We start from the raw sequence: 144,179 nt of genomic DNA on the forward strand, positions 1-144,179 counted from the left end.
GTGAAACGTAGGTGGCTCCTGAGACGAAAAGATAGTCAATGCAGTGCCGACATCCGTCTTTACATCAGCGAAATAATTCTAAACGTTACGACCCAAAAAATCATGGCAACTGTGTTTTGGGACCGTCAAGGGATTCTCCTCGGTTGCAACATCATCAACCACCCAGCTCACAGCCCTGACCTGATATCGTAACTTCTCATGTGTACAAAGGTGGCGCCATCTGTAGTTTCAGATCTATTCACATGTCTCTGCATTCTCCTGTATCCTTCAAATAATATCTGTCGGTTGTCAAATTTCGAGTTGTTGGTTTTTATGGTTTCCTAATAATTATATCCAATATCCGAGCAGATTTTATTTTATCTATATGTATATTAAAGGGGAAGGGTCAATTATGCCGGTTTTCGCCCCCCTTAATTTTTGGCGAAAAAAATGAACAATATTTTTTCATTATTTATATCCAATAATTAATTAATAATAATAATTAATCGAAGGATCTCGGAGTGTAGGTTTTTTGGGTCGCTGAGTCCGAATTGGAGCTCAGTTTGTCTGTATGAGGCCATTTTAAGGTTGTTTCAAGGTCATTTCAAGATCAAATTGAGAAAAAGCCGAGCAATCAAGTCCGACCATCTGTTATACATGATTTTGGGGTCACTGAGTTCTAATCCGAGGTCAGTTTATCTGTATCAGGTCATTTGAAGGCCATTTTAAGGTCATCTGAAAGTTAATTTTTGGAATAAACCCTGGAATCAATTACCGTACTTAGAAATCCATTTATATGTATTAATAAAGGTTCAAGGTTATTCCAAGGTTGATTTGAGAAAAAGAACTTCTGGTAGGGTCAGTGAGAGATAATTTCAGACCCCTCTGTTTTCGGCCGAAGCTAAAATTGGTGATACTAAAAATAGGTTTTTAAAATCATTCGAGTTTAAACAGAGCTCCGCAAGGTTTAGACAAGTTCAGCTGAAGGAGCAAATGAGCAGATGTTTTATCTCGAAAACTACTTATTTGAATCAAAAATTACCTGTACGAAGGTTCTAGGATTTCGCATGTTTTCCACATCAGTGATCTCTTGACCTAAAACTTGGCCAACCCTCCTTACCTTCGGTTCACATTAAGCTAATCGATACAAATCAAGTAGTGGATGACTAAATTATCATATATTTAGACCTTGGATTCAACCTCAGATACTTCAAAAACGGTAATCGATTTATCGGTTTTTTTTCTTGGTTTGACCTTTAAATGACCTTGAAATAAACCTCAAATGACCTGATGCAGACAAACTGACTTCGGATTCGAAAAGAACTTATATAACAGGTGTTTAGACTTAATTGCTCGATTTTTTCAATTTGGCATTGAAATGACCTTGAGACGACCTTTAAATTACCTGGTACAGACAAACTAACCTCGGATTCTGACCCAGCGACCCCAAAATCCTATATAACAGGCGGTCGGACTTGATTGCTAAGCTTTTTCTCAATTTAACCTTGAAATGACCCTGAAAGAACCTTAAAATGGCTTAATTCAGACAACCTAATCTCCGATTCAGAGTTAGCAACCCAAAAAACCTAAACTCCGATATCCTTTGATTTATTTAATGCACTTTTTCTCAATCTGACCCCTAATTGAACTTGATCCTGACCAGGATGGAAGGGGGAATAAATTTTTGTGAGGTTTGGTCGTTCTTAATAATTTCATCAATTACAATTAAAGTTAATAAATTTTTAGTCCTCGGCATGCGCATCATGTAAACATAACTACGAGCAAAATATTCTTAAAATTAAAACCAAATAGGTATTGTGCTTCCTGTTTCTTATTTCTCTCTAACTTTTACTTTTTAGTGAATGTTAATGAAACGAGCCAAAAATATTTTAGAAAAACTGAAACTTAACAAAACTGCAGAGCCATATAATACTTCTATTAAGCAAATATCTCTAGTAGAAAATACCATATACATTAACACTAGTTATTCCTAATACAATTGTGCAGTGATTGTCATAGCCCATATTTCTGATATTATCGACGAAAGAATTTCTTTGCGAGAACGTAAACTTTAAAAGTAAAACGTTGCTCTTAACGTGTTTGACTGTAAAAGTGTTCTATATATAAAAAAAATGAAAACTAAACGTATACCGTTCACAGTTATTACAACCTTATATAACGGGAAGTCGAGGGCAAACAACAATCAGTTTCGGTAATAGGTAGCCGCTTATTGTTTATAAATAATTGACTCGTAGATGGGTTTGGGGAAATTATATACCACAACATCTTTTTTTTTTTGTGGTAAAATAAATTGCATCCCACGAACTAATTTTATTAAGAATATTTTATTATTTTTTGCAGAAATACTCTTAGAAACTGTCAATACTTATTTTGAATTAAATTTATATGCAATTTTTAATTGTTTACTTAAGTTCTACACTTTGAAAAGAAGTGTTTTCCTTCCATAATACTTTACATTTTCTTAAAAATTGAACTGTATATTTACTGTTAGGCAGTTCTGTAACTTCAGGTAAATCATAAATTTTATTTAAACTTTACCACAATATAACTGTGATGTGATAAAACCGTTAGTTGCTCTCTGACATGTTGAACTATTATTCTTTATTATAGTAAAGTATAGTAAAGAGGAAGACCTGAACCGCAAAAGTTTTAATGACATCCTTAACAAATATATAAAGTTAATTAGGATTATAATTCTTATGGTTAGTTGTAATAAAAGCCTATTATTCCACCTGTAATTTTATCATGATTATTGTGTTAGTTAGTTCTGCAGTGAACCAGGAAAACCAGTTATGTCTTTTAGATTTCTGAGGAATAACTTTTATTTATTATAAATTTTTGTGGATTACATTAGTTTGAAATATTTTTTATCTCTTCTGTATGAAAATTAGATAATAAAGTTTGTATGACTATTGTCATTTTCTAATTCGAAATTATTATCGAAAAAAAAATGGAAAACTAGACAAAAAATATAAGAAATATACCAGGGCGGATCCGTTTTAAAGTGGATGTGAGAGGGGGCAAGCAAATTTTTTTCTGGATTACCTTCAGTACAACTCACGTAATAAAAGTGTAGATCCCTAGATCTGGACAAGGCACGGGACATTTTCAAAATTGCAAAAATGTTACATTTTAAAAAATGCCTATTTTATCTGAGTTTTTTACTTATATCTTGGAACCTATGCATTTTGGAAGAATGTTGAAGAGGAAAAAAGTTTTAGAAATGAATTTTGCACAATGTACTGTAAGTTAAAAATGTTTAAATTTATTACCGATGTTACAAAATAGCAATAATTGATGAAAAAAAGGCAAAATTATCGAGATTTTTTAATAATTTTTTAAAATATTTTAATTGCTCCGAGGGTATTCTAATTTTGGTAAAAAAAACTTTAGAGTATAATAAAACAACACACCAAATTTCATTAAAATCGGTCCGATAGTTTTCACAAAATAATTTTTTGAAAAAAATTATAGAATTTTCAAAATGTTGCACAGCTTCAGATAGAGGATCTAGATACTTGAAAATTTTTTCACATAGAAAAAAACCGCTCAATCTTTCAAATGGTTTTTGAAAAATTGAAATCGGTTGATTAGGACGACCACAGTAATTTTTTAAAGTTTCTCTTCTCTTTTTTTTTATTTTCAAACAATTAGATTACATTTATCAATTTACAATTTAGTTTTCTTCAAAAATTATAATTTTAAAGTACTATTTTTGCAACATCGGTAATAAATTTAAACATTTTTAACTTACAGTATATTGTGCAAAATTCAATTCTAAAACTTTTTTCCTATTCAATATTCTTCCAAAATGCATAGGTTTCGAGATATAAGTAAAAAACTCAGATAAAATAGGTATTTTTAAATATTTTTTAAATAGGTTATTTTTTAAATTGTTTAAACATTTTAGCCATTTTGAAAATGTTCCTGACCTAGTCCAGATCTAGCGATCTACACTTATATTATGTGAGTTGTACTGATGGTAATCTAGAAAAAAATTGCTCGCCCCCTCTCACATCCACCTCAAAACAGATCCGCCCTGGTCTATAAGTACTTTAGTTAGATAACGTTTCGAAAAACAATTTTCTTCGTTTTCAGAACTTTTAATAACGTTTCTTTTTAAATTATTTTTCAATTACTTTTTTTTGAAATTTTGAATTAATTTTCAAGCCTGTTCTGGAAACGAAAACTGAAAGTTTCTGTAACAGTAATTTTTTTGAAACGTATTGTTTAGAAAAAAAAATAGGTATCAGAATATACTTTTATTAAAATAATTAAAATCATTTTGTCATTTTTTGACGTTTTATACCAAAAAAATTAATAAATATAATTCATTGTGGTACAATCTATGATTGCGAAAAACCAACAATATATATACANAACTAAATTGCAAATTGATAAATGTAATCTAATTATTTAAAAATTGAACTCTAAAGTTTTTTTGCCAAAACTAGAATGCCCTCGGAGCAATTAAAATATTTTTAAAAAACTCGATTATTTTGCCTTTTTTCATCAATTATTGCTATTTTGCAACATCGGTATTAAATTTAAAAATTTTTAACTTACAGTATATTGTGCAAAATTTAATTCTAAAACTTTTTTCCTCTTCAATTTTATTCCAAAATGCATAGGTTCCAGAATATAAGTAAAAAACTCAAATAAAATAAGTATTTCTTAAAATTTTTTAAACATTTTTACAATTTTGAAAATGTTCCGGACCTCGCTCAGATCTAGGGATCTACACTTTTATTATGCGAGTTGTTCTGAAGGTATTCCAGCAAAAATTAGCCTGCCCCCTCTTACATCCAAGAAGTGTGGTATTTGGACAGATTCTCCCTGGTCTAAAATAAACATGAAAGTATCTAATAAGCAAAAAGGCCATCAGTGACTTTACTGGGTTCACATCCTTTGCTTTTCTTATTGTCTATTTATCCTATTTCGAAATTAATTTAATTTCTCAAAGACATTTCTGCTTTTAGTTCTCGCTAACACTTATTTTTCTACTTAACCTTTAGCACAACAAATGTAAAGAGTAATTTATAGCGTGTTATGGTTTATGATTAAAATAAAATTCTACCAGTCTTATACGTTGATAGGATTGTAGATTTAGCCATCAAATTCTGTAATCCACGAAGTAGAAACTATCACAGAACTACATATTTGAAACCTTAATCGCAAAAAAATAGCAACAGATAAATTAATTCCCTTCCACAACTGTCATTTTTCTCTTCCGCTCCTTTTATTTCTGTTAAAGTGAAAACTTTGTGCTGCCATGAAGCTGAAATTATTCTTCGTAGCTTAATAATAGCGATATACCTAACACTTTTACTGCTTGTAATATGAACCAGACGCGAAGTCTGGTCTGATGTGAGAACAGAGTAAAGCTTATCGACCTGAGCACAATACTTGTACTGTATACAGGTCCAGAACGCCTTAAGACAAGTAGTTTGTTGCAATGCATTATGTTGGGAATTGTCACGAAAAGTCAATACGCCTTACCACAGCTACTGATAAATCAAGAACGAAGTCGTGTTTAACATTATACAGGGATGGCCAAAAGTACGGAATAAAATTCATATCTTTTGAATGAGTTAATTTTTTTTAAAACGCCGAAACACGTTAAATTTTGATTTTTTCCCATCTTTCGGTTATATAATAATTAATTTTTCTTCAACCCCCTAACCCCCAGCTACCCCTACTTTTTTTTTCAAATGGAAACATAAGGCATGAGGGGGCTCGTTGAAAAGCTTATAGAAAACCGAATCCAGCCATACCAAATAAACAAGTTTTATTTTTTCAATAACAATTTTTTTTTCATTTAGAAATTGAAACAACTAGATAATTTACAAAAATAAACTCAATGTCGCAAATGCTGAAAATGTCCTCCATTCACTATTTGGCATTCTCCAAGACGATAGTAAAAGCTGTCCACAGCATTCTGAATGACTTCAGCTGGTAAATTATGCATCTCCGCCCTAATCTTGTTCTTTAAATTCTCAATATTATCCGGTCTGTCCTGGTAGACTCTTTCTTTCAAATATCCCCAAAGAAAATAATCCAGGGGTGTTAAGTCGGGGGATCTTGGCGGCCATTCAACTGTACCCCGTCTACCAATCCAGCGATTTGGAAACATTTCATCTAAGTATCTTCGAACATCAATACCAAAATGTGGGGGAGCGCCATCTTGTTGGAACCAAATTCTTTCATTCGGTATATCTGGATCAATTTCATGAGGGAAAATCACAGCTAGAGCAGGTATCAGGTCAAATGTTAGGAAATCCAGGTAGCGTGCGGCAGTAAGATTTTCTTCAAAAAAGAATGGGCCCAAGATTCTGTTGTTGATGATACCTGCCCATACATTAACTTTTTGTGGATGCTGCGTATGCGATTCGCATGTCCAGTGTGGATTTTCCTGGGACCAAAAGCGATAGTTGTGCCTGTTAACCACTCCATTTAAATAAAACGTAGCTTCATCCGAAAAAAGTACGTCTCGTTGAAAACCATTATTGTCGTCACACCGTCTCATCATTTCCTCACAAAATTGTAATCGCCTATCATAATCGTCTTCCAAAAGCTCTTGGACAAGACATACCTTATAGGGGTGGTATTTCTCTTGTTTCAGAAACATTCGAATTGCAGTTCGAGAAGCATCGTGATTGCGGGCCAATGAAACAGTTGAAGTATGAGGATTTTCAACAAGTTCTAATGCAATGTCTAATTTCTTTTCTTCATTCAAAGCACGTGCCCGTCCAGTTTTGGGCAAAGTCTGTACTGTACCGTGTTCCTCAAATTTGTGAAATATTTTACTAACTGTCCCTTGCGAGATTTGGTTTTCGGGATATTTCGCATTAAATAAATCGCGCACTTCAGCCTGACTTCTTATTTTGTCTCCACATCCAAGCAATATCAAGATTTCGATGCGTTGCCTTTCCGACAATACCATTGCAATTCAGTAAATAACTTGATTTTGACACAATAGTAACGTTTCGAACTCCAATTTACAACTAAAGCGAAAAATTAACCAGAAAGCCTGGCAAGTAAGTGGTGCCAAAAAAACGCAACATAAAAAATATATCTTTTTTGCGTTAGCAGCGATAGGTACAGTTTCAAATTCTTTATTTTATTCTGTGCAAATTCATGGAGGATAACACTGAAGATAATTAAATTTTGTTTCACTTGTTAAGTAGGTGTTTTATTCAACCCTAAAAACTTTGCTATTGAAAAAAATAAAATTTGTTTATTTGGTATGGCTGGATTCGGTTTTCTATAAGCTTTTCAACCAGACCCCTCAAGCCTTATGTTTCCATTTAAAAAAAAAAGTAGGGGTAGCTGGGGGCTAGGGGGTTGAAGAAAAATTAATTATTATATAACCGAAAGATGGGAAAAAATCAAAATCAGTTAACGTGTTTCAAAATAACTCATTAAAAAAATATGAATTTTATTCCGTACTTCTGGCCAGCCCTGTAGATACAGTGGCATTTCACTCATGATTATTATAAAAAAAATTCAATGTGCATTTGTATTCGTATAATATTCATCATTACCTTTTTCACTTTCGTATTTAGAAGAAAATGGTATAGACTAAACTTATAGGAAATTTTCTTATGTTGCATGTTGGGAATACAAGACAAATATATTTTTTGACAGATCACCCTGTATATTTGGATAGAGCGATTATATTAAGTTTGATAGGTATGTCTATATTAGTAAGAGATATATGACCAAAAAAGTCTAAAGAGTTTACTGTTAGCATACACTGTACTTCTAAGGAAAATATACAGGATGTTTGTCAAAAAAATACGTAAGTTTGGCTTGTATCGCCGAAATGCAACATTCTAAGAACAGTTTCGAAATGACAAGAAAATTTCCTAAAACTTTGGGCCCATGCAATCCTGTACGGGAGAAAAAAACATTTCTGTAATCTGCAAAAATTACTTTTAAGTCTTCTAACATACAATACAGTATAGTATAATAAAGCGTTTATCAACACATTAGTTCATGCAATTTCTGATAATTATTATTATTAAGGTGATGTTTTGATGACCCCTGAGTAACCAGATTATGAGAGAATAGAACCTTATTTTTTCAAAATAGCTAACGCTACATTTTAGTGAAATAATTCAAAGATAACAAAGAAATCATTAGCATATAACTAGGTCAATAAACGGTTTTTGCATTGTTGCTTTAACGGCGCTGTTAAAGGATTATACAGTATCCCCAAAATCTGCACAACGTAAATGAGCTAGTGGAAAAAAATTATTAGCAATTATGATACATCAATTTTGTTAAGGCTGTACACTTCGTATTATCATACAATGATCCGTAGTATTCTTAGGCCAGTAACCTCTATAAAATTTAATGTATAATATAAAGAAAAATGTGTTTGTCTCTCTCCTTCCATTTTAACTTAATAGTACGTTAGATGGTAAACATTTTCTTATTTATGTCAAAGCTGCTAATTAAGTGTTTTCTTTATTTTTTGGGTATTTCGCCAAATGTGAAAAAAGAAAATAAAAAAATTAAATAAACATTTGCACCAAAGGGAAGTTTTACAAAAAAAACACATCACTATAGAGAGAATTTTCAATAGAAGTAGCACAAATGATACCGGTAAAAAGAATACGATTTACATAAAAATGATTTTAGTAAAATGTTCATCAATTAGGATATCAAATTTTACACAAATTTTCTACTAATAGGCTATTGATTTTATCCGAAAAAAAAACAGGGTTAAAAGGAACTATGGCGTTCAAGCAATTTTATTGCATGAATCGTTCGGAGATAAAAAAAACCGCGGAGTGCTATTAAATCAGAGGATTGAAATTGGAGGTAGGGGTGAAAATGCACCCCTTTCAGTTTTTTAATAGTAGCTCGAAAACGAAGCAAAATTTCGCTATAGTTCATAGGAAAAATTATTTAGAGAAGTGAATTTACCGTCGAAATAGCTTATTTAAAAAATTTAAAAGGTAAATTTTATGCAAAAACTCGTTAATAAACAATTTGAAAAAAAAAAGCAAAAAATTCGATTTTTTGTTTTTTTTTACTTTTTTGCCTCTAGCTTTTTTTTAAGTTTTCAAAAGTTTTTGGACTAAAATATTGACTGAGTTATAACCTGTCAAACTTAAATATTTTTTAGATTTTCGTTGCTTTTAACATAATAATGATTATAATTCTTATTATTTCAAAAGTTTTATTTGTTAATAATAAATAAATATTTTCACAACTGTATGAAACTATGAGAGATTTGTAAAAGGAAGTTACAGTTTATCATATTACACTTCTTTTTTACTATCTCAAATAAGGAGATTTATAATAAGATATAAATAATTTAATTTAAAAGCTACTTATTAATTATACTCAAATATTGTTTAGAATTTAAAAACATTTAGATTTCTAAAATTATTTAATTGAAATGTATTTCTGTTTCGTTACAAGTCTACAAGGTCGACTTTTACCGTTACTTTTTTGTAAAAATAATAAGAATTATAATGATTATGTTAAAAACGACGAAAATCTAAAAAATGTTTAAGTTTGACCGGTTATAACTCAGTCAATATTAGTCCAAAAACTTTTGAAAACGTATCATTTTGAAGGGAATCTCATCTAGTTTTTTTGTACGGGAATTTTCTTTGCCTACTTCTACTAACCCATTTCGATGGGTAATTCAATTCTCTAAATAATTTTTCCTATAACTAGCGAAATTTTGCTTCGTTTTCGAGCTACAATTAAAAAACTGAAAGGGGTGCATTTTCACCCCTCTCTCCAATTTCCAATAGCACTCTGCGGTTTTTTCATCTAAAATGACCATTTGAACGATTCATGTAATAAAATATCTTGAATGTCATAGTTCCTTTTAAAATCCTATAATCGATAGCCTATAATGCACTTCTCAACAATTTTTCAAAAAATGTTTAGTTAATAAACGGTCGAAGCAAAAAAAGTGAGAGGTAAAAGTTTTAAAATAAACCAGGCTACTATGATACCTACATATTTTTGAATATTAAATTTTTGTTAAACAAAAAAGTTGTAGCAAAAAATAATTTAGGGAATGCTTATTTCAACCCCCTCCAAGATGCAGAAATTTTCGAAAAATTGTTGAGAAGATGTACATGCACTAGAAAAAAGTTTGTGTAAACTTGACTTTGATTTTCAAATTACATCCGCTATTCCATGTTTTTTTTGGAAACTTTGAGAGGCTGTATCTCCTAAGGGGTGAACATTTGACTAAGGTCATTTTTATACAAAATGTGTTCTTTTTAGCCGTAGATACCCCGGTACCATTTGTGCTACTTCTTTTGAAAACAACCTGTATATGCACTTCAAAAAGTAACTTAACTTTTCGTTATAATTATTTTTGACAGTTTTAGAATGAGAGAGACGAACATGTTTTTTGCTAATTAGGTGTTAATACGGCAAAGTGATAAAAAGGTTCAAGTACAAACAAGTTTTTTCTATTCATACCTGGTGAAAGTTACAGAAAATATCAGATAGCACATGACATTAAATTAATTAAAATTATTATTTATCATATTTATAACTTGGCAGAAAAAGAATGTTTAATAATAAAACAGGTTTCTGCTCTTAAAAATGTATACATATATGCAAAATACACATTGTCACATTCAAATTGAATAATACAAGGTTTTCATTAATTTAAGTAGTAGCACATATCTGAAGTAGTATAAATTAATATTTTGAAACATTCTGAATTTATTTGACAACAAAGGTAAAAAGTAAATCATTTTAAAGAATCGAATGTGTCGCTTTCAATGAAAATAATTTTTGAGGTGAAATTGTACATCACATGTTTACAGTTCTATAAATTTTCGATAAAACGAGTTTTTTAGATTGGTTCCTTCAAAAATAATTCAAAATTCTCTAATTTGAAATACATTGACATACTTTCTTTCAACCTCTTGTTCAACCTTAATTAACTAATATTCTGGCACCTTTAAATGGAAGTACTATGACGTTTTTGAGCATTCCTGTTATATTTTTTGTTTTGTTTTGGTATTTGAAGAAATAAAACAATTTCCATGTCCTAAGCATGAAATTATGACCTTTGCATAAAGTTTATCAAATTATATTTTGGAAACGAAAGTCCAGTTCATATGAGACATACATTATTAATTAGCAAAGATATGGTAATTGACTATACATTCGATACTTTCACTAACTTTGGCATTTACTTCATTAGCAAAGAAAGTTTTTAGAAAATATTGAAAACAGGCATGTGTGTTGTAAATATTAATTTACTGGTATTTGCCTCGTTCTGTTAGTAGATAACAGAAAAAACAATTCAGTCGACTCGATTAATTAATGAAAGCACAGTTCTCTACCTCTACGAACAGTAGATTTATCGTCTACAACAGAACACGCAGTTACGTCTTGCACGAATCATATGTAGGTAACGTTTCTTTTAGCGCCAAATAGGAAAGGAGATACTTAAGTCAGAACTGTACTTTTCGTTGTCGCGTGAAACAAACTGACATTAGTTTAGCAAACAAACGATTGTTTTCGTGCTAAACCCGTTGCTCGATCACGTAATAAGCCGAACGAAGATAGTTTTAGATCTCACCATTGTTATGTGTCGTTAAACTGCAGTTTTCGTTAGAAATATCCTGCGAACATTCTTCGGCCACAACACTCCTCAGCACTAACACCACCGCATATCCTAAAAAGATCACTAAATATTTACGTGTCATTGTACGTCAGTGCACTGAGACACTATCACTGTAATCCACTGCAGTCTCTGTAGATGGCAACAACGAAAAAATAGCGCACCATGTAGTTCACATAACTGAGGTTGTAAATTTTATTATGTGACTTCAACGACGGTCAGCGGACTCAATCTGAGGCATGTCTGTGGCCTCCGGTTCACCATCGCCATCCTGCGCCTTCTACCTATCCGTAGTGGGGCTCAGGTAAGTTGAGGTTACGCCAGAGTCTAGTATAAAAGTATAAAACCCATTAGACAATGCGAAAACGAACTGGAATTCTTTTCGTTCAACCTACGCCGGCTCCTGATTGAATTGTCTGGCCCGAGTTTCGACAGATGGCTGGAAAAGATCGTGCAAAAATAATTATTTTATCGACGACGTTATTACCGGTTCCGGAAAATTGTGTTAAGGGTAGACGAAATTTTAGGCTGGTTTTCCCAAAGCAATAAAACGTGCTTTTGAGATAAAGGTCAACACTTATTTAATTAGCGTCGGTCTTATAAGTGGCCAATTAGTAAAGGTGTGTTCAATAACTCCACTATTATCAAATGTCCAATGTTAAATGTGGACATATTGACCTCATTTTGAGATATCGTTATAATATACACGTTTCGTACAGCCGTTTAGTTTTAGAAACCCAACACTTATAACTACCACTGATTCTGTAACCTACTACCGAAAATATTTCTTATTCAAATTTCAATTGACCACATTAAGAAAATTTCGGATAAATTTCCTTAAATTATGCGCTCATTGGAATTTTTTTCATACTTAAAGGGTATATCAATATCAAACGGATTTACTCACGTCATGAATATATGTAAATCAATTAAAAATTTTAACTCTGCACCTTACGTTGAGTAAATATTACTCTAATCTCGATATATTAGGTATTTTATATAACAACAGAGCTGTCGAGCTGTACAACACTAACCAACAAACAAAAATGTTTAAAAATGTATGTACAATCAATACGATGAATAATAGCTCACATTTATCATATTAAAGGTCAAATAGTGACCTACGTGATAATAACACACAGTCTTGTAAAATGTGTCATGAATATCCGTTACAAAAAAACATAAATATCTTATTTTTTATCAAGAAATTAAATAATTAAGTCTTTATCTTACCTTTATTTATTGCAACTAGTTCGTAATATTATTTTTTTCTCTACTTTATTGTTATCGCAGGTATTATATATTTTGTTTTTGTTTTTTATATTACAAATGTTTTTATTAAATGACTTAATTTTCTTATTTCTAAGGAACGATGTTGTCTATATAGTCCAGTCACTGAAGGCGAAAATAAAGTAAAAGCTCCCAATTTTTTCGGATAGCATGGATTTTCCTGAAAATTTGCATACAAGCTCATCTGACCCCCCACTTCAAAAGTTATATTGTCTAGATGTGTGCTTTTTTCTATTTGGGGGTGAAAACTACCCTTGTACGAAAAAAATGCGAAAATCGCAGATTTACGTATTTTAAAGATTCAATTCATGTTCAAATATGTTGGATAAAGTTCCTTTCATGTTTTTTAATATAATTTATGAAATTTAATTACTTTTCAACCCTTAAAAATCCTTAAAAACTAACCTTCCATGGCCAAAAAATTAAAAAAAAAAGTTTTTAACAGTTTAAAATATTCTTTTGGTGCATTCACAATGTATTGCATTTCTTTTGTTATTCATTAGAAAGCTTACGACTCATTACAAAGTTGCAACCCTTAAAAACCATCCCTTATAATAAAATAAAATATTATTGAAAGCTTGAGATGTTTTAATGGTATGCATATGTTGAATTATAAACTTTTTATTGGTTTTCAAATGATCTATGATATATTACAACTTTTCAGCCACCAAAAAAACCCTTATGGAAGACCTACGCCTCATAAAAAACCCTACCCCTTATAGAAAAATTTCCTAAAAATTATATGTGCCTATAACGATATAATTATTATTTTTTTTAATTTTATTGAATTTATTCTTAATATTTTTTTATTAAATTAATATCAAATAAAAAAATTTTATATACATTATAAATGGATGTATTGTACAAAATGTTTTAAAAATGGTCTGTTATTTTTTAAATGTGTATATAATAAAATATTTAATTTTCATCACTATCGTCACTATATTCAACCTCGCTTTCGTCCAAAATTGGAGGACAATTGTTACAATTATCGTCAGAACATGAACCACACGTAGGATTGCAAAAAAGTCCAACTTTTCTGCAACCACAAGTTGCGCCGCATTCTTTTTTGCAATTGCAATTATTAAAATACTTACTCAAATCAGTTCACAAGTGCTCCAAAATACACAAAGATGATGGTAATTTACCTGCTCCGAAAATTTTACCGAAAAAATGCGATTAATTTTTTTACCATAACTTTTGTAATTTTAAAGTTATAAATTTACTCAAAAAACCATTTTGTAGAGAATTTAAAGCACTTTAAGTTCTGCGATTTGCAGTTTTTTTGAACCCTTCGTTTTTTAGATTTATAAGCTAAAAGGGCTCAGGAAAGGCAGTCTTGGAGCTAACCACAGCCTCTAGGCTGTGTTCTAACGGTCAACTCAGTCAAATTTTGTCCTACAAAAATTAAAAAAAAGCAAATTGTTCAGTAAGAAAAAACCTACAATTTCTTATTCTATTATTTTTTTATAACTTGATTAATTTTTGAAATATTTTGAATAAAGGCAATTTTTTAAAAAATTGAAAAATTTTATTCTAAAGTAAATGAAATATTTTTTTAAATTTAGGCTTCTAAAATCGTTCAAATTCCCAGAACCTACTGTTAATACATAAATAAAGTAAATTGCAGAAGAAATACGTTTAATTTTTTTCCGTCAAGTCGTTAATATATACCGATTTTTTTTCTCAAAAATCAAGACAATCATTTTATTTTGATTGTAACTTCATTAGTTTTCATGCTAACGACTTTTACCACCACTCAATTTAAAGGTCTTTTCAAGAACTCCCCAATATTTACCCTACATAAGGGTTCATCATTATAATGGCCTGTAGTATGATTTAAAAATATATAGGGTTTGTTATAGCTGTTTCACATTGACAATTTATTGATCAATTAATTCATGAAGTCGCTTCATCAAGAAATTGGACAAGTGTAATGCATCAAATAACTTCATGAATTTATTCATCAAGTTCTTGACGAATTAGAGCATGTTCTAAATTTCGTCAATTTCTTCGTGAAGTTCGGAAGTACCAACCCAACAGATTTCCACCCTCAGATCAGTAATGAGGTTATGTTATTGGAATATGTAAATAATTGCGTGGCGTCATACTAGTTTTGCATTGTTTTTACTGATTTGTTACTTACAAACACTAATATTTATATAATATGTGTCAAAACGGTACCGCTGTTGTATCACTACAATTATGAGTGGAAAGGTGACATTTTTGAAATTTATTTGCTTCTATGATTCGTTGGTAGAACTGATTCATGCGTCAAAACTTGATAAAGTCTGTAGCAGTGTAAATCTACATTGTTTACCAGTAAATTCATGAATTAATTAATGAAGAACTTTCTCAATTTATTCATCAATAAATTGTCAATGTAAAACAGCTATTAGAGATATTTGTTAAAATAAAAGAGAGTGTCCTGGGTTTGTTAGTCAGTTATCATTTGAGTTCATCTGTATGTCCCATTGTCATTTTCGCCTTAATGCATAGGTCCAAAGTTTCTATAGCTGCTGTTTTTCATAGTACCCGTAATACAAAAACAAGCCAGTCTTTGGAGTTTGGATAGCTCCAATTCTACCATCATTTGATTTATTTTTGGCCACCAGATTGGAAAGCCATATATAGCCCTAAACCTTGCCACGGTCGTTCACACCATTGTACCATCCGTGGATTCACTACCTAGATTTATTCCTACTGCTGATTTGGCCGCCATTAACAACATTTTTCTCTTATTTATAGTTTTCTTGTAAATGAGCATTCCAGCCTCCTAACTCATATTCAGTCGTTTATATAAGTTTTTTTTATGAAAAGTATGAGTGTAGTTTTTTTGGGTTTACCCTCAGGATCTTGTTTCTGCATCTTTGTTCCACAATTTCAAAAGTCTATACATAAGGTCAGATATAGCGTCAACTTATTTCCCCAGTAAGACTGTATCATCCGCGTTTCCTTGGGTACAGAAAATCTATCAATTTAGTTTGTCATGGAGGTCATCTACAACCAAATCCAGCAGTAAAAGAGATAGATAGGACAGATATCTTCATAGTCCGTAGTCTCTCCAAACCTGTCAGTTTGCCGGAGCAACCACACCCTTCCACGGAGCTCTATTCGTTTGGAAGGTTCGATCAAATGTGTCTTCTAAGTCAAAAATTGCTGCCAGATCTGTAGAGAATTGATATAGAGCTGTCTTACAAGTATATCCTGTTTGACACACTGATGAGGTGTATATTTCTATGAACACCATCACTATCAAGCATCCGTGGAATATTATTAATAGATATTAATTAGATATATGTATAATTGCAAACTGGATATCTAATATTTAACTGGAACTGAAAACCCTAACGCAGAATATTTAAACCGAATAAATATAGTTGGGATAATATGACAACCAGTGAATGAATATTAAACCGTTAATACCTATTTTACAGAAATTTTAAATTACAATCGAAACAGCCAATATTTTCAAATATTGAAATATTTTCATTGTTTCACTTTTTTTACTTAGGACTCGTAAGTTACGAGTAATTTGAAACCAAATAAGTGGCAACCAAGTATACTTCAGCGTATCGAAAGTTGCCTAAAGTAGTAAAGTGAAGTAGTAGAGTAGACAACAGAGTCGTTGTTCATTTTCTAGAATTACTTTAAAAAAATCGTTATTTTTGTGAGAGAAGGATGGTACCCGAACTATCTCTTTTTCTCTCTGTCACTCCATGTAGTTAGTATTTGTCACAGACTTCTAATATATACTTAGAAGTATGTGGTATTTGCACAGCTTATAGTATTTGTTCTAATATTTCAAGTGTTACATTTTAACATTTTAAGTAACTGCATTTTGTTCCATGCTCTATAGCGCCCCGTACTTTCCTTACAGTGCTGTAGATTTGTAGCAACGAAAAAATTACTAAAAAAAACACGTTTAAAAAAACATTTGTGTTGACTATATTGATGTTCTAAGTAAAATCTGATTTTTTGGAATATTATCGGTTATGTACATTTACTAAACAAAAATTGTAATACTTATAAAATCAATTCATTTACATCGCCTTCAGTTACTGTAACATGTAACAGGATGGTACAATCGTCAACCTGATTTGTTCAAAATAAAGTTTCTTATACAGGGTAATCTGAATTTTATGCAGGAAACTTCGAGGGCAGATAGATCTCTTTCAAATAAAATGTGTTTGCCTTATAAACATAGGTCTGGAACGGCTACGTCTTAGATACACAGGGTGTTAAAGTTGTTAAAAAAAATAGATTTTTTGGTTATATCTCAGGAATCTATTAATCGATCTCAATAAAATTTGGTAATAATTTATGATAGTAGGCCTTGCATTGCTTAAAATATGAGCTCTAAAGGTATAACCAGTGGTGTACAACTGGGCAGGGATTAACTCCGTTTTTATAAAAAAAAACTACGCTACTGCATTTTTCACAAGTTATTGTAACGAATTTATATTCTAATGCACAAAATACGCAAAAAAGGTAACTTGAATTTTTTCCCTAAGATTCGCCGTTTTCAAGTTATTCATATCAATACAATCTCCTTGTGCAGACATTTCTAACCATAAATATTACAAGAATATTTATGTTTATGCTTAAAAGTAAGTCGAATTTGTAAGCACATCAACAAAATTCTTTACACTCGTTTCCACACCACCTGTGAGGTAGAGTTCCTCACGCGTTTTAGTTTCCCCTGGTAGCATAACCCACTATATTTACAAATAAGAACAACTTAAATCAAAATAATATTAAATGTGCATTTACTAAGGGCGAGGGGTAGTGAATTTTCACAATCTGCATATTTGGTCACAAGATAATCCTCATGGTATTCGGCCAAGATTTTTTCAACACGAATTTTCTGTGAACGTGTGGCTCAGAATAATTCGCAATAAAGTTTGCGAACCGTCTAAATTCCCAGTCATTTCTAAACTTTCTAGAAAACCTATTCCTTGAACCTTCTATTGAAAACCTTCTATTTGAATTATTAAAGGATGTTGCATTAAATATACAACAAATCAACTGGATACAATGGATGGTGCTCCTACGCATTCTGGGGGAATAATATAAGAATGGCTTAATAAAAATTATATGGGGCGATGGATAGGTAGACCACCAAATACCAATATCAACTATAATGGTACAGAGGGTCCAGTGTCTTGGCCAGCCAGATTGCCATATCTAAACCCCCTGGACTTCTGTTTGGGATTCTCTGAAAAGTAAAGTTTATTTTACTCCAACAGATACAAGACCACAACTACTGCAACGAATAGAAGACGGGTGTAAGGAATTAAAAGAAAACCACCACATATTATTAGCTTCAATTAATTCCATTAATAGAAGATGTCAGAAATGTATCGATGTGGGTGGTTCGCATTTTGAACAATTGTTCGTAACGTTAATTTTGTTTCTTGTTTAGTTGCTGTTGCTTGGTAAATATATTTTTATTATTATTTTGATTTAAATATCTCTTATTTGTAAAGAGTATTAGGCCTCCAGGGAAAACTAAAACACGCCAAGAACACTACCTCACAGGTGGTGTAGAAAGGAGTGTAAATAGTTTTGTTGATGTGCTTACAAATTGCACGTACTTTTAAGCATAAACATAAATATTCTTGTAATATTATGGTTAGAAGTGTCTGCCACAAGGGGTTTGTATTGGTATGAATAACTTGATAACGGCGAATGTTAGGGAAAAAATTAGTCATCTTTTCACGTATTTTGTGCGTTAGAACATAAATCAGTTACAACGACTTGTAAAAAATACAGTGGCGTAGGTTTTTTTGTAAAAAGGGTGATCCCTGTCCAGTTGTACACCACTTATTGAACCCATAAAGCTCATATTTTAGAGAACATCATACATAATCTGTACCAAATTTTATTGAGATCGGTTAATACATTCCGGAGATATAAACAAAAAATCATTTTTTTTTAACAACTTCAACACCCTGTATCTCTAAAACGGGGCTGTTCCAGACCAATGTTTATAAGGAAAACACATATTATTTTAAAGAGATCTATCTGCCCTCGAAGTTTCCTGCATAAAATTTGAACCACCCTGTATATTTGAAAATGTATTTTAATTAACTTTTTTTGACAATAGAAAAGTTCTGATTTCCATGCACTGTTAAGTATAATTTCGTTCTTACTTGTCAGGGGAAAAGGGAAAGTAAATTTCGGCCCTAATCTTTGTTAAAGGCTTAGAAAATGGAATATACTTGCTGGTACTGCGAACATAGAAAGACAAATATAAATCATTTCTATAAATTTTATCGGTGTACACTGTAGATAAACGAATATAATAATAAACAAGATACTCGACAGGTTTGAATTCAGAGGAAAGTATGTTGTCAAAACATAAAACAAAATAAAACACGTAAATTAAATTGTAACATAATGAGTTACGTTGTTAATTTTCTTCAAAAATTTATGAAATCAGTTAAAGTTGCTTAAGTTAGAGAAAGACCTTATATGCATAAAATTTAATTTACGATTAAAATTTATAAAAAAAATACTTAACAATAATTCGTGTTCACTTTTTATCTTCTAACTAACGTTAGTCCCTGCAGTTCCAGAAACATACTAGACGAAAGTTGCACCATATTCTTCTTACCAGTGGTTGGTCCACCAAATTCAAATGCCCATTGACTAGTAATATTTTTGCTTGTGTGGACCAACGACAATTGGATTAAAAATCATCAAATGTAGTTGTTCTGCTAAATATCATAAATAACTGATCCTTGATCCTTATGATGTAGAGGTATCAAAATTGTTTCGGTAATACCCCAAATGCATATTTGTAGACTATAACAGTCTAACAAAATATCTATAAGCAATATATCATATTCTGAGCAACAAAATTAAACTCGGATATAATCTACACATAACTCTAGCAGCTTTATTTCTAGTATATTATCTGTTTCACTGAATACGCCTCTGTACCCAAGCAAGCTAGACATTTACTGATAAGCAATTAATATTCGTCAAATTCGTAATCCGTCGCATTTTGCCCTTTAGTTTTTAGTTTTAGTGAAAAATTACTGTGATTGAAAGTTAATACTTCAGTGCCATAGACAGTATTTTTGCTGAGACAGTCTTGAGAAAATGTCAGACAACAGTCGTCCAAAGGTACGATCAATTCTATTTTTAGATGGCCTCGGGGAAGTACAAGATTCAGTTATCCTATAGTACTTTATACAGTATGCTTCATAACAGTATATCTTCGTTCGGGGAGGTGAATTTGCGTATGATTTTAAGTAAAAAAGTTCATATAAACATATGTCCATAAATGCTTGGTTACCATGATACAGGGAGTATCAATAAGTTTTCAGTTTTTTGGTACCTCCTAAAGTTTTTGAGATATGTGCTCAAATTTGGAACGTAGGCTAACTTAAATTACCTGCATCATTAGCCCTTCCTAATAGTTGTCACGACCCACAAAGTGGTACTTTTTCTGGGGTAGGACCTCATTTCAGCCCTGCAAACTTTCTTGCGGTACGCCACTGGTCTTTTCTAGAACAATGATTTAATTCCCTGTTCAATTTAGAAACTTTTTTGTCTCTTGTAATATTTTCGTATCTGCTGCTGTTTTCGTGCAAAAAAATAATAAATCATTTCCTGTAACTCAATTTCAAAATCCTCTACTTGTAGAGAATATTTAAAATGTTTTTTTTTTTTAATAGGTAATGCTGTTTGCATTATTATAGTTGTTAATTTGTTATTTATTCTTAACGAAGTAGTACTTAACGACTTTCTAAAACATCAACCGATGATTTTTGAAATTTCTTAATTAACCCTGTTTATTCTTTGTTATCCTGTATAATAAAATTAATAAGTACCTAATTAAAAAGTAGTAAACTCAAAACAATAATTATCGAAGTAGGTAGATGTAGTTTTTGAAAACTGAAGATCAAAATTACGAAAACAAAATATTTATTATCCGGCTAGTCGGAACCTTCTAGAGGATTTTGAAATCGGGCTTTTAATTTAGCTAGTTACAAAAAATTTTATTTTTTTGCCGCAAATACGAAGAGACAAAAAAGTTTCTAAATTGAACAAGAAATTAAACCCTTAATCTAGAAAAGACCATTGGCGTACCAGAAGAAAGATTGTTGACAAAAAAATATAATTTCATTATTATATGAAAAAGGTTTTTTTATGGGGTTTATATCAATGAAAGGGAGAAATAGTAATTTTTATTTTAAAAAATTGTATTGGTGGGTTGGAGTTAATTTTCTCTTCTTACAGTATATAAAGTCAGAATTAGTTTAGCAGAGTTTATAGTTTTCATAGCTACAGTAAAAGTACCTTATTGAAGATTTATTATAAAATTGAATATATTTTATATACAGGTAATTTTCGCAATTACCCCCTTAGTGAATGATGACGCATTTAATTTTTTTACTAGAAAACTATAGATTTTATCGAAAAATTACAAGAGGTAAAAAAGTTGCGCAATAAATCAGTGTTCCAAACAAATATTTTTAAATACATAATTTGCTTCATATAAAAAATTTCCAATAAAATATTGCAATGAGGTTGACTGTTTCAGTCCTTTATAAAATACGCCAATGAAAATATGTACATATGAAATTCAGATATATCTCTAACAAAAACACTGGGTAATCAACTAATGACGGAATCTACTATATCTTCTTCATTTTGTACATTCACTTCAGAAGGATGACTAGATGAACGTACATTTTCTAAACATTAAATGTGATTGTTATTGCATCGAATTTTATGAAGCTTTAACGTTTTTGAAATATTAAAAAAATATATGTTTTCTTGTTTAAAACATTTAAAGTTTATATAGGGTGTTCAACTGAGGCGGATTCTTCCATGTTTTAAGCACTTTGGTTTAGTAAGAGATATTGTTAGGTACGCCTTGTGTGAAGGCAATCTCGTAAGAAGTTATTGTATGTATAGGTACAAAATTTTTCTTTTTCTGGTCGCTTTTGATGGCATTTTGTTTCAGAGATCAAAAAAGAAAGATGAGTCAGGAATACATGGAAAGCATTATGAGAGGAGGATGCTTGCTCTGATCGCATTGAAATGTCTTTTAGACGAAGACATAAAAGATTTCTGGATTCTTTCCAATCCACAGGACGTGATCAAATTCGACGACTTAATTCTTTTGACCGAACACCGCAGTGGTGACAAAAAATTGTTCATGATCCAGATAAAGCACAAAGACGAGGAGAAAAAGCGTCCCATAGTAGCAGAAAAACTAGACGGAACTAACAAGAATCTGGGCTTGAAGTTGTATGAAAAAGCTTTTTTCAAAATCATGCAGGACAAAGATTTTTTTGACATGCACGAAATTTCTAGCAATACGGAAAAGTTTTTCATAATTTTTAATAACTGTAAGGTTAATCAAGACAGAGGAACTGACAATATTGATTTTTGTTCAGCAAACTCTTTCAAATTTATTAACACTTCATCGAATCCAACAAGTACATTAAGAATTACTAACAAAAGTGGAAAATATGATCAAAACTTTATAGATCAATTTTATTTCTACGCAGAACAATTGGACCATGAGGCAATAAATAATGAAATCGGACGTTTGTTGGAAATAAATGATGACACTGTTAAAGTTATAATAGACTTTTTTTATACATGGGTGGAACATAAAGATGATTGCTTCAGGATGTGGAAGCTTGACGTGAAGGCGAATTTATTGAAAGTACTTATGGGAGATTATGTTCCACCGCGCTGCCTTGACGGTATTAACGAGTCTGTTCTAAATAATATGATAAGCAAATTCGATGTTACAATAATCGCTAAAGAAAATTCTTCTGTATTGGTGTGGAACGAAATTTTCCTTGAAATAAAACGTTTCTGTAATGATCCAGATGTTACCTGGGATAAAATTGTGTCGAAACAAGTCGAAGAAAAATTGTCTTTATTTATTACAAATAGCGGGACTTTATTAATAAACAGTGGAAGTATCACCAAACGTCTCCTGTATATATTTTTGATTGTACAACGCAAAGTACCTTTTTTCATTAAATCAACCAACAGATTATTTGTCAGTTTTAAAGGTAGATTACAGCGTGTACTAGATATATATTCTGTAATTTTTAATGAATACGAAGATACGCTAAGCTTTGTTGGTGACACAAAAGTATTTCAAAATCTTACTGATATTGAAGAGGAAGTATATTTCAAACATTCGAAGAAACTAGAAATTTCATTTCAAGGTAAAACCGATATTGATTTATATAGTTTGCTTGAAAATTATAGCTCAGTAAAACAACAAATATCGGTAGATAATTACATTGAACTGTTGCAAAAAGTATGTATTATTGGTGAACCAAATGACCTTCCCTCCTATTATATCAATCGCCGGATGAATGTTCCGGTACTGAAAAATGAACTTCTTGGAGAGGATGAATTTATGTTCTTCATTTTTAATTTCCCCAGATCAGCAAAAATTAAAATCCGTAGAAGCGTGTCTCTGGAATATTACGAATCATTTCAAAAGTTTTATGAAGATTTCGGACCCCCACAGAACATCATAACAACATGTAAGGAATTTAATAATGGCTATTTGAAACGAATAGAACAAGTTTCAAAAAATCGTGTATACTATGCACTTAAATATATAAGCAAGAGTTATTTTTTACTAATGCATACAAATGGGTCTATAGAGATGTTGAGGGAATATTTGAACTATGATTATAAAAGGGACACGGAACTCACTGAGATGTGCAGAAATTCCAAAGTTAATATAGTTTGTAATGACGCAGGTATGGGAAAATCAACATTTTTGAATTTTATTCATTCGAAATTTTCGCCTGAAGAGTGGGTAATTAACATAGACTTAAAAAAACATGGCGCCGCAATTAAAAAATTTAAGACTGCCGATGAACTAATCAACTTTTCTTATGAATGTCATACAGAAAAATTAAATGAGGCTTTCCATCGTTTTTTTAAACCACTTTATAAGAACTTTCAGCATAGAATCATATGGTTGATAGATGACTATGAAGAAATTAACGAAACAGATTTATTAGAGCTATTTAAATTAGCCACCAAACAAGGATTTAGAATCTGGATTGTTGCTAGGCCCAATTTGAAACAGGAATTTGAGAACGCTTTTGGCGCGTTCTCTATGGAGCTTACAGAATTTAACAAGAAAGATCAAGAAATGTTCATAAGGAAGTATTTAAGGCAAAAAGACAAAAATGAGGAATACATTAATACTACAATGGAAGCTATTGACAGCATAAGGAACTTGCTCGAAGATTCTTTTGTAGGAACATGTCAACAAACCATGATGCTAACTGAAATTTTTTTGAATCATGAGCATAACTTGAAAGAACAGGACTGGCACATCCACGACATATATGAAAAATTTATAAAACTAAAAGTTAGTGATAATTTGTACATCAGAACTATATCTAAGCTAGCTTTAAAAGCTTTCTTCACAGATAATGCCCTAAAGTTGACTTTTGATTTAGAAGAATTCAATGAAGATGTTCAGGTTTTTAAAAATAATTATCCGAAAGATTTTTTTATTACAGGATTTAGCGAAAACGATGTTCCAATTTTTAGCCATAGAACATATGCTGAATTCTTGGCCGCTCGTTGGCTCTTGCATACGGTGGAAAAGCAGCTGAAAGGACAAACTCTTTTCAATGTAACCCATATTCTTGAAACGTTATTTTTGAAGGAACTTCTCGGTATCCGTCTATTTTTCGACAACATGCTGACTAAGAATTTGCCACTTCATTCTGCTATTCTCAACAAAGAAGAAGATAAAATCGAAACATTCATTAATCAACCCAGTTATTTTATAAAGACTGATTTACTTGGAAGGAACATATTCCATTTATTATCTGGTTATGGCAGTTACTTTGATATTGGAATTACGCCAAAAAATGAAGAGTTCGTGAGAAACTTAGATATACACTCCGAAATAGTTCGAAATGGTGAAGATATTTTGCTGAAACCTTTAGAATCGGTGAAACCTGATCAAGCAAAAGCAAATGTATATCAATATTTGTCAAAAATTTCTTTCTTTGGCATAATAATAGATATTTTAAAAGTTGACGCTCTACTTAAATTGAACCCTATTGATTATGCGTTGCTCTCAGGATCACTCTTGGAACTAGATGCATTACTTCATACAAGAAATATAATTACAGAATCATCATTATCTCTGATAGAACAAAGGAAATATTATTTGCTATATCATAGCATACAAAATAACTACAAAAATATACTTACTACATTGGACGTAAAGGGTTCAAATAATATAAAGGTGAAAATATCTTTAATGGCTTACAGTACATAGTATACATTCTACAGATTTATATGAGGATATTTAAAAAAATACAACGCCATCTTCAATTTGTCTTTTATAATTCACTATGCATTGCGTGCCTTTTTGACAATGTTATAGAGAAATCCTTAGACATTCGAAAGAAATATAATATACAGAATATCCAATGAAAATGTATACTTGATCATCTGATTTATTTAACCAATACCTTAACTAACATACATATGATCTTTTTTCATACAATGTATTCCCTTTTTAAACGTACTAACTTTGACTGTTCATAGGAGACATGATTTTGAACGAAGAATTTCAGGTAAACATTGATCGAATTTAAGTGTTTGACCTGTTTTATGATAATAAAAAAGAGAAAGTAATAACAAAACCAAATTGGATATAACTTGTAGCGATGTAATGTCCTTTAAGAATGAGACAAATGATTCGCTATAACCACTAGTGGCATGGTAGACGAGTTTTAACCAGGATTTCAAACGAAAAATTATCATAAAATAAAAGGTTCCTGAGTAAACGGCATCCAATCCTTTTAGTGCACATACAAATTTCACAAGATTTTAGTTGATCAGACAGATCTGGTAGGAGATGAACTTGTTTGTTGATCAATAGTTATCAAGTAACACAAATAAATAATTGTTAATAGGTACCAGAAGAACTTTGAACATCTACTTGAAGTTCTCTTTACTACTATATTCATCGGTTGTTACTGTTTTATTTTAATTAATTCCTGTTTTCTACTTAGCAGCACCTTAACAAATTTATCTTTGTAAAAATTGTAATAAACATTTTCCGTTTCAACTAAAATTCTGTGTAATCTGTATGTGCACTGAAAGTAATTCACGCCATTTACTCAGGTCTCTTTAATTCTATCGCAATTTTGCAAAAACAGATTTTCGTTGGAAACTGATTAGCGATTCGAAAAATATCATAAAAAATTTCAAAGAACCTATGTGCGTAGAAATTCTGTTTAAAAAAATTGGCACTGAATACCCGTCTATTACGCCACTGGCAATTGCAGTAAAATTGTTTCGAAATACCCTCATATATTTCGTTGTACTTACACAGGCACACACAATAAAGTGTTCTATTCTACGGATCGCATCCATTATGTCACCCTATGTACTTGGACCCACAGAAACCGAATCTGGAATGCTCCGTCACCCTCTAGGTTTTTACACTGCTGAAACCACCTTTAAAAACAACGAAAACTCAGTGGCTGTTTCTCGTTTCCTGCAAAGAAGTGGTATAGATTTATAATTTAGTCGATATGTGATACTTAGATCGATAATTGGTGCTTAGATCGGTATTTGGTGCTTCGATCGTACTGTGTGCAGTGTTTGTGGATCCATAAACTGTTAAATAAGCTCGTATCACTAATTTGTTTGCTGCTTAGCGTGATCGAATTTCGCAATCTCCGGATTGCAAATTTGTGATTTGAGTTTGTGACCTGAATTTGACGAATGCAGATTTTTATCGATTTTTATATTTTAAAGGTACTTTTCTGACAGAAAGGATACAAGGGTTGATTGGGTCTTAGGATACCCAAATTATGCAATACGACGCATTGACTTGTACTCAAGGAAAAACCTACTGGATGGTCATAAAAGTAACCAAAACCTTCTGGTTTTGGCCGCTTTTATGGATGTCAGAGATTTATGGAAATCCAAATACGCAGGATGACATAGGTCTCATCCGTGGAATAGACCAAGTGTTTATTTTGTATGCCTGTGTTAATAGAATGCTTTAATCCGTTCATATTTTAGATTGGACATTCTAAAATGAGTTTACTCCACTTGGCAGTTACTGCGAAGAACCTAGAAGCTGTAAAGAAACTAACAAACGAGTACTGCTTAGATGACTGGGGAGTGGACGAAAAAGGAAACACACCATTACATATTGCCTGCAACCAAAGAGATGATTCGCTTCTAAACTACTTCTTTAATGAAGAAGACATTGGCGTAGATTTTCTGAACAAAAAGAATTTGGAAGGCCAAAGTCATTTACATATTCTCGCACGTCGAGGCCACGTGAAGTGCATTAAAAGAATCATTAAAGCTTTTCCCGAAATTAACATTGATTCCGTGTGTTCTAATGGTAACACACCTTTCATCATGAGTATTATATTTAATAACATCCAAGTTGCTATAATTTTACGGTCTTACCGAGCTAACGTTTTACACAGAAACAATAAAAACATGACGGCTTTGCACTACGCAGCCTCAAAAGGGTTTTTCAAATGCGTAGAAAAACTTTTAGTGTGGGGTGTTAAGGTAGACGAAAAGGATGATTATGGCCTTACACCTCTGATAAAAGCTAGTTCTTGGGGCCATGCAAATATTGCTGTACTGCTTTTAAAAAATAAAGCCAAATTAAATTTATACGATAATAACAAATGTACTGCCTTACATCATGCAGTTAGGAGGAACCACATAGAAATTGTAGCGTTGTTACTAAAATATAAAGCAAATGTAAACTGTGTCAATAAAATGAAAGAAACTCCTTTAACAATTGCCTGCAAAAATAATTTTTCTAAAATAGTAAAATTGCTTTTCACACGCAATATAACTTATGGTAAAAAAAATGCGTTAAGGATATCAATTAAAGGTAATCACTTGGAATGTATTGATGTATTGTTTCAGGCAGGTATTACTCTGTAATTTTTTTATATAAGTTTGATACAGAATAAAATAATGTAAGTGATACAATATTGTGCAATTGTATGTTTAGCTATATAATTGTTAACCCTCTAAAGTCACACTAGTGCGAATTCGCACTAGTGTGACTTTAGTGTGGGCAAAAGTGTGACATAATCTAGAAATAAAGTAAACTGAAATGCAAATTTCCAATTTTTTTCACCTCATTTTACGTGTAGAATAGATTCAAACATTGTTTATTTAGTTTTTGTTAATATTTTTTTATTAATGGATTAATTGTAACATGTATCTGTCAATATTTGTGGATAATATTGTTTAAATTAACATTTTTATACAAAAGAGTGCAAAATAAACATCAATTACAGAAAAGGAGCCAAAAATCACAACTCCAAAAAATGCTTGTATTCGAGATACCAGAAAAATTGATAATATCATTTTATCAATATGGGGTATTTTTTCTTAAAAATATATACTTTGAACTTTAAAATTCTTTTTTACATTTTCTCTTATAAAAAAATTCGAAATAAAAAAAAGTCATTTTTCGAAAAATATTTTTTTCAATCGCATTTTTTATTAACAAATTATTTTTTTGTCAAACTTAATTACATCATTCGATTTCTCGTAAAATTTTGCCCCAGTTTTGATACAAATACACTGTTTTCGTTAACAAATAATGAAGACATAAAGGTTCAAAGTTGGCAAAATCCCAACTCGCACTAGTGTGACCTTTAAGGTTAAGAAAAAAAATTTAATGTAAACATTCATTTCATGTTTTCCTCTAACGTTTAAAAGAAAAGATCGAGTTTTGGGGAGGTTATACAGGGTGTTGCATCACGTGAGGGGCATGGCTTAATAGGCTTTACATCTAGTGTAAATCGCCTATAGAAATAACTTCTTGACCATTCTTTATTGAGATACAGGGTGATTTATGATTTTTGGTCAAAACTGCTTTATGTCATAACTTTGGTAGGGAATGGAATAATGGATTCATATTTGGTAGGGTTAATGCACTCACGATACTTCATGTATGCATGTATGACAGCAAAAAGAATCTAGGTCCGGACTGCAAAAATTGTTAATTTTTTGTGCAAGTCTAGAAAACAACACTCTGTATGTATTTTTTTGAAATTCCGATACGATATTCGGAAAGAGCATAAAAAAGTGATCTTAAGGACGTCTTTCTTTTTTTTGTTACACTTTGGTGGTTATTTAAATAAGCTATTGAATATACGAAACTAAGGCTTCTAAAACTAAATTACGTAAAGGACACATGATAAAAATGGTTTTGCAACTAAAATTAGCGAAGGATTAATTGAGGGTAGATTTTGTAAATAAGCATGCATATTTTAAACCTCATTTTCTTTAAATAATATGTATTCCAGGTCCGGACTGCAAAATTTTTAATTTTTTTTGTAACTCTAGAAAACATCGCCCAGTATGTATTTATTTGGTATTCCCATACGATTATCGAAAAGAACATAAAAAAGTAATCTCAGCGACATGTCTCTTTTTCTTGATGATTATTTAAAATCGCATGATAAAAACACATGACAAAAAATAAATTATAATCGTCGATTTCGATTGCCATCGATACGTTGAGCAATTGGAAACTTGGGTAAACGAGTATGAAAATGTATCGAAGTTGAGGAGGCCACTTTGAAAATTTGCAAATATATTTACAAAATTTGGTTGTTCTGTATTAAGGCATTGCTGAAATGCGGAGTTTTTTCAATTTTTTAAAGACATTTTCTGAGGCCAATATCTCCGCAACCGTAGGTATGAGAAAAAAAAATCATATGAAAAATCAATTTGTTTTGGTGTCCTCTACACGCACCTGTTCTACGTCCATTGAGTTGTGAATGACCCCGTATATCAACAAAAATTATGTCTTTGTGGAACGAACACTTGTATCGACTTCTACATTCAACGGCAATGGACAATGTACATTTTTACTAATGTGGACCTGGCTTAAGACGCGCAAATAATGTAATGTTTCGTTGATACATTTTTTATAGCTATAATGAGGGAATTTCTTAAAAAAAAAAGTAATTTTAAATCTTGCCTATATTTTTTACACAACTTTCTTTTCCAGAAGACATTTGTCTGAAAGCTGCTAGTAATTTGATATACTGTAATTTACATTTAAATTTGTTTGTGGATTGCTTCTTTTCACTATTTCATAACTACTAACGGATTCGAAAAATATTATAATTCAACATTTTTATTTCAAATCAATTTGGAACAGCGGCTTCTCTCAAAATGTTTTCTGATCTAACAATAAAGTACCTACAACAAATTTTTATTATTTTTAGTTTAATAATATTGTAGTTATTAATTATTTACTTACCTTAAGGCAAATCTATTTGCACACAAACGATATTGATAAATTTTATCGCTACAGATAAACGCAACAAACACACAAAATACATATCAGATTTGTATTGGGCACTGGACTTTTTTTAAACAAGAATATGAAATTTAATAATAAGAGACTTCGTAAAACTGTAGCTATAAATCATAAAATTCAGTTTTTTTTACTTCAAGATTTAAATGTTAAATATTTTGAAACAAGAAAACTTTTGGGGCAAAAACATGTACTAAAACTAGCCACTGACTGACTGATTAGTAAGGCACGACATTTTTAGTTCGTTTTCACTAACGTACGGCAGGATGGGTGAGGGAACACCGCCGTTCCGCTAGGAATAACAAATAAAACCGGAATCGGCAATAATCGACATTCTAACGACAGCAGTAGGTAGGTAGGTAGTATCCGGTTACGTCGCAGCGTGTCAGATATGTTTTTTGTTCTTTCGATGAAATTTTTTCTGTCTTAAAAAGTAAATACATAGGTATGTCGAAATTAAGTACTAACAAACAAGTGTTTCTCCACGCATTGCATCTTGTAGTAGAAACAATTCGTCGGTGGTACCCAAATGAGATTAATTAATAAATAGCACAGACCAAGGCAGTGTTTTTCAAATCCACGAAACGTATTCGTCAATTCCAGCAATAGTGTCCTGGCATTCCAGAACCTCCACAACCCATTCTTACACGATGGGGGACATGGTTAGCGGCATCATTTCATTATTTTAAACATTTTCAAAAAATAAAATCCGTAATTTTACAATTCGATGCCAAACAATCCGCTGCTATTCGGAAGAGCCAAATAAAATTTCAAGATAGTCGAGTTGGACACAGTTGGAGAATATTTACAACAATTACATTCCAATTGCAGATGCTATAAAAAAACTTACAAAATACTGCATTACCGTTAGATGAATCACTGCAAATGGTAGATGACATACAAACAGTGCTATATGCCAGAGAAAATTTGACAATGACTTCTCCAGATGAAGACACCTTCATAGCAATAGCTCTCCCATGGATTCATTAACTGCTTTTAGAGATTACTTCAAATATGCACCTATAACGTCATTAGATGTCGAACAACCGTTTTCGTTATATATAAGAATATTTTTTAATTGCGTAAGATGATAAAATAACCAAAAAAACTGCCTAATATCGAGACAAATAAATACCTACTTACAGACAATAATAGTCGAACATTTTACACTGTATTGCAAAATATTCTTGACGACCCATACGATTTTACATATATTTTAATTATATATATCCCAAATTTCGACCAAAACTTTCTCAACACGAAAGTTCTCTTTATTTAGACGTTATCTCCTAAGAAAACGGTATCCGTTCATTTTTACAAAAATATGGCCACTTCAATTTTCATTATCCGGCTCTGATGTAAATTAATGCAACATAAACAGCAAAAATTTGCGACTAAGTAGTCACTAGAAATACATACATATACAGGGTGTTTCAGAAAGACCTCCCGAAATACAGGGCATGATAGTACGATAAAAAAATAAGAATTTTTTGTTTTCGAGATACAGAGCGACAAAATAACATTTTTTTATATAGAATTTTTACGAAAGTTTCTAAACGGTGCGAAATATTTTTATGAAATTTGGTATTCCGGGGTTTTTAAGGATGCCAAATACGCTGGTGTAATTATTTTTTTGGATATTTTTATTAGAGGGCGTTAGTTATGCTACATTCCTATTACATTTTAAGTTCTAAATTTTTTAAGCTTAAGTTTTTTACGATTCGGTCTCCAATTTCTAATGTACAATTTTATTTTCTAAAAATAATGTACTGTTATTAGAACTTCCTAATGGGGGCGGTTTTTGAGAAAGCATGTATAAAATAAGTGACTTTTCTCAAAGTAGGCTTATGTTAAAACTTATTGATGGATGTCTCATAAACAACGCATACATTTTTAGTAATATTTTAAACTCTAATTAACTTTATATCAAAATCTTAGTGACTAATTAGTCATTTCTAACTATAGTCACTAACAGTCACTAAAATTTTAATAGGGTTAATTAGAGTTTAAAATGTTACTAAGGATGTATGCGTTGTTTATGAGACATCCATCGATAAATTTTGACATAAGCCTACTTTGAGAAAAGTTATTTTATACACCGACTTTAATTAAAAGTCTTTTTTCTCGAAAACCGTCCACATTAGGAAGTTCTAACAAGAGTACCTACATTATTTTTAGAAAATAAAATTGTACATTAGAATTTACATTAAAAAAAATTAGAACTTAAAATATAATAGGGATGTAGCATAACTAGCGCCCTCTATGAAATATCGAAAAAATTTCGTAAATATTCTATTTAAAAAATTTTATTTTTCGCTCTGTATCTCGAAAACAAGAGAAGATAGACATATAGTTCATACGACAAAAAATTATTTTTTTTTTGTCGTTCTATCACCCCCTGTATTTACGGGAGGTCTTTCTGAAACAATCTGTATACCTACAGGGTGTTTGGTAAGTAGATGCATTCCGAGCAGGAAGTTATAGTACAAGTGATTTAAGATATATTTCCTTAATATACCATATTCCAAAAGCTCTTAGTTTCCGATCTACAGGGTGTTAAAGTTTTAACAAAAGAATGCAAATTTATAAATATTGCGAAAACCGCTCAGAATATTTCAATGAAATTTTGCAAGCTTTAACAGTTAATAGCAGTTCATGTTTTACGATAAAAATATTGTTTTCAGTTTCACCAGTGGCGTGGGCATAGGCACGTCTCTGGATATTTTTAAAGAAAAAAATGATACGCCACTGATTTTTCTCAAAATAAAAATTATTTTTGAATTTCTTGTTCAATTTGGAAGAGAAAAGGTGTCTCGTCTATTTTTCTTACGACGCACCGTTTTCGAGTAAAAAAATTATAATCGATTTATTGCATGGCGTAATCCGGTTTCAGTAATTTGAAAAATAGCAGAAATTATCCACTCAGCTTTTTTTTGTACCAATTTTATTACAAAAAATATCCAGAGACGTGCTTGTACGTACGCCCCTGGAGAATCTAAGAACAATATTTTTATCGTAAAACATGTATTATTGTTAACTGTCAAAGCCAGTAAAATTTCATTAAAATATTCTGAGCACTTTCCGCAATATTTTTAAATTTGCATTTTTTTAATAAAACTTTGTAGATCGGAAACTAAGCGTTTTCGGAATATGGTATATTAAGGAAATATATCACAAATCACTTGCAAGGAATGCATCGCCTTACCAAATACCCTGTATATTAAGTGAACTGTTCAAATGGTTCGTCACTCATCAAAAACTAACGTCATCCAAGATATGTTTTATCAGTTGTTTCACCGATGAAACTGAATTCGCCTCTGTATCCAAATGAAATAAACGTTTACTGATAACACTGGATATTTCTTTTCAATTAGATTTCATTATCATTGGTCTGGGTTGCACGTTATCACAATTTGCAGTAACAATTATTTTTAAATTTAGTGAATAATTGCTGTGCTTAAATTGGTAATAAAAAGTTCACTACCATTGACATAGTTATCAAATTAATGCTGTAGATATGTCAGGCACCAGCCGTTTAAAAGTAAGTGTTTGTTATTCTATTTTTATATATGTTAGGGTAAGAACCTACGAGTATGTGTTTGCTTCGACAAATTTGTACTAACGAACGTACAAATAAAAACGTGGTCGAAGTTGGCTCCGACACATTGGACGTAGGGAGTAGCTTATAGCGACCAACTTAACCTCATTTCTCAACGAGCTGTATAGCAGCTGTCAGTTTCAATAACGTTAATGACTATATAACTTTATTTTAAAGAATAATCGTGATAACAATAACAAACAATTAAAGGAGAACAAACGCAAATCTTTTTTTAACACTGTGTGGCAGGTACCGACTGATACTCCCACCATTTGTGATAAAACACGTACAGAAGTTCTTGGTGCATTTTCCATTATTTCTTGGACATTTTAATTCTTTAGTCCGCTTTTTAGGTCGGCCGCTTCCTTCTTTTCTTGTTACACTGCCCGTTTCACGAAAAACATTAACACAACGCTGAACTGCACTTTGAAAAATTTTGTACTCAACAACGCCGGGAAATTGATTTTGAAATTCTATGAAACATTCCTCAATAGAATACTTCCATATTCCGTCAATCTTGCGTCCATTTCTAAAGTAGGACTCTATGATAAACACTTTTTGTTCTTGAGAAAACATCATTTTAAACGCTTTTTAAAACGAAAATATTCAAATTGATAGCGGCGACATAGCGCTTTGACAGATGACGTTTAAGTTCATTTGCTATACGCTACGCCCTACGTCCAAATTTTCAGAACCAACTTGACCACGTTTTTATTTGAACGCTCGTTATTAGACTACAAGCCCATCAGAAATTTTCAAGGAGTCATTTGACCCAGTAAGAATTACTTATAAATCAATACTACCACATATAACAATAACAACTTTAGAAACTATGCCGTCAATTCTTGTTGGTATAGGTGAGTACACAGTAAGCTAAACCTGTCCACGGCATTTCTAAAGTATATAGGTTATTTAAAAAAAAAATTAACCTCGACCTAATGCCGTACAGAAATAGCAATACTGGAAGCCAGAAAACATTTTGATTTTCCGACAATTTTTGCCCGAGTTTTGGTGATTTATTACAGTAGGTACGGCATTTACACTGCAAGTTTCGGATCGACACATAGATAAATTTTTAAGCGACGCCGTACGTACTTGCTGATACAGATTTTAATTCTATTTTATAAAATAATGACATTTTTGGCCGTGCCGTACATTTTTCATTAAACATGTGCTTACTATAGGAAAATTAATTTCCCTCTGAGAAGTAGAAATTCACGGTGAAAAATTTTTGCGGCATTAATATATTTCGTTAATACTGACAACAATAATCAACCAAAAAAAATGCCTTACAAAAAAATGGTTCTAAATGGCTTGAAATATATTTTTGCAAATAAGTATTACTTGCAAGAAATGATTTTATTTTTACTACTATTTTCTCCTTAATACAAATTATTTACTACTGTACTTACGGCCTTTCTATAATGAGACTTACAATATCATATAGAAATATTTTTCAGTAATTCCGTACATATTTGTCGATACAGGAGTGAGAAACCCCGGATGCAAACCCCTATTCTGACCTTTATGATTTCCGATCATTGAAAAATGATCGGCATTGTTGCTAAAACATTATTTAAGATGTAAAATAATTTTTAAGTAATATGCCGTTTAGAAACCATAGGTCGGTATAAATATTAATTTTTTTTTTCTACAACAATCTTAAAGTTGTTTTTGTAACAAATGCACTTTTAAATTATTTTTACTAATTTCAAACATACAGGGTGTTACAAAATTCGCGGACACGGACTGTGGGATCATATTAAGCTAGATAAGGTGATAAAAAAGTGTCTATGATTTTTCAATCGGACCAATATTTTTCGAGATATAGCAGTAGAGAGATAGTAGGTACGCAACTCCATACAAGCTGTAGCACAATGTGCTGAAGCATGTTTAGCAGCAGGTGGTGGAAATTTTGAACAATTCGTTTGTCATAATTGTTTATCAAGTGATAAAAAATTGAAAATTTTTATTATTTTTGGATATTTAAAACTGGCGTATCTCGAAAGGTATCGATCTGATTGAAAAATGATAAGAGACATTTTTTTATGACATTATCTAACTTAACATGATCGCGAATTTCGTAACACCCTGTATATTGTATACCAATGGCATACTTCAATTTTTGCATAAATAAATTGTTCAAACAATTGTAAGAGAAGTTGCAAATATGTAAATGCAAAGGTACTGTTACTTCAAAACATATATTTTATACCACTGTTTTAAATGTAAGTATTTATATAGGAATTCTCATGAATATTGAATAAAAATTAATTTTTTATTGTTATATGTATTTATTTAAAAATAATCTTTCTTGCACGTCATTAAATTTCTAAATTTCTCAAAATATTTTCTCGATTCTCTATACACATTTTTTTTAATCTTAAAGACAATGGCATCATAATTTCTACGGTATAAATTTAATTTTTGGACTTATACAGTTTCGGAGAATTGTTCCAACGAATATGTACAGCATAAGAAATATTAAAAGAAAAGCTAAAGTACATATGAAATATAAAAAAACATGTGATGAATTGCACTTGGAAGAATTTAAGAGGTTACGTAGATTAATTAAAGATCAAATCAAATTGGCGTATGAAAATTACTTAATTCAGATCCAGACAGCAATTCCTCACAATGTCCAGCAGTTCTGGTCATTTGTGCATTCAAAAAATAGAAGTAGCAGAATCCCTGGGAGAATGTCTTATGATGATATTATACTAGATCAACCACAAGATATTGTCAGTGCATTTAGTAATTTCTTTAAAAGTGTTTTTACTATCTCTGATGATAGTTTTTGTCCCCAGGAAAGTAATTTTAATATTAACAATATCCATTTTGGGTTAATAACAGAGGTGGAGATTCTTGATGCTGCTAATAAGCTTAAAAATAAATTCACTTCTGGTCCTGATAAGATACCTTCATTCATTGTGAAAGATTGTATACGTGTATTTGTTACTCCACTTTGTTATTTATTTAATCTGGCAGTGAAATGTATTGAGTTCCCTAAACTATGGAAAATAGCTAGAGTATGCCCTATTCTCAAAAACGGTGATAATAGCCTTATTTCTAATTATAGACCAATTTCTATTCTTTCGAATTTTGCAAAATTATTTGAAATTGTCTTATATAACCGCATTTATCTATCTGTACATAATCAATTGTCTCAATCTCAGCATGGCTTCTTAAATAATAGATCAACCATAACGAATTTAACTATATTTGCCCAATTTGCATTTGAAGTTCTTGATAATCAAGGACAGGTGGATGCAGTTTACACTGACTTTGCCAAAGCTTTCGATAGGATTAGTCACACTGTATTATTGAATAAACTAGGTAATTTTGGTTTTGTTGTTCTAGCTCAAAGGTTTATTTCATCTTATTTAAAGCAAAGGGAACAATATGTTGAGTATAATGGCTTTAAATCCCCGGCATATTTAACAACGTCAGGCGTGCCTCAAGGATCTAACCTTGGCCCTTTGCTATTTTTACTCTTCATAAATGATTTGAGTCATGTCCTTGATTGTCATAAACTATTTTTTGCTGATGATTTGAAGATTTATAGAGATATTAATAGTGTTGAGGATTGTATAGAGATACAAAATGACCTTAACAAGTTATTGATATGGTGTAATGAAAATCAATTGTACCTGAATTCTTCTAAGTGTAAAATTGTTTCATATAGCAGAAAGAAATGTATTCTTTATTATGATTACAAATTAGAAAACATTGTTTTGAATCGTGCCGACTCTTATAAGGATCTTGGCATTCTGTTTGACCATGAACTATCATTCAACCAACATATTTCCTTGAAAATCGGTGAAGCAATGAAAATGTATGGATTTATAGTTAGAAATTGTAGAACGTTTACTAACATTGATGCTTTGAAAATACTATACTACTCTTATGTGCGTTCCAAACTTGAGTATGGTTATGTGATTTGGTATCCATTCTATAGATGTTACAAAGTTGATATTGAATCGATCCAAAGGAAATTTTTGAAATATCTAGTATATAAAATTGATGGTGTTTATCCTGAAAGAGGTGTAGCTTATAGCCTGTTAAAAAATAGGTTCAATTTAATTAGTCTAAATTTAAGGCACAAATGTGCTACACTTTCTATTTTATACAAACTCTTACATGGCCAAATAGATTGCTGTGATCTATTGAGTCAATTAAATTTTGCTGTGCCTAGGTCATCGATTAGACATACTGTGACTTTTTATTGTTGTGCACCCAAGACAAACTTGCTATTTAAATCGCCCATTTTTGTGATGTGTAATAATTACAATAGACTTAGTCACCTCTGTGATATTAATGCATGTACACTGAGGGAACTTATACAAGTAGCTGTTCGGAATTTGAATGATGATGTTTTACCTTAATTTATAACCCATATATGTATTCATAATTGGTTTAAATTATGACTTGGATTATATATTTTCTTTCTTTTTTAGACATTCTGCTTTGATAAATTTAACTCCGTTTTTTTTTATTTTTTATTTATTTTTACTTCTGTATTTGCCCTGTAAATGGAATCTCTGTTGGGCAATAAAGCAATTATTATTATTATTATTATTATTATTATTATTTGTCAACTGTAAAATAAAGGTCGAACGCAGTGCATTATTATTGCAAAAAGTGGTAGATGTTGATAAAATTTATGGAAAAGACAGTCAATCTTAAAATTGTTGCTCTAGATCTAGATAATATCGTAGATATAGGTTCGAATTGATCCAAAGAAACGTATCGAAAAAGAAAAAAAATCAAAGAATTGAAATTAAGTGGCTCTTTACAACTAACAAAGTAAGATGTACAAAACAGCGTTATAAATAAAATGTCCCAGGATCAGGCAAAAGCTGCTCGGAAATTTGCTCTTTTTGCATCCATCGGTTTTTGCAGTGCCTTTCGAAAACCAATTTTTCTGCGTTGGACCTTTATTTCACAGTTAACAAATTGGTGAAATATGACTTCAGGTATCTTAAATTGTAGGTACTTTAATTGCCTGCAACATAAAATAACTAATTTTCCGATAGGTTGTTTAGATTTTCATGGACAGTAAAAAAAATTTAAAAACACGTAATTTTGTCGCTTATTTTCTATTTTTTAACTTCTTTCGAGTTAGTTTTTTTGATATTATCATTATTATCTACATACCCCATCATAAAGTGTAATAAAATATATACTAATAACTTTTTTACGTTCAAAATTTAATTCGACTGAAGTGTACAGCAGGCAGCATTATTACATTAAAAATATGTGCATCTCTTACTTTTAAAATCATTAAAATGTTAGTCCAGTGCATCATGAAGATATTTTGTAGTTTCCGTTAACGATTTGTTCGTTATTTTGAAATTCATCAGAGTTTGAATAACTTATTTTTGTTTTATTTTTGTTATTATTTGCAAGTTACACAAAAATACTCCAGATATAAATTGATTACTCAAGTAATTTACTTTTCACCGATATTTAAATTTTAAACAAATACCTTTCAAGTTGATAATAGCATTATATGAGGGATTCGATGTCTACCTAAAAGGTGACAAATTCATCGGTTTTGTCCCTGTGACCGTCTCTGCCGCCACTTCCCTATGTGTAACTCTGAGTACACCTCTTCTTTACGTCTTTACCTGAAGAAATAACAGCTTAATTAATATCTAATAGACTTAAATTAGAATCTACCAAATATTTTAAAACAATTTTACCATACACCAATAACTTTTTCAGGGCTATTAATATTACTACTATAGTCTTTTAAATGGAAGATGCACTTCTGAATAAGTTTTAGGTCTGTAACATTTACTGATTTCGACTTTTACAGTCATAAAAGTTAAGAATAAAATAATAATTTAATAAATTCGAATGGAAAGATTGATAGTGATACTAAAACTACAAATAGAATTTATATCAATGNGAGTTAAAATTAATTGTTTATTATTATATTTATTTAAAAATAATACTTTCTTGCACGTTATTAAATTTCTAAATTTCTCAAAATATTTTCTCGATTCTCTATACACAATTTTTTTTAATCTTAAAGATAATGCCATAATTTCGACGGTATAAATTAAATTTCTCTTGAAATTAGGATAAAACTCATTTAACTTAAAACTTATGCAGTGTCGGAGAATTGTTCCAACAAATATGTACGGTATTGCAATTTTCATTCTTTATATTATATTTGATGGTGAAAATTTGTAAATGTCGTATAGTTATTAATGGCCTAAAAATGTAGTAAAAATTTAAGGAAAAATATTATCAATTATGTAAAATTCACTAGTTAAAAATGTACGGTATTGTTTTTTTTACTTATGAAAAGTCAATTACAGCCATAATATTTTGAATGTAACCTTTTTAGTTTATAATAAGGAATTTTCAAAATTTATTTAATTGTTTTTTTTTAATTTGTACTATTAATTATAACCGGCCATGATTTAGTACGATAGTTTTTGGTTATATTTTATCAAAAAAGTGGTTGCCGTACAGAAATTAAATCCCAGTTCAAAGTCCAAATATTTCCTGGCTGCCGGTATTGCTATTTTTGTACGGCATTAGACCTTTAGGCATTTTTTCTTTCTTTCTAATATTAACTGATTTCAGAGATCAAAAAAGAGGATTGAATCAGGAATACATGGGAAGGAATACGAAAGGAAGGTGCTTGCTTTAGTCGCTTTAAAATGCTTTTTAGACGAAGATATAAAGGATTTCTGGATTCTTTCTAATACACGGGAAGTCGACAAATTCGACGACATAATTCTTTTAACGGAACACTGCAATGGAAAGGAAAATTTGTTTATGATGCAAATAAAACACAAAGATGAGGAAAAAATACGTCCCGTAGTAGCAGAAAAACTAGACGGAACTGACAAAAGTCTGGGCTTGAAGTTGTATGAAGAAGCCTTTTTCAAAATCATGCAAAATAAAAATTTTTTTGACATGCACGAAATTTCCAGCGAAACGGAAATCTTTTTCATACTCTTTAACAATTGTACGGTCAACCAAGAGATAGTAAGTGAAAATATAGGTTTTTGTTCTAAAAAACCAGAAAGGTTTATTAACACTTCATTAAACCAAGAAAGCGTATTAAAAATTACCAATAAATGTGGAAAATATGACCAAAACTTTTTAGACCAATTTTACTTTTACACAGAACAATTAGATGCTGAGTCAATAGATAATGAAATTGGAAGTTTACTAGGAGTAAATGATGAGACCGTAGAAGTTATTGTAAATTTTTTTCTCGCTTGGGATAAAAAGGATGGTTATTATGTTAACAAACTTTACAAAGTTAATGTTAAAGTGAAATTGCTGGATATACTTTTTGGGGACTTTGTTCCACCCCGTTCTCTTGAAAAGATTGATGAATCAATTTTAAACAATATAGTCTGTAAATTCGATGCGACAGTGATTGCCCAAGAAACTTCTTCAGTGTTGATGTGGAACGAAATTTTTCATGAAATACAAAATTTTTACAGCGATTTATCAATGGAATTTAAAGATTGGGATCAGCTTGCACCCCAACATGTAGAAGAAAAGTTATCTTCGCACGTCATAAACAGTGAGGCTTTTGCAGTATATCGTGGACGTACCACTATTCGACTCCTGTATATATCTATGGTTATTCAACGGAAAGTGCCTTTTTTCATTACAACCTCTAACAAATTATTTGCTAGTTTCATAAAGAAAATATTACTTGCGCTTAATATATATTCTGTTATTTTCAATGCCGATAAACAAAGACTCGCCTTTCTTGACACAATAAAAGTATTTCAAAACTTTAGAGACATGGAGGAAGAATTATACTTTAACCATTCAAGAAAACTGATGATTTCATTGCAGGACAAAACTGCTATTGATTTATATGGTTTAATAAAAAACTGCAGCACCATTAAACAGGAAATATCAGTTGATAGCTATATTGATTTATTAACTAAAAAATGTGTAATTGGCAAAGTGAATGATTTGCCAATATACTACATAAACCGCCACATAAATGTTCCAGTAATAAATAGCAAGGTTTTTAATGAGGATGAATATATATTTTTTATATACAGTTTTCCTTCGAAAGCAAAAATAAAAAACCATAGATGTATAGACGTCATTCACCTCATTCAATCCTATGATGAGTTGTACGAAAAACCTCATCACATTATTAAAACTTCAACTGAATATGATATGGCGTTAACAAATTTGTTAGAACGTCTCTTCTCTAATCGTACATACTTCATACTTAAGTATATAAAACATGATTGTTTTCTGTTAATGCAGACTAATGCTTCAATCGAAATTCTAAGACCATATTTAACATGCCATCTTGCAAAAGACACAGACATTATGAACATCTACAAAAAATGTAATATAAATATAATCTGTAATAACGCCGGTATGGGAAAATCCACATTTCTGAGTTTTATAAATTCGGAGTTACTATCGAACCAGTGGGTCATTCACATGGATCTAAAAAAATATAGTGCCAGAGTCAAGAACCTTAAAACAGTAGAGGATCTCATTGACTTCTCCTACAATTGTCAAACTGATGACCTAAGTGAATCTTTCCATACTTTTCTTAAACCACTTTATAAGCACCTGAAGGAACAAATCATATGGTTGATAGACGACTACGAAGAAGTAAGCGAGCCAGGTTTATTGGATCTATTTAAATTAGCAAGTAAAGAGGGATTTAATATTTGGATTGTAGCTAGACCCTACTTAAAAGTGGAGTTTGAAAGCTTTTTCGGAGTATTTTCCATGCAACTTGCTGAATTTGATAAGACAGATCAAACAAAATTTGTCCAGAAGTACCTAACACATAAGAATAAAAATGAAAATGACATTAAAGTTATTATGACGGCAATAGAAACCATAAGGCATTTGCTCGAGGATTCTTTTATAGGTACGTGCCAACAAATCATGATGTTAACGGAAATATTTTTGAATCCGGAGAACAATTTGAAAGAACATAAGTGGCACGTTCACGACATATTCGAAAAGTTTATAAATTTAAAAGTCGATAATGATTACGGAGTACGGAAAGAATGGTATATCAGAACTATATCTAAACTGGCTCTGAAGGTATTCTTTAAGGATGATGCTTTAAAAAATGTCTTCGACATGGAAGAATTTAACGAAGATGTACGTATTTTTAGAAATGATTATCCCAAAGATTTCTTTATCACAGGATTTGTAGAAAATCATATACCAATTTTTAGTCATATGACGTATGCTGAATTTCTAGCCGCGCGTTGGATATTACATACAGTGAAGAAGCAGTTAAGTGGATGCACGCCTTTTAATATAACCAACATTTTTCGAATGTTGTTTTTGAAAGAGCTAACTACAATCCGATTGTTTATCGACAACATGGTAACAAAAAAATTACCACTACATTCCGCCATCGTTAACAAAGAAGATGGTAAAGTCATGAAATTAATTGATGAAATAAGTAATTTTTCCCAAACAGATTTCTTGGGGAGATCCATCTTCCATCTATTGTCTTCTTATGGAAGTTCTTTTGATACTGGAATTACTACAGATGCTGACAAGTTGAGAAATTTAGATGAACATTCTGAAATAACGCGGGAAGGGGGAAATATCTTGTTGATGCCCTTAGAACTTGTCAAACCACCCAATGAATCAAATAAAAAAATAATTCGACAAATATCAAAAAACTATTTTTTAGAATGTGTAATAGGCATTTTGGAAAAAGATACTTTACTTGAAATGGACTCTGTTGACTACGCAATGCTGTCAGGGTCACTACTAGAACTAGATACGCTATTACATATAAGAAATGAGGTAGCAAATTCATCACTATCACTATCGAGAAATATCAAGCTTCATTTGTTGTTTCATAGTATAAAGAATAGATACAACAATATACTTTTTACATTGGATGTAAAAGGTTTAAATAACGTAAAGGTAAAATTTTTGATATCATTTAATAATTGTTTACGTTACATAACCAGCCATTCTGATTAATATTGAAAAACTTTTGCAATCATTCCTCTTTGCATTATTATTCATTTATAATTTCAGATTGGATGTTCTAAAATGAGTTTTCTCCACTTGGCAGTTACTTCGGGAAACCTAGAGGCTATAATGAAATTAACGAAAATCCACTGTTTCAATGACTGGGGAGTAGATAGTGAAGGAAACACTCCTTTACACATTGCATGTAACAAAAACGATGACAACATCCTAGAATACTTCTTTAACCAAGCAGACCTTGACGTAGATGTCCTAAACAAAAAGAATTTGCAAGGTCAGAGTCATTTGTATTTCCTTGCACGTCGAGGCCAAGAAAAATGGGTAAGAGAGGTTATTCAAAATTTTCCAGGTCTTCACATCGACTCTGAATGTTGTAATGGTAACACCCCCTTTGTCATAAGTGTTATATTCAAGAAAATCGACGTTGCTAGAGTGCTACAATCTAATGGTGCTAACACTGATCATTATAATAGTAACAATAAGTCTGCTTTGCACTTTGCAGCATCAAAGGGATTCTTGAATTGTGTAAAACAGTTAATAGATTGGAAAGTCACTGTGAACTGCAGTGACGATTATGGAAAGACGCCACTGATGAAAGCTAGTAGTTGGGGTCATATAAACATTGTCAAATTGCTGTTAGCTAACAGTGCCAAAATAGACGAACGTGATTGTAACCAGTGGACTGCCTTGCATCATGCAGTTAGAAGGAACAATGTTGGAATTATTCGTTTATTACTAAAACATAAAGCAGATGTCAATTGTGTCAATAAGAAAGGAGAATCACCTATAATTATTGCCTGCAAGCGTGACTTACCAAAAGCACTAGAAGCAATTGTTTCTTGTGGACAGAAAATTGATGATTTAGTACATGTATTTAATATGTCTATTCTAGAAAACAAAAAAAAATGTATGGATATACTCTTTCAAGTGGTGATATGAAAGATATATAGTTTTCAATTTATATCTGCGAGAAAAGCAAATAAACATTTCATATACACCGTGTCCACCTAGTGAGCGTAAGTCCAATATCTAGGTTAATAAAAGATATAACTTAATTTTTTCTACAAAGTTGCCTACTTTTCCGAGCTACACAAAATGAAAATATATTTGCATATACAGGGTGTTCAGTTTTTCCTGGGCAGGTACCAACTTAATTTTTTTTTAATGGAAACCTATATTTTTTATGGCATTATCGAATTCTACGTGAAAAATTAACGGAACTTTGTGTTATGATCCCTATTAAAATATTGATAGTTTTCGAGGTAATCGACTTTTCATTTTTTTTTTCTTATGTTTCGTCTAGTAGTTGACATAATTATGATTGTATGACAGCTAGAAATTATTTTTTTTCAGGAACTGTAGAGTGAAGATGGCTCTTTCAAAAAACGTATAAAAAGTTGACGTGCGATATACAGGGGGAAAAAAATCGTGCCAAACCTGATAATTTAAAATTTGAAAAATCTCGCCTTTTTCAAATAGAACACCCTGTGTTTTATGATTTCATTAGATGCCTTTCTGTAAACCCTACAATTTCTTAATAGCTTTCCCTATACCTAAGTTGCGTAGTTTTTGCAAAAAAAAAACATTTTTATGTAAAATACCGGATTTGCGCCCGTTCCTTTGGCTGTAATGTAATTATTTTATTGTTATTATACTTTTCCTATTACCTATTTATCTTTCAGGTTCGAGAACACCTAAATCACGTATATCCAAACCAGTGATTAGGTCGTGGTGGTCCAGTTCCTTGGCCCTCACGTTCGCCTGACTTAAATAGTCTGAACTTTTTTTTGTGGGGTTATATCAAGGAGCGAGTATACGAAGTACCACCATTCAAAACGAGTTTCTAACTATAACGCCTCAAATGTTAAGAAATGTCCACATTCATTTTCATCGTAGATCAATACTTTGTGTAGAGAACAACGGTGCACAGTTTAAACATTTATTTTAGGTTAGCTTGCGACTATGAGTATTCTTTTTACAAAATTCTATTCATTCAAATTTTTTAATCTCCAATTTCACTGCGGTAACGTAACAATGCTTGATTTTCAATATGATACAGATGAAACTTCTTCAATATTTTATTTGTCAAGCTTTTGAAAACTCCAAGGTTACTACTAATTTCGTGGCACTAATATTTGGATTTTCAACAGCAGACGCCACAACTTTAAACTAAATATTATTATCGTTGTTACTTTCATGTCTCCTGGTAGTTTGCTCATAATTCGCATTTGCTGTTCATTCAAACCTTTCCTTCACATTTTCAAAACAGTGAGAATCTCTGTAAATTTGGATTATTTGCTTTGTAAATACGTGCTGCTAGTAAACATTTCCCATATTTTGGCTAATTCTTAATCACTTATGGTTTTTTGATTTTATTTACAAATAAATGTTAACTTTCCTTAAAGACTTATTCATTAAACTCAAATATCTAAATTTTTCAGTTATTAATTTTTATTTTAAATAGTGTAGCTAGACAACTAATAAATTTAATAAAAATAAATATACGGGCGCAAATCCGGTATTTTAGGTACATAAAGATGGATCTTTTGCAAAAACTACGCAACTTAGGTATATGGAAAGCTATTAAAATTGTAGGGTCTACAGAAAGGCATCTAATGAAATCATAAAACACAGGGCGTTCTATTTGAAAAAGTCGAGATTTTTCAAATTTTAAATTAACAGGTTTGGCACGATTTTTTTTGCCCCCTGTATATCGCAGGTCAACTTTTGATACGTTTTTTGAAAGAGCCATCTTCACTCTATAGTTCCTGAAAAAAAAAAATTTCTAGCTGTCATACAATCATAATTATGTCAACTACTAGAAGTGACGAAACATAAGAAAGAAAATGAAAAGTCGATTATTTCGAAAACTATCAATATTTAATAGGGATCATAACACAATGTCCCATTAATTTTTCACGAAGAATTCGATAATGCCATAAAAAATATAGGTTTCCATTTAAAAAAATTAAGTTGATACCTGTCCAGGAAAAACTGAACATCCTGTATATGCAAATATATTTTCATTTTGTGCAGCTCGAGAAAGTAGGTAACTCTGTAGAAAAAAAATTTAGTTATATATTTTATTAACGTAGATATTGGACTTACGCACACTAGGTGGACACGGTGTATATTTTCATTACACTCAAACGAATGTTAAATGTGAGGAGAAAAATTTTAAATATTCTATTTTAGTTAAGAGTACAGCTCTAATATTAAGAAACAGTGTAAATTAAAAAAAAAAGTAATAAACAATTATTTAGTAAGATATTATATCCAATAATTATTAATTAGATAATTTGTGAGATACCCACTCTATTTTATTTTATTGTATTAAAAACTCAATTAGATTTCTTTAGTATTGAGTATACTTACTATTTACAAATTTCCTCATATGTATATTGATCTTTCTTTACCTAAACCGACTGTCAATTTAATATTTATGTAAGATGTGTTGCCTATACTATACTAAACTATATAGTATGCACCCACAGACCACCTAGACTGGCCGTATCTCATTCCAATGCACGGGTACCAGTGAATGCAAAATCCGGGGAAGTGGAGTGCGGAAGGCAATCTGATCGCGCGCATCTTTAAGCAGATCCGGATTAAGTAATATTTTTATTACATATTAAACATTATATTGCATCTTATGACAAATATTCAATTTTAAGTTTGTAATTCAGAAAATAGTATATTTTAGTGTCATATTAAATCAAACTACAAAATAATTTAAATATATTTATTTTCCTCTAAATAATATTAATTTATTTAATATTTGTCTTTTCGTAGATTTTACCGAATTAAATAATTTGATTTATTCGTACATCGATATACTTTTCACATTCAGCCCTTACAAGTTCTATTAAATGATTATAATTGTTAGGCAAATTATCAAATTGATGTTCATGCAAATTTTCAAATATGTTCACATTCAGAAAGTTTTTTAATACATGATAAACAACTTTATTTTTCTGTAGCCTAGGTGTTCTGCTTTCATAATTATTTAAAAATTTTATTAATTTTTCTGTTTCTTAGCATATTACTACGACATCTCGAGATGGATACGTCAAACAACCACGATCTTTAATAAAAATTAATTGACTGTACGAATACTGAATCTGAAATTAGTTTTGTTTGCATTTTTTTTTTAATTGAAAAAAATATATAATTAATTTTCAGCTATATCGAAATGACGGGAATTGGTAAAATTTCATAAAAATTTAAGACTCTTAAAGTAAATAATGACTAAAAATATTTTACAGTAATTCATTCGTTATTTTATAATAACAATACCACGTTAATCACTACACTATGTGGGGAACAAAATTATAAAGCTAACCCTAGAAACTTGTGACGTTAACCGAAAAATGGCGTACATATTTACCTTTTATATATTCCTTTTTTTTACTTACCTAAAGAAGGAAACTTTTCGCCTCTCTTCACCAACTCGATCACTTCTATTTATACAATGTTTTACAATACACTTGCCCATGATAAAACGTCTAATTATCGAAATCACAGCGATGCGTACACGTCAAATGCTAGGACACGACTGAACGCTGGGCTCCAAATCAGGCTCCAAAGTCGCTCTATAAGCCAGTCTAGGTGGTCTATGTATGCATCTCATCTAACATATCTTATTGTTAGATTTCCAATAATGTATTTTCGCAATGTTGTTTTTGTCTGATTCCATAATTAGATATATCATACGATTTTTTTCGATATCAAAAATTATGGTAGGTACGCAAAAGATTTCTAAAGTCGTAAACATGATTCTTGACTCATGATAAAGATTAGTTATTTCACGCAATATCAGTACTCTTGTCTGTGGGTTAGATATTCTTTGCCTATTTAGATTTCTGATATCGAATATGATTTGACTTTGTTTCGTAACATTTTTTAGATTTTTTTTGTATTTGAATAATCTTTGTAGGGATTCACCTAACAGCGTGTAGGCGTCTGGTATTTATGAACAGCTCAAGTGGCTAGTTGACGCTCATTGGTTTTGTTTACGTTACAAATTCCATACAGTTCCCTTTACCTAAACTGTGAGGTGAAAATAATGGTAATAGGAGTATTCTCACTGAGCATACCTATTTATTAGAAATACTAGGTTAACTCCTGAGTTTTCTTTCTGGGCATTCATAGGATCATAGGTATCTAGTATTAATAATCTTATACTGAAAGTTTTATCACTGAGTATATTGAATACTGCTATTATATATGGTCTTGAAAATAATTGTTAGTTAGTATCGTTTCATAAATTTACGTTGCCGATTTTAATGAGAAGTATTTATTTTTATTAAGAAGAAATAATTAACTCTCCTTTGCATAGATTAGTAAAGTCATATTTCGAGATATACCTTGTATGTCATTCGAGTAACAATAAGGTTCGTTATAGAAAGAATTATTATGTGTTAGTAACTGTTGATGAATTGGTAATCTGCACAGTTGATTGGCCAGTTACTAGTAATATTTAATGACATTTATCGACTCGTCAGTACTGACAGTGTAGACATCCGTGGATACTGTTTTTGTGTACGTTTTGTGATGTGTTTGTAATGGTACTCGAATGAGCTGCATCGTGAGTTCGCCCTTTGCATGCATTAACATCCGGTGGTGGTGGGTTAGTCGGGAGGGTGTCCTGAGGCTAATCGGAGCCACAAGACATTGCAGACCTAGAGTTGACACCGGGAAGGGTGCCAATAACAGTATGAAAATGTTTAGATCTGTTTAGATGATTAATATACTGGGTGTCCCATTTTAAAAAATACACGTGAATATCTCTTCAAGTTAAGGGCTTAATGAAAAAATTTTTCAAATAAAAGTTGTAGGGTTTTGAGAGGGGCATCTAATGGTGACCTTGACCATAACCTTGAAGGACATTTCAAGGTCAAGTTGATTTTTTCAAACGGAAACACATTTTTGACACCAGATAAGAAAAGAGCAGAAAATTTTCATACGACTACGACCTTGACCATGACCTTCAAGGTCATTTGAAGGTCATTTTAGTTTTTGTTAGAAAATTTTATTTTTGAGACTAGAAATGAGAAGAGCGGGCCATTTCACGTCCATTTATGACATTGACCTTGACCTTCACGGTCATTTCAAGGTCAAGTTAATTTTTGAAATAGAAACCGGTATCTTTCAGACCAAAATAGAAAGTGCGGAGAATTTTGATTCCGGATATAACCTTGATCATGACCTTAACTTTCAAAAGTGATTTGAAGGTCGTTCTAGTATTTTGCAGGCAAAACTTTAACCTTGTTCATATTTTTCTTTTTGATATGTGGGGCTCGCCATAATTTTCCAGAATACCCATTAACCCTTTGCGGCATGCATTTTTTATTCAAATGTTTTTGAACTCAGACTAGCTCAGAATTTAATAATAGTTAAATCCGATACGGCGGATCCAATATGTCGTATAATCGTCTCGACCTTGAGTTTTAACGTAGGTTGAAGCATTTTCAATCCATATAAATATTAAAAATGTTTACCAAAAATTGATCGGCCATATTGGATTTGAATATTTTCAAATTTTGACTTCATATTTTGCAACAAAAAAACTAAAATCACCTTCAAATGACCTTCAAATGCCCTTGAAGGTCACGGTAAAGGTCATAGTTGGATGTAAACTTTTCTGCTCTTTTCATTTCTGGTGTCAAAAATATGTTTCCATTTGAAAAAATCAACTTGACCTTGAAATGACCTAGAAGGTCATGGTCAAGGTCACCATTAGATGTCCCCCTCAAAACCCTACAACTTTTATTTGAAAAATTTTTTCATTAAGCCCTTAACTTACGAGATATTGACGTGTATTTTTTAAAATGAGACACCCGGTATAAAAGAGTTTGGTGAAAAGTAGTATCGCAGTTGCTTATTGATTGTACAATAATCATTGACACATCTATTAACAAGATAATAGGGTGCTCAGGTGTGTTTTCAAAAATAGGTCATGTAGGATATTTGTCTGAGGTATTTACATTTTTCTTTAGTTACACATATATTTACGCCCTCAAGACAGATAACAAATATTCATGTTGTTAACGTAATAATCAACAACCGATTTCCACCCTTCGCACCCTTTTCAACCCTTTTGTTCTTCTTACGAAAAACTCCAATCTTACAATACAAAACAAATAATAAAATATATATATATTTAATTATCATCTAATGATTTGATACATTTTTTAGAAAAGCATTTTTAATTAATTTAAATTAGCTTAATACCTTCAAAAATAGACTAAAAATAACATATGATGTTTAGGATTAAACAGTCAGCGAAACAGTTTTAATATGACAGAATGAAAGATTCAATAAAATATTTCGTCTAAGGCTAAGTACTTTTTATTCTACTATTAGTTCCTTCAACTTTTAATATTTACAGCAAACAAGGACACAATATCATAGAATAATTTGAAGCACATATTTCACCATTCAAGAAAATAATCTGGGTCTCTTTTAACAGAACCTATCTACTATTTTCAATCTCGAAAATTTTGGCCGAACGCCATTAAATTATATGACCGCTTTTATACAATACATTCATACAATCATGTAAAGCTACAAATATTATCGTAGGAAGTTGAGAATTAAGTACATGTTCCATACCTAACAAGCACGTTAATCCGATTTTATTCTAAGTAGAATAGTAATGATCTCGGATAATTCTCAAGATTACAAGCAAAATTTCTAATCCACCTCCTTCTGCTGAATTCGACGGCGAACTCTGAGAAGAGGACTCCCGGATGCAGGCACTTGGTGGTAAGCCTCGTGACGCGGGTCTACTCTCACCGAGAGTTTGGGAATACCTCTTTCGAAAGTCGGTCAGTGTGCTCTGAACCTCTGGGGCTCACGAAGCTGTTCAGTCTGACTGTGTCCGCCACAGTCTCCGATATATTTTCGAGTCGCGTGTTCAACTGTCACTAGTTGAAAACAACTCCTAGTGCTTACTACCGATCATCATAGTGATTTTATCTATCTTGGCTTAGGTTCTTCTATTTCTGGATCGAATTATGTAAGTACATTTTGGTATATTTCCAAAAAAGCAAATTGATAGACCGGCTTTGAAAAATTAAACACGGAAAACAGTTTTAAATTAATTTTCTTTACTAAGACATAAATAAAACTTTAGCCACTTTATAAAGATAATTTGAATTGTCTGGAAAAAATTTCCGATATTGAAAAAAATCCAACTTTGTTTGTATTTACGAAATTTACGTCTAAGTATTCCCAATGCATGGTTGTTGTTAAAAAAAAATTCTGTACTGTTTCAACAAATAAATTACAGAAATCTCCAAAAAGTTGGTTTCATTGCAATAACTAAATATTTAGCCTAAGCTAAATATAGAATATAAGAATCTGTCAGGCAAACAAAAATGAACAATGTGTTATTAGAAAGATACCTAATTAAAAAAATTTATAGGCATAGTTTTTATATTATTTTTTATATCAAACATTCTCTTCTGTTCTCAGTTACGTACCATAACTATAATGGCAAATATAATTAAATAATACTAGAATATTTAGAATTAAAATGTAGTAATTGGATACGTGTAATTTATATAATTTTGTATATCAATATTACAACTCTGCTACTTAATGCTATTTGTTACACTCGGCGCGATTAAATTTTTCAATGTACAAATTTTTGAAAAATTATAGATTATACAAAAATAATATCTCATACATAATAAAACATTTCCGTAACAGTAATTAAGGTATCAAGGGTGTTATAAGGATAATAAGATACCGAGGAAGGCGATTAACACTATAAAATTATTTGATAATTGAACAATACTGTATAAATTAACGTCCAGATGCTTAAGTATAAATTTAAAATATAAATAATATATATCTAAATAGTTTCAAAATATCGAAAAACACTGTAGTTGTCACCCCCTTTCAATCGATTATATCTTCCTTTATTTTCAAAAACAGTTTTTATACAATACCTAGTCTTATTTTGTGATGTACTATCCTGAAAACATTTTAAGAAATTTAGCACAATCCAAATCAATGACGAGAATCAAATACCAGTGTCCACACAAAAAGTCCTTAAAGTAACGGTGGCATATGGCAACAATAATTTTTATTAATGCGCCATTACTGCCAACTTTCTCGTAAAGAAAGTGTATTCTCTCCATTCATTAATTAGTAGAAAATATCCTAAGAATTACTTTATTTGGAACTGCTGAATTGTTTGTCGTTAACACATCATATGTTAAACAGTATTACATTGTAGCATTGAGCAAGAAAATATACGAATTAATTACTTTACAATATACCGGGTGATTTAGTTTTGTATTCGCGGCCCTTTATTTCTTTTATTTTAACTAATAGCTATAACAAACCCTATATATTTTTAAATTAAATTAAAATGACCTCCATTTGCTTCCAAACACAGAATAGTGTTTCTTCATTTAATCCCCGGCATTCTACTCTTATTCTGTGTTTATGGTCGTCAGTATCATTTGGGTAATGCCAAAGAAAGAAATCTATAGGAGTGCCCTTCTGGGTTTAAAAACTCTTCTTTTCTTTTGAAAACTTCCATTTGCAGCCAAATTCCTGGCCACCTTCCCGAAAATTGTATCTGAAGTTATCTCTGCGGAAAACGATGTTGGTATAAATACCTAGCAGCTTCAGCGTTCTTTCGGCCATCTCCATAAATTAAAATCATATTTAGTTTTTCTAGGTTACTGTAAGTATTCATGTTATAATTAGTTGTAGATAGAATATGTAGGGTACAAAATGTCAATTATTTTGACAAACCGTTATTTAGAAACGTCAAACTTCAGTTGGTTTCGCAGCTGGCTATTATTTTTCAGAATAAAGCTACTGAAAGTAGGGTTCATCTTTTTTCCTGTTTTTCTAGCAATGTTTCTAAGGAAACTATAGACTTCTTTATATAGCTGAAGGCAGAAAAAAATATTTTCCAGAATTAATAAAAAAAAATATAGTTATTAATTATAGTTATTTGAACAAAAACAGTTGACTATAGCAATTTTGACATGTTACTATAGAGACGATCTAATAATGTCATTTGATAGAGTTTGAGCGGCGATATAAAAATATATAGGGTTTATTATAGCTAAGTATTTGTTAAAATATAAGAGATACGATGCCGCGAATCACTGAATCACTCGGTATATAAAAAGATCACTTTTAAATTTCGATAATAGAAGTTCTCGAAAACAAATAAAGGTAACTGAAACTATGTGTTCGTCATCGAAATAGTTACTGAAAAAAAATAAAAACTCGATAACTTAATCAAATTATCTTTCAAATTTTAATAGCAGTAAGTTATAAATTCAGGTAAAGACTAAAGAAGTTGTTTCATGGGAAGATGTCATATATGTTTCGAAATAATTGTTTAATTAGGCGAATACCATAGTGAATATTCATCTGTTCAGATAATTAAATTATGAGTACACCTGTTTACTTCCTTTAATATTAAAATGTATCCTATTAGTCAACCAAGCCAACAGGTAAACACTTTTAGACTTGATAAACTTCTGAATAAGGTATTTGATTTTCTCTTTTCTGACCTGAGTTCTCATAATTATTAACAAGATTAATATAGCATCATTTAGCTTTAAATACTTGAACTACTTTCTCAAGTCGTGAAAAAAACAAATTTCTACACTGAAACTTAAAAATCATATTTTCAATAAATTTTGTACTGATATTTCAGTATTTGTTGTTATTGTTAAAAGCTACCGAAGATTAGATTAGAAAATTATAAAACAGATTAGAGAAAAAAAAGTACATCAAAAAGTTTAATTAGCATATCTATCCCTTTTTCTTTATGTTACTGTTAAACCAGGCAAATTAGACAATAAATCAGCAATTTTTTTCTGATGAACCGATCGAGTTGCGGTTTTCGACATTGTCTTCGGAAAAATATCAGGAAAAAAGTCTATATATTACACTTTGGGGCTGGATCGAAACTGCATTGCGGGTGCATAAAGTGTATCTTGGAGTGCATCAATTTTTCCGAATTTTCTAAAAATGGTAAAAATTGACTAAAAGTTGTAGAAATTAGGTTTTCGGGGGCGGACATTCCGAATCTGACCCTGAAAAATATGCCCGAAGGCCCTGGGGCTCTCCAGTGGGGCAAGGGGGAGCCTTCTGTAAAACATCGAATAGCTGAGTAATTGCCTTCTAAATCCCCACTCGGGAGTTTTTGGGGTCAGGGATTTCGATTCTGACAGTGAAACGTATGTCCAACTCCCCTGGGGCCCCCCAGGGGGCAAGGGGGGCCTTCTGTAAATCACCTAATAGATGAGTAATTGCCTTCTAAATTTCCACTCGGGGGTTTTTGGGGTCGGGGATTTCAATTCTGACACTGATAAGTATGCCCGACGCCCCTGTAGCCCCCAGTGGGGGCAGAGGTGAGGGGGGGTTTCTGTAAAACATCGAATAGCTGAGTAATTGCCTTCTAAATTTCCACTCGGGGTTTTTGGGGTCGGGAATTCTGATTCTGACACTAAAAAGTATGCACGACGTCCGTGGGGTGGGCTTTCTGGAAAACATCGACAGGCAGATTTTTGCAATAAAACTGCTCCATCCGCTTACCAACCATGATCTTGTAGGCTTATATGTTACATTGTAACACACGCAAATTTACAGAGATTAGACAAGAAGGGTAAGAAAAACTAACAGGAAATTAATGAGTCGAAAAGAATCCACTTTATTCTGAGAACCAATTTTCTTTTTATTTGCAAGGCAATTAGTGAGACAACTACTATCATATGTTTATCTAACACTTTCACTATCAATCACAATTTTCATCATCACTATCATCTATATTACATTTTCGACTATTTCAAGATTGGAACAGTTGTGCATGTAATTCCATGCTTCCTGCACCCACAAGATCTGCATTGTCGATAATCGGATTTTGTCGGGAATTGTTATGCATTATCCGCAGTCGCACGGGCCCAAGAGATTCTTTTGAAAATCCATGATCCATGAAATATTCTTTGAAGGAATATTTCTTTGATTTAACGAAATGTGTCTCTTGGGAACGGATTGTCCAGGATTTCTCCAATTCTACGACAATTTTTCTCAGTGTTAGACAAGCTAATATTAATGGATATTTTCCAGTGTCAGATTCGGATCCCCCGACCCCGAAAACCCCCGAGTAGAAATTTAGAAGGCAATTACTCAGCTATTCGGTGTTTTACAGAAGGCCCCCCTTGCCCCCTGGGGGGGGGGGCCTGGAGCGTCGGACATATGTTTCAGTGTCATAATCGAAATCCCCGACCCCAAAAACCCCCGGGTGGGGATTTAGAAGGCAATTACTCAGCTTGCCCCCCTGGGAGGCACCAGGGCCGTTGGGTATATTTTTCAGGGTCAAAAAACCCGTGCACACAAATTTCTACAACTTTTAGTCAATTTTTACCATTTTTAGAAAATTTGGAAAAATTGATGCACTCCAAGATGCATATTATGCACCCGCAATGTAGTTTCGATCCAGCCCCAAAGTGCAATATATATACTTTTTTCCTGATATTTTTCCGAAGACAATGCCGAAAACCGCAACTCGATCGGTTCATCAGAAAAAAATTGCCGTATTCTGGGTGATTTTGGTCTAACTTGCCTGGACTATGTTGCGGAGAGTTTTGCAAACACCTATTTCTCGTATAAATTATATAAATACAGTAACATTCTCACATTTTCAGCTTCTAACCGCTATTTTGTATAGCAGGTTTTATGATTTAATAACGTAAAATCGGATTTTATACTAAGAAAAGATGTTATTATACCCGTAATTTACTTATAACGTATAACATGACATTTAACTGTACATCTCTTAAATGGTACACTAAATAAGTAATTACCTGGGATTAATTCATAAATTGTAGTAGGTATATTTTTAGTCCAAGTTCCAAGATAATTCGGTCAGTTAGGTAAACGGTACTATTCTGGGATCTTTTGAACTCAATTTACTGTTTTTAGTAGTTTAGGTCACTATTTTGATAAAATTTAGAAATAGGTCTGCGTTTCTGCAATGAAATTTGTATCATATCACTATTTAACTAAATTTTGGAAGAAACTACACTACAACTACATTTACTACAATATCTCTGAAGATATTCCACAACTCGGACTAATGATTTAGCTAAGTAACGGTAAAAATTTATCAGTAAAAACCGCTTTTGAACGCTACTGTTTTGTAAACACGTTTTATAGACAAGAAATCGCACTTTTAGAATGACAATAACAATTATTGAACAAGAAAATCCATCTAAACTGTAAAATACAAGGACTCCTTTAATTTTTCGCAGTGAAAGATCACAGATAACCTGGGCATCCTATTTTGTCGAGAATGTTGAAAAAAATATTGTGTTAATAGTTTCATAAAGGCATTCTATGGAGTGTGATTATGTTTATAGTACACTGTAAAAAAATCGGTGTAAGTGAAAACGATAAATGTTCGGAGTGAAATTATCGAGTACATTTTCACTCAATGTTTCTTTACCGACTTTTCTGATCATTTATTCCTGGTTTGAGCTTGAAATGACTTCTAGCTGACCTTGCAGAGTCATGCGAGACCCATATTCGGATTCAGCGACCCCAAAAATCCTAATATACCTCATCAAGTCTGGTAATGAAATGTTGGTCTGCAAATAATTATTCAGACTTACCGAGTCATCCCTCCTAAAACACCCACTTTGGGGCATAATACGGAAACTATGCATAATCAGTATATTCAGTTGTGTGAAAAATTTATTTTAGATCTAAAACAATACCAACTCAAAAATCTTTTTTCATTAAAGTACAATGAGGACTTAAATACATCGATCAAAATTAAAAAATATTTAATAACATCGAAATTATGGGGATCCTGACGTTTACTTAGTTAAGTTTTATCATTTTAAGTCAAAAGATCTTCAAAGGAATTTGCTTAGTGATGCGTTTTCAAAACAGAACTATCCCTCTTAAAATTATTCAGCGTCACATCCTGAAATACTAAGATATATATAGTTAATTAAATAGGTGTAATAATTTTCTCTTTCTAATTATTGCATATTTTCATCATTTCACATGAGAATCGGATATTGGTAGTATTAGATGATGACTTAATACAGAGAAAGTTGGGAAGTCCGGAATATATATAAAAAAAGTTATGACATGCCTTAATTTATTTTAATTTTATTGCGGCATTTATAAGACGTACAAGGTCTGTTCAGAAAATAACCGAACTTTTTGAGTTACGCGCTAATAGAGATATTTAGTGGTGTGCGGTTGGCAGCATTGCGTTGCGCATAATCTTCTCCATAACATGTTCTTGGATTGTTCATATCTCATTTATAGTAGAACCGTTTTAAGATTGCCATTACGTCACGCATGTGTCCTAATATCAAAGACAGTCGTTGCGGACGTTTATTCATCATTAAACGCGCTAAAAAGAGATACAATGATGGTATAAATGTCTTCATAATCTCGATCTATCGCAGACAACCGTTCCAATATTTTTTGTGTGTTAGAGTGAAAGAAAATGGAGGGCGTTTATTGGGTATTAATTTAGCGCATGTAAAAACAGATCTGACACTCAGATTAAAAATTTGACAGTTGTTTTGATCGCGTCTTCGTACTAACTATTATACATATTTTCTGAGCATTGAAATATCGGTTCTTTGGCATATTTTCATATCCAGTAACACAAGTATTAAAATTTGCCAGAAATCCAGATTTGGGAATTGTCAAGATGACATTTCAATTATATGAAAACAGTGACTAATTTGATTAGGATTTTTTCGTCTTAGTTCATACGAATATTGCTTGTGACGCAATGGAAAAGATACAGCGGTTTAGTTTAGTTTTCGTAATAGCTTACGGAGAGGATGCTCTGGATCGTCACGATTTAAAAGGGGTCGTCAGTCATTTGAAGATGATTCTCGACCAGGAAAGCTTCAACTGATGACTTCCACCTTCATAAAATCAAAGAACTGGTGAGTGTAAATCGCCAATTTTCTGTCGAAAAAACTGCAGAAGAGGTTAGCTTCTCAATTAGGTCCTACCATGAAATTTTGACTGAAAAATTGAACATGCATCGAGGTGCAGCAAATTGTTCCTCGTTTAATGACCGAACAATAGAAAGAAAATCATGTGAACGTTTCTCGGCAACTTCGAAGGATCATAACGAGAGACGAAAGCTAGGTTTACGGCTACGACTTTGATACAAAAGTTCAATCATCACAATGGATTGGCAAAGGATCTCCATGCATGAAAGCACGTCAGTCTCGATTCAATGTCAGCTCATGGTTCTTGCACAATAACAATGCACACTCAGCTTTGTCAATTCGTCAGTTTTGTCCTCCTTCACCCTCCTTACTCACCAAACTTGGCTCCTTGCGATTTTTTCTAATTTCCGAAATTAAAATCACTTCTGAAAGTACGCCGTTTTCTGATAATTGATGACAGCAAAGTAAATTCGTCACAGACTTTGAAGACCATTTCAAAATGAAGCTATCCAGAACTGCTATGCGAAATAGAAACACCGCTGGAAAGTCTCAAAATAGGAGAGAGGAGTAATTTCAAGGAAGCAAGAACAAATAATGTATAAAATTAATAATAAAGTTTATAAAAATAAAGCTTCGGTAATTTTCTGAACGAACCACGCACTTCTCAAAAATTGCGCTTAACTCTGAACCATCTTGTATTTTTCACTGTACTGAATTTTATTTATGATGAAGCTTACAAACGAAGAACAATTTCTATAAACAATACTTTTGTAGATCCTTGTTATAGGTAGGAATTATTACATTACGAAATACAAAATTACAAACTTCGGTGTAGTAATGCAACAGCCAAATAAATCATTGAAATTCAATTGGCACGCGGAGAAACAACGCAAATCAAGTGGGATGGGTGAGTAATTTTAATGATGGATAATGAAAGAAACACCTACATCTACCCAGTACGGTCTTGGTTTGATCATCATTGCATACTTAGCAAACGTATACGTTAATAAATGAAAGCTAGCCTGCTATTCCAGCTTTCTCAATCTATTATAGATACTGGTTGTATACATTGTTTCTGCAGAACACACTGAACAAGTCAATGATACATTTTCTCTGCATGTTAAGATGTAGATTTTAGATTGCTATCTAAATTTATTAATAGCAGTTGGTATTTAATACATTTCTCATGTGGCAATTTTATTTTTACGCTTAAGCAATGCTTGGAATAATAGAATAGTCTTTGGCGGGTATTATTTTGAAATATATTGGCGTCTCAAACCTCAAGCACGTGTAATTTCGGAATACGAAGAAAAGTGTACAAAAATAAAAGTTGCAGGAAACTTTTTAAAGTGTTTAATACGTTTAATATGTTTTAAAACATTATGTGTTGAGATACAGACGTGAAATATATTTATATTTTTTTATTTAAACTAAACGAAAAAATTCAAACGCACTGATTGGCTGCAGTACAACAATTGACGTAGGTATATTTTTTAATTTTTGTTTAATATTAATAAAATATAATAATAATAATAATTAAATTAATAATTAAATAGTAATTATTGTTATAGCAACCATCATTTTCTTTATCAGACCTACTTTGACTGAAATATGAAATTATATTTTTTTAAAATGCTTGTAACTTCTAAACAAAATAGAATCGGTCCTATGTTCATAGAAGAAAAAATGTTTGAAATTAACCCAGCCACCATCTGTCAAAGTTTGTCATAAGCTTGTAGAACATCATGTATAGGTAATCAAGTTTATAAACAATTGCAAGTAACAGTCATTTGCCTCAGTCACAATATGACTCCAGAAGAGGGAGTAGTACTTTAATTGCCTTAATTACTGTTGCTGATTACTTAATAAATGCACAAGACATGGAACTAGTGATTGTTTTAGATTTATTAGACTTCTCTGAAACCTTTGATATGATCCACCATAAGCTTCTTGTAAACTTAAGCATTAGGTGTATGGTTGATGATCATTTACACTCATTAATTCTTGGTCACGTGGAAGATATCAACAAAAATTTGTTAATGATTTGTTCTCTACTAGTTTCTGGTGTTCCTCAGAGTTTTTAGGACTTCTTCAACAACCACTTATGCTAATGATAGCCAAGTGTGTATATTTTCAATTTAATAATAAGTCTTTTATCAGAAAGGTGATATCATCAGTTCTAACTTATGAAATGTTAAGGAATTATCTAAATATGATTAAACCATTCCAAAAATAATTCTTGATAGTAAAGCATTACTTAAAATATTGTATTCCTCTCTCAGATTAATTCATGGTAGGTAGTCTTCATATTCTTAATAGTAAACATAAATCACTTATTGTTCTTTCCCATATTAATTAGATAATTATGTTTATAGTTGAATCAACAGGGAAAAAACAGAATCCAAAGAAAGTATTTGTAATTTTGTCCATAAAATTCTAATCATTCCATCTTATAACTTGTTTATGACAAATATTTTTAAACGTTATAATATTCGTTCGATGAAAATCAGACTTAAACTTAAATATATACAATACCATATCATCGAAATGTCTCTTAACAGATTTTTTTCTTGATAATTTTAAAATACGATTATAGTTGCTTTTATAATTTGTACTTGATCTATATAAAGCTGATAAATTATTATTATAGTAGAAAACCCTCAAAACGTGAACAAAGAACATAAGTAAATGTAAATACAAATACATGAAGAATTTATATTTACATTAACTTAAGTTCTACTTTTTTAAAGCGATTTTCGTCATGGGCAAAACTTGGATAAAATCTACACTTAGATAACGTCTTCAAACCTACCATAACATTTCAATTCAATCAGTTCTGTTTATTAGGTATTTGGATATGAAACTAAATTATAATTGCATTGTTTCTAGCAATACCTGCACATGGACAGTTTAATCTTTTGAACATATGTATATGTGTGTATACTCTTAATACAACAAGCGATTACTAAAAAGATAGTTTATTTTTCATTTTATTGTAGTTAATATATGGTATATTTTCATATATGGACGGATAGGCACCAAGTGTTACTTATGTTATACTGCTAGATACACTATTGTACATTTCTAAGCAAGAAAAAATTGACATGATCCAGTCAACTTTTTCCTATTGATTTTTAAGAGCTTCTTACGTTCCAAGGATTTTGATATTTGTGCTGAAGACTATGTTTTTCTAATACCATTAACCTGCTGGTTCCGATAGAATAAATTTAACAATTTAAAACGTTTTGATTTTTGTACAACACTACCGTTAAACTTTACGACGTACAATATCAAAACTGAACATGCATACCTATCTATGATATGCTTATAAAAATGATATACACAGGGTGTATCACGAAGAGGGCCCAGTAGGATTATCTCAGAAAGTGGTTCAGAATTGCAATCTGAAAATTTGTATACAGGGGTTTATCAAAAAGACCTATTAAATGAAAATAGTGTCAACTTCCTCGCACTTCCGGTTATACCGGAAGTCATCATCAACTATGTTTCGAATGGAACACTCTGTATATTTTACATTTTTTAACTGTACGGTAAAATCTAGACTAATTTCATAGAAGGTACTATAGGCCAAAATGAAATTAATAATTTTCAATTTACACAAAAACTGTTGACTTTGGGTACAGGGAACTATAGTATCATTTTAAAATAAATTTTATTCTGCATCCATTAATTTAATAATATACAGGGTGTACGATTTGAAATATTTGAGTAAATTCAACTTTAACGTTACAATATTGGCTACACGTTTTAAACACTATGTATGAATTTTTGCAAATTTGACATAAGCTGGTTGAATTCCATTGCTTTTAAATTATTCACGCCAAAATTCATTAATAAGTAAAGCTAAATGTCGGAGTTATTCTGTTTTCAAAAATCACTTGCATCCCTCAATTTTTGATAATAACTTGAAAACTGTCACATTTTGGCCTGTAGTACGCTCTATGAAATTAGTCTAGATTTAACGTAGAATTAAAAAAATGCAAAAAATATAGAGAGTGTTCCATTTGAAATGATAGAGTTGATGATGACAGCATAACCGGAAGTGCGGGGAAGTTGACACTATTTTCATTGACTAGATCTTGTACTCCTATAGATACATTTTTAGATTTCAATTTTGACTACTTTTTGAGATAATCGTACTGGGCCCTCTTCGTGATACACTCTGTAGTTAAGTTCCTTAGGATTTTAATATACATGCATATTCGTATTTGCCACCTAAAAAAACATAAAAGTGCAAATTTTCAAAACAATCGGTCCATACATTCTTAAAATATAGCAAAAAATTGAAAATATTTTTTCAACTTTAACACCCTGTAGAATGAAAAGGAGCAACAATTGACTAAGGCATGTTTGACTCAATCACTATATTTTGACGTTAACAATCTGCCATTAAGCTGTGTACCATTATTAATGACTCGCCCTGTATAATTAAATTTACATTATGTGCTCATGATATTTTCTTTTACAGATGTCCCAAACATGATAATTCGTTGGGGAATCATTTTTGGATTAATTCTGGTATCAATTTCAATCGCCATAGCTAAGAGAGGTAAGTAATCTAATATTACATTAGTTTAATAGTCGTATCTTCCAACTATCGAATACATTTATTTATTACCAACATCGCACGGCTGGTATTGACAAATAAAAATAATAATTTTACTACATGCATTTTCATTACTTACATTAAAACATTTTATTAAATTGTATTTGTCTTCATTTGAGTAAAGAACTTGTTTGTCTTCAAAGCGTTCTCACAATCAGTCAGAAAACTTAAATATCGTTGGTATTTTGAAACAATTCACAGTAACCCTTTAAAACCGACCAATTTGAACCACTTAATACTTACTTTTTGTCCGTTCTTATGCGACACACCCTGTATGAAGAAAAATATTCAAATTATTTTTATTCGTTTAGCAGTAGCCACGGGAAATAATGTTTATGAACTAAGACATGCAGACAATGACACATTATGAGAGGTAAAACAATCAGATATGCCATACCGGGCATAAATGATGTTTAACCCTATGGAACCTCTTTCAATTAAAATTCAATGATCACACCTAAGTGCCCAACGTAATGGTTACAAAGTAAAAGTGAAGTAATTTTCTTCCTGCGTTTTAACGTTTAGACAGGAGTTGCCAGTTCATTAAATTTTCGCTTCCTGGGGTCTAATTAAAACGGAACTGAGAAATTGTTAAATTATACATACATTTTTTAACCTATACGAGTGTATGCGTGGTAACGCGCGAAGTATATTAGAAAAGTGAGTAATTGGCTTCCTCTGATCTTCGTCACGCTTTCTAAACTGGTGTATTAATTCACGATTCCACATTACGTAAAAATGTGTACCCCATTGAAATTACTTCATAAATCTTCTATGTTCAACCTTCACTGATTTCAAGCGACAAGTGGCAAGTGTTGTAGAACAGTAATTAAAACTTTAATTAATTTGAATCCGTTTTAAAAGTGACGACATGTAAATATTTTTATAATTAATACACAGAGTAATCTTGGGGTCGATATCAATGGTGTGAAGATTGAAATGGTCTCAGAGATTAAATACCTTGGTGTTGTATTAGATCAACAATTAAACTTTGGCAAACATGATTATATATGCAAAAAGAACACGTATCACGCTAGTGTAAATTACTAATGAATTACTACTGAATTATTTATATGATTATTTATCCTTTTATAACATGTTGTTCATCTCTGTTAATATCTTGCAACAAAAATGAACTCAAGATTTTACAGAATAAGGCTATACGCATATTTCTTTAATGTAGTAAATACACACCTTTAGTTTATATGAAAACTCAACTGCAATGGCTTTCTATAGATTAATTTATTGAGCAAACGTGTTTAATTCTAATTTATAAAATTGAACATAAGTTATTGCAAGAGTATTTAAATAAATTTTTAATTAAAAGGGCAGTTATTCATGGATATGATATACGTTCGAAAGAAAACTTCGATATTCCGAGATCTAAATCACAAAAAGATTTGTTTCATAAGAGGCTAAAGCTTCCAAAAAATGTAAAAATGGCAACAAACTTAAAAACATTTAAAAGTATGTTGAAAAAGCTGTATTTAGAGTTAAGTGATAATTGATATTAAGTACCACTTATGTAATTTAATAAGCTTTCGCTAAATAAAGGATTTTATTATTATTATTATTATTAATTAGTAGTTCCCTACTAGTGAGGTAGAAACGTCATAGAAAATTACAAAATTGTACTAAATATTTTAAATGGTAACTTTCTTTGTTTTAGAAAAACATGAATTAATTTATTACCAAGATGATGTTAATTGATGACAATGAAAAACAAAAACTAGCCTAACGGACACACTATAATTTCTCACTTGCTTATTTAATTTAATGCATTTTCCATTTCCGAGTTGAGGACATTTTAAAAAAATATTGAAAATAAAAGACACCAAAACTTCAATTCTGAATCGTGTACAGTTTTATACTGATAATTTAGCACAATTCAGAGAAGTTCAACAGTTGTTTTAGATTTAATTATGTCGGTACAAAAATTGTTTTTATGTGCTATACGACTCGAAGCAATTGAGGACATTCTTAATTGGTCTTAATTAGTTTATTAAAATCTCCTGCTACTTTATCCAGGTAATTTATTTTGCAATCATATTTATACGATGAAACCGTTGAACTTATTCCATGAAATTTTAAACGTGGCTATTCAATAATGGCCCTTGTAATCATTGCAGCTTTGAACACAATACTTTTCAGTTTATGTGGTCTTTCGTCTGTAATAAGAGCTGCAGACTTATAGTATCACGGCTAAGTGGTTCCGAACAATGAACCGCTGTCGCAGTAAGATCTGTTTCAGTGAACAGACAGGAGTATTCACATGGCCAGAAATATCGCAATGTACAGGGTTAAAGTTAAAATAATTCACATTTGGTATAAGATATTATGTCTTCATTTTTTATTGTAGTGATAATAAATGAACTAATTTAGAGGTGGAGATTCATACATGTTTTTTTAACAGTACTTCTACACCACTGAAATTTCCGCAAGAATAGTAAAACTCTTTGGAGGAATAGGGGAAATTAAAGACGATAATTTTATTACTTTTCAGAAAGATGTGCCGTTTTCATGAAAACTGCAAAATGTAGCTTTAAGACGGTAGTGAACTAGAAACTCATCTCTTTGGATGCTAAGGCTTATCATAATCATTCAATTCCTTCTCCTCGAATAATCACCAGTCTTTTTTCCAACTTTAGTGAAGCAAAGAACGCTCAGCGGAAATCGGAATTTTTCCTTTTTTTCCTATGTTTCGAATTCAACCACCTAAACTGTCCACAGTGCCGCGAACCATTCCAAATACACTGAGCCACATCAGAACCATATGTTAGAGCTAGAGTGATCGCCGACAACTCTTGGGGACGCCCAAAATTTCGATTTTTTCCGCGAAGACGCCAGAAATTCTACGAAATTCTAGCTGGGACACAAAATCGAGTCGCCTTATATAAATCTAGAATAACTGCCAGATTGAACGATGGGTAAACCAACAGCTGCGAATCGCGCGAAGCAGAGAGGCCAGATGTAAGAATTCAAACGGAACATCAATCCTCAATAATTCGCGGAGCCACCCCGAAATGTGATCAAACGTCGACTCTGAGACTATCTCGCAGTTCTGACATGAGTACACGATTCGAATTCAAGCGTATTCGTTACCTTTCTATACCTTGAAGCTGCCATTGCTTATTTAGAGGAAAATAAGTCCCAATGCTGGGACTAGTGAGGGTTCCACAGAACGGTCCATAAAACCTGAAAAAATAATTTTTTTGCTGATCCATTGGTCGAATTCCAACTACTTAGTTGTATTATATAGATTGTTTCTGTCAATTTACATTTCTTTATATGGATATTTGATATGGATTTTATTTTTTTAACTGTGTTCCAGCAATTCGACTCTTCTGTAATGTTTATACTCGTATATACACTGTAAAAAAATCGGTGTGAGTGAAAGCAATAAAGGTTCGGAGTGAATCCGTCGAGTAATATTATTTAGTACATTTTCAAAAAATCTCAGGCATTTTGATAATTTTACACATTTGTGATTATATTTAAACTAAAACTGAGTACTTTCACTCAAATATAGGTACCCCTTAAATAAATTCTTTACGTAAACTCGTATTTGATGCAGTTGTACCTAAATCAGAGTAAATGCACTTATTACTGACTGAGTTTAAATGTATATTAATTTCGAGTAATTTGAATGGCGCCGTGAAGATGGCACCACTTACATAATGCTTCTGTAATCTCGACCACAGTTGATAGGGACCCGTTAGATGCTTAAAAAAAGTCTCAGCCAGGACAGGAGGGGGCCCCACGAAGTGAATTAATTTCAATACTGTATATCTTAATTAATGATTTATTTTTGCACTCAATATTTAGTTAATTAAAAACCAAGTCTGAGTAAAAAGTGACTCGACAATAGTTAAATTTAAATCATATTAAAGAAAAAGTCAACTCTAAATTGGTTTTATATACTCAGAATAGAATCAAAAGTCGCTCAATTGATAGCAGTTAACAGAAACCAGAATTGAGTAAAACTCACTCATTTCTGATGCAATAGTTTCACTCAGTTGTACTCATACTAATAGAGTGAAAATTTCACTCAATCGGGAGTAGACAGAAATTGATACATTATTGAGTAAAATTGAGTGAAATTTGGGTGATTTTTTTTTACAATGTAATAGCTAACTAATAAATGAATAAACTATATTTTTTTGATAGGGGGTTTGTATAAAAAGTCTATATAATTCTCGTATAATCTGTAATATGTAATTCGTAATATGTACGGGGGTAGAAGTCTGAAATTAAGTGTCAAAATATTTTAGATGAAGAACAATAAATACAAGGTAAGAACTCAGTGGCGGCTCGCCGGGGTGGGCAGGGTGGTCAGTGCCCACCCTGAAATTTTCAGAAGAATAAACAAAAATTTGTGTATATATTTATCAAAGTGATTTGACAATTTTTATAAAATTAAATCTAAAATGCGTTATCTCCTTTGAAACTCCCCGTACCAAATTTTAAAATTATATTTTAATCGTGATCTAGGCAGCAACCAACATAACATTCGGGCTAGCCCGTGACCGCTGAATTAAACAACGCCGTACCCCAACCATACCTTGCATGCTTATATGCACCTAGGACTAGACAGTAATTGGAAACGTAAGTCGTTCACTAATTTAGAATATTTGGCCCAAGTCGGGCGAGCCCGCACACCGCAAACAGCTCGCATATACCCATTGAGCACCCATTGAGTGTTGTATCGACCACCTAAGACTTTTCACCAGTGGTTGAAAATATACAGGGTAGCCCATCGAAAACGTACCGCAAGGCATTACAGGGTAGTAATGAACCTTTCGGCAAAATCCAAAAACAGATAAAGTTTGCTTCTGAGGGGGCAACTTTTGGCGAAAAAAGCCGCCCGACTCCATTGGATTTCTTTTTATGGGGAAATTTAAAGAGGCTTGTGTATTCGATGCCAGGTTACACCAGGAAATACCTACAAATAACACACCATTGCAACGAAATTCGAGAGAATTTTGGAATATTGTTCCCGGTACAACGAGAAAACATCTGTTGGATAAGGAAATGTAAAAAAGGCGATTATTTTGAGAATCATTACATTTTAATTAATACGTGGGAACTTAGAAAAATTGTATGTTCAGAGAATGAATTTCAAGCACTTACCATCCATTGCTTACGTAGAATATAATCCAGTGACTGGCTGTACAGGGTGACACTGTGGTTGAAAGAAACAAAAAGAAACACCAAAACTTTCCAGGGAGGGTTTTAATAACAATAAAAACAAAACAAACAAACAAGCAAACTACACAACGGCTCGAAAACCATTATTAATTACTTTATTGACACGCGACTGCGCCAGCGTACCGAGATTCAGGGAATGCGCGATCCATAGCAAAATTTGGAATGACTATCCATTATTAAATTTACCCGAGACTCTAAAACTAAGTAGACTGCTCAATGTGAAACCCAAGGAAGAACTGCCCTTTTTTCGGATATTTCTCCTGAATTCGACAATTCGCTTCGACACGTCCATTTCTTGGGTCCAGACGTTTCTGTTCTTATCTTACTGGCGGGAACCCTAAATATCGGGACGCTTTGGCATAACTATGCCATGTTAATAGTTATATAATTGACTGATTTTACAATTGTCTAAATAATTTTGAAACTAAACTTACTTACAAGTAACTCTAGCCGTCCTCTAGTGACTCGGTGTAGCGATACGGGACGGATTAGTCGATCTCATTTAATATATCCTTACAGCTTGGAAAATCCGCCAAAAAACAGCTATATCATCTATTACTTTCTTTTCCAATTACAATCAATTTAACAATTTGTTTTAATTCTACTTTGGAACCTCTACGCTCTTCTCGTGGTTTCGCGCGTTATTAAAAATATCGATTTTTCTCTTTATACCTGCTCAACACATGGCCCCGACTCTAAGTGAACTTGTTAAAAAAATATTGCTATATTTCGTGGAGCCTTCCCCGAAGGACGGTCTTGGCGACGTTAGCCTACTTGAAAACCATTAACTTTCCGATAAATTAGTGTTGACTGAAATATTTTACTTTTTGGCCCATCCGTTCCCAGAACTAACAAATAAATTACTACGCGTCCCGGCGTTTGTTACAATATTAAAATTTTATTAAATTATATTAGTCAGTTCATAACCGAAAATCATAATCCGCGATAGAAAATTACTTCCTTCTAATTGTGTTGAAATTTCTATAGTACTGATGCAAATTTAAAATCATATTTTGCATAACTCCAAGACCTTTGACTCCTTGCACATATTAGTGCAAAGATAAGAACATGCATGATAAAGCACTGCATAATGGCAATGACTACTGGATTACACATAACGTTTTACTTTTCTTGCTCGACTAAGTTCAGTTCCTGTTAGGCTTCGATCTGTCGGCGTGGTGACTCAGTGACCCAGTGCCAGTTTGCTCGATGCAAGTACCGGCTTGCTTTGGTATCCTCTTTTATTTCCTGACATACTCTGCCGCTAACGGTTACGGCTACGACGACACACACGCCGACACTTTGGATTTGCTGCCTTTAAATAATTATGTTTGTGTATTTCGAGGTCAAACTATATTTAATATACTAGCAAATTTCTCTCAAACATATTCAGGTTATTTTCGTTGGTCGCTGCAGGACAAGGTAAAGCCTAAACGAATGGGTTGGAACCGATTTCACTTTTTGCAGTCGATTTGAAGAGTCACTTTTAGCTTTGCTAGTTGTCACAGAAATATGTAACAGACTTCTGCTGACAGTAAGTACTAGTCAAAATATGCAAATATACAATAATACAAATATTTCTATGGGCTGTAACCTTTCTTTCTATAACGAAATAATCATTCTAGAATTTTTATTTCTCTTTTCTCTTATTTTTTACTATTTTTTAATAATTTTTTTTAATTTTAAATAAATACGCCAAAATTACGCCAAAACGATCAACGGTTTGAATATTCGTACTGAGAAAGTAGATATTTTTTACGACCATACAAAAATCATTTTGTAACCTGTTACACAGCTTATATTTTGGAAAACTCATTACCATCGTACACCGTCTTATACCAACAATAAAATAAATATTGTACTTCTCATATCTCTATGGAAGGTAGAAAAACAAACCAAAAAAGCCAAATCACATTTGATTTTTAGTCAGTTCCAGAATGAAAGTTTTGAAAACGAAATGACCATTTCGCGACTTTTTGTTTCGGCAAGCTGAATGTATCATTATAGATGCTAAATATTATGTACAATAACACATTAGTTTTCACAGTCATTAAAATGGGGGGAAGATTGTTTACAGGGTGGTTAATTGTATAATTTTTATGTAAATTCACGTTTTTCGCTTATAACTTTTTTCCGTTCATTTCCACGAATAAACAGTAAAGTACTTTTTTCATCTTCAAAAGACCTACAAAACTAGCCCTCGAGCGTCAAAAAATATTGAATAGATCAAAAGTTATAAAGAGAAGAAGTTTATTTATGACTTTTGAATTAAACATTTATAAACTGCGTTATTATTACCAGAAAGTTTTGGCGTCACATCCTCTCATTCCTTATCACTGTCTAATAACTCACACGAAATCTGGAATCGATAAGTTGAATAGTTTACAAGTTATGGCCTTATAAACAAATTAACTAATTATTAGTCTGGACGATCCCGAGCACCTTCCACAATCGCACTGATTCTTTTCATGGTAGATTTCATAATAATACATTGAAATCTATTTTTTTTTTTTTAATTTCAAATTTGCAACCTGGGAATTTTATTTATTTTTTAACCTTAGTTGTAAAATGAAATATATGACGCACGTGCATGATATGGTTATATGTTACATATTCTTTTTTTCATTACATATATCTTTTTGTTACAGCTAGTGTCGAATTTCAATACTATCAACCCCAATTTCTTTTTATCAGTTTGTATACTTATTAAATATTTTTAACAGTTACCAACGAATTGACCATAGCTTATTTGTTTACTCTAAATCTGGACAATCAGCTAGTGTCGATTTTCAATTCTATCAACCCCAATTTCTTTTTATCAGTTTGTATACCTATTAAATATTTTTAACAGTTACCAACGAATTGATCATAGCTTATTTGTTTACTCTGAAGCTGAACAATATAATCCTTATATTTTTATTACACTTACCTCTAATATTAATGCAGAATATTTATTTAAGCTGTAACTAATACCTACAGGAGATATCATATTCATATTTGGCTTCACGCTCTGTAAAGGAAATGTTTTAATATTCAAACAACGATAAACCAATGTCAATATTTACATACTGACGAAGTTATTAATTTCACATCTTGACAACAACGAAGTCTGTGATATTCAGAATGTAACAGTGATTATAAGAACTTTACAACTCACTTTTTTGTAACTGGAATTTTTCATTCAAATCATTAATTTTATAAGATCGGATGGGTCTTGCAAAAAAGTATGAATTTAAGTATTTTTTTATTTAGAATTATATATAAAGTATAAGTTATTGATAAATGTCACATAAACAAACAATACTAAACAATGTAACAAAAAATTAACTATATTAGTTAAGAAAATTTAATTAAAATTACATAAATCTAATTTAATAGATTCTAGATTTTTGAACAATAAATTGTAGCCCTTCAAATAAAAATTCCAGTTACACAAAAAGTGGTCTATGACTTTTGATAGATATATGCCAGAAAGAGTTATTTGGAAAACATTTTTGAAATTAAAAGCTCTTTCAATGTTTAATAAAAAATGGCGTGCAACAAAATTCTGGGCATCACGACGCCAGCGTAGTTTTATTATTGTTTCGTTATACAGGGTGTTTCTTAAGTAGAGGTCAAAAGTCCAGGGGCTATTCTGTGGCCAGAAATAAGGGTTTTTTGTTATACAAATGTGTGGTCATAGGACAGCCATTATCCAGCTATAGCGTGTCAAAAATTGAAAAAAAAATCAGTTCTTAATTTTGACGGTTGAAATAATTTAACCAAAATTTGGTTGCATATTTACTATGACAGTAGATATGAAACGAAAAATTACCAGCTTTAGAAACTTACCAGTGGCGGAGGTGTAGGTTTCATCGATCATTATTTGCCAAAAAATATATATCACCCTACATAATATTGCAAATAAAATAGGTCATTATATGCACCACTGTATTATCTTCACTTTTTGTTTCTTTGCACTTTTTTGTATTCCAAACTGATTAACAACAAAATTAATTTATTTATTTGATCAAGTACATTTTTCCGATACTCATTACATTACTTAAAATAACAATAATTAATTAACAATAGAATTACTTTATTATGATTTACTATAACAAATGTTGGAAATGGCCACCTTCAGCCAAAATACATACTTCAGATCTTGAAATTGCAGCTCGACTTGTAATGTCTTGAGATGTCACCAAACAAAAAAATTAATAGGGTTCATATCGGGTGATCTGGGTGGCCAAGGTTGACTTGGTTCTTGAGTGCCTCGCTCAATCACGTTATTACCGAATTCATTTCATTTAAAAATTCACGAGCAATTAAACTAAAATATGGGGGAGCTTCATCGTGCATAAACCACATTCTTTCTGTTAGCGCATAGAGAACATCGTCAAGTAGTTCAGGTAAAACATTTTGAAGAAAACGTCTGTAGTAGGCACCGGTTAAAGTTCTTGGTAAAAAATAAGGTCCATCAAGAAAATTTCCAATAATACCCATACATTCAAAGAAAACATGTTGAAATCGAATTCCATTTCCATGAGGGTTTTCGGACCAAACATATTTATTGTGGAAGTTCATTATAGCATCTCTGGAAAAATTTGCTTCGTCGGTAAACAAAATGCCAGCGGCAAATATTTTGTTCAATTTTTTACAAAATCCAGTGGCAAAATTGGAGACGAGCAGGATAGTCTTGCGGCAGTAAGGCTTGAATATTTTATATGCGATACATGTATAACTGTTGATGCTTAAAAACGGATCAAACTAATTTATGATTGAAATTAAGATTTGCAGCGATCTTCCTAATACTAATATTTAAGGCTTCTTCAATTTCGCATAGAATAGCTTCCATCAACTCAGGCGTTCTAACACTCAAAGAATCGGTAATAAGGTCATTGAACGAGACACTCAAGAACCAAGTCAACCTTGACCACCCAGATCACCCAATATGAGCCCTATTGATTTGTTTGGTTTTGACACGCTATAGCTGGACAATGGCTGTCCTAAGACCCCACATGTATATAACAAAAAAACCCTTATTTTTGGTCACAGAATATGCCCCCGAATTTTTGACTACTAAAGAAACACCCTGTATACCTTAATTTCAAGTCTCAGTCAATCCAAACTAACTATACCGTTAACATGGCAAACGTATTTCCCATGATAAAACAATCACCCTGTACAATAGTTACACCTGTTTGAATATTGGTACAAAACTTTGACTATTTGCAAAATTAGTTGCCAAAATAATTTGTAGTATGGGCCAAATAACAACATTTCACTGAATTAGCTATTAATAGTACCATCGTCATTAGATTTGTCGATTTCTGCTAGTGTTGGCTACTTTATTCTTCCTCATTTTTAGCGCAACTAATGAGTGCAATTACAATGAAAATTGACTTGAACATGTATTCAGAAGGCATGTCGCGTTTATATTTTTTGCAATAATTAACAATGTTCTGATGTGAAAGAGTTAAACCTTGAATTTATATAAAAACATGACAATTTCCCGTTACAAATAATAAAATAAATGATTATGATCCTATAATATTTTATGCTTTGGATGAAAAATGGACTATCACAACAAATACATTATAAATAAAATACGTATTTATTAGATAATGAAATATAGAAGTTTCTAAGGGCCTGTCCAATTTTATTCTTATCATATTGTCTACATATTACATATTATTATATTTAAAATGTCCATAGTCCTAAGATTACATAACACTTTAAAAAAATATTTAGTTGTTTGGCATGAAAATATCTACACAATATTTTTGGTTGCAGACGAAGTATCAGAAAACAGTTCGAAGTGCCCAATATTAACGGAATGCCCTTTTCGAGCGGAGCCTTGCAGCGAGGATGGTGACTGCTCTTTGGACTCGGTTTGTTGCAAAGCCCCATGTGGAAAAGTTTGCACAAAACAACTGTTTACAGGTAAAATCTTTAATATTAGCAGAAATAATGCCACTAACCAATTATTAGTCTCAATTCTGAAATAGTAGATATACAGGGCGTTTCAATAAAAATTGGACATAGCTTAGGGAAATTTTCAGAGTTAAAAATATGACTATACTTCGATTAAAAGACCGAGACGTAGAAATTTTGCATTTTTTCGGAGTTATGTCCCTTGATATCACTAGAAAAATATAAAATTTCTACTCCAATGGCATTTTCAACTTTGTTGTGGAATGGGTACATGTAGAATGGATTTACCACGTCTCTGGAGATTCTCAACCAGCACTAATCATAGTTTAAAGAAGAATTTGACAAGCACTTTATTTCAATGAACAATAATTTTTATTTATATTTTAATATGAAAATAGTAACAATACTCACAAAATATAAACCCCAACGCATCTTAAAATCGAATGTAAGTTAATGTTGCATCTGTTTGTATCAGATTGAACTTCTAAAGCCCGTAATTAGTGTACTATTTACATTTGAAATGTCTTATGCACTGCAGAAGATAAGTTTTTTATGTGGAAATGTATGGTGAAAAGCTCACTTTGCTTTCTTATTTAGTTGAGGAGATAGTTTCGCTGAAGCTGTGAACATTTCAAATGTTTTAAGAAGATAAAGATTGATAACATGTGAATATCATTTGATACAACTTGTATTTTAAACATTTTTTATATTATTGATGTTAAGTACTAGAGCAATTGAAGAAACCGTTGTAAATGGGACACCCTGTATATTGAAATCATAACAAAGTAACCCATTTTTGTTTTTTACCATATTTTGATGTTATTGAAACTACTTTTTTAAGAATCTGATCCCAGAATTGATTAAATAGATTTTGCTACATTACTTGAATACAGAGCATTTAATATAAGCTGAGATAAAATTATTATAAATTTATTTTACTTGTAATTTGTATAAATATGTAAATTGCTATGAATTCTCCTCTCAGGATGCCAGACGCTGAGAATGGCAGCTTCGAGAAGAGCCAAAGCTCTGGGCGTGGACGCCAAAAATGTTCGCATGCCAAGATGCAATAAGATGGGTGGTTTCGAACCCGTCCAATGTGACAACGAAATCATAAGCTCCTGCTGGTGCGTGGACGAAGCAGGTTTTGAATTGGCAGGGACTCGAGCACCTGCCGCAGCTTTAGTGAACTGCACAGGTAAGAAATTTTAAAATTCCTTGTATTTAGCACCTAAATTGGCAATATAATTTAGATTTTCTCGAAGCAACTCTGACATTCGCTGCTTTATTTTAGGTATTTTATTTCATATTACTAGAAACATTTATTTGTAAATAAAGTTACTTAGTTTCTAAGTACATATTTTGAAAAAGTGTCTGTGGTAGATCGTATGTACATAAATTATAGTGATAGTAATGATAATAATCATAATAGTGAGAATAATGATAATAATGATAGTGATGATACTAATGATAGTGATGATACTAATGATAATAATGGTAATAATGATAAAGCTAAGAATGATAATCATAACAATAACAATGACGCCAACAACAACAGCAACAACACTGGCAACACCCGGAACAACATTCGGAACAACTGGAATAACATCCGGAGTAACACTCGGAATAACACTCGGTACAATACTCTAAACAGTAGCCGGAGCAACTGCCGTAGAGCACCGGTCCTTTTCAACTATACAATTTTTCTAGAAATCTCGACATGTAATCTCTCTTTGTAAAAACTAATGTTTTTTTTCTTCCAAAATATGTCGAAAATAGTTAAAGCTGATCTAGGAAATGTATTAATTTAGTAACAGAATGGTCTGAACCTTTTTTCGTTGAGGTAACTATTTTTCTATGTCTTGTAGTTTCGGAGCCTTCAATACATACATCATTAAATAGTTCACCTGGTATCTATATAAATAATCTTGCTGTAACCTGAGGGATTATTTCTTTATTTAACCATCTACCGTTATGACTAATATCATAACGAGTCTGGATTTCAAAAGAGTTTACTATTCAATTCTCGAAATGGAGTTTATAATTTTCATTATAGTTTAATTAATACGTGGGAACTTAGAAATGTTGTACGTTCAGACAATGAATACCAGACACTTACCGTATGTCGCTCATGCACAAGGTAATCCAGTGGTTGGTTGTATAGGGTGACACTTAAGTTGGAAGAACAAGAAAGAAACACCAAAATTTCCAGAAAGGGTTTTAATAACAATAAAAACAGAACAAACAAACAAAATAACGACACAACGGGCTCGAACAACATTATTAATTAATTTATTGACACGCGACAGCGTACCGAGATTCAGGGAATGTGCGATCCATAACAAAATTTGGAATGACTTTATCCATTATTAAATTAACCCGAGTCTCTAAACTAAGTAGACTGCTCAATGTGAAACCCAAGGAAGAACTGCCTGCTTTTCGGATCTCTCCTGAATTCGACACCTCGCTTCGATACGCCCATTTCTTGGGTCCAGAAGTTTCTGTTCTTATCTTATTGGCAGGAATCTGAATACCGGGACGCTTTGGTATAACTACTGTGTTAATAATTACCTAATTGACTGGACTTACATTTATGTAAATAATTATGTGACTAACTGAACTTACAAGTAACCTTTAGCCTTCCTCTAGTGACTCCGAGTAGCAATACGGGACGGATTAGTCAATCTCATTTAACATATTCTTAATAGCTTGGAAAATCTGCCTAAAAACCAGCTATTTGATCTATTACTTTCCTTTCCAATTATTATCAATTTAACAATTTGATTTAATTCTAATTTGTAACTTCTACGCTCTTCTCGTGGTTTCGCGTGTTATTAAAAATATGGGTTTCTTTGTTCTGTCCCAGCATAGGTAGGCGCCTCCCGGACGCGACAAATGACTGTCACATGGCCCCGACGGTCTAAGTGAACTTGTCCAAAGATATCCTAAATTTCATTAGGCTTTCTTTGAAGGATGGTCTTGGCGACGTTAAACCTACTTGAAAACTCCTAACTTTCCAATAAATTAGTGTTGACTGAAATATTTTACTTTTTGGTCCATCCGTTCCGAGAACTAATAAATAAATTACTACGCGTCCCGGCTTTTGTTACATTGTGGAATCGAGGTGTGCAACTACAAAAACAATTAAGCATTAATTTAAAAATATATCTGAAAAGGCAATTTTAAAAGAAAAAAATAAGTTACAGGACAGTCATTCATTTTTCACGTTTAGCTGGAAATTCTTTTATCAGTAAATATTTTCCACTAACTACGTATATTTTAGTTGCATCATTCATATTTTTTTAATTACAAATAGGTCACACTTTTGATGTTTTATTAACCAAAAATAATCAACAAAATAAATATAATTTTTTATAATACTTTTTTGATTTCTTTAAATTTTCTTCTTTTTTTCTTCTTCTCCTATTTCTCCTTCATCGTCTCCTCCTCCTCCGCCTTTTTCTTCTCCTTCTTCTTTTATTGCTGATTCTATTGATAAAACGACAAAATTGTGAAGATATGAACCTGGATTCACGATACGAAATTCTATCCAATGCAAAATATGAACAAATGAATCACCGGCACCATCAATGACACCCAGACGTCTCTAACAATAAATTTTTGGATAAAACATATTTTTTAAACATATCCTTTTAAACTGACGTGGAACTGACTTCCTGACTGCAGTTTCTGATTCCGCAGAACATTTTTTCAAATGTCACCATTTTATCCTATTCAAATATCAAAGCAAATAACAACAAAGAGGATTATGGATCAACCTGTCACTGCTAGAGGCTCCTATCGGGGAGAAGTAATTTACAGAGCAATAACATAATTATAACCTTTTTTAGTTGAGCTCACCTATTGAATATAAATATACATATGTAAATAGTAGTAATTGTGTTTATTTTTATGCTTATACTAATCGTAAGTGTAAAAACAAATATCACATTATTGAATTCAACAATCTAACTTTATAAACATTTCCAAACAACATTGTTTTATTGTTTTATTTGCCTTTAGGTACTATAAATGTTGAAAACTGTGAAAAAGATTTAAAAACATGTTATGAGACATGCGTAAATGAATTAAATCAATAATTATAACATCAAATGAAAAGCTACTAAAAAAAAGATTAAAATAAAGAAAATGAAAAGTAATTGGGAACGTACAAGTACATTGCATTGATACTCTTCAGCATTTTTGTAAATGGAAAACATCAGTCAAAATGTACATACAAACACTGTTCATATGAAATTTGTCTTATATACATAATAAATTAGGTACAAAAATAATAACAGTTGCTAACACTAAACTATTATCAATGTTTCAAAACAAATCGTCCTTGTTCTAATAAGTAAATAGTGTGATAAACACTATGAATGACTGACTAATGATTTCATTTCGGAATTTCCAAGTTACAACGCGTAATGTCACGCTTAACAACTTTAACGGACACGTATAATTTTTTTTCCAATATTCGTCTCAAGGTTGGGTGTCCTGCAATAAGTATACAAATAAAGGACGGTATTAATTTATAATATTACAAGCTATGTAAATAAATTAAATTGCAATTTATTTCTGTTCAACAAGATGAAGAGAAAAGAGGTGTGTCAATGTACATTTGAAGTGTTTAAAACATGTATTATATGATAAGAAAAATTATTAAATAAAAAATAGATATTTAAAAATAACGAGCGTTCAAATAAAAACGTGGTCAAGTTGGTTCTGAAAATTTGGACGTAGGGCGTAGAGTATAGCAAATGAACTTAAACGTCATCTGTCAAAGCGCTATATCGCCGCTATCAATTTGAATATTTTCGTTTTAAAAAGCGTTTAAAATGGTGTTTTCTCAAGAACAAAAAGTGTTTATCATAGAGTCCTACTTTAGAAATGGACGCAAGATTGATGGAATATGGAAGTATTCTATTGAGGAATGTTTCATAGAATTTCAAAATCAATTTCCCGGCGTTGTTGAGTACAAAATTTTTCAAAGTGCAGTTCAGCGTTGTGTTAATGTTTTTCGTGAAACGGGCAGTGTAACAAGAAAAGAAGGAAGCGGCCGACCTAAAAAGCGGACTGAAGAATTAAAAGAAAATGTCCAACAAATAATGGAAAATGCGCCAAGAACTTCTGTACGTGTTTTATCACAAATNTGCTCTATGAACATAGACGTAGAAAACTACCGTTTATAAGATACAGGTCGTTGAAATTAACACAAATAAACTATTTTTTTTAAATATCTGGAAAATCACATCATAATATGTCTCATAACTCTTAAACCATTCACTTTTCGACAAAAATAAAAGAGTGTTTCTGCATCCGGAATGTGTCAGATCGTTGTAAAATGTATTCATATTACTAATTAATTCAGTGGCATAAAAGTTTTACTTTAAATAAGGAAACGATATTATTGTTCTCCGCTATTGGTTTTTGAATTTGGACTGTGTGCATACAGAACTAGGAGAAATATTTGAAAAAAAGTTTGTACCAAATTTGGATAAATTTGATGAAGCGATTTTCCAGATATTTAAAAAAATTGTTTTATTTTTGTTAATTTCAACGCCCTGTATCTCATAAACGGTAGCTTTCTGCGCCTATGTTCAAACTTTCCCGTTTATCTATTAAAATCTGGACCACCCAAATCTGTTTTATTTTTCCCGATTTCAACGCTTTGTTTACTTGAATAATATGTCTCATATCTCGTAAATCATTCACTTTTCGATAAAAATAAAAGAATGTTTTTTCATCCGGAATATTTCAGATCATTATAAAATGTATTCATATTACCAATGAATTCAGTGGCGTAGAAGTTTTACTTTAAATAAGAAAAGGACATCCTTGTTTCTCCGCCACTGGTCTTTGAATTTGGACTATGCGCATACAAAACTAGGAGAAATATTTGAAAAAAAAATGTGTACCAAATTTGGATAAATTTGATAAAGCCGTTTTCCAGATATTTAAAAAAATTGTTTTATTTTTGTTAATTTCAACGCCCTGTATCTCATAAACGGTGGCTTTCTGCACCTATGTGCATAGAGCAAAGTGATGTTAATTTTTGTTGTTTAGTAGTTTCCTGAAGTTTGTCTATTAAAATCTGGACCACCCTGTATACAAGCTGTTACAAATTCGCTTCTCACTACAGGGATCTCGGAAACGGTAAGAGATACGAAGTAGCTTAAATGGGGCAAAGTTGCATAATCACGGAACCAACATTATGCCTCTAAAAAATCAAGGCTAACATGATTATTTTTCGAAATATTTGAAAAAAACTGAAATTTTGGAAATCCGTTTTTGTTTAATTTCAGTCTTGTTTGAGGTGATATTGAAAAAAGAGAACACTTTCTCATGGCAACTTTTTGCCCTCTATCGAATGGCATAATCAATTTTTATGTGTAACGTTTCGTCTCTCCAGGACCATCGTCAACTTCAGTTTTTTTTAAATACGAGCCTGAAAATTTTATTAAATTTTTTGCAAGTCTTCCTGACCCCCAATACTGTACTGTCTCAGCCCCAACCAGATTCAGACGTTTTGTCTCGATAACAGACTTCGCATATTATCAGTTATTGTGAAATTACGCCCTACCCCAAGTTTTGCGAATTTATTAATGCTGAGAAAGGTTATTCTTCTATTCCAAGTGTTAAGACTTACAATGCAAAAAAAATACAAGATCATTAATATATTTTCCCATTTTCTATTTAATGGCATTTATAATATATTGCATGGAAATTTGTTGTTAATGAGTTTTTAATTCGTCAGATAAGTGTTTTAATTAATAACTAAAAACATCGACTGATGCCTCAACACTCTGACAGCTATCTGAGACTACCAGATATTCGGTGTCGAATCGTCATTAACGACATATCAAAATAACAGGGGTTTCCAAAAATTTATTCCAGGTGCTCGGTTACTGTCTCCATTCTTGATATTCTTATGGTTCTAGACGCAGATAACATAAGCAAATAACTATTGTGAAATTGTAATTAAAAAGCAGTTTATATTTATCGGTGGATATTATGTTATTATTGTAAGCGTTCAACGTAAAAGTCAACAACACCCCTTTAAAACATTTGGGTATACTCTTATACATAGTATTTTCATAAAATCCTCCAAGCATTTTAATAAAAAAGTGATGTTTTGGAAATATTTCACATTGCAGGACCGGTTGCTATCCCTGACATCGAAACGTGGGCGTAAAATGAATCAATGAACTCTTTCCTTGAATTTATTAAATTGTATAATTGTTAAACTACCTCCTCAGAGATTAACTTTCTATATTTTAATTCAAGCAAGATCGTTTCAACAGAAAAATAGTTAACATATACCAACGGCAGTTGATGAACCAACTTTTCCACTATTTAGAGGTTGTTATTTAAATATTATAATAAATAATTAAAATGGAAGAATACCTTATTTATAAAAAATAGTAACTTAAATTTCTCTTTTCGTGTCTTGTATACAGATTAGAGGTGCGGATACTTTCAGATAATTTGTAACTCCACAGTTAATTAGAATATAAAAAAGGTATATAGAAAAATCATACAAACTTGTGAGTGTGCGTTAGNTTTGAACGCTCGTTACAATAACGTATCAAAAATTATGAAATATTTTTCTCATCCTTTAAGAATAATTTCTTATATAAATATTAGTTATAGTGATGTCCAGAAATCTTTGATAAATTTAGAATGAAATGATTTTGCGCAACGTATTCAAAATGGCGTTACTATCTTGAGACTAAAATTTTTACGTTAACACTAAAAGCTAATATATCAGTAATATACAAACAATTACATTCTCGTTTTCTACAAAAAAGGAGTATAGTGTCTTTAATAATACACGACTTAATCGGTGGTAATCTAGGTTACACCGTAGATATAATTTACACCACAATTATTACTGTAATTATATCGCATGAAAATAGCTTCTATTATCATTTTTTCGTCTTGTTTCATTTCAGTTCAGTACCAAGTATTACGGCCATTTAGCTGTACTGAACTAAATCCATACACTTAATTTGGAAGCGCAATCTCGCAAATCGGGTCATGGCAGAGTTAAACGTCCGCTTTATAATAGCTCTATTTAAGCTCGGTGTGAACGAAATGAAAATAATAAATTTTAAAGAAAGAGGCACGGAAGCTTATTAATTATGCAGTTGTAATGCTTCATTTTATGCGGTCTTCATTAGTGATGGTCTAGTTATGAATGTTAGTACATGTTTATTTGATTTAATCTTCAATTTATGTTTTAATATACAGAGTGTACCGCACTCTTGTAAATTTAATTATTGTAGATTTCTCGAGACGAAGTCATTATTGACAAAAAACTTTGCATATCTTGAGAAACTATGGTCAGTGACCAAACTTGTGTTAAAATACACAGGGTGTTAAAATAACAGAAAATAACAAATTTACTTTGAGAAAATTTGTTAAGATATACTGGGTGTTATTTAAGTACGTGTCTAATCTTCAAGGGGCGATTCTTTGAGTGATGCTAAAATGAAAAATTTATATAAACATAGGTACGGCAATGCTTCGTTTTCAAGATATAGGGGACAAACGTTTTTAAAAAAAATCGTTTTTTCCTAAAAATCTTAATAATCCTTTACCCGATTTGTTGAAATTTAACAGTATTATTTGTAGTAGAAAAGGGCTAATTTAGCCCTAACTAGATTAAAATTATTAAGTCCAGTGCCGTCCCAGAGACCTTAACCAATATTTCTGACTAAAAAAGAATGTGCGTCACTGAAAAATTTATAGCTATAGTAGGATCATATTCGATGCAAAGTAATAAATCATTGCCTGTCAAGGGAACCAATTAAGTACGCTTTTAAGGGTTTTACAAATTGAATAATGTCTTTATACATTATGAAGGGACGAGGGGATCAGTTCAGGTCTGGCACCCTTGTTCCTAAAAAAAATCCTTTATTCTCATAAACTATTTATTTTAAATGTAATTTATTATAAATCCAATTTGTTTCCTAAATTCCACATATGTACTACATTTTACCTCTGTACGCGCCACTGTTGTTTACTTGTTTTTTGGAAGCGCTCTCTAATTGACGGTAAAGCTCGCCAGGTTAGTTTTTGAGGTATAACCGACCAGTTCGTACACTCGATGCACCTGGGCGACTACAGCTACTACCAGAACACAGTGCGTATGCAGCGGTATTTCAGATTTTACATTGAATTTCATTTTAAATTTGAAATGATTTATCTTACGCCTCCTAAAAATGATGACATGATTTTCCTTTGATAAAAGACCGACAACTTTTTGCTCTACTTTGCATCGAATACGATCGTACTATAGCCTTAATTTTGATAACAATTTCTATAACTAGAATAAACTATTGATATGGAAAAAAATAACGGTAGATAGGTACATCCCAGTTTTTGATAGTTTGGTAGTTTTAATTTTTTATTATATTGTCCCAGTGACATTCGATAAAGTGATCTTTATTTTATTATTTTTTTCTCCAAAAAGGACGCAAGATACGAAAAAAATTCAATCGACAAAAAAGTTGTATTTTTAGTTGCTTAATGCGACAAAAATTATAAAAGTTTTAAAAAGTCAGTGGCGCACATTTTTTTTGTCAAAAAATGCTACAGGTCTTAATAATTTTTCTCTAGTTAGCCCCTTTCTACCACAAATAACACTGTCAAATTGCAACAAAAATCAGCTGTGAAGATTAATTTAAAAATTCAAGGAGACTGAATTAATTAGTGATCTTAAACACTCTGGCAGTCTTTCAACAAGTCGTTCAATACAAAACATCGAAGCAGTTCTTGAGAATATTTGTAAAAGTCCAGGAACATCAGTTCGGTACCATGGTCAAGAATTGGGCATTCTGAAAAGCTCTCTGCAGCGTATTCTCACGAAAGATTAGCGTCTTCGTGCTTACAAAATTCAATCGACTGAAAAACTGAAACATAACTGACAGAAAATCCACGAGTGATTGTTGAGAAAGAAATGCACCCACATGGTGTTACTGTTTAATGCGGATTTTGGTCTGGAGGCATCGTCAGACCATTCTAAAATTTACAATTTTTAATTAAAAACCTGGGTTGTCTATCAAAATTACTTCTTGCTTGAATTTTGGGACGCCCTCAGACTGGGACTCATACAACTGTTATTGTACTCATATTAACAGAGTGAACACTTCATTAAATCCAGTGTAGACAGAAATTGATGCATTATTGAGCGTCATGTGAGTGAAATTTCACTCACCATTTTTTTCAGTGTAGATAATATACTTAAAGTACCAACAAAATTTGCGACTGACATATCTCTATAAAACTTATTATTATTCAGCACCTGTGTTGCAAAATTGTGGCAAACACGATATATTTTCAATTTTTGTGAAACGTAGAATACATTTGACTAGAATTAGAATAAAATAATAAATGAATAACCTTCACCAGGATGTAGATACTCGTATGCCAACAAGAACAACGTTTTGTCTTTTGAATGCTTTAATATTAAAATTTGAATATATGGGAGTTAACTTTTCCTATTTTATTTAAACCAGTATTATAATAAATATTTCTTAAAAACTTGTAGAATCACACAATATATACCCTCATATATTTTTACTTGTATTGAATGTTTCCTACTAATTCTATAATTTTTTTAACATCCATAGTAATTTTCAACAAGCTAGTAGCATAGTGTAAGTGATTCAAAATGCGAAAACACAATTAGCCAGCTAGTTTTATTTAGTACCTAGCGATTTATCAACAGTAACATGATAAACATTTTTGGAACCGCTGAGTCCGTTGATAGCACGGCTGCCTCTGTTTAAAATTTACAAGTGTCGGCACAAATCATACATAAAGATGCATAGCTAAGTCACAATTACAATTCATTGTTACTATATTGATGCCCCATTTTAATATGTTTATGAAAAAATGGGACAAAAACGCGGACTGCGTGCAATCTACGGCTGCAACTACTCTTTTTATTCCAGAGGTTCTCAATAGGTTTTTAACAATCTTCATTAATGTTAATTTTAAGCACTCTTTTGCAGTTTGATTGGCTACAAAGTAAACGTGTGAAATGTTCCAATTTAACTTTCAAATATTTTGAATGATCTCACCGATTTGAATAAAAAACTGTAAGACCATCGTTTTGCTTTAATTTAATAAGGAAGAAAATTGCACTAACTTGTAACCGAAAAAGGAATAAACCTTTTTTTGTTGCTTAGATATACCAAAAATGTTAGTATTATGTCATCTATTCCAGGCGGTTATGACTCAGTGAAACTCAGGTAAAAGGTCAAACCACTTCTCATTCAAACATAAATTTTAAAAACCATACAGGACACTCGTCGAACTACTGTGGCTCCTCTAAGCTTTCACTTTAGTCAGCCAACTTAATTTCGACATATATATACCCACTTGCCGACAACCGTTTCAGCCGGATGTTACTATAAATTATACCTTATTGTTACCATTGTCATACATACGCTGCGACCAGATAAAATAGTTGGCCCAGGAAATGACAAAAAAGGGGGATTTATAATCGAGATAAGTCCTATAATTAGGTACAATAATTAGTGTTAATTTAATTTAAGCACCTACTAAAATATTTTAATTAAAATGTTGGTATTCATACTTCTACCCTATTCATATTTCCACTGTTAATTTGTTTCTTTCTTTTATTAGATGTGGCATATAAGATAACTTGAATAAAACAGTAGGTAACTGAAGTACTGATTATAGATACTTTTTCACCAGAGTTTTGAAATATATTTTGTTTTTCCCCTGTTTATTAGATTTTTTGAAACATGAAAAAAAAAATAAAAACTTGATTAAATAAATCCTTGCTCCAAAAGGATCGGTCAAATTTAAATTAATTTATTTTCGCCTAACCAAAACTCTTAAATTCAAACGCAGACAAATAAAAAGTACCTACACATCAGTATCTATGTCAAAATCAATATTTTTTAATTTTTAAAACTGAGAATGGCGTTTCTTTTTTAACTAGGTTTGACAGTTTAACTTTGTATATCTTCTTCCATATAGATTTAAAGGAAACTGTAAATAAATGTTTGTACGATGGAGCCAAATGGTTTATTCAAAATATGAACAATTACATAATTGAAATTCTGAAAAAAAAGAACTACTAAGCAATCAATACCCTAAAAATCTTGCATTAACGAAGTTTTTAAAAATACTGAAAGTAACAAATTATATATATATATATATGTATAATAAAACATTTAGAAATTACAGATTAACGCAAAGGTTATATAAAAAAATTACATTGGCGATTCAAAACTTTGAAACACGGTCATATTTTCAATGGGATGTGGCCAAAATGGAAAATAAAAATAGCACCGTTAAAATAAAATTAAATGATACCACGATTATTTTAATAAACAGTGAAAAATGTCCTACATTTATCAGTGAATTTTTTAAAATAAAGCTCTGATTCAATGAAATATCGTTTTCGTAGAGTTATTTTTCTCACACTTGGTACTTATTTAGATATTAATACCAAATAAAATATAAAACAAATTGTGTGTATAGTTGGTACGATATCAATTGAAACCTGTGAATCTTAAAGCACAGGACCATCTGCACTTCTCTTGAAATTTATTCCTATGCTTTAGCCATGATGTGTCTCGTAATTTATACTCGAATAGCCATTGGGCGAGTCCGGTATCGGTAGACCAGTCCGCCTGATGTAGAATCGACGGCGGCGCGCTGGTCGTCTAAGCAAACCTGTATTGGTCCACTGGGTCGTAAATAATTTTTTACATGGTATTATATAATTAGTTTGGTGTCAAACGCGGTTCACTTGGCTTTGTCAGTGCCGTAGAGAGCAGTGCTTGGCGTGGTATATTTATTGTTGGTATATACTATTAACTAATAATTAATAAGAAGTGGATCTTATTTGTGGAAGGGCGAAATGGGCGGTGACTATTAGACGCCTTCATTATAGCCATCTTTCTCTATCGCACGGATTTCTATAACTTCGCTCTCACGTAACGGACGATGAACCATGGGGACTTTCCGACACTGTATATTCAAGTTTCATTGAAATATCTTGAAAAGTAACAAAGTTATCTTCAAAGATTACAACATTAAAAAACCTTAAGAATGTCAAAGCATACCAAGGTAACTTGGTCTAAATTGGTTTAATCGCCAAAATAAGTCATCTTTGAAGTATTGCCTTTCCTCTTCCGGAGATAAAAATACAAATCTTAATACATACCTAATATTTTTTTATACTTATACCTACTAACTTTCAAATTTTAAATTTTAAATTCAAATGCCTACTTCATAATTCTCTTAATATTTAAACGACTTGTTAAAGTAAGTAAAAACAAACTTTTTAAATAATATGTAAATTACTTAAATATGTACTTAAAAGATTCAAATTCTATTCAATTTTATTCAAATGTCGACTACTTATAAATAATTCTAGTAAATAAATAAAGTTTTTCTAAAATTTCTCATTTTTAGAATGAATATTTTTGAATGCAAATGTACCTACACATTAGTAAGTATTAGGTAAAATCAATTAATTAAAATTTAAAGTAGTCCGGAAACCTAAATACTTAATTTACATAAATAAAATGGTACAGATATGTAAAGATGACTAACATTGTAAATTACAATAATATCGTGGCTTAAATAATTTCCAGCGACCTCGAGAGTAAAATAAGCAGGAAGCTCTCTAAAATAACACATTTTACATTGGTACATCACAGTCATGCGTTGCAGAAAAAAGTTAAGGACATTTAAATTTTAAATAATAATTGTTGGAAAACAGGTTACATACATGCAATACCTTTTTACCTCTTAGTTCACTTCTACAATGTTCTACTTATAAAAAATGCGTCTAATCTACTTATTGTTAGTGCTACAATAGCGTTTGATTTAAAAACGAAAATTAGATTTACTTATTGGTAACCTCTTACTGTATTTTTTTTTTTCATTTGTACTACCTACGTATCTACTCAACTGAAATACAGTATAGTTATCTCAAAAATTAAATAGGTACTCTTTAATTAGCTTCCTAATGCCCTTGTTCAAATTCAAATTAACTGATTATAAATTACAATTAGTTTCTCTATATCTAATACCTGCACATTTCTAGTGACCCCAATAGGCACATAGAGAGGTAACCCCCACATTCTTGTAGGTATTAGTAGTATTGAAAATGCTAATAAGAATACGCACATAAAAAAAATCCATGCATAATTAGATTTTATTTATTAATTCATTCCCAAGGAATGCTGATAAAATATATAAATAATGTTATAATATTATTAATCCTTAAATTACCTATAACTAATTCAAAATTTTTAAATTAAATTCAATAACCAGTCCTTTTTTTCTCAACCAAGACACACTTGAGGATTTCATTGTAATAACAATTATTATTATATACCTAAAGGTAATTGTTTACTATACAGTTCGAACATTATACAAGATGCTGTAGCGACATGTGCTTTTAATGATAACAATTTACTTGTAATACAATTATTACGCATACAGGGTGTTCTACTTAAAACGGATTCTTCGGTAGCTCTGATATCAATAATACAAAAGAATGCCCGAACTAATTGTAAGAGTTGCATGAAACCAGTATCTTTATTAATTTATTAAATTATTCTCGACTATACAGGGTGTTCCATTTCATAAGGAGCATTACCTAACTTCCCATTGAATTTTAGGGATTACACATTATGACCCTGTCGTTGAAAATATTCGTTTAACTTTAATAAAATTTTGTAACGAACAGTTTTTTTTTATTTTCCTTTTTAATTTGACAGAAATACTCAGTCAGATAAAAAGAGAAAATCGGATCAAATTTTTTTAATTTATATCATTTATTAATTTATATTTTTATTTTGTTTTATATATGGAGCAGAATATTACGTATTGTTTATTTATTGAATATTACTGTTCAGAATTAGCGTTACGATTTTTTGGTTAGAAACCCCCTTTTTGCCAGTGCTGCCAACTCAACAATAATTATAACTTCAAGCAGGGAGACTAAAGAAGGAGACCAAACCTAAACGGGATAATTGACAAAACCTGTCAATATAATTGTACAAATTACATATAATTTTTACCACTAGTGTCGCTAGTTTTCCTTTTGCACCGAAGTTAATGTAGTATGATAAATACGAGTGAAGTAAGCAAACAACCAATTTTATTTTAATATGGATAGAAATGCAGTAACCTAGAAATCAAAATAATTACTGCAATTTGTTTTTAAGAATTTATTAAATAAAAAGTTTCCTCCCCTCCACTATTTCGGTGCATATGCATTGGGATAGAATTCCAGGATAAAAATAAGCCAATAAAGTTCTGGTATCAGAGCTACTGTAACAATTTACCGCAGCAGGAGCGTGCCTTGAAATTTTCCGCGTTATAATATAATAAATAAAATTATTCACGTTAAACACGATACACTTCGCCTGGAAATTAAATTCCTTTATCTTATTTTTCACCACCCTTGATTTATTTTAATAAGAAATTACACTGAAAAAGCCCATGACGATGCACTTACGCCTTCTTAACTGCAAAACACGGTATGCACTGTAAGCTGTTACGGTGTCGGGTGTCGAATACGGTTAATTCCAAGAAAGTGACGCAGGAGTTTTGGAATTCTATCTCAAGAAATACCGCATGAACTGTAACTATTCATTATTTCTTTAATGTACTGAAAATTAACACTAACCAATCTAAACATATAATGTGCATTTATTCCACTTGTTTCTGACTATAAACACTGTCTACAATACTTTTTCTTTCAGCGTACACACACAAAAAACAAAGCTCCTAATATATTCCACTCTCACATAGACGCACTCCCATCGAGAGACCTCCGATCAGCTGAGTCACGTTTTATTTCACAACAGAGCACTATCCATTCCAATAACGAATGGACGCCCATCCCAATTGCGTATTCATGAAATTCTTTCTTTGTTACAGCGCCCAAGCCTTGTGCCGATCACACGTGCAGGATGTTCTGTCCTCACGGATTCGCCCTCACCGACGACGGATGTCCTCTGTGTCGATGTAGGGACCCTTGCGACGACGTGAAATGTCCCAACGCCCTGGAATGTCACCTGGAGGAGCTCGCCTGCGCAGATCCACCCTGTCCTCCTGTACCAACCTGTAAGATTCTTTTTGGCGTATCCTACTTTTTTACGTTACTTTCGAATTCCAAAATTCGTTTCCACGTGATCGATTTTATTTTACTTTATTACGACTTGACTGTGTTTGTTGTAAATACACAGGGTGTCAAAAAATAGTGTACTGGAATGACACAAAAACATTATATAATCTAGTAAAGAGATTAATGGGTTTGGGGCAATGAATATAGAACTACTTAAGGCTATTTGAATCACTTTATATCACTTAAATCACTGTCAAAAAAATTTTAATTTACTCGAGTTGTCAGGAGGGTAATATTTTTAACAAAAAAATTGTATAACCTATTAATTTCAATTCTCCTTGTGAGCATATTCTTGCATTTTTTTAACTTTTTGCATAAGTGACACTGAAGAGAAACTAAAAAGAAATACTTAATATTTATGGAAATGTCACTTGGTCGTTATATAAAAGTAAAGAAAAGGAAAGGAGCAACTAGCAACATCTGATTTCTAATAATGAATCTCAAACTTCAGGAAACTTCATCGATTATTATAATTAACAGAAAGACATTTCCCATTACAAAGTGAACGAACTGAAAGAAAGAGAACCAGATAAGAAAGATCAAGAGCTTTTTAATTATCGAATAATTACAATGTAGTGTAGGAAATTCTTGTTAACCATTATGGTTATAAGAAAGACTTTTTATAATGGTTGATTCAATTTGTATTTTATTCATTATTGACGAAGTGTTTTATGAATTAATCCACTGATTTATTCAAGAAATATTTCTAGACTTCGCGAACATCTTTAATGCGAAAGTCAGTACTACCAGTCGTGCAACCAAAGTTGCAGGAAATGAAAATAAATAGAAAGTGATTGCGTGTTCTTCAACCACATGAAAATTGATGTCTTTTATTAGATGCTATGAAAAAGATATAATCCTACTATGACGATCAAAAATATAACTTTTTACAAAATTATTATGTGAACATTTGTTGGTACTGGTTCTGAACACTCAAAAATTGACAAAAATTGTACCGTATTTTAATGTATGAAAATTATGAATTTCTTTAATAACAAGCTTGGTAGATTACAAGTATTCAATATTTTTTCATAAGGCTTTATTATAAATTAATTATCACTAACTTATTAGAATGAAAAAATCGCGGTCAAAAAATATACCTGAATACGAATCGACCATACTTCGAGAATTGTCTTCCAAGATAGAACTAAACCAATTTAGATTAAGTTGCAATTTTGCTTCTTAAAAAACTTACGGGTCTTTTTTCAGTTTTTTACAATAATTTCAGCACTTATTATTATGGATAGAAAGGTTTTTCGGATGGGCAAAGATGAATATAATCTTATTTGTTACCTAAAGCACGCAAGTCGCTAAGAATACCTGGAAGACTCATCTGTTTCTTGCCGAGTTTAGTTGATAGACAATTTTATTTGAGTATAAGTGAGATATAATAATCTTAATTGTCATTGCTACTTGGTGGCTACTGGTACAAAGTATTGCCATTGCTACTAGCACAGAGTGACCTATTAAGTTCTACCAAGACTATCAAAGAAACAGGATGGCTACTCTTTGGGATATTCTTAGCAATCCCTTTGTGTTGGGTAAGAAATTTAGAATTATTTTATGCTCATTTTCGGCGATTATTTTCAAGACCTGCCTATACCAAACTTCACTGGAATATCTAAATAGGTAAGGAGTTACTTCAAAACAAACAGATATATAGGGCGTAAGAAGTTTAACTGCCATTACTTCAGCATGAGATAGAGTAATCATAAATGAACAAAAAAGTTATATATTACAAGGACGTAAGATTAACAGTTTTCAAAATACAGCGAGTATTAATATTGGGGATTTTCATCACAACGTGACAACAGCGCTTAACCGAACGCTGCACAGCTGATGCATACCACGTGTGCACGCCGCAGACTTGTCCTACGGAAAAAATGTAATCAACTATTACTGTGGAACATTTAGTAAATTTCAAGACAATTATTTTCCAGTTTTTAAATAAATAAAATAAAATGTATCGATTTTGTAGTACGAAGATAGTGTTGTGCTTAAATTTTAGCTCCAATTTTAGTAATTATGAATCTCTTAAAACAGGAGTTTAACTTTTAATCAAATTATGAATTTGAAAAATATGTAATTAAAGTACCCAAAGATTCACGTCATCCAAATAATCATACGTATTATAAATAATTCAGGTATTTACCAAAAGGCAAAATTCAGTAATTTTTAACGACGATACCTTCGAATCCAATTTTCGCGCACTCTCTGGAAAACACTACAAGAAAAGGAAATAGTGGTGCGCAAAAAAAGGAAATAGTGGTGCGAAAAAACACTCAGACACGGTCCAATTCCAGATACCAACTGAATTACGTAATGCTGGACAGCTTAGTACCACGTGTTATCCGCCGCGCCGTTGTGATATTGCTCGATATGAATTTTAAATTTATTACAACGCTAATTATTTTTTAAAATTAAACACAAAGAAGTTAAAAAATGTGATAAACATTGTATTTTATGGTATTCTATATATGTTAAAATTAAAGCAGTGAAACTTCAAATACCCTGTAGTTTTTGAAAGCCCTCAAGTTTTTAAGGAAGCAAAATTGTACAAATTTAACTTAGATAATAGAATAATAATAAAATAAGTATTATAGATGTTAAAATATCAATATATAATAATGCTTTGAAAACAGGTTACATCGTACAACTTTTTCAAGATATCATATTTTAACGTAGTGAACACTCTGTATCGGCCTATCGGCTATAGAAGAATCCCAGCGAAAGTCCATGAACTTTAATGAATTGGAACTCAAAAAGGCAAAACATTTGAACGCTTCCCATAACACAAACGTGAATCAGGCACTACTCGTGGTATTTACGTGCTCTTTTCTAGTGGCACAGCATAAAGACAATTAATGTCAACTTTCACTCGCGGTATTTCACATTTAATCGAAATATCATCTCTCTGCCACAAGGTTACGGAAAGATTGGTGCAACACGACGTCTCTTTTCTCGGACGAACGGCACTACAAGTATTTATTTTAGGCAGAGCCGGATTAATGACGAGGCCAATGGGGCCATGGGCCAAGGGCGCCAAATTCTCGGGGTGGGGCCTCAAACTGTGTCAAATTCTGCATTTTAAAAGTACGCAAATGAAGTGAGTCTTTATATCATTTCTAAATAGAATTTGGTGCCGTCGTTGTACGCAGCCTATATCAGTGTTTCCCAAACTTTTTGAGTGACGGAATACCTTAGAAGCTTTAAGAATTTCACCGAACACCATATTCATTTTCTAGAACTAGCATTCTGGCATAGAGTTTAGGTGTTTAGGTAGTAAAAACAGTTTTTTTAGGTTTAATAAATGACAATTATTTATTTATTCATTTGATAAGACAACTCGGACACAAAGAACATAAATAATTATTAAGTATAGACTTAGAAACAAAAGAAATTTATTAATATAATCCCAAAAACAAAAAACGAAAATGATTAATTAAACTAAAAACAAAAAAATAATAATATAAAAAATAAGCTGGTACTTAATCGTAGTCAATAACTTTGAGTTGCAAGTTCGATTGATATTCGATAATTGAATTCTGATATCTGACGACGCATCAAGTCTATTCCTCGACTTCGTCTTCGTTGCAGCATAATAAGAAAATCAGAGATGAGTGGTAGGAAAAGGAAGTACTAGAACAGCTATTTTTAATAAGTTGGGATATTCTTCAATTAAGTTAACCCAAAAATTATTTTAAACAAATAAAATGCATATATGATCGCGATGTGTTATATTTGGAGAAAATGTAAAATTTGCTTTGCACTAATTAGGTTTTTCAATTTTTTTTTGCGGAACACCTAGTAACTTCCCACGGAACACAATTTGGGAAACCCTGGTATATATTAAAAAATTGGGTGTTCTAGTCTTTCTCATATAACTTAGTATGGGACATCAAGTATTACATATTTATTTTAACGAATAGTTTAAATTATGCGCGTTCGTTAAAGACAGTATTTTTTATATTTCGTAATTTTAAAATAAACGTTTTACTGTCAATTAAATGAATGTGTAGGAAATATTTGGTATCTGGTAATACCTTCTATAAGAAGAATAAGACTAATATTATCTTTCTTGGAAATTATTATACTTGGGTCATCTATGACTAGAGTATTTGTTATAAAATTTGGAATTAACTGTTCTACTTTTATTTATACATGCAACAAAATTTGGTCATAGATTCTTAAGAGAAGTCTTTTTTATATCTCAAAACCATGTTGTACAAGAATCACTAAATTTGGTACACAGGGGTTTTATAACATGTGGAATCTCACAGTGCTACGCTTGTTGACGAGAAACCCCCTTAAGACACTTTTTCGTGGACCCCCTTGGGCCCCCTTGTCTTTTGATTTTTTTTTAAATTATTAGTTAGAATGGCATTGAATTTAGAAACTTTTTTGTCTCTTGATATTTGTTTCGTAAAACGCAATGTTTTTGGGGAAATTGGCGAATCACGATATGCATTCGATCACATTTTGACATTTTTCTCGAAAACATTGCCTTTTACGAAAAAAGTATAAAGAGACAAAAAGTTTCTAAATTTAATGGCTTTCTAGTGGGCTGATAATTTTTAAGAAATTTAAATGTGCGACCAAATTTTTTTGGCTCCAAAGACAAGGGGGCCCACGAAAAATTGTCTTAGGGGGGTTCCTCGCGAAAAAACGTAGCACCATCAGATTCCACATGTCATAAAACCCCGGTGTACCAAATTTAGTGATTCTCGTACAACAGGGTTCTGAAATATAAAAAAAGATTATTCTTAGGGGCGGACTTCAGGGGGCTGTAACTCCAAAAGAGGGGGCCACTTGGCAAAAATAAAAAATACGGATACCCGAAATTTGTCTTAAGAATCTGTCACCAAATTTTGTTGCATAAATTTCGGGACACCCTGTATATATAATTGATTATTTCCTTTAGTCAACAACGTTTACTACTACTTTTTTGCATTATCACTATCACGAACTATCATATCTGAACTATATGTGTATAGGTTAAGACTCACCTTGTATATTGAAATTTTGACTTTCGTATCGTTAAATATAAGGGCAGTTTACTCTTATGTCATTTTCAGCTTTTTGGTTTCCTGACCAAGCAAAATTTTTTATAAAAAATGTGAACTAAATTTGCATGAACCTCAATCAATTAACTTCAATGGCAATTTAAATTAAATTGAACATTAAATTATACATAAGTTGAAAAAAAATTGTTTTTTCAACTAGAAATGAAACAGTTATTTCCGTTCATAGACTTGTCCCACGGCATTTTTATCCATTGTTGCAAAATATGCTATTTCCGTAAAATTAAAAAAATTGTTCATATCTTCTTCAAACGTGAACGTAAGTGATTCGTAAGTATATTTTTTAATATGCACGGTGTTGCAAATATGAAAAACAAATTTCATAAAAACACATTTGAGGTGCCTGCACAGATAATACTTTCAAAAAATTAAAAAAGAGGTCCTCATAAATTTTAATCAGGGGCGCCATTGTCCCTGAATCCGGCCCTGATTTTAAGGTTCGGTTTATCTAAAATTACCATCATCCGAATAGGTGTATCGTCCACGCGTCTCATATTGCATCCGATTGTACTCTTTTAATGTCAAAATTTAAATATGAAGTTGAAATGAATGGAGGTAAATGAAACAATGGTCTGCACGTTTCAAAATATAGTTTCTCTATAATATCAAAAGTGTGTTGAGCAGTTCATCACGTTCATTTGTTTGATTCCATTGCGTTATTTTTCTGACCGCCTACTTGAAACTGATGCACTAATTTTTCCCTGTGATATTTTCATTATCTATACCAAGTTTGTAATGGTCATAGTTTTTTTATGAATTAGCATGACCGTCTTGATGGCAAAACGCCGACAGAACAAAAAAGCTTTAGTCCCTGATGAAAAAAAAATACTGAAAAAGACCTCAGTTCATTGCTCTGGCTAAACTGGGTTCCAGGGTTGATAAAAAGAAAGGGGAATATAATATGTAACATGAAAATTAATGCACGGCATTTAAAGCAGGATTTACTTTTAATTTATTTTCTGTAATTCCAATACATTTTAGAATACCGTAGATTTTAGGACCACATTAGATTTGTACATTCTTTTATTACACGGGTATATTCAGTTGACCTGATTTACGTTGAGGAACGAAAAAATTTGAGTGCTCCGTACTAGCATAACTTATAAAACTTATAAAACCAATGGTGTTATTAAATCAAAATTTCAATTTCAAATAAATAAATGCGAAAAAAATTAAGGTGATATATTAATGAAATAAACCTTTACACCAAAAAGACCAGTCAAGGGTTAATTTTTAGGAAAATAGTTTTTAACCAAAAATCTCACACTTAAAAAGCAGAGAAACACAAAATATAGTATATGTGTATCTTCTGATATTGATAATTATTTTTTTAAGTGAGAGAATTTTGGTTTATTTAAGTATGGTTTTAATTACTTTTTATACTTTGCACGGTGGCAAAATACCCAATAAAACTAAAACTATGTCGTATTTAAATAATTTTAAACGATAAGAAAGTTGGCAATCAAATCTGTCGGTTATTTCCTCTAAAGTATGGCATACATCTCCTTATCATTAAAGATAAATCACATATCCCTTATATCGCTATAATAATAAGAAAATATGCAAAAATATACAAGCTGTTCCCGTAAAAAATCGTGTTAGCCACAGACAATAGGAATTTTGAAAAGTTTCTTACAACTTTTTCCTCACGTTCCTACATTCGTTTTTTTTTCATATCTCGAAGAACACCGAAGCAAATTTTAAGAGAAAATTGCCGTAGCTAGTTAAAGAAGTCTTTTCATGTTACTAAATACTAATTATCACAAATTTTCTTTAATTTAAGAAAAACAACGATGCCCTTGAATAAAATACGAACTTTATCTTCTATTTCAGGTAAACGTGGTCGAAGCTTAGACAACATTTGTCCTGTTGGAGACCCACTCCGTATAAGTGACACTGTTCGTCCCTTTTTGTGCGGCAATGATCCAGGAAAACCTCAGTGCCCACCCCTCTACCAATGTCTGGTTCAGAAAGGTAAAAATCAAGATACTTATTACTAGATGTATACAGGGTGTTTCTAAAATAGGGTTCCAAACTTCTGCTGCGTTTATAACTCATTAAAATAAGCCAAAAAGGTTCCTATTAACATGTGCCCTAAAACGCACCCTTAGGAAGTTATATGCCCTTAAAAGGGCTCAAACAAAACTTGTTTTTTCTAATAAATTGCAGTTATGAAGGATCCGATAATTTAATAAATAATCTAGGATATAAACTAAGATTATTTAAATTTAGAGTTACACTTACTAATTAAAGAACTAATTACTACTGCAGACAATAGCTAAATGTGAAATAGAAAATAATGGGATTAAAATTTTCAAACTCAATTTACTCGAAAACCATTGGAAATATCGATTTGGACAAAGATAATTTTGTTTTTTAGGTAAAATTGTTATGATTTTATAAATCTGTAGAGAAAATTGTAAAAAAATTTAAATAAAAAAAATTACGGGCCGAAAACCCCCTTTTCAACCTAAATGGGACGCATATGATTTACATGTCGAAAAACGGAGTAGCCCATGTTATTTAACGTAAAAATTTATGTAAGACCCATAATTTTTTTTTTTATTTATTTGCGACCGTTTTGTCAATAACAGAAAAAAACAGTTTTGTTTGAGCCCTTTTAAGGGCATATAACTTCCTAAGGATGCGTTTTAGGGCACATGCTAATAGGAACTTTTTGGCTTATTTTAATGAGTTATAAACGCAGCAGAAGTTTGGAACCCTATTTTAGAAACACCCTGTATGTAGTTTTGCACCTATTTAATTGAAGTACATTCTTAATATGCAACAATTTACTGAATCTGGGAAATATTGTCAACGTATTTCAAAGTCAATATCCAAAACAACATTTACTTTTTAATTTATACATTACGTTATGCACTATTTTTTACATTGCGCAAACAGACTTTATTTTCCATTGTTAACTTAGATATATACTTGCACTTATTGTATTGATCCGTGACGTGAAATTTCTTTAATAAGAAAACCAACTGATTTGGCTTATAGGCTTTTACAGCGCTTTAGGTGGTTGGTGATACCTTGTTCCTGCGCTGGATGATGATGATAACATTCTGTGTCTGTGACCTTCATATGTACATATCCGTGTGGGGACGGGAACTTCTAGGAATGGTACAGAGTACCATTTTCTTATCTCCTTGATGACATTTTGGTTTTAGAGTTGCTAATTTCAGCGTTTTCTTCTTCTCGAAAGGTACCAAGTTGATATTTGCCAGGGTTAAGAATGAGAATGAACGCATAGTTGCTCCTTCAGTTTGTTCCTAAGATTGACCTGCGAGAAGGTCCTAGTTCATACCCCTGCCAAGTGTACTAAATTCTCACTCTTGTCTTCTTTAGTAAGCCTCCCACAAAAAGTTCTCCTAAAACCAATCAGTACTCTTTTAAATGGTATCATGTCAAAACTCATTAGGATATCAACTGCATCCTGGATTCATTGGGCTACTGGGTCTTTAATTCACAGGGCCACATATTGAAATTGAGACTTACCTTCCCTCAGACCAGTTGACTTCTACGTTTTTGAGGCCGCTGTTCACAGTCCCGGGGTCTGGATCAAGGTCAAATGAAAGTCAAATTTCGTTTTTTGAATGATATAACTTTTTTGACCCCGGATTCCGAAAGAGCAGGAAATTTTGCGTCCAAATACGTGTTGACCCGTTGGTGAAAGTGACCTTTGGAAGTCATTTGGAGGTCATTAGAGATCGAATCTGAGATTTGAACCTACCGGCTGGAATTTCCGCTACGAAATGAGAAGTCGGATCTCGGACCAGTTAACCTTCACGTTTATTGAGTCGCTAATCCGACGTTTACGTGACCCCAGCGCGTCTGGATCAAGGTCAAATGAAGGCCAAATTTCGTTTTTTGAATTATATAACTGTTTTCAAATCAAAATTCATCAGTTTATGGTTCCCATGATTCTCCACAACTTCCATAAAGGTCATACATCTGACGTCTTATTTCATAGCCGAAATTTCAGTAGGGAGATTCAAAAATTGGGTTTGACCTTTAAATGGTCTCCATAGGTCACTTTTACTAACAGGTCAACACGTAATTTCTCCTTGTTTCGGATTGCGGGATCAAAAAAGTTATATCATTGGAAAAACGGAATTTGACCTTCATTTAACCTTGATCCAGACGTGCTGGGGTTATACGAATACTGGGATCGTGATCAGCGACCTCAAGAAAATAGACGTCAACTGGTTTAAGACAAGAAGATAAGTCTCAATTTCATTTTGTGGACATGTGTTATGTATGACATTCACTATTGATCGAACTTCTAATATGGTTTTTGGACCTTTGGAACGCAACAAAGTTGTGTTTTGTATCACTTAAAATTATATTTCTTGAAAATATTAAAGGTTCGACCCCCGGAAACACATCCTGTTCAATTTCTTTTTATCTTATACACTGATTTCCATAGTAGGTTATCTACCTTCACAAAAATACTTTATTGTGGCAAAATAACGACTAATTTTCTTTTGTCTATCAGCAATATAATAATTTCTTCATTTTGCAACAGTTCTTTTATGGTCTGAACATCAGATTCGATTTTGGAGGTATGACAGTTCTTACATGCGCTTCTTCAACACTTACTTCTTCCTCCACTTCTTAGGTGAGACACCGACACTAGGTTTCAAGATCATTAATGATTTCCTCCTTTGAAATACTCCTTAGAATTATTCTTTAATTATATAGAAGCTAAAGTTACTGGTGATGTGAAGCTTGTCCGGACTTATCTGCTTGGGTTGTTTTTCCAAGAGCATTTCTCTTTCTGCTTATTTTGGACATCCTCTTCTGTACATAATGCTTTCTCGGTGGTCAGACTGTCTACTAGGTTCTTTTTATGTCTCTTTAATATGCTAGTAAGCTGAAAATAAAATTCACCTGTAGAAGTTTCTTTCGATAGATGTAAAATTCTTCTTCCTGTGTAAGTTACCTTGAATTTATCTTAAAAATCACTGGTGCAATCAACAAATCTAGACACAGGTATAAGAATACCACTTGTCTTAACAGTTTCTCCATCCTCACCTATATTTGTCCAATTTTTTAATACAAAGTAAATTCTCTCCTTGATCCTTCAGCTTGGTTTCGCTGTAAAAAAGATAATAGAGACATAACATATTTTTTAATCTTAACACCCAATAACTAAAGATATTGTGGGAAACAACTACTCTACGAACTACAGCTCCGTCCAGCATTTAATTACACCCCCAATATCCAGTAGGTATTGAATCACATTGACAATTAAGATATGACACACTGCATGTTATATCTCACCCATACTTAACGCCAGATATGCTTGACACACCATACATTATGTTCTTGCCACTATTTATTATTATTTTTTTTTTTTTTTGGTAGGAAACGACTACGGCGTCTGCTGCCCGGCCTCCCTGAAGATCCAAAAAACGGGCACCTGCCCCGTGGAGGCCGAGGGGGGCGCCGATTGCGGTGCCATGTGCACTCACGACTTGGAGTGCCCCTCGGTGCAGAAGTGCTGCCGGACGGAGAAGTGCGGCTCATCGTGCATTCATCCCAAGAATGTGACAGGTAAATTAATCGCCTCGAAGGATTCCTGACATTTGCAGTTCTCGCACGGACTTATGTAATACAAATAAAGGAGTCGATTGCACACAGATATGCCATATCAGTTTGAGAACACGTCTTGAATGACGATGTAGGCTTTGTTATTTGCGACACGCGATGTGATGTGGCTCGCCAATCATATTTATCGTCTATGTAATTGCGATTGTTGATCGCGAAAGGTTTCCTTTGTTTTGATGACGAAGGAACCTTATAGAATCAATTTCTAGTCTCTTCATTTTGAGAATAAGTTTTCAAATCATCTAAATCTCTTGAAGAAATTCTTGATTATTTTTAATGATGTAGATACCAGTAAATTTCATTGCAAAAAAAAGTCATTGAATAATAAAAATTGATTTACATACAAAAGTCCTTTTAAAAACTATTAGCATCTGATTTTTTTATTAATCCTCTTACTTCATCATACATTTGGTCTAATTGTCCACAAGCTCTATTGAAGAAAGTTTTTTGGAGCAGCTTTTAACCAGTTTTGTATCGCCTTAATGGTCTCATCATTTGTAAACTTCTGACAATTACACAATATTCTTCTAAACGTCCAAACACAAGAACAGCGTTCAGGCAGTCCCAACACCTCAAATTTCAAAGGGCTTAAGCGTCTTTAATGTATGGTAGTTCTTGTTTCACAACAACTCTCTTTTTGAATTAACTTGGATTTTCGACCACATCACGAGCTTAAGGTGGCCATATCCCTGGCCGAGAAATGGTTAAATCTCTGGCATTTTTAGGTACTGAAATCTTGAAAAGTAAAACGTGTAGAACAAAAGGAAGCACAAAAATAAAATCCTTGATGTTTTGTTTATTCATTGTTACCATTTAAATTTACCCAAATAAAATAATAACTAAACCCACATTTTAAGAATTATTTTCACGTACTTATAAATAAAAGTAAACAATTTTATATGTAGGACTAAGCAAGTAAATGTTATAAGAATATTTACATGTGGAGTTATATATAAAAAGTTAGTATTTTCGTAGATTTCAGTACCTAAAACCTTGAAGGTTTGATCGTTTTTTGCACCTGTTTATTCGTTTTACTCCGGCGTCTTTGAAAATACTCAGGTGGCATGACATAATATGGGGGCCTTAAGTAATTAATATGTATCTCGAAACGGTAAAAAGTCTAAACCGATGACGTGGCAAACAGTTCAGAAAGTGTTCAACTACCGCCACTAAACAATTCCTCTTATTTAATCACTTTTCCTTGTATTATCTGGGTCCTTTATATATCTTAAATATCAAAATACATGTTTCGAAAGAATTTTTCGTAAATCAAATAAATATGCAAGCACATATTTTATAGAGAAGTCTGAATAATAAACATGTCAATTTTTTGGGAAGTAAGATCCAGTTAACTGTTAATATTATTTTTATTTTGTGTGTATTTACAAATTTTTAAACATGATTTTCAAATTGTTACCAGTACCTAAATCAGACTGTAATGGTACCTAACATCTGTTATTCATCTTTTAACCAGATTTTTCCATAGGACATTGACTGTTGTTTGATGAGTCAATCAACTGTAATAAATGAGATGTATTCAAAAATGGAGATTATTAATTTGTTATTACTCTGCAAAGTCTTTGTTTGATATATTACACTTATGAAATATTGCGATGGTATAAGATTCGTTCTTCTTACCTTTCCTTTAGAGACTTTAGACCTATCAAATAAAATAACGGAGCACTAAATTATCTACTGAAAATAAATAGTTTCGTAAATATTATACTTTAAAAGTGTTAATGCGTTTTTTATCATTTTTTCCTAAACAATTAATTTAAAATCTTAATGGCTTTTGTTTATTTTGTTACATTGAGACATTTGCATCATTACCCTTAGGATTGCCTCTGACATTTACATCATCGCTTTGTGAGAGATAAATGGTTAAATATAAATAAACTTGCATAATTTATTGAATAATAATTTTCCAGAAGGAAGTCGAAAATATCTTAGTATTTAAAATTTTTGAAAAACTACAAAACATAACTTACTCTAACGTAAAAGTTTATAATAGTCGTTGAAAAAACTTGACAGTTGCTCTTACAAAGTTTGTAACTTCTATTATTATCTACCTTATCTTCTATAATCTATAAGTTATTGTTTTGTTATTGTTTCATTTTTTTGTTAATTTATAAATGTTCTCGCGTACAGAATTGTGAAGAAAATTGAAAACTAACATACTTGAAAAAAAATAAAGCTATTGATGATTTTTTCTGTTAGAAACATTATTAAAATAGTCATGATACATTATATTGAACTCGACAGAGAATGATGAATTCGTTACACAACAATATTGATAGGTTTGTATCTAAAAAAATTGATGAATTTTGCATTCATAAAATCCATGGTTTTTCTATTCTTTCTTTCGTATGTGTTTTAACTAAAAACCCAACTTTTCTGGAAAAATTTGGCGTCGGAAAAATACGGAAAATTTTGTTCCTTTTCTTTGTTTGTTCATGAAAAATGATGATATTGTTTCTTTTTGTCGTTTCGAATAAAATAACTTTTGTTAATTTGCGCTTGAACTCTACTAATTTGAGATTTCAAAGCATCGCGATCCTAAATATACAAATTTAATTAAAACATGTTATTTTGAGGTTTATTTTAGCAAAATATGTCAAAAAATATTTATTCAATTGTTTCTATTTCAAACTTTTTCAAGTTTATTTCTACTGCAACCTTTTGCTTCGAAACGGAAAAAAGTCCTTTTACAATTTTTTACTTTTCTTCCAATTGCTCACATTTTTAGTCCTGATGGCTCTGGAAAAGCGACATCAATAGTTTCTTTTTTCCATTTATATTGGTCTTTAATATCAATGGAAACATTTTTATATATTTTCAGGTTTTCTTTATTAATTTTGTCTTATTTCACTTTTTCTCTTTTAATTTTTTTTTATATATTTTATTGTTTTTTATATTAATATTTAGTATTGTTATAATCTTCAAAAATTTATGTGTATTCGCCACCAAGAATAACTTCTAATTTTATTCTTTCAAAACGAGAATGATCAGAAGGGGTACACCATATAATTTTTTGTTGACAGCAATATTGTAGGCACCTATATCTAAAATTGATCTGTTTAGAACGCACTCCATCAAAATACACGTGTTTAAAAAATTGAAGAGGATATTAGAAGAGTAAATAAATCGAGGAGAATAAATAAATAAACTATTTTGGCTGAAATATTTTTTAGAAACATATTTTGGTATATAAAGCACCATTTAAGAATGTTTCTTAGCATTTCGTACACTGAACTTTTACAAAAAAAAAAAAAAAAAAACAGTTAAAAGTATGAATCCAAAAAAATAAATGACATCTCTTAATCAATTGTTCACTAACAATTTTCAATAATTTTCACAATAAGACGCAGATTTCCGTAATGAAAACTGAATTGAACTAGCCATTTTTCTGTTAACTAAGATAAAAAACGATAAAAAAAAGTGAAATACATGCCATTTACGACCACAACTCAACTATTTACCGTTTTTATTCAGTATGTAAGTCGGGGACGATTCCAGAAGTTCTTAATAAGTTTTAACAATTTTAGTTGGCATTAATTCTGTGCACCTCAGTTTCAACGATTTTGATTATTAAAAATGCATTTTAATGCATTCTACATGCCGTTAGTTTGTAACGACCCTATACATTCTGAATCGGCTATTTCATCAAATAAATCCCCATTCATAGAATTGTTAACAGTAAAATTATTTTTCAGAATGCTGGCACCAACGCGCCCTCACCGAAATCCTAGCAGTCAACGAGAGGGTTGGAAGGGGGTACATCCCCATGTGTTCGAATGACGGCCAATTCGAACCCAAACAGTGCAGTCGGAACGGCCTAGTCTGTTGGTGTGTGGACAGATTGGGGAGGAAACTGAAGGGTTCCATGGGACCAGCGGAAAACGTGAACTGTTCTGCGGTAGACGGTAAATATTTTCAGATAGTTTCCTCTTAAGAAACTGACTGAGGAAAATTTTCAGCCCGCCCTGAATCCGTCGGCCGAAGTCTGAACAAACACGGCGAAGAATGTGAACAAATGGAATGCGCGCAAATTTGCGAATACGGGTTTAAACTGGACGATGATGGATGTCACACGTGCAAATGTGACGATCCGTGCGATGGGTACATGTGTCCCGAGGATGAAGAGTGTGTTAACGTCAAGGAGTCGTCGTGCACTGACTTCTTGTGCCCGTCTTTGCCAGTGTGTAAGTTTTCTCAGCTCAAAATTTGCGAAACAGTCAGAAAAAGTATACGGCAATAAGAACAAACCTTCCGATGATGAGGTCGTTTATACAGGGTGTTCTTTAAGCTCTATGACAAGCTTTGATAGATGGTTGACGTTTGGGGTAGCATTTTCAACAATAATTTTCTGCCTGTACATAATAAACTCATGTTTAATCACAAATAATAATTATTGTTATAGCAACCATCATTTTTATTTATCAGGCTACTTTGAAATATGAAATTATATTTTTTAAAATGCTTGTAACTTTTAAACAAAAACGAATCAGATCTATGTTCATATAAGAAAAAATGTTTGAAATTAACCCGGTTACCATATGCCACAGTTAGTCATAGAGCTGGTAAAACACCCTGTATAATTTCGAATTTTAGAGAATGCCTTGCTTGAAGAAATAAATATAACCAATAATATATTTACTTTTTTATATAGGTAAATCTAAATTATAACGCGCTAGCTATTCAAAATAATATAATTTCTTAATTTCTACACTGTGACTTTGAAGTAAAGACCATTAGGTTGCATATGTAAGATTACTATGACAAATTACTTCACAAGTTACTAATATTAGGCAACTGCGTCAATTAAAACCATATATTAAGTCCTAAGTCATTGTAATTACTCGTACATTTAAAAAAAATGATTCAATTTTGGCATTTTTTACAAGAGTTATTATTTCTCATACTTATAACTACATTGCACATATCCCATACAGAAACAAAACATCTTTACATATTTAAAGTACGATGGTTTTTTGGTTGTTATGCCATGGCCTGTGAATCTGATCGCTGCCAGTTACAGAATTACTTTTCACTTCCTTAGCCTTAGCCAGGAATCTTTGACTTGCCCTTGCTGTTCTCGGGCTAGGGTCTGTGGGCGTGGACCAGCTATTAGTACCTCCATGTCCATACTGATGTTCATTTCGGTTCTTATTGGATCTTAGGATTCCAAACGTTTCGCCATTTTTCAGTGTCTGCTTCTTCAGTGGTATCACTATTTTAACATGATCCATTTTAGAATTTTGATCAGAATCAGAAACTTCTCAGCACAGGCAATAAATAGTAAATCTAAATTAATTAGTTAATACATACGAAATTTCGAGATACTGAAAACCATTTATTCGATTTGACAATTTGGATGGTGATTACGGAATAAATAAAAATTTGTCAAATTAAATTAAATATTGCTTATTAATTCAACTTCAAACAATCTTCTCTTGAGATCTGTAAATATTTTATAACTTTTTTGGTGATATCGATTCAATTTTTAATGAAGAATATATCTCCAAGGTTTTTTGGATAAGTTGTATACAGGGTGATTCATAATTCAGTACAAAGAATTTAGGGGCGTATTTTTGAGGTCAAACTAAACGGTACTATTGTCCCTAGTCAGAAGTGATTTTTTCGAAAATGGTTAGTTGTATCAAAAAAAAGTAAAGTGCTAAAATTCAAGATCATTGCATTACTGATTAGATGGTTAATAAATTTTCAAAATTTTCACGGTAAATAGTTAATAAAATTTAAAAGTATGGTGCGCATTTAACTCTTCATCAGCTAATGTGTCGGAAATTGTTAGCCTGAGAGATTTCGACCAAGTATGCCTCTTTTGCTTAAAATTGATAGAGGAATAAACGCACTAACACGAAACGTCAATGTACAGGGTATAAAAAAGTTAGGGCCAATTTAGTTCAATTCAATTATAGGCGACGCCCTCTACAAGCAGAGTTAAAACCAATGACATATTTAAATTTAACATCCTAAAAAAACCTCGTACCCCAAGTTTTATGCCAACATTCAAATTTGTTTAGAAATTATTCCTAAAAAAATAAAAAACTTTAATATCCTGTATATCGAAAACTAAGCATTTGTGGATCCACATTTATAGGAAAGAAAGTCTTATTTTGACTTCAAAAATACGCCCCTGAATTCTTTGTAATGAATTTTGAATCACCCTGTATTTTTGAGTTGAGAGCGAGAAAAAAGGATCAAAGATTCAAAAAAGATGAAAACTTAACGAATATTTTCCTACACAGGTCGACCAAAGGCCGTTTACGCCAACCCCTGCGATACCGGCACGCCCTTAACTGACGATCTCAGTGGAGCCCCGGTGGCTTGTGCTCTTCGCTCTGAAGATGGTACCGTCTGTCCGGCAGCCTACGAATGTACCGCCGTAGCCGGTTCCACGCAGGCCGTTTGTTGTCCTAGCTCTGAGGAAGAAATGACGGCTGAGTCGTCTGAGGACTACAGTCAAACCGAAATGAGGCCACAATCTAGTAAGTTAAATGTTCTAGATACAAAGTGTTAAAAATTTAAATATTGACATTTCATCACGTTTTTAACAGATTACACCTTCTTCAGTATTAAATTTTTTAACTCAGGATTGTATATTTCTTATAAAATAAATGATCCAGGTTTTAACTGGATTAAAAACATCTAAAATTGCTACTAATCTAATTTTGTTTTTTTTTTTTTTTCAGTGTGCGAATACCTCCACGAATTTTCCGAGAACATGGAAGGCACAAGGGACGGCATGACCCTTGCCCTTCCAATGCCGAACTGCGACTCCGAAGGGAACTACCTCGCGACTCAGTGTTCCGACGACGAGTGCTGGTGCGTGGATAACTTTGGAACAGAGATTCCAAGAACAAGGAGTGCTGGCAATGCCACCAAAGACTGCGAGGAACTGAGAGAAACCATGGGCTGCTTGGACATCACTTGCAGGATGGGATGCGAATACGGCTTTATCCTTTCTGAAGACACGGGCTGTCCCTTGTGCCAATGCAGAGATCCTTGCTCAGGTGTGAACTGCATGGAGGACGAACAGTGCCAGCTAGTCGAAGTTAGTTGCAAGGATCATTATTGTCCACCAGTGCCATCTTGTAAGTACCATAGCTCTTATTTGCAGTTGAAGTTGTCCAATCTTCGCACAGAATGTAATATCATTCATTTAAACTTCTTCATGTTCTGAGAGACATATTGATCTCTTCTTCAGAAGAAACTTTGAAACTTGAAATGGAAGTTTCCGGAACAGTATTGATATGAAGAGACCAATAACTGGAGATGGACCAATATGCAAAGAGAAGTACTCCTGAAGAAGAGAGCAATATATCTCTGGGAAGTTTAACTCGATGGAAACCAGTCTGGAAATTGTTGAACCACTGGCAACTTTCACGGAAGTATACAGGCAATTTCCTGTCTCCTTTCAGTTTCCTTTAGTTTCCAAATCTGCAGTGTAACTTCAACATTGCTACAAAATGTCTAGACTGATTCCTCTCATAAAAAGAGACAAATAACAAGCAATTTTTTTACCATATTCTAAAGATTAATTGTGGAACACTATTTTTGATCAATTGAGGATATAGGTTTCCAGCTTTGAACCTTATAATTTCATCATGTAAATTTTTAACAAAGTAACAGCATCAGAATTAGAAGAGATTAGAAGATTTCTATAGACAAAAACGAATTATGTAAAATGTAGATGTGACTTTTCCATGATTACGTAGTTAAGATATTAAAACAGAAGCACTAACTTTTACGTATATGATGATCATGATAAACAAAACAGAGGCAGAAAAAGTTTGTAAGAGATTTCTCTTGCGGCACCAAAAAACTTGTTTTATTTTTTTGGAACCGTCCTAATCAGATCCTTCCTAATTTCGACGCCACTTAATTTTTTTTTAATTACATATCCAAGATGTCCCTTCTTTCGACTGCCAAACTTCTGCAGGGTGTTTCTTGGTCAACATTAACATAGAAAGTTGAAATGGGTCAATTGTGATTTCTTACGAAGATATAGCAACTTGAAAATGATGTGTTGATAATGTTTTTTTTTTCTAAATAGGTAATCAATACCACTTTTGATACACATTTTTGGTTATTGATTGCTCATATCTACCTAAATCAAAAAATGTCGAAAAATATTCAAGAGTACAAAAGTTTAGATTTTTTTCACAGAATATTTTGGTTTTTTTTTATTTGCGTAGGATAAAAATTAACAGAAATGTCGCTGCTGGAAGTTTGCAGTTGAGGGCGAAGGTCATGCTTTTCAAACCCTTTAACCTCAAAAATCTCAAAAGTAATGAGTTAAAAAATATTCAGTTTTACAGCTGTCGAAATTTTCCGTAAAATTGTTTTTGGATTGTCTTAATAGCTTTAAAATTAAGAAAGTTAGCGTTAAAAAACCAACGGTACCTTACTGCTTCAATTTTCGGATCATATCAATATTTTGGTTATCTACAACGTTGGAGCATTCTGTATACATAGAATACATAGAATACGTTTTCCCTTTAATATTTTAATAATCCTTCTTATCAACTTTAAATGTGTAAAATAGTTTTTATTTGCATAATGAAGGGTATTTTTAAGAAACCCAGTGATCCGATAAACACTATAGAAGGGCATTAAAATTCATATTAAATAATTTAAAAACTTTTTTTTACATATTTTGTCATTGGGGGTGGGTTAAAACAATGCGATAAATTGTAAATTGTATATTATAAACAGGTAAAAAAAATTAATTTGTCCTGTTTGTACTATCAAAACATTTCAAACTGTTAAAAAAACTATTTTTTAAATATTTTGTTATTAGTAGTTTTTTAAGGGTTGAAATATTGTAATAAATTATTTATAATACCATAAACTATTGAATAGATTTCTATTTATAATACAGGGTGTCTCATAATTAGCTGCCAACCCTGAACAGGCCGATTCTATGATCAAAACTAAGTAAAAAAGTTCATATGAACATGGGTTCGGAAATGCTTCCTAAGGACACAGGAACCCATTGAAGAGGGAGGAATGGAAATAATTTTTTTGCAATATCTCTCAATCGCGTTGTGATAAATGAATGAAATTTGGTATACACAGCTAAATTTTGATGAGCAATTTGATGGACTAATCCATTTATTTCCACAAGGTCCATTGGGGTGGGTACGGGGGGGCCCTTGGTACTTTGCGTGTGTAACTTTTTCATCTTTGACTTTTTAACAAATTGGACAGCAAATTCCGTTTTCCCGAACTGTTTTACGTTAAAAAGGTACTCTTGTTTCAAATCGTTATCTTTAACGGTTTCTGAGAAAATCGCTCTTGAATTAATCCCACTTTGGTCAGAACTAGAACTATTAAATTGGCAATCGGGTTGACAATACTTTGATATAAGAATACCTTGATAATTATGTTTAAATTACTATGAAATTGACCAGCTGGCAGCTAATTATGAGACACCCTGTATATGCTCTTTAAAAATATTTTATGTTCAAAGGAACTATTAATTTTATATTTTTATGATTAAGGGTGAAATAAGCTTAATTCCAAATTTTCATAAAAATCGGATCTATCCGAAAGTATTCAGAGGTTTTACGCTATTTTTCTCTTCGTTCCCTGTACTAATACTAAAGATTACTAGTTAACATACATACATTATTGTTGTATTTACTAGTATATATTAAATATTAAATAAGTACTAGAATAGAGTAAATATTTTTATTTACTTACAATCCTGCTGGAGATTTTAAATAGTCACATAGAAAAAACATTGTCAAAAGTCATCTTCGTGCTGCCTTCATAAGGAGTCTGTGAAGATCACCAATTACCAGTTCAGTTCATCTTTTTGTGTCAACTTTAATCTAATCAAGGAACCCGCTTTAGAATTAAGAAAGGTAGCTACTATAAGGAAATTGCACTGTATCAATTTCGAGGTCAATATAAAACTCGTGCCACCTTTAAAGAATATGTTGATGAGTATAAAGCCTTAGGAAACATTTTATGAATTACTTGCGGTGTTTTTGTTTATTTGGACAAGATTAATCAACCCTGGAAATTTCTTCTAACGTCATACGCGTTTCAACATAATTTCCATTGACAGCATTGTATTCCAGAATTACAGAAATCACTTTTACAGCATATGTATTAGAAAATTTTTAATTACTTTCAGGTTTACCAAAGAAAGTCGGACAGTGTCCTTACTTAGTACCAGCCACCACGACATCTTGCGACTTTGAATGTAATTCCGATATGGCTTGTAATGGTACCTTAAGGTGTTGCTCTAATGGTTGTGGAACCCAATGCATTGAACCATTACTTCTAACCGGTAAGTCTCCAACACTACACACTTATATGCTGAAAATAAAAAATATTTAAAGTTTTGTGTCATTAATTATCATTTTATTTCAGGTTGCCAGCATCAAAGGACGCTGGCTCAGCATCAAGCTCACGAATCCGGCATACCAGCCGGCAAAGTCTACATTCCAAAATGCAAAGACGACGGCAGCTACGACCCCAAACAATGCAATCCCGGAACCAGAGAATGCTGGTGTGTCGACTTCCGCGGCTTCGAAATCTCCCAAACGCGCACCAACAACACCAAAGACCTGTCTTGCGACCCTCCACCAAAATCAAACGAATGCTCCTTGGCCAAATGTGCCAAAGACTGCGAACACGGTTTCCAACTCAGCGAGAATGGTTGTCGCACGTGCACCTGTCTCGATCCCTGCTCCCAAATATCCTGTCGAGGCGAAGGAGAAACGTGTCGGTTGGTGTCTGTCGAATGCGTGGATTGGCCTTGTCCATCCGTGCCGATGTGTTTGCCTAAGAAAGAGAACCCTTGCCAAAACGGAGAGCCTCTCAAACTAGGAAGTAGCGACGAACTGGTGACTTGCGGTCCGGAATTCGAAAGTTGCCCATCGTCCCATAAGTGTCAACTTAGTCCTGTGGGGGAGTATGCGGTGTGCTGCCCCAAACCACGTGAGTATTCTTAGAAGAAACTGCAATAATATATACTTGGATCTATAATTAATTCTTAAAAATGTACTTGCTCAGTTAAAACTGAATAAGGAACAACATCAAAGTCAAAGAATTATTTTCTTTAATAATCTTACAATTCTCAGTTAAAATACATCAGAAATAGTATTTTATGTTACTAGGAGTAGAAGGCGATCATTGTGTTGAGCCCAAAAGTTGAGCAAAATTGGGCAAAACACATAATGAGCCTTCCACTCCGAGTGACATATACTATTTTTTCTTCAAGCGTGAATATAAAAAATTACTAATTTTGAAAATTTATAGCGGATAACGCGATGTTCAATCTCAGCACAAAATAAAATCAGTAGGTAGGTAATACTATTTATTTTATACATTTTATACATTTTATTGATTAATTAAACATGACAGTTTTAACCACTTTATTCATGAATAAAAAAAACAAATGTAACAATTATTTTTCTTTAATTTGAATTAAACGAATAAACATCTAAATTATCTACATGTCTATCATCAAACTGTATTTATTAACATGAATATTAAATGTGCAATTTTGTATGGTACAGTTGTTGATATTTAAAGCGCTGCTGGCTGTCTTTTTTTCAAAGTTTACAGTTCTGTCGTTGAATACGTTACTTGTAATAAGGTTCTCAGTTTTGATACCATTTTGATTTGATTTTGATGCCATTTTGATATTTAATAAAAAATCTATCAAAAGTTATGTCTTTTGGCCGAAGAGTAGCATATTTTCTGTATAAATTTAAATAAAACTCTCCAATTATGGTAAATGAACGATGTTTTTTAGTTTTTGTATTGGGAATATTTACTAATATTATATTTCCCAAATCTTTTACATCATTAACTTTTACTTGAATGAGTTCATCGCATCTACAAGCTCCTGTGACTCCAAATATTAGTGCAACCTAAAAAATATAGAATTATTAATTTTGTAACAATAAAAAAAGTTGGAAAATGCAAGGAAATTCTAAAACATGACGTAATTTTAAGACATCTATATTTACAACATTCTTCCAATGCGCTATCTTTATTTCCGAAAATTGTTTATTATTCTCGTAATGGATACTATAAAATAACTTGAAGTTTACAAATTATAACAAAATTTTTTATTACAAATATAAAAAGGTTACATATATATCTCCCTATAATTTAAGAAGTGCATACCTTGGTTGCTAAATATTTATCATCAGGTGCTTTATTCAGGAATTCGTCAAATTCTTTTTTAGACAAAGCTTTCGACTTTTTTGGCTTATAATTTTCACCTTGTCGTTTCAAAAATGTAATTAATTTTGAATATTTCTCAATATTTACATTGTGTTCTATGTTTAATTTAGATTTTACCATTGAATATTGCGCCCATAAAGTTGAACTTTTCAGTGTTCTGGATAATCTTGTAAAATATGCTATCATCACATTTTCTGAATAAATATGTGCATTATTTTCTTTTGCCCAATTTATGAATTTATCATAAGCATTTTCATAAATTTTTCTCGACTTTGTTGGTATAAGTGTTGCCACTGATGTATTTGCAATTTCCAGTAACTCTGGTGGTGTGCACTGCATTTCTTCAGACATTTTAAAAACGACCCGACGCGACGTCAAATTTCAACAATGAAACGTCAAAGCTTCTTGAATCTTTAATTCGTTGCTAGGATACTTACCTACACATTGTTACATTTTTTTACTAGTTAAAAAATGAAAAATATTTGTACTAGTTAAACAATAGGCTGCTTCTAAAGGAGGTGTTGCACTATATAATATAAGTATTATTATACGCTTGAAGAAAAAATTTATTTTACATCCTCTTTGGTATACGTTGATGTAACTCATAATACTTACTATAGAGATTATCTTTATATTATTTGAATATGTCTTCTTTTTCTCTCCAATTTTTTCATACTCACTACTGTGTACTTATAAGGTAGTACAAACAGGTGTGTTTTGTTTATATGATAAATAATGTATATGAAAAACTGAAAGTGAAAAATCTTCAGGGAACATTCTATAACATTCCAATGTCCTTATAAAGTATATAAAACGTTAAACTTTCTTCCAGGTGATGTTTGTTTTGAACCTCTCGATAAAGGACGTTGTGTAGGAGATGAAATTTCGAGAAATCTTACAAGATATTACTTCAATTCTCGAACTAATAAATGTGAACCGTTCATCTTCAAAGGATGTCAGGGAAATCATAATAATTTCCACACTGAAAGCATGTGCAACACTGTATGTCCAGGTACGAAGGAATAAATGTCTTGCGCCTTAATATAAAATCTAAATACACCTTTTTCATGATTTTAATAGATACTAAAGATGTCCAAAACACACATTACACTTACAATACATTTATTATAGTCTCTGATGTTCCACATGGTTCAGTTTTGGGACCTCTCTATTTTGACATTTTTTATAAATGATATGACTTGAACATGAGCTGTCTTTTATAAGCAAATTTTTCACTAATGAAAGTCATTATAGTTCTAAGCCAGTGCGAACGACTTCGAGAGAAGAACCAGAGAGCTGCCGAGCGATACAAGAAGCCAACCTTCACACCCCGCTGCGAACCAACCACAGGAGCCTGGCAGGCTGTGCAATGTCTCGAACACGTTGGTGTTTGCTGGTGTGTAAGCCCCCAGGGGGAACCACTCAAGGGCACGCTTACCAGAGGTGCCGAACCGCAATGCAATTTTAGACAGGCGAGGAACAGAGCCAGCGACAGGTCGGACACCATAAGCGACGCAGATTTGGGTAAGGAAAACGAAACTGGAGCAAAACTTGTCTAGAGTACCTTCGCTGTTTTCATAATAATATTGAATGAAATTGGAATTTTAGTTTTAGAAGAACTGATGATGCAAATTGGAACTCTCGACGATGAAGAGGAACCTAAAGATCTGAACGCTAAAGATGGTACCCTGATGGATTGGGAAATATCTCCTGCAAGTAGATGCGAAGCGTTGGGAGGCCATTGTGATGCCGAGGGGAAATTTTTGCCGATTCAGTGTGAAGAGGAGACTTGCTGGTGTGTGGATGAGGCTGGAAACCAGTTGCCAAATACAAATACGTTTATGAGAGGGGAACAAATATGCTGTAAGATATTAAATTCTTTTCTCCAAATATACTCCGACAATTTTTTTATGCTTGAACTCTTATCTCGGATACTAAGTATTTCTCGATTCATATTTATGGAAACTTAATTCTCATTTCAACAATTGGTAACACCAGGCAAAATTTAGCGTGTGCAATTCAGAGCACTCTGCAGACTTCATCAACAATCAGTTCAAAACAATTCTTAAAAATTCAAAAATAAATCCATGATAAATCAAAATATTTCAGCTATGAAAGGGTACCTAAATAATTCATTACTAAAACATGGAAAAACTTTACAGTTTTTCATCTATTTAATAAAGTCATTGTTTCAGCTACAACTCCTGTTGAGAAAGCGGAAGTAACCCTTGGCTTTCGTGGAGAATTTGACGACATCAACGCTCAACCAGTGGTGAATCAGATTACAAAAATAATCAAGAACTTGAATGGTAACATAAACAGCGATGGTCTCAAGACTGAGATTATGCCGAGTGCTTTGTATATCCGCTTTTCACTAATTGGAAGCAACAAAGTGGATGTTGCTTATAAACTGGAGCAAATGGTAAGCTTTTGGTAAATGTATATCAAGACGCCAACAGGAATTTTGCAAGTGAGGCACAGAACTGAATGTGCAAACGCAGAAGTGAAAACGCATTTGAAAAATGAAACGTTGCTTTATAAAGTTTTATTGAAGCGTATAATTTGGCTATAAACATATATTCAGCAAAAACAACATTTCCTCGGGATAACCATTCCTTCTTTACTTCCTTCCTTGAACTCATATGGATATTTCTCATATGATCCTAGATGATAAATTAAGATCAATTTTTATTCCAACCATTTTTATGTCTTTGTGATAACATCCAGTCTTTTCAATTTAAACGTGAGGTAAGCGTTGGGTACTAAGCCTCTTTCATTTCTGGTGTCTTTGTCTTTTGAGATTGATTTTCCTCACAATATCGTTTGGAGCTTCTTAAAACGTTGTTGTTGTTGTTATTGTTGTTGTTGTTGAACATCTGACTTTCCATCAAAATCTGTCTATTTTTCTTTGTCTTGGTCTAGTGGAATCCCGTTCGTTTTAGAACTTCCATTCCCTCACCAGATCCTTCATGCTTGTTGTCTGCGACACATCGACGGGTGCACTTTAGAGTGGTTACAATTCTTTCCGACCAACAACCCCTTTGTCGATGTCATCCAAACAAGTTATTTGTACTGATTATTTGATTTTTGTTGGGCGTTTTCAGACTAGATCTTTTTCACTTCTTTTTATTTCATTACGTAAACTTAATTTATTATTAATTTTCTTCAATTTCGTAAAGAGATGATTTGCTTACAGTTTGACAATTTGTAGGTAACTGATCACACACAAAATAAATATACGTAAGTACGCTAGGTAATGATTATACAGGGTGTCCCATAAGCACATGATTAAAAAGGTACTGCGACATTCTTTGGCTCAAAATAAGACGATCTGACTTAACTTCCATTAAGAAAAGATGTCTGGCTCCTCCGCTATTGATTGTCAAAGTTCTTGAAAAAAATTATGTTTTTTGTAATATCTGGAGAATATTACTATGGATTTTAATGAAACTTGCTGTGGACTTGTTCCTAAGTTTCATGTTTTGATGAAGCAACCGCTTCCATCCGCCTTGGGCAAGTGGTAAATTCATGAGTGTCTTGATACAAAAATTACCAGAACTTTTTATTTGGTCGCTAGAATCAATTCATTTTTTTATTGATGCATCAGTCATTTTTCGAGATTTTCATGCTCTTGGTAAAATTTTGTAGCATTCATAGTTTTTACACAAAAAAATGTTTTCCGTTTCGTTGCGACAACAATATTTTAGACGTATCGCAGTAATCGTATCGTATCTGCCCTTTTACAAGAAACGGCTTTCTCTAATAATTATGCCAATTCTTTTACCTAGGACATCAATATTGAAAGTAAAATGGTTACAATTTTAAAATCTGTCGCGACGCGACGGATTGAATATCATTTTATTTCATTAGATTTATTTTTTGTTAACGCGCATAAAATCTAAAGATGTACATAGGAAAGACATAATTCTCTTTATTGAAACTGGATGATAGTTACATAGATACGGTAGATGATGATGGAATTACAAAACATGTTCGATATGTCAGCCATTTTCGTGGATCTTTCAATTGAAATTGAATTGAACCCTACTCAACATTTCTGGACCATTCCGTATTACGTCCATCTCGTTTTGAATCCTATGTAATTATTCTTCCTGGGATTCCACAGGAGTGGCATAAACTATTCTTTAAGGCTCCCCATAGAAAAAAAATTAATGCCATTAAGTCGGGGAACTGGGGGGCCATTCGACAAGAACATGTCTTCTTCCGATTCACTTATGTGAAAAAGTATTATTTAAATGTGCAGTTACATCTGCACTAAAGTGCGGAGGAGTAGCATCGTGCATGAACCACATCTGAGCACGAAGATCGAGAGAGACATCTTCCATTAGAACCGGAAAAGTATTATTCAAAAAATTGAGATCATTTTCGCCATTCAAGCGGCGCGGCATGACATAAGGACCCAGATCATGTGCTTATGGGCACCCTGTATGATTTCTTCTTGGAAAAGATTTATACTAAAGCTGCATGACTATGTCAAGTATCCGTTGGAAAATTGCTTGCAAATGCCTCTTTGTGGCGTTCTCCAACTGACCCGCAAACTTATTCCTGTTGACCTGCATGTACAGCACAGACCATATACAAAATGTAGATACCTACAGCGCGAACGCCGATGTTACGGCTTATATTAATAAGTCATTGGAGCACTATAAATTATGTTTTTTACTAGATATAAGGATATTGAGATAATCAGCCTACATGAGAGAGTCAAACTTTTAAAGAAAACATTGACTTTTATCATATACTGCGAAATTTATTGTAATAAGCTGTTCATCTTCAAAACAACTACATTTTTTCAGGTTATGCAACAGCGACTGCCAGGCCTTACAGCTGACATTACCCGCTCCAGGGTAATTCATAAGTTATTTTCGCAAGATCCGATGCAGGTGGACAAAATCATAGCTTTGGAACAGAGGGAAATCGTTTCACAATCTCCCGTCTCAGTAGTAGCCCCATACCACACAGCTTTGATCGTCATCGCAGCAGCCTCGACTTTTGTTATTTGTATCCTCACGCTGTTGGTCATTTTGTACAGAAGAAAGGTAGGTCGGTGATTCTTATGACGTTTCATTTGCGCTACGTTTTTTAGAACACCCTGTATTTGCTAGACTAAAAGTAGAATGCAGTTTTTTTATATTTAACCAGCCGCAACTACTACTCTATTTTTAAATTAGTACAATGAAACTTTTTAATAATCGTTTTATTTCTTAATGTATATCTGTACTTATATACAAGTGTATATTATTTGTTTAATAAATACGCCAATTTATTTTATTACAGATGAACAACGTCAATGCTCAAAAAGTTGTTGAGCAGGATAACCGATTCATATCTGCCAACAATCGACCGATTTATATCGAATTGCCAAACGAAAAGTACAGCTCTTTATCGCCAGATTTGAACGCAAGAAAGACATAAGCGTGTGTGTATGTACAGTTTTAGTTGTGTAAAATAATAAATTAGTTTAACTAACGCTATTTTTTTATTTATAGAATTTATGCCACTTGGATAAAACAATATGTTTGTGATTTTTTTATGTATTTTATAATAAGACTTTAGGTTATATATTTGTGTAGGTTTTATTCATCTGGCATCTGAATAAGTTATTTATAAAAAATAAAGACTTGTATATAATAAACGTTTGCGTTTTTGTGTACCCAGTTCAAAAAATTTTAAATAAACTAAAATGTATCTACCCACTTGGTGTGCCATTGGTAAGAATAGTCAGTTATTTCTCTTTTGTTTTCTACCCATCCTCATTTAATTGAAAAACAGAAAACATTAATAAGAATAGTTGGGTTAGTTTGACTGTTTCATCAAACTCATCATGACACCAAAAAGACGTTTTCAAAATGCTTAGATCAAACACAATGACGAAAATTTGTTTGATCATAATAATTTGATATCAAAAGTAACTTTTACATCATCAAATTATTTTGATCAAACCGATTTGGCCAAAAAAAGTTAAGGGGGTCGATATCAGTTCAGTAATCATCATAAAATTGAATTGTCAGGGAATTATACGGCAAAAAAATATATTGCTCAGTTAGAGTACTTACAATAATCTCTTTCAGGGAAACAGCCAAATTAACAAATATTTCAATGAAAATTGTATGGAAACTGTGAATAGCGGCTCGCCAGATGACGCAAGTGACGCACCGCTTCACCTAAAATTTCCGTTTGGTTATGCAATTTAAAATTATTTTAAATTTTATATAAATTTTATAATTTAGGTATAATTCTACATATATTGCAAATGTATTGTGTTTTGTTTGTTTTATACGCAGAAATAAACAGAATAGTTGCGCGGTGAACGCCTTCTAAAAAACCATTGCCTCCCTTATGGGCCTTTATCTGTCTTTGCCAAAAATAATTCTAATAAGGAGAAAACAAGACCTATTTTCTCTAAAAAACTCTGAGAAAGTCTTTATAAGTCCGTTAAACTTTTGACAGACTTATAAAGACTTTCTCAGAGAAAGTTGGATTTCTGCCAAATTACGCAAAAAATAAGATTTAAACAGAGTTTGACAGACTTATATAGACTTTCTACGAGATCTGTGCTTTGTCTCGATGTTGAAAAAAGACAAAGTGTACTTTCGGAAGTTCCGGAATGAATTGTATTCGAAGTATAAGTGGTTGTGAGGAAGTGTTATTTATTTAAAAAAAACTTTTCTGTATGCCGTGTGTTTCTATTTTTTATAAAGTCTAAATGAAAATCCTTCGCACGAACGTCAGTTTTTCAGTAATATTGCAAATGCAACTAAAATTTCCAGATTCATTTAAAGTCGATTGACCTTGAAAATTTGGAAGTTTTTGCCTGCGGCGCTTTTTTTTCTTGTTAGTCAATCAATGAATATGCCTCACCTACTCTCAATGTCACGAGCCGCCACTAGTAACAATAAATTTCGAACAAATAACATTTTCGTTACTAGAAAGATGTCGCGCCTGTGTTCGTAGAAATGGAAGTATTTTTAAGCATTTACTCAAATAAAATCGTTAAAATGATGACTAATGGTATTAATTTCTTTATTCAAATAAATAACCGAATGATTAGTGTTTGTCGTGTCATTTAAGTAAAAGTGTTTTCAGTTCGTTTGACAAAAATGACAATAAAAACATACTTTATAAAAAAAATCTAATCAATCTAACACAATCACAATGTAACCAATCTAAACGACCTAAAAATCTAAAAAATAATTAATTATTATTGACCTATCTTAAAAGATATGTTTTTCACTGTTTATCAGTGGAGTTGAAAATAACTTTTAAAAAAATTTGTTTACGCATTTACAAATTTAAATGCCTTTTTGTTGAAAACGGTTGGCTTTAGAGATATTAGCTTTTTTAAACAGAAAAGTTTGGGGAAAAGATTTTTCCAGCCCAAAGTGAAATACAAAATGACACAAAACAGTTTTGGCAGTTTAAATTGGTCGCTTGTAGCGCCCTCTGGAAGGTACAAGGAAATTATCCATAAATTCGAATTTCTCATCCTAAAAAACCCGCGGATACGAAATTTCACGAGATTGGCAAGGTATACCTTTTTTAAGCAAAAAAAAATTGTCGAAATATTAAAGAAAATGTTATTTATTTTTTTCAATTTCAACAACCTGCATCTCGAAAACTAAGTGTTTATGAGCACCATTGTATATGACTTTTCTCCATTAATTTTCATCGTAGAATCTAGTGGTAAAGTTTAGCACATTCTTTAATGGACCCCCTGTATGGAGGGATTGATTTCAATTCTAAATTGGGCTATTCTAGTGGCGGCTCGTGACATTGCCGCAGGCAAAAACTTTCAAATTTCCAAGGTCAATCGAAATTTTTAGTTGCATTTGCAATATTACCGAAAAACTGACGTTCGTGAGAAAGATTTTCATTTAGATTTTATAAAAAATAGAAACACACGACATACAGAAAAGTTTTTTTAAATAAACACTTCCACACAACCACTTATACTCCGAATACAATTCATTCCGGAACTTCCGAAAGTACACTTTGTCTTTTTTCAACATCGAGCGAAAGCACAGGTCTCGTAATTTTAAAAATCCTTTTTGTCCTCAATTTTCAATCTGGAAATTGGTGTTTCCAATAAAATACATACTGGATCATACATAGGAAACATTTCTACAATTATTGCGATGCTGCTTCAATTTCATGTGCTGGCCGCCTCGTTGCCATGACAACCGCCGTAAACAACGCTACGAAGTGAAGCGAAATACAAACTTATTTGGATCCGCGTCACTTGCTTATGCTATACGTTGTATGGTACGAAGTTGATGTTCGCGCTCAACGAAGCCCTTATGGAAATTGAAAACCAACTTTCTCTTAGAAAGTCTTTATAGTCTCAAACTCTGTTTAAATCTTGTTTTTCGCGTAATTTGGCAGAAAACCAACTTTCTCTGAGAAAGTCTTTATAAGTCTGTCAAAAGTTTAACGGACTTATAAAGACTTTCTCAGAGTTTTTTAGAGAAAATAAGTCTTGTTTTCTCCTTATTAGAATTATTTTTGGCAAAGACAGATAAAGACAAATTTCCATAAGGGAGGCAATGGTTTTTTAGAAGGCGTTCACCGCGCAACTATTCTGTTTATTTCTGCGTATAAAACAAACAAAATACAATACATTTGCAATATAGAATTATACCTAAATTATAAAATTTATATAAAATTAAAAATAATTTTAAATTGCATAACCAAATGGAAATTTTAGTTTAGGTGAAGCGGTGCGTCACTTGCGTCACCTGGCAAGCCACCACTGATTCTTGCTTGAATCTGATGAAAATTTCTTCCTCTAACATCTCAGAATGTCAAAGTTGCTATTGCAGTCTACTATGTAATTTGAATCCCCATTTTATTCGAATATCAAAGTGTGTTTTCAGTTTACTCGAAAATCAGGCTTTTTTGGAAAGCATAAGAATAGTAATTTGTAGAAAATTGAAAGACAAAACCGAAAATGTCATGATTGTTAGCGTAAAGCAGTGTACTATTTTATTTAAAAAAATATTCCACCGATACCCTGTATCTCCACCACTGGCACATCAAAATTTTAAGAAAAGGCCTCAGATTTTGGACAATGTTTACATAAATACATGCGCCCTATTTCAAATTAACCCACTAGTTTTTAAATTATTTAAAAAAATTTAAAATATTTTTTTAAGTTTAACATCCCGTATCTTTTTAACAAAGCGTCCTAGATAAAAACATTATACGAAAGACCCCTTAAAATTCACCAAAGAATACAAGGTTTCATTTTTGGTCACCGTTTATGAATCACCCTATATAACTATGTAAAAACGTTTCCTAAAATCGATTTAAAATATTTTCGCATAAGAAGGAAGAAAAATTCTACGAAAAATTATCTTGAGATCAACTATATCTTAATCTAATGTTCATTCATTTACCTACTAGTTAAATCTTCACATGAAAATATTCCACACCTTGTGTTGAAAATATAACTAAAGGTAAAAATTCAATGAATTTGTATACAATGGCCGAGATATCTTTAGACAGCCTCACTAATAATTACAGAATTTCCACACTACTAAATGTAAGTATGTATTTTGGATATTATGTAAGTTCGTCTGATCCACATGCAATTGTATTTCAACTAGAAAATATTGTTTTGTGTCATTATTTTTATATATTTGTGATGACTTTCAGAATCTTAAACACCCTGTATCTTGCAAATAAAATAATTTTGATCAATTATCAAATTTTAGATTCAAGATTTTAATATTTATTTTAATATACAGGATGTCCACGGACCGAGATGAAAAGAAGGAAAACTTTTTCTCATTTTATGAATCACTTTTTTTAATTATTCTGCTTTTATTTGAAAATAAAAGAATGTTGTTTTAAGCGGAAGAAAATACATATACAGAGGAAAAGATTATTAGAAATGTAGTTGATTTTATCTCGATAACACACTATAATATACGTTAAGAAAGATAAAAATACTAATTATTTTCCAACATTTCATATATTGTCTTAACCGCGACAGATAAAAAATTTTTAAGCTGAAATTTTGGCAAATTAGGAAACAAAATATTTTTACTTCTGTAGGCCTGATCAAGACAGAGTTTATTTTCGGTATAGATATAATGTCTATTTTTTACACAAGATATCAAAACATTCTATTCACAATAAAAATGTATGTTCATCATATTTTTTAATTTAATAAATCACTGAATTAAAATCAATTGCCACCAAATTTGGGTCAATAACATAAATTTTACTTATAGATTATTTTTTAACCCAACAAAATTCTTTCCAAAATATTAAATGTGTAAAAATTTTTTTATCATTGAGTTAATGTTAAGAAGATATATTGACGCTCTGTACATATAAAATGTTTGATAAGGATTAGTTTTTTGTATATTTCTTAACTGGTACAATGTACTATCGAGTTCTAAGGATAAAATCAGCTAATATATTTCTAACAATTTAACAGAGGACACCTTGTATATGTTAGCCCTCTTAAATGTTAATTTTTTGTAATATGATAGATACACTGTACATAAGTTTTATCTGTAGGTGAACACAACATTAATTTCTGAGAGCAAAATTGGCAAATAATAAACTAATATGGATATTATTTATATAAAAAATATCTGTTATTTTTGTGATAATTAAGAAATTAAAGCATTCTAATCAACACGAGTTGAGGAAACCAAACCACTATCTGCCTTAGCATAAATCACAATAGGATGACTGATAAAATAACCAGTACTGTATGAGTGCAATATTTTATATAAAAATCAATTTATACTAAAAATAATTTAATCATAAAATTTTAGTGAATTTATTTTTTTTTAATCTTCCATTTATGTCACTTAATTCAAAACACAAATTAAACTCAGAAACAGTTAGTCGCGATAATGAACTGTAAAACAAATTACTATTAAAGGCACCTACTAAAAGTAAAACTTTGTAAAAATGTACAAATAACATTCATACAAACTGTTTCTCCCGAGTACTTATTGAATCATTTAGCCTAGTTTCACTCTCAATGGCCCTTAAGAAATATTCTTGGTAATTATTAATTTTTCCACATCCACAATAGTATGCCATATTCTAACTTTTTTGTAGTATTTTTCTACATAAATTAATTAATTGTACTTACTTGATATACCAAATTGGGCTTGTCACAAAAAGGAAAACATAATAAATATGTTTAATCTAAGAACTGACAGATAATACAGTTAATGGTGTATACGACATTGTAAAATTACACGTAACAATAAAAAATAAAAAGTTCTATATAATGAAATGCATCCATATTTCATAAAGTACGGCCCTAATCCTTAATAACGCGATATATAAATATACTTGCACAATTTATATAAGTTTGGACAAAATACGAGAGATCTAAATTAGAATCACAATTAATAATACTCCATTATTTCACTCTAGTGATGTATTCGAACTGGGTGAAGTCCGGTCTCTTTTAGCACTTTTTTTACTTTTCGACTTGTCTTTCTTTTTTATCGATCCTGAACTAGAAGCGGAATCTGCCGGAGAGGTACTATTGGAATGATCCTGCAAGTGAAGTATATCTCTTAAATTTGTTAAATCGTCATCGTCTCCTTCAACATCAACATTCACCGACTCTACAGGATCTGGTTCCAAAACCTTTTTTGGAGTCCCTAAAACATTAAGTACAGTTTGTTTAAAGTATATCAGACATTATATAAAAAAACTTTGAGACAATAGCAGCATAGAGAAAATAAAAGAAAAACATGTTTAATAGAAAATTAACTACCTCTATTTTTCTTGCCACCATTTTTCTCTTTTTTCTTTTTCCTACGGTCTCCAGAATTCCAGTCTACATCATCATCGTCATCACTTGGTATTCCTCCATAAGAATTGTCTCTATCATTACTATTGTTCGCCACTCGCCTGGAAGCATTACGTGACCTACTAATTCTACCCATCCCCATGCAAGCTTCTAAATGAGGTGCAAATCGGGTAGCAGCTACTGCCCTATCACAATTAGGGCAGTTACAGTCTTGAATCTTTTTTAAATTATGCTGAGAGAAAATATCAATATCCCCCGAATCATCCTCTTCACAACTATCATCTTCTTCCAAATCATAAGCGTTTGTTTTATATTTACGATGTAAATCAAAAATTATTCCTAATGTCATCTCGTCAATTAAGTTATTTAAAAAATTTTCTACTGATGTTCGTAAGACTTGTTTATTACTGACCAAATCATGAAAGTCTTTTGCTAGACTATTAAACAACTGCTTCTGGTCTGGTTTTTGGCGTTTTGACATGTTTTTCAATAATAAATTTTTGAATTTACCGCGGAATAACCGGTTTTCGGTTTCTAACCTACAAAATTGTACCCGTACATAAAATATATGAACACAACAATAAATTTATCACACAATTGTAGACTAAATTTGATTTTACAATTAATTATTACAGGCAACCCGATCTGAGATTGTCCTTTTAAACGTTAAAATAACCGTTCACAATGCCTTCATTTTTGACAAATATTCCATAACCAACATTTCGTTGGCTAAAAGCAATATTGCCAACTATAGGGTTATTTAAAATTTCAAGGTTATTTTTATTTTGATGCTTTCAGTTGGTGTCTTCCTCAGATTAAGGTACGTTTACATTACAAAATATAGAATGTAAATTTTCACTGCCGTGAAGTTCGCTATTTTGAAATACATATTCGCATTTCGTTTTTTTTTTTGGAGATATTTAGTAGTACATCTAGAACATTCCTATATTTTTGTAATTAGTAGGTTATTCAATTAACGTAGAAAAATAATATTATGGTTATTAAAAATGTGAATTTTCTGCACTTTGTACATTTGCTTTTCAAGAGTAAAAGTAAAAAAAGGGACTTTTAAGTTAGAAAAATACGTAACAGAGATATAATTAGGATTTAATAAAGGGAGTACTTAAATACAGTTAAATATTTAATTTATTTGGGAACGACTTTCACGTGATTTTAAAACAATTTTTATAACAAATATACCCAAATTCTTTAAAATAACTACTTAATCTTAGGTTAAAATTTTGTAGCAAAAAGTGAAATAAAATTTAACTTGTGACGTCACGAAACCAATAAAACAAATTTCCCATTCCGTGAATTCTACAAAAAAACTAAAATATACGAAAAAGTGAAATATGCAAAAAAATAACAAATTTTGCGATTCCAAATAACTTACCGTAATCCAGAATACAGTGTTCAATTGACCTTGAAGTGATTGTCAGATAAGGAAGGTAATTTGGAAGAGTCATATATATATAGGGAAGAGTATATACCTCTGTTCTTTTCGGGACAGATTTTTTATCAGAGCAGTGCCATAACAAGTACAAAAGACAATTTTAAGAAAGCTGCACTGCACCGCCATAACAGTTTTTTTATTCACTATTTAAACATTTCTGTCAGATTATGATTGACCGTTTAGTAGTTCAGTTGGCAACTTTTAGAACAGAGTAGACCTATACAGTTCGAAGAACAGAAACGACAGGGAAAATAATTTTACAATTAAATTTTAAGTTTATTATGACCGTAATAAAGAAATTGGAGTTATGTATGTTTTATTTTTTTAGAATAAAAGTGAGTTTAAATTTCTATGAAAAAAACAATATCCGTTACCAGTACCCAAGGATATTAAATATCCTTGACCAGTACCAATAAAAATTCGTTTTAAGAAGTCTTCTTTGTCATAATCATAAATTATACTTTATTTGCATCACAACAGCACTGTATAGTCGGTGTCGGAGAAGCCTCTGGAAAACGCAGAGGGCCCTGCGACAGACCGCTCGCCGTAAAATTCCTCCAATCCACGGTAGTGTGGGGGTGGTTTACACGAACCAGGAAATGGCCGAGGCTTTCGCCGATAGCCTGGAACTGCAGTGTAGACTGCCTCAGCTGCCCGGCGAAGACGAGGAATTCGAGATAGTGGCTGAGCGCGCGGCCCGACGCGTCGACAGAGAGCCAGACAATGACATAATCCCCCCCGCAACACCTGACGAACTAAGACTGACAATACGCAGACTTAAAAACAGAAAAGCCCCCGGACCCGACAATATACATAACACGACACTTAAACGACTACCACACAAGGGCCTCATGGCCCTACTAAACATAACAAACGCGACACTCAGACTAAGACACTTCCCTACCCGCTGGAAAACAGCAAACATAATCCTTATCCCAAAACCCAACAAAGATCACACCATCCCATCCAACTACCGGCCCATTAGCCTGCTCCCGGCTATGAGCAAAGTGGTAGAAAAAATTATCCTAACCCGTCTAAGAACCCACTCCCAAGAACTGCAAGTCATTCCAGACGAGCAGTTCGCCTTCCGACCCAATCACTCCACTGAACTCCAAATCCTTCGCCTTACCGAGCACATCACGGCGGCCTTCAACAGGGGACAGTACACTGGTGCTGTCTTCCTGGACGTCGCAAAGGCCTTCGATACGGTTTGGCATGAAGGCCTACTGATGAAAATGCTCACCAACCAATATCCCATATCCTTTACCAAACTCATAAAATCCTACCTACACCACCGAAAATTCCGCATCCAAATCCAAGATTCCCTTTCCACCACCCGTCCCATGGAGGCCGGTGTCCCCCAGGGCACCGTCCTGTCCCCACACCTATACACCATTTACAACTCCGACATCCCACATCCCCCCAACACCAACATATACTTATACGCCGACGACCTGACAATCACATCCCAATCCGTAGATCCTAGATATTCCGTCTACCTCCTCCAAAGCTCCTTAGACCAACTTGAAACCTGGTGCAACAGGTGGAAAGTCAAAATTAATCCCAACAAAAGTTCGGCTATCCTTTTTACCAAACGAAAAATCCCACAAAACCTTGACAGACTGACACTATCCCAGGAACCCATCTCCTGGAATCGACAAACACGATACCTGGGCGTGACGATGGACCAGCGTCTCACGTGGAAACCGCACATCGTGGAGACGGTGGCGCGAGCGAAGACCACCAGGGCTAGGCTCTATCCCTTACTCAAAGGTGGAAACACCCTCAGTTTAAGGAATAAGCGAACGCTTATCAAGGTGGTACTTCAACCGCAGCTAACCTACGCCTCCACGGCGTGGGGTCACGCGGCAAAAAGCCACTTAAAGTCATTACAGGCTGTGGAAAACATAGCCCTCCGCACGGCCACCGACGCGCCCTGGTACGTAAGAAACACTGACATATTACGAGACTTACAATACACAAACGCTACACAGACAATAAGACAAAACGCGGAGAAACGATTTGACGTAGCCGCTAGACATGACAATCCCCTCCTCAGGCAAGCCGTTGACTACGTACCCGACGTGACCGACAAACACAAAAGACCTAGACACCAACTTTTTGACCCTGGGTGACCACCCCAATGACCCCCCCCCTGCCCGCTAACCTTTTCTGTTTCAGAGACAGCCAGGATCAAGAAACGAAGACAACGACACACACACACACACACACACACCCCCCATACCCTCCTTACCCCTCCCCTCCCGCGCTAGCCTAAGGGCCACCTTAGCAAAGCGCATCCCAGGCTGCATAGCCGCACTACCCTACCCAACCATACCACACATAAACATGACACTACCCCCGGGGTTTACACAGACGAGCCGGCGAAGCAAGAAGAGCGCCAGAAGAAAGGGCCCTAGCCGGCGGGGCCCAGCCAGGACAAAAGGAGGTCCCACAAAGCGCCTACACCGGCCGCATTTGCGGTCGGGGTAGACGACGGATGGGGCCCACCTACGAAGGCTGTCCAGGCCTACACGAGATGAGGCAGGATAAAGAGGGATAATCCCCCTCGATCCCAAATCATTGAGGCCAATTTCTAGCCATAGAATAATGGCGCGCGCGCGGCGCGGTGTCGTAGTACGAGTATGTAGGTATTTGAAACAAGAAGCTGTTTATATCTCATCGTTGCATTTCTTAAAAGAATTGAGGAGCAATTTGGCAACAGGAGTAGCTTTCGTGAGGTTTTTTTTAATCTGTAACAATTTGCACCTTTTCCTAAAAAAGGCTCCTCTGGCATAGATGAATAGACTTGGAAGTATTTAGATGTTATGCAGAAGTTCCTTAGAATTCTCTAATTCATTTTTTTTATAAATGTACCAGGGTTGCCAAATATACGGTAAATACTATAACCATTAGAGCAGACACTACATGAAGGAAGCAGGCTTACGGCGAAAGTGTAGACGAATGACAGAGAAAGAAAAAGATAATTTGGGTATCTCATTTCTCTCTCGCACAGGCATGTGATTGGCTAATGCAACTCCTTCCTCAGCAATTAGAGAAAGAGAAATTACCCAAAGACAAGTACATCCCTTTTTCTCTACAGCGTCTACACTTTTTAACAAGCAGTGTTTCTTCTATGTAGTATATGCTCTAAGTACTTTACCACACATTAATTAATTGTTCAGTAATTTGGATTAAAAAAATATTTAATTTTTTTGTAACTATTAACCATTTCGATTTTTAATTTACGGAGAGCATAAGTGGCTAAATGAACTTCACTGGTCTCTGCAGTGACTTCATTTAAACTTGGTACACATATTTATTAAAGCATACCCAAACCGTGATATGGCAAGTACTTACTATGACGATTATTCAGTTACAGGTCTCCTTTCATCTTACAAATATCGAATAGAGCTGAAGAAATGTGGAATCCGATGACTCGACCGATGATGACTACCTCAGAATTTGGATGACTACCTTGGTTTTTATTATAGAATAAAAAGCCTTACAGATGGCGCATGAATACTTACCTTTCTTAAAGTCACTAGATACCTACCCTTATGGCCCATCCACAGCTTTATCTACAGTATAAACCACCCTTTAGATGTTTGGTAAAATTTTTCAAAATATGATTAATGAATAGGCAACTCTATATACATATTTAAGTAATGATGTACGCGAATTGGTATCAATTATCAAAAGAATGATTATGATAATTAGAATAACTATTACGTAAATAGGTACTAATAAAACCAGATAAAGGATGTACCTTTATGTTTGTTATTATAGCTACATACTACATTTTATTTGTCATAACAAAGTAGGTATTTAACATTAAAATTTTAATTAATTACATTAAATTTTTTACAATTATTTTTATTAAAATTATTTACATATTTATACTTATGTACATCGTCAAACTCATTAACAATAAAAATGTAATATGCAGTTATATTTGTGAACTGGACTATATTTTCTAGCTATTAAAGAATGAGCAAAGAGAGTGCATAATTTTATTTATAATAAATAAAAATACCATAAAATAAAGTATAACATAAAATACTGCCCTTGGCTGTTTTCACCAACCAAATGTTTAGCTCGATATCTTACTTACAGCACGTTTCACCCTAAGAAAAGAGACAAATTGATAATAAAATAAATATGCATTTATTATAAATATATTTCAATTCGTTGTGATTCAAATGCAGGTTCCACAATTCCCAAAGGACAATTTTTTACATGTAAAACACACATCCTCAAAAATTGGTTTAACTGTACCTCTATAATAGATCATGGTGCTTACATTTGATTTTGCTTTGTATATTTATTACTTATATTATACTGTAAACTAATTATTACAATTACAAAAAGTGCAATTTCAATTATTTATAATATTTGGTACTATTTAATACTGACTGTCACACCCATCCAATATAGAAGCGAATTTTATGATACAGTAAATCGCTACAAAAAATTATGGTCCACGGGCCCACGTACAAAGAAAAAAATTATTACCAGCAAGCTGTAACTTTACGTACAGCTTAAGTTTGACAAGTCTCCCAAGATTTGACTACGAGGAAAATTCAACACTGGTAAGTTTTCCCGTGATTTTCAGGAAAACATGTCAATCTGGCATAGACATGGAATGTTATCACCAGCACTTTTTTTTTTAGTTTAAATGAGATATATTTTTTTTAGACCCCCCCAAAAAATTTGTCCGACAAGAATGGATATTTTGAGTTTGTCCCCCACCCCAAATATGTCGATTTGGTGACATTATGGTTGGTGACAATCAGCAAGCTGATTTTTCTGGGAGGGTTTGGTAATAAGACTTGAAATGAAAGTATCTGATTGTCCGACAAAATTCTTGAGAAGTTTTTGCAGTCCAACGCCCCGAATATGTCAACGACAACATGGTTGGTGATAACCAGCTGTCGGACAAAAGTGTCATTATTTAAAAAAAATGCAACATTAGTCTGAGAATTTAATTGTCCGACAAAATTATCGGATTTTTTGCTTGTCTGACAAAATTAAACTATAAAATTTTGCGGTTTCAATACTTACGCATGATGTAGAAGAAAAATTTATATTTAATAAAAAAAATATATGAATAAAAAATATTTTGTTTAAATTTCTCAAATTTCAAAATAAATATGACTAATTTAAATTTATTTTTTTATACAATTACAAAAAAATTGTATACGAGGTGGTCCCGAGCTAATAGGTCAAAATTCATGGGTAGATTCTCGAAACAAAAATATTGCGATTTAGCCTAACTTACCTTAGTCCAAAAGTTGATAGTTAAAGAGATACAAATGTAAAATATTATTTTAGTTTTTTTTCATTTATTCCTTAACAAATGCAAATATCCTCACAAAATTTTAAGGTTTGGGTAAAGGAATTGAAATGTGTTCACATTTTGGTTAAAGTTCATAGAGGGCGCTAGCTGCAGTAGATTGAATTTGTTAAAAATGACATAACTTTTTTATACTTTAAGGTGTCTCATCTTTGGTATCAAATTCTTATTTTCCAACTTTTTTCAAACAAAAAAGCTACACTTTATAAAACTAGCTGTCTCGCACCGTTTTCGAGATATTTGGCTTTGAAACTTCCAATGCTGTTGAATTAAATTACAATGAAGTAAGTACCTACTTATTATTAATTTAGCGGTGAAGTTGCTTAAGTTTGGACGAAAATCAAATAATTAACATATTCCACTTGTCTTATTGCTATCAGTTGTATGCTACTGTCCATTAAGTATTATTCTTACCTAAAATTACATCTTAATTTAAATTCTATGTACATAAATGTGAGAGAGAATGCCGAGACTTCCGTTTTTGGGGTTTCATGAAATCAGTTGTTTATGGAGAAACTATAAACACCTATTAAGAACTTTGGCAGCAGGTTTTAAATGCTGCAGTCATTTTGCATTAAGGATTTATACTTTATAACAAGACAATCTTTTAATAAACGCGTTGATAAATGTGTAATATTTTTAAAATTGGTTTAATTGGTTTTTCAAGAACAAAACTATGTGTAAACTGTTTGTCAAAACAAGATTGCAAATTTTAATTTAAACTCGAGCAAAAATTTATGCATTCATTTTACAGTTACCATTTTTTTTTAAAATAGTTAAATAGTTTATAAAATAAAATGTACACATGTATAAGTTTTTTGAACAAAGAAATTATTTTGATGGAGATTAATTAAATTAATTTTTATAGCCATAATTATTTATGAATTTCTGTTGCTCCTGTTAACAACATTAAAAAATTAATTATTTTATAGCGGAATGGACATTATGTACCACAAAAATAGTTATTTTTCCCATTTTTAAGGCAAACTTTCCAATCTTTTTGGCAGACAAGTATATTATTGTGTTATACATTTCAATTATTACAGAAAAAAATCAAAACCAGATTGCTGGTTATCACCAACCATGTTGTCGTTAAATCGACATATTCGGGGCGTCAGACTGCAAAAACTTCTCAAGAATTTTGTCGGACAATAAGATACTTTCATTTCAAATCTTATTACCAAACCCTCCCAGAAAAATCAGCTTGCTGGTTGTCACCAACCATAATGTCACCAAATCGACATATTTGGGGTGGCGGGCAAACTCAAAATACCCAACATTTTTGTGGAACAAATTTTTTGGGGGGTAAAAGAATATATCTTTCATTTAAACTAAAAAAAAAGTGCTGGTCATAACATTCCATGTCTATGCCAGATTGACATGTTTTCCTGAAAATCACGGGAAAACTTACCACTGTTGAATTTTCCTCGTAGTTAAATCTTGGGAGACTCGTCAAACTTAAGCTGCTCGCAAAGTTACAGCTTGCTGGTAATCATTTTTTTCTTTGTACGTGAGCACGTGGACTATTACCCTTATAGAAGGAATCTTATTTATTTATTTAATTCCACACAGACAAAGTTGCTTATAATTACATGGAATCGTAAGATAATAAAGAATTTATAATATGCGAGACTGACTTACAAAATAAGCAAACTATACTTAAATGTAATCAAATTAATCACAATCTGCAGAGGTGTAGACAATGCAAAGGTACACAAAACATTACGAGACCTTCTCAACAATAAATGTTACGTACGGTATTAGACCGTTATTACACGAAAACTGATTCAACAGTCTTAACATCAATACTATATGAGCATAATTTTTTGTAGTTCTTCTTAAAGGGTCATGGAGAGATTCATGCATTCTCATGTTTCTAGAGGGAATTTTGAAATTTACCAGAGATAGGATAGGATAAACAGGAATAATGAATGAAAAAGTTCAGCACTTTAAAACCGAATAGTAACAATGCTATTATTCGCTGGTTATATCATAAATTAACTTTAAATTCCCTACATAAATCATTAGTACGAATATAATTGTAGTTCGGGGGCCTATTATATTTTTTTATATTAGGCGGAAGCACATATTTTTTCAATATGATTCCTATAAGATAGTTGAAAATCAATTGCCACACCTAGATCCTTCCCATTATTAACAAATTGTTCATTTTATAGGTATACAAAATTGGCTGTTTATTACGAGTGAACGTTACTACATGACACTTAATGATGTTAAAGAGGAGTTTATTTTTTATGCACCACTCATAAGCTAATATATCACGTTGTAAAAGTAGTACATCATTAAGACATCTTATAGGTTTAAATATTTTAAGATCATCAGCGAACATTAAAAGATTTGTGTTGCACAGTATATCATCAGGTGAGTCGTTAATGAAATACAAAAACAAAAGCAGTCCCAAATTTGAGCCTTGAGGCACACCCGAATTTACGTTAATTTTTCGGAAAGATGGCAATTTAACAATAAATGTACGATACTAGAGAGTACATTAACACCTTTATTAACACATCAGCCACACCATATCCACAGTTTTCTTATCAAAATGTCATGATCTACTATGTCGAAGACTTTCCTAAAATCCATATAAAAGGTCTTCACCTGCATGCCTGCCTTGAATGCATCTAATATATTATGCGTAAATGTCAATAAATTAGTGCTAATTCAACGTTTTATTACGAAACCATGTTAATTGGTGCTACCTGTATTACTAAAATGCCTCCATAAAACCGAGTACAATATTTGTTCAAAGATTTTGGCGGGCACTAGGAGTACAGCAATTGGATGCTAATTTTCACTATTAGTCTTTTCCCCTGATTTCTGTATTGGAGTAATGAGAATCAAATTATACCGGGTGATTCAAAAAACCGCTGACAGACTTCTAGGGTAAGTAATACATGAAAAATTAATACGAAGTCTTAATAAATATAGGATCGCAAATGCCTCCTTAACGAGATACAGGGCGTCAAAGATTCCTTAAAATTAAAGCGTAAAAATGACAAAAAGAAGCTTATAATCTAGTTTACTTAACTCACTTGTACACATTGACATTAGTGACAGGCGATGTTTAATTTTATTTTGATTAGCACAAGCCTACTATGCGAAACTAAAATAAATGAAAGTACAATTGGATTTACAAATTTTCTACAAAGGTGTTTCTCTTAAAAATGGTTGCTTTAATCAAAATTTTGCAAGAGACCAATTCGATAGACAATTGAACACTTTACACAAAAATAGTGCCCTTTTGACAAAATTAGCAGTGGCGTAGAAAATATTTTTAAAAAAGGGTCACGTTGACCCCGTCTCTACGACACTGTTGCTCATAAAATTTTGAGCAGTACATCAAACATTGGTCTTAAGGTGCTAACTACGCATAGCAAATTTGAAATACAAATGTTCAGGCATTTTGGAATTATTGCAGACAATGTTTAATTTTACAGAAACTTTGACGCCCTGTAACTCGTTAAGGAGGCATTTACGACCCTATGTTTATTAAAACTTTTCGTCTTAATTTTTTATGTATTATCTACCCTAGAAGTCTGTCAGCTGTTTTTTGAATCACCCTGTATATGTGCAAAGAGGTGCCTTAAGATACTCTGCACAGTCCTTCAGTATATAAGGTGGCAACCCATCGTATCCCGCGTATCGCTTTTGGTTTCAATTTTTTTATAGATAATTTAGTCAATTTCACTGATCTGATGAACATGTGACATACTGTACAATCACAAAATATCTTTGAGGTATTGATATCATGCAGGCAAATTCGAATAAACAGACAAGAAATATGTGGCAAATGAGTCAGCCAGCTCAGTACTCGTTATAATATCTTTTCCATTTCGGAATGTCGTAAAAATGGACATTATCTGGGTTTAACAATAAAATTATTGATAAGGCCAAAGTAAAGAATAAATTGTATAAATTTAAGTCTACAAGTAACATTGCTATAACTATTTTAAAGAAATAAGAATTGAACTAAATGGTTTAGTGAAATCTCAACTAATCTCAGTTATTGTGAATTGATCAATTAGGTGAGATTAAGTGAAATCTTGGGTAAATAAAAAATGGCTAACATATGGATTTAAGAGAATTAAAGATAATTGAACTTTTAGTTTTTGCAAAGGCTTTAAATATCAATCATACTTAATTTTAAATTAAATTCAAGGAATATCGACAAATATAGAAAGAATTTTCTTAAAGCTTTGGATCAACTTGATTACAAACTGTTAATAATAAATTGGAGTCATTTGGTATCCATTTTTTCATCAATCTTTGGAAGTTCTTCAAGGTACAGTTCTCGGGCCACTCTTTTTGTTATTTTTATTAATGATTTAACCGATTGCCCTGCTGTCAGTTACATTTCACTTTGCTCGACAATATATTGTTTCATTCCATGAATAACACAAAAATTTGGATGTATAACAAATATTATCGAACTTTTATGTTATTTACTTTATCTATTTTATTTATTTGTTATTGTTTTGTACTCATGCCATTTTATCTTGCATTACTTATATTTTTATGATTAATGTTAGATAACTTTTATTTTTTTATTTTATTTATTTTTTTTGATATTCTACTACACCCTATTTTGCAACTGGGACTTTGTCCCGTTGGATATTGTATTTCTAAACAAATTACTTTATCGCTATATAAAATTCTGGGAATTAAATACAATTTAAATATACATTATGCCTTATACTGTTACAACTGAAAATTATGCAGACAATAACCATTTAAAAACGTTTTAATCTGCTCCTAAAATTACAGCTTGTTATCGAATCGCATTTTTTTCTAGGCATTAATAAACATGAGGTTGAGAGTTAAAGCAGGAATAAAAATAAAAGTGAACCTCAATTACCTACGTCTTTGTTATAATAAGCAGTACCCATGGCAACTATGCAAGTATGTACACAAAGATGACCCCTAATAAACCTACCAGATCCAGTTCATCACATATCACACTCACAACATTGTGAATTAGTAAACAGATATATTACCTGAGAATAAATACTTGTAATTATTAAAAGGTACTATGGAGGATGACAACTCTTGGGTATTCGATTCGCTTGTTTGCTTTCTAAATGGTCCCATTTGGAATGCCCCACTGCAGAGCTTTATAGAAGAAAAATCTTTAAGTAAAAGCAACTCTAATCCGTATGTAAATGAACTATTCAATTATATTTTTCAGTCTTCGAGCCCAATATCGATGATAACGATGAATACAAAAATGTCTTCGATGAATTTAAGAATTTAGTAAGTAGCACTATTTTAATAATGAAAAAAACTGTAAATACTTGCTTTAAGGTTGATTTTATGCTGGGAAATTTTATGGAAGACATAGGAATTACCCCAGAACAATTTGAAAATGCTTGCAAAGAAGGAAAGAAATATCAAGTTTCATTTGATCATGTAAGTATTCAAATTTAAATTTTTTCCAGTCTTGACTATTCAGACTATTTCAGAATTTATTTGAACAAATATGGGCTGCAAATGACTATGAGATGTTCAAAAGGATGATGACCCAGAAAAACGTTGAGTTACAGTTGCAAGCACTAGAACTGATTGAACAAAAATATGGAATTACTCCGCAGTCTTTTATTCCAAAAACAAAGGAAGAAGTTGTCGCAGATGGTCCCTCAACTTCAGAAAATTTAAACTTGGAAAAGGATATCATGAATGAAGTTGCAAAGTAACTAAGTCTTAAAAAAAATTCTAAAGGAATTTTGAAACTTTTACTTGTGATTTTTAGGAAATTTTCAGCTGAAGAACCATCAACTTCGCTGGAAGTTCAAAATATTTTGGAAGAAAAGGAAATTTTAGAAAAAACTTTGCAAGAAACAAAAGGTATAATATGTAATTAAATAGTTATTAGTATCACTTCTTGAGAAAAAAGTAATAGCGACAAATTTATCTTGGATTAAAAATTTTATTTAATAAAGTGAAGAAAAAAAATGAAATTTGTGAAATAAAGTATTAAAATAGGGATTCCGTAGCCTGAAATCTCGAAATAATTTATACATACAGAATGTAATTTTGAGTGGAAGTCATATTTATATAGAGATTTCCTTTGACCTTTAGAAGCACATATCTAAGTCTGTTTTCTCAAATTCCGTCATAAAAAGTTTTAGTAATTTTCATACTCCGCTGCTGGACAAGCTAGTGTAACCTCAAATAATGGCGCGCTTTAGTCGCTGCGCATACACGATGCTCTTTGGCGCTAGTTACTTTTGTTGAGTGGGTTCACCACACAAACAGTAACATAGTAAAAAACTCAGGTAGTAATCAATAATAATAAATGAAATACACAAAAGTAATTAGTCTGTTTACTCAAATGATTTTTGTAACACTTCTCTGGTTTTATTCCCGTCCAATATTAGTGTATTGGCGTTAAAAGCTCGCACAATCTCTTAAATATGTAATAGTTAAACTATGTGGATCTCAAGATACGGAGTCGTTTGGAGTTTAATAATAATAACAATGAAAAACATTCAAATTCACAGTTAGATGTACTGTGTTCAAATGCGGAACAACCACTGACCCCTTTCGCTCCGTCACCGTTGACCCGCACTATCTCCCTTCACATGCACTATAAATTGCCAACAATCTTGCTATAAATACATGAGTATTACAGTGACGGCGTACACAAAAATTAAAGTGCATTTTAAAAAACTGATTATAACTCGACTATTTATTTTATTAAAAAAAAAAGAATTTCAGATTCGTATTCAGGGGAACACGCAAATTTTTTGTTTTCATCAATTTTTTTCTTAAAGTTACAGCATTATGAAACTTGAATATTAGAATATTATCAAATTAAATTATAAATATTAGCCCATTATTATCAAAGTATGATCACTTTAATTTTCACTAGCTGCCTCTTTTTGAACATAATAAATTTATACTGTAGAAAAAATAATTGAAAGCATAGTCGTTATTTCTTTTTTCATACGATAACACATACAGGCTGTTACAAATTCACTTCTCACTATCTCGGAAATGGTAAGAGGTACGACGTAGCTTAATTGTGTAATCAGGGGACCAACATTATGCCTCTAAAAAATCAAGGCTAACATGATTAGTTTTCGAAATATTTTGGAAATCCATTTTTGTTTCATTTCAGCCTTGTTTGAGGTGATATTGAAAAATGAAGAGCACTTTCTCATGGCCACTGTTTGTCCTCTACCGAATGGCATAATCAATTTTTATATGTAACGTTTCGTCTCTCCAGGACCATCATCAACTTCATTTCTTTAAATAGCAAGCTTTCATGACCCCCTATACTGTACTGCCTCAGCCCGAACCAGATTCAGAAGTTTTGTCTCCAAAAATTCATCTTCAGTGTACTCATTCCAAATTTAATGACAAATTAATCCTTAAAAATGCATATGAACAACCAAAACGCCAACTGAATATTGTTCTTTAAAAAATTTTAGTAAATGTTCAAAAACATTTTCGTTTTGGCAAAGGTTGAAAACACAGATCAGCGTAATATTATCGGAATTTATTATATCTGTAACCGCAACTAGGAAAGAGCATGTCAGATGTATTTGTCTGAATATCCTGAAAAAAAAATAGATCGGAATTTGTTTGAATTTTGAGCACTCAAGAAGCCTAGAAATAACTATGGACATGGGAGTAATGCTCTAATAATGTTATTTTAACGAGTGGTGGTAATAATTTAAATAACTAGAACTAATTTACAGTGTACGATGAAATTGATGATGGTCCTGGAAAGACGAGACGTTACATATAAAAATTGATTATGCCATTCGGTAAATGGCATAATCATAAGGGCAAAAAGTGGCCATGAGAAACTGTTTTTTTTTCAATATCACCTCAAACAAGGCTGAATTGAAACAAAAACGAATTTCCAAAATTTCGGTTTTTTTCAAATATTTCGAAAACTAATCATATTAGCCTTGATTTTTTAGAGGCATAATATTGGTCCCCTGATTACGCAATTTTGCCGCCATTTAAGCTAGTTTGTATCTCTTACTGTTTTCGAGATCCCTGTAGTGAGAAACGAATTTGTAACAGCCTGTATAGGTATTTTTTTTACAATAACTTCTACACATTTATAACTCGTTTTTCAGAAAAGGCCATTGGAATAATAGTACCAAAACCAATAAAAAGTGAAGGTACACAAGAAGAGAAAATTGCCACAGAAAAAAAACAATCGCCTAAACATGAAAGTCCAAAAATTGAGAAAAAAAGCACGGAAGTAAGCTGACATCACATATTGTAACACTACATATATGTTGCAATTTTTTAGGTTGATGCGTTGGAGCTCAAGAAGAGGCAGGAATATCTAAGAGCTCAAAGAGACAAACTAGTAGCTCTCAAGAAAGAAGCTAGAAAGAAGCAACTTAATGCAGAAAATGACGGCAAAAATAAATCAAGAGAACGTCCAAGATCGGCAAAAGCTGCTCAAGCTGTGCTAACTGGTCAAAAGCCAAACGCTGAACCACAACAACTTCAGATTCGTAAAACACTGGCGGAACGTTTGAAAACGGAGGTGGTTGATTACAAAGAACCAAAATAAGAATTTTTTTTACTTATATTTATTACCTAAATATAACGATTACAATTTTTATTTTACATTTTTTAAAAACATTTATTACATGAAAAATAAAGTTAGAAAATGGCCTTTGATCTGTTTTTGAAAACTTATGGCTTGTATAAAAAATATGATAAGGCTGCCATTTTTCAATAAATAATTGCGTGCCATTCCAAAGTTGCACAAATTTGATAATGTAAGTACCCATACTTTAACTAGAAAGGTAACTGAGCTGATTTGAGCAACTTTCGAATGAATTCTTTAATAAATACATTCGCTCATATTGTACGTACCATTTTAGATGCTGTTCTTATATTAAATATATTAATCATGTACTGATAATATTTAATGATTAATGATACTGTTTGATTAATATTGCTGTCAAAACTTGTTTTGAGCGAACATACACATTATAACAGTTAAAAGTATGTACACCGTATTATACTTCTTTCAATGCCTGTGCTTATATTGAACACAATTTTTAAAACTGTTTTAATTTCCGCCAAGTCGAAAACGGATTTCGAATTTTCAAATGTCGTCTGCATAAAGATGCTTAATTTGTATACTTAGTTAATATAGTTAATATCCTGAACCTCTATCGATAATAAATAACTACATTAATATATCAGCAAAATTAATGTAGTTTCATTTACCACATAAAAAATGTAACCCCTTGAATTTTTCAGAAGAAGCTTTTAAAAATACCTCAGAAATAATAAGCATCAGGATTGCAAATTGACTGGAATTTTAAGCTGTGTAATTTATGGGAATGTTTTACATTTACAAATTAAATTAAAAAGGTTATGGACCCAGAGGAAAAAAATTTCCTGTGATGACTGGCAGCGTAAGCAGTGAAACGTCAAGATAACTTAAGCCTACAAAACCAATAAAAAAAATAATTGTATACTTAATTGGTTATTTAAATTCAATAAATAAAATTTAAAATATAACAAGGTGGGTGCCTGTAAATCAGTTATCTATAAAAATCACTCTGGAATTAGTTTTATATTAAAAAAATGTTATTCTAAATTTGTTAATATGTATCTATAAAATGCCTGATAAGGTGTAGTGGATATTAAGTTATTTTTGCCTTAATTTCACATACTGATGAATATGCACATATCTAACAATTACTTTTATACGGAGTATCCCGATTCTGGCACAATTTATACCAAAAAATAAAATAAAATCACAGTAGACCACGTCAAGGGGTGTAGATTAAAGTGTTATTAGATTTTGGTTAAAGAAATAATAGGATATTTAACAAACTTGGCTCCTTGAAAAATTGCAGGCCTAGGATTTGTAGTTTTAAAGAAATTATAGCATGTTCCTAGGTCTTTAATAAAAAATATTTGAACTTCATCTGCTTTTTACTTACTATGTTAGTTGCGTTCGATTTGACACTCAACTGAGAAGTGGGATAAATCACTCATCTTAGGTAAATGATATTGAAGGATTAAGGGGTAAAGCCACTGTAGAATTTTGAAAAAAATCGATCTTTGGATAAATGGTTTAAACAATGCTTTATGTGAAGAATATAGGAGAAAATTGTAAGGTGGGGGAAAAATCGGGAACCACTCGCAGCACACTGCGGGAGTGTTTATTGTAACTCGTGAGAAAGCGCAGTAGTTAGCTTTTATCGAGGCCAGATTGAGTGTCAGATATAGAAGCCCAATTATACAGGGTGTTTTCGGAATATGGTATATTAAGGAAATATATCACAAATCACTTATACTATAACCTCCTGCAAGGAATGCATCGACTTACCAAACACCCTGTATAACAAATTCCTTATGCTGAATGGCAACAATAACTTTAAAATCATTTTTTGAGGAACCACTTTTTTTAACTGGCTGGAAACATAACAAAGAGATTTCAATGAATCGACTAGAAATTTTGTACAGAGCTTCACAATAACATAATTCAGGGAACGTCGTACGGGTTTTTCGATTGATTAACAATTTTCATTGTTAACAATGTAACGCAAAATTTTTCAATACTTTTTTGTATGTCTACTAAATCAATATTAAATTAATATTTTTTAATTTTCCCTTATAATATAAGAATTTTTTTTGTTCCAAGACCATCTCTTAATAAGAAACCTTTCCGGCCATACAGCCCTCTGAAAAACAGGTGTTGTTGCTTGCCGTTACCTACAGCCACCATTTTGAATACAAATTGTTTGAAAAAATTCACACTACTACCTGAAAATATGTGCAATACAGCCTTTTTGTTCCCGACACCTTTTTTCCTCTAGAGTGGCATTACCCCTTAAAAAGAATGGCACAACTGTTCCAAGTTTGCTATTATCACTTTTCGTTTTTTATTTTTATTTACACTGTTCTACACTATGACAATTAGCAGGTTAATCAAATGTTAATCGTAATAATCTCAACATTTAAAACGGTGAAATAATTGTCAGTAAATTATGGGATCTCTTGGCATTGGCAAAGACTGAAGTTCCTCAGTTGTCAAATCAAACACCGCAACAACTCAAGTGAGGAAATGTGGATTATATAAAATATCGAAAGCAACTATTTTTACCTAAATTCTACATCCCCTTGCTGTCCTAACTGATTATACAGAGTATTTTTTAAGTTGGAGTATGCCTTAGCACAGTGTAGAACTCAACAAAGTGAACATAATTTTCCAGTAACATTTTTAGAAATCTTGATAATGGAAAAGTCATCTCAAATAGTTCAAATACATCCGTGTGAAAAATCCTAAAAACTTAAATTGTTTTATTGAAAGCTAAAATTTGAAGGAAAAATGGAACAATTAATTATTCACAGCAAAGCAATCACGTTCACATTTTATGTCTTATACTGGGGAATCACACAGAGCGTTTCATAAAAGCAGTAGTGATTTTGGTTTTCATCAAGATACTACAATTTTTTTAATACAAAAGGAGCATAAGAACAAAAATTATAGAATTATTAACGAAAAAAATAACATTGTTTTAACTTTAAAGCAAATAAAATTATAGGGAGACAAAATCTGAAAAACATATTTGTTCATAAAATGATTAGAATTAAATAGAACCCTAGTTAAGAAACAAGGAAATTCAATATCTCAAGTCAGATATATTTTACTTTAAGAAATTCAGTAAATAACAATACTGACCCTCCATTCATTAAAAGCATTAATTTTATAAGTTATACTATCAAATAAGTAAAAATAAGCATTGATGTTTGCCCACAAATGTTAACGTTGGCATGCCGTTCAGTATCCGGGGGCGTTGCGATCAATGCTCGTAGATCTA

General features: G+C 32.1%; 6 protein-coding genes across 6 annotated transcripts in view; 4 read left to right on the forward strand and 2 right to left on the reverse strand.

Annotated features, from left to right (window-relative positions):
* Nucleotides 1–11,859: 11,859 nt before the first annotated feature.
* On the forward strand, nucleotides 11,860–28,029 carry LOC108913895. Its single transcript, XM_023455561.1, has 4 exons — nucleotides 11,860–11,924; nucleotides 21,896–22,644; nucleotides 23,572–25,187; nucleotides 26,984–28,029. The coding sequence occupies exons 1-4, from the start codon at nucleotides 11,860–11,862 to the stop codon at nucleotides 27,875–27,877; spliced, it is 3,324 nt and encodes a 1,107-aa protein (XP_023311329.1). The 3' UTR covers nucleotides 27,878–28,029.
* A 14,232-nt stretch (nucleotides 28,030–42,261) lies between these two features.
* On the forward strand, nucleotides 42,262–45,628 carry LOC111691980 (alpha-latrotoxin-Lhe1a-like). Its single transcript, XM_023455559.1, has 4 exons — nucleotides 42,262–43,008; nucleotides 43,912–44,137; nucleotides 44,213–44,527; nucleotides 45,546–45,628. Exons 1-4 carry the CDS (start codon nucleotides 42,262–42,264, stop codon nucleotides 45,626–45,628), a joined length of 1,371 nt encoding a protein of 456 aa, XP_023311327.1.
* Nucleotides 45,629–51,708: 6,080 nt separating this feature from the next.
* On the forward strand, nucleotides 51,709–119,346 carry LOC108913899 (balbiani ring protein 3-like). The gene is made up of 19 exons (XM_018719553.2): nucleotides 51,709–51,883; nucleotides 63,328–63,408; nucleotides 74,449–74,598; nucleotides 75,575–75,787; nucleotides 90,541–90,726; nucleotides 97,702–97,842; nucleotides 101,245–101,433; nucleotides 105,201–105,410; nucleotides 105,465–105,689; nucleotides 107,757–107,996; nucleotides 108,201–108,602; nucleotides 111,656–111,811; nucleotides 111,895–112,464; nucleotides 114,554–114,733; nucleotides 114,976–115,245; nucleotides 115,330–115,584; nucleotides 115,917–116,143; nucleotides 118,539–118,781; nucleotides 119,020–119,346. Exons 2-19 carry the CDS (start codon nucleotides 63,339–63,341, stop codon nucleotides 119,155–119,157), a joined length of 4,065 nt encoding a protein of 1,354 aa, XP_018575069.1. The 5' UTR covers nucleotides 51,709–51,883; nucleotides 63,328–63,338; the 3' UTR covers nucleotides 119,158–119,346.
* A 5,632-nt stretch (nucleotides 119,347–124,978) lies between these two features.
* Nucleotides 124,979–126,237, reverse strand: LOC108913900 (SAGA-associated factor 11 homolog). The gene is made up of 2 exons (XM_018719554.1): nucleotides 125,498–126,237; nucleotides 124,979–125,381 (listed from the first exon to the last, which is right to left on the reverse strand). Exons 1-2 carry the CDS (start codon nucleotides 126,012–126,014, stop codon nucleotides 125,140–125,142), a joined length of 759 nt encoding a protein of 252 aa, XP_018575070.1. The 5' UTR covers nucleotides 126,015–126,237; the 3' UTR covers nucleotides 124,979–125,139.
* A 4,748-nt stretch (nucleotides 126,238–130,985) lies between these two features.
* The window catches only part of LOC108913897 (serine/threonine-protein phosphatase 4 regulatory subunit 3), a 37,044-nt gene continuing 23,850 nt past the window's right edge, over nucleotides 130,986–144,179 (reverse strand). Inside the window, exon 7 of the mRNA XM_018719551.1 lies at nucleotides 130,986–131,113. The gene's annotated coding sequence lies outside the window, so the exon portion shown is untranslated. The remainder of the gene's footprint in view (nucleotides 131,114–144,179) is intronic.
* Nucleotides 137,305–142,088, forward strand: LOC108913898 (cilia- and flagella-associated protein 36). Its single transcript, XM_018719552.1, has 7 exons — nucleotides 137,305–137,495; nucleotides 137,549–137,613; nucleotides 137,665–137,769; nucleotides 137,823–138,049; nucleotides 138,110–138,204; nucleotides 140,454–140,581; nucleotides 140,633–142,088. Exons 1-7 carry the CDS (start codon nucleotides 137,393–137,395, stop codon nucleotides 140,900–140,902), a joined length of 993 nt encoding a protein of 330 aa, XP_018575068.1. The 5' UTR covers nucleotides 137,305–137,392; the 3' UTR covers nucleotides 140,903–142,088.

This window comes from Anoplophora glabripennis, unplaced genomic scaffold (assembly GCF_000390285.2).
Source record: "Anoplophora glabripennis isolate ALB-LARVAE unplaced genomic scaffold, Agla_2.0 scaffold775, whole genome shotgun sequence".
In the NCBI taxonomy this organism is placed as follows: Eukaryota; Metazoa; Arthropoda; class Insecta; order Coleoptera; family Cerambycidae; genus Anoplophora; species Anoplophora glabripennis.

What these genes read in the sequence shown, in the direction of transcription:
- LOC108913895 (XM_023455561.1), top strand. Translation starts at nt 11,860, where the DNA reads ATGTCTGTGGCCTCCGGTTCACCATCGCCATCCTGCGCCTTCTACCTA. An exon ending in CTATCCGTAGTGGGGCTCAG is followed by an intron (nt 11,925 to 21,895) that starts GTAAGTTGAGGT and finishes TTTGTTTCAGAG; the next exon opens with ATCAAAAAAGAAAGATGAGT. An exon ending in TCCACCGCGCTGCCTTGACG is followed by an intron (nt 22,645 to 23,571) that starts GTATTAACGAGT and finishes ATGGGTCTATAG; the next exon opens with AGATGTTGAGGGAATATTTG.
- LOC111691980 (XM_023455559.1), top strand. Translation starts at nt 42,262, where the DNA reads ATGGGAAAATCCACATTTCTGAGTTTTATAAATTCGGAGTTACTATCG. An exon ending in TGGAAGAATTTAACGAAGAT is followed by an intron (nt 43,009 to 43,911) that starts GTACGTATTTTT and finishes TTATAATTTCAG; the next exon opens with ATTGGATGTTCTAAAATGAG. An exon ending in AAACAAAAAGAATTTGCAAG is followed by an intron (nt 44,138 to 44,212) that starts GTCAGAGTCATT and finishes AAAATTTTCCAG; the next exon opens with GTCTTCACATCGACTCTGAA.
- LOC108913899 (XM_018719553.2), top strand. Translation starts at nt 63,339, where the DNA reads ATGATAATTCGTTGGGGAATCATTTTTGGATTAATTCTGGTATCAATT. An exon ending in CCAATGTCTGGTTCAGAAAG is followed by an intron (nt 97,843 to 101,244) that starts GTAAAAATCAAG and finishes TTTTTTTGGTAG; the next exon opens with GAAACGACTACGGCGTCTGC. An exon ending in GAACTGTTCTGCGGTAGACG is followed by an intron (nt 105,411 to 105,464) that starts GTAAATATTTTC and finishes GAAAATTTTCAG; the next exon opens with CCCGCCCTGAATCCGTCGGC.
- LOC108913900 (XM_018719554.1), bottom strand. Translation starts at nt 126,014, where the DNA reads ATGTCAAAACGCCAAAAACCAGACCAGAAGCAGTTGTTTAATAGTCTA. An exon ending in TGGTGGCAAGAAAAATAGAG is followed by an intron (nt 125,382 to 125,497) that starts GTAGTTAATTTT and finishes TTAATGTTTTAG; the next exon opens with GGACTCCAAAAAAGGTTTTG.
- LOC108913898 (XM_018719552.1), top strand. Translation starts at nt 137,393, where the DNA reads ATGGAGGATGACAACTCTTGGGTATTCGATTCGCTTGTTTGCTTTCTA. An exon ending in TATAGAAGAAAAATCTTTAA is followed by an intron (nt 137,496 to 137,548) that starts GTAAAAGCAACT and finishes TATATTTTTCAG; the next exon opens with TCTTCGAGCCCAATATCGAT. An exon ending in ATCATGAATGAAGTTGCAAA is followed by an intron (nt 138,050 to 138,109) that starts GTAACTAAGTCT and finishes TGTGATTTTTAG; the next exon opens with GAAATTTTCAGCTGAAGAAC.